Genomic DNA, 144179 nt, shown 5'->3' with positions numbered 1-144179 from the left:
TGTTCTTTAGTGAACTTTTCGTTAAAAGGTATTTGACAGCTCATTTTTTATCCGCAATTTTATGTAATTTTATGAATAGTTTTACATTTTGTCATTTATATCCATTTTGAATAAATTTAATGTTAAGAGCACCAAGATCCTGTATCCCTGTTCATGTCAGTTTTGTTTTATTCAATTTGTTTGTCATTTATATCATTTTTTTACAAAGAAATTATAAAAGACACTGTGCATTCGCACTTTATATAAATATATTTGAATCATGATTACTTTTCTTTGACATTTATGATTCTATGAAGTGATTTTTTTCACTTTATCATAATAAGGTTTTGAACATTTAATGATTTTATGCCATCTTGTCATTTCTTTTCGATGTAATTCTGTTCACATCAAAATCATGTGAGAAATAAGACTTGCTATGATGTATCAGTTGGTTTTTTTTCATTGTTGAAGGCCGAACGATGACCTATATTTGTTATTTTCTACGCCATTTTGTCTCTGATGAAGAGTTGTCTCGTTGGCAATCTAACTGCATCTTCTTATTTTATATTTAGGGAACGACCATTTAACTGCAAAAGGGGTAGGGGAGGGGGGGGAATGGTTTTTTCCTAAAAAATAATATACTGATCCCCAATTTGATGAAAAAAAATATTGTGGTAAAGCAGATGACAAAAAAAAATATTCTGAATCCAGATTTTCCCCATACCTTATAGTGTTAAATTTTGAAAAAAAATAATTTGATAGCGTCGAAAAACTTTTAAAAAATGTAGCGCGAAAAAAAAATTCTGACTCAGACAAAAAACCATAAATCCTCCCCCCTTTGAAGTTAAATGGTTGATCCCTTATGGTACGGATCTGGCTACAGATTCAAAATATTTGGCACTTCTTCTTATTTCGTAGTTCCCTCCTGTCTAATAGCACTCTGATGAGACCGATAAATTACATAAAAAGTATCCGTACACTTCAAAACACATTAATTTTAAAAAAAATATGAATGAACATTATCCGCCAAGTCGTGAATTTAAATATTTCATCAGCGATATTAAAACTTTAAAAGTTATATCTAATAATTCACAATGTTACTTTTTTAAAATCTAAAAATATGTATATGATTGGCTTGAGTAGCATTATTTTAAAATAGCTTAATGTTCGTTTAAAATGCTAAGAAATATAAATAAAATATATATTCGGTCGGCATGCGTACTATTATTTTAAAAAAATAAGTGTTAGTACAGAATGCTATTTTTAAAATCTTAAAGCATGAATTGGTTAGATTAGCACTGAGGAGATATGTTGCAAGTTAAAATTCATATTTAGATCGCTGTACTTCGTGACACATAATGCATCATTCTGATTTGTTACTGAAACCCCATGTTGACCTCGCATGGTATTTTTACGTTGTTGGGATGGTCTCGCAATTGGGACGTTTACCCCTAACTCCTCTAATTATTTATTTTATAATATTATACATAAATGTTTTGATAACTCCACTGGTAGCCTCTGTAGAAAAAAGGAAGTGACATAATGAAGTCGTATTTAAAACTGTAAATAAATTCAGATTCGAGGCCTGTAATAGCCGACTATACGGTATGGGTTTTTCTCATTGTTGAAGGCCGTACGATTGCCTATAATTGCCTTCATTTTAACATCAGTGGATAGTTGTCTCATTGACAATCAAACCACATCTCCTTATTTTTATATAGATAATTCGACATGTAAATGGAATTAGGACTTGTACGATCTATGTATATTAAATTTTAAACCAATAACAAAATAGTTGATTGGAAATGACACCTTTTATTCAACTTTCTTCAAAAATAGTTATACGTCCAGAGCATCCCATCCCCTAAAAGGTACCATAACATTTACAAATCGTTAGACCAAATTATAATATGCGAATGCCTGTTGATAAAGTGTCTAAAGTAATAAAAACGTGACGTTTGTTGAAATCATTTGTTTCATAACCAATGTGTATACAGCCAATGATTTATCAGTATCTAGAAAAAGAAGGTCGGTAATAAGGAAGATATCGATTTTCTGGTTTGTTATTTTGATTCAAGATGGATGCAAAAAGATATTAGATTAACAAGTCCTCAATGGAACAGAGATCACTTTGTTGGTTGACTTTGAATTCACTAGAGGTAAGGTTAAATGGATGAATTTCATCGACACAGTATAAAAAAAAACACTCCTTTATGGAAAGAGAACATGGATTTTTCATGCATTATTAACAATTAATATATCTTCTTTTATTTTCAGATGAAAGAAATCCAATTGTTTGTCTCCCTTTATTTTATTGTCTTCAAAATAGTATTAGGTAAGTGTATGTGAAAGAGTGTGACTATTTTTAATTCGCCGTTTCAGAATCTAATGCATTCTGGGTGATATTTCCAAAAGCATACACCAAAACGTTGTGATTGGTTTAAAACGTCCAAAACAATGGAAATTCAACCAATGACGTAAACTTTATTTAAATTTTGGTTACGAACAATGAGAAAACCTATTATCCCTTAGTTTAGATTCTTAAAAGATGAATTAAAAAAAAAATAGTTTGCGGAAACTTCTTTAAAATGAATGAAGTATGAATATCATATAACATTATAAAAAGTTAACACTAGACGATTAAAGGGGGTAGACGTACGGTAAAAGACTCAAATTTTACAACAACAACAACAACAACAACAACAAAAACTACTTGGAAATTGGTTCCCTTAAATGTCATAAATATATATTCTAAGCTCTTAAATTAAACAGATAGTGTTACTACTGTTTCAAACGAGTGTTTAAAAAGGATCGATAAATCTTACCATTACAAACATTAATTTTGATTGATTTCAGGACGTATTACCACAACCCTGTAAAAACGTGTCATCAGGTGTCAACCTATAGTTTTAAAATGTAAAATTTAATGACAATGTCAAATTTATAAATTAATTGTTTCGATGCTGAAAACCAAAAAGGACCTCACAATGGGTTTTACTGGAATTAAAATATTTGCTATCACAACAAAATAAATGATATTAAAAATTTATCAAAAATACCTGAAAACTGTTAAATTATGCTTGTAGAACTGCTTCCTCTCAGAAAGTATTCTGACCTAAATGACATGAGGTCATTGGAGGACTTGTCCCTCCATTAGTATGAACCGACAACAAGCAAACAAAACTATTTGAGGAACTCTGATCCTTAAACATTACTGTATTTGTGACATATTTGTCTAGAGTGGTACAACGATTTTAAAATACATGATAGCAAATAAAAAAAGCAAACAAATGCGGAATGAAGGGCACACAAAATTAGAGAATAGGCAAAAATCCATTGGAAGTTGGATGTGTACTGATTGATATATTAGTCTTAGATACATGATTTCTTTTATTAGTTGTCATTGGCTTTAACTAGCTATCAGTAACTGCGGGTACTTTCAGGTCTGTACTTTGTGTCTTTTGTTGTTAGGGATGTATAAATACCCTGCCACGTCCGGTGTGTTTTTTTGTTATTAGTTTTTTTTTTCTGCTTTGTATCGATCTGATTAGTTAAGCCATTTTCAACTGATTTTTATAGTTTGTTTTGTGCTGTACCACCACTGTCCCAGGTTAGTGGGAGGGTTGAGAGCTCACAAACATATTTAACGCCGCCACATTATTTATTTTCCTGTCCCAAGTCAGGAGCCTGTAGTTCAGTGGTTGTCGTTGGTTCATGTCTGTCATTTTTGTTTTTCGTAAATTGTTTTGTTATAAATTAGACCATTAGTTTTCTCAATTGAACTGTTTCATATTTTTCATGTCGGGGCCTTTTATAGCCGACAATACGGTATGGGTTTTTTCTCATTGTTGAAGGCCGTACGGTTGCCTATAATTGCTTACATCCACTTCTTTTTAACTTGGGTGGATAGTTGTTTCATTGGCAATCATACCACATCTCCTTATTTTTATAAAAAATAAAAAAATATAAAAATAAAGGACCTTCATCTAACTGCATGACCACCTTATGTACTGGTGTAAGAAATTCGGATTATTTGTAAGTTAGCTTGAAAAGAGCATTCCATCTTTCTATTATCCTAGATTCAAAATTGAAGTTTTTGGGAGAATTTGAAAATAAGAGTAGAAAGAATAAAAACATGAAAGTACATGAATTGTCATAAAACATCCTTTAAAAAATCTCTGACAACTTTTTAATGTGTGCTATTTGTTTGTTTATTGGATATTTGTTTTAGATTAACAAAAAATCTGTGTTCTTAAAATTTTGTAACATCGGATATCGTTTCAAGAAATAGGCGTAGTCTTGTGACATGACATAATCCCGACATAAATGTGTGCTATTAGACCACATCTAGATAAAATACGTTCCACCATTCATAAAAAATATGTAATATATTTTGTTCAATTATATAAAATTCAAAGATATAAAGTTATATAGAAGATATTTGCCATAGTTACATGTATATAGAACAATGCACAGTTTCCTTTTTACTGCTAGTATACTAGTATATTTTAAAGAATAGTTTGGTTTTTTTAATTTGGAAGGAAGTAAAACGTAAACAATACAATACTCCCCAAACCCATTTTAGTTCACTGAACTTTTCCGTAGGAAATTTATTTATATTTTATTCTATAAACCAAAAGTGTTCAATCTAATCAACATGACTGTTCTTGTTAAAATACTGTTTTACAACAAATTCAAATAGGAAGAAATTAGGAAAAACACAAATGTCATAATTTAGTCTTTCCGGATGTCTAGTGATTTTTTTCTGTTTCATTGTTTTCATTTTTATTGCTTTCTCATATTTAATTATGTCATTTTAATATCTTTCTTGTCATATGATTTTCTCACAGATACACATGGTAAATTTCAATCATTCATTGTTAATTTATTTGCCTTATCATAAATGCCAGCTCAGAATTTCAATATGAAATACAACTGTTACCACAATACCACCTCTATGGAAATTTATGGAGGTCTTAGTTGCAACTATGAAAACTTAATATCTATGTCCTTGACACAAGTTGACGAGCCAGTGAGTGTAATCATAAAATTAGAGACCGGGCTTTAGTTGAACTTATGCAAATACATTGGTGTGTATGACATCTTCTATGATGTACAGCAACCGATATTTGAGTAGAGGACAACATGGTTTTACACCAGTAGATACTGTAATATAGCCTGCTTTATGTAATTGCGAGCATTTTTGGATACAGTATAATTTTTTAAATTATTTTCTTGTTACACCTATTTTCATTATTTTCCCATTTCCTATACTTAATGTAAGTTCTTGTATGTACTTTACAAGTCCCTTATTGGAGATTAAAAAGGGGAGAAAAACTGGTGTCTCCCGTCGCAAATGAACTATTGTTGATGAGAGATGTTTGATATTTATTCATGACATGAGTTTGAATATCACTTTGGTATCTTCCGCCACTCTTTTATAGAACTTCTAGCCAATTTACATCCTGTCGGTGATTACAAACCACACTCCCTCTTTTATATCTTTTCGTTGTTTTTGTCTTTTAATTGCTGTTTCAATGATGAATGCTACACATCTCTTTTTATTCAATGCATCATTTCTAATGACACAAAGGAAAGATTATATATGGTCAAATAGTCGTATAGGGGAATTGTACTGTAAGCCAACCTGGTGCGAAAACTAAAGAAATAAGGGAAAACAATAATAAATCATGCATGAGGGTAAAGATGGGGGGTCCTCATTTTTGCTTTATTTGATTATTATTCTCTATTCTTTATAATTTAGCACTCAATATTCTCTATTCTTTTTTTGTTGTTGTTTATTTTCTCCATTTTTATTCTCTGTTTTTGCACATTATTATCTATTCTGTAAACCCAATACAGTCCCTAATAAATAATAAGTATTTTTGTCTTATATCATATTTATCTTTTCAGGTTTAGATTTGTATAATAGATGTACAGACCATTCTCAATGTCCAACAAACTCAGCCTGCCGTCCATACGATTGTCAAGGATATACTTGTCTCTGTGATGAAGGATTTGTTGCTACTGATGACAAAACAAAATGTCTGAAAGGTATATTAAATTACATCGCTATTAGGAATATGTTTGAATGTTTTTTTTTAAATATATAAAACCCACAGATTATACTAACATGAAAAAGAAGTTGTAATTATTATATTTCATACTCGCGGCGAATTGTAATTATGATGTTTCATACTCGGCGAATTGTAGTAATGGTGTTTCATACTCGCCGAATTGTAGTAATGTTGATTTATACTCGACGGATTGTAGTTATGGTGTTTCATACTCGGCGGATTGTAGTTATGGTGGATCATACTCGGCGAATTGTAGTAATGGTGTTTCATACTCGGCGGATTGTAGTTATGGTGTTTCATACTCGGCGGATTGTAGTTATGGTGGTTCATACTCGGCGGATTGTAGTTATGATGTTTCATACTCGGCGGTTTGTAGTAATGGTGTTTCATACTCGGCGGATTGTAGTTATGATGTTTCATACTCGGCGGATTGTAGTTATGGTGTTTCATGCTCGGCGAATTGTAGTTATGGTGTTTCATACTAGACGAATTCTAGTTATGGTGTTTCATACTCGGTAAATTGTAGTTATGATGTTTCATACTCGGCGGATTCCAATACTGGTGTTTCATACTCGGCGGATTGTAATAATGGTGTTTCATACTCGGCGGATTGTGATAATGGTGTTTCATACTCGGCGAATTGTAGTAATGGTGTTTCATACTCGGCGAATTGTAGTAATGGTGGTTCATACTCGGCGGATTGTAGTAATGGTGTTTCATACTCGGCGAATTGTAGTAATGGTGTTTCATACTAGACGAGTTCTAGTTATAGTGTTTCATACTCGGCGAATTGTAGTTATGATGTTTCACACTTGGCGGATTGTAATAATGGTGTTTTATACTCGGCGGATTGTAATGATGGTGTTTCATACTAGACGAATTGTAGTAATGGTGGTTCATACTCGGTGGATTGTAGTTATGGTGTTTCATACTAGACGAATTGTAGTTATGGTGTTTCATACTAGACGAATTGTAGTTATGGTGGTTCATACTAGACGAATTGTAGTAATGGTGTTTCCTACTCGGCGGATTGTAGTAATGGTGTTTCATACTCGGCGGATTGTAGTTTTTGTGTTTCATACTCGGTGAAATGTAGTTATGGTGTTTCATGATTGTAGATACAATGTTTGGTGTTTCATATACGGCGGGGTGCATTAATATTGTTTAGTACTCAGCGAATCATTGTGTTGGTGGTTCATGTACGGCTGATTGCACATTTAAGATTAAGTAATGACCATGATTCAAACACAGCAGATTGTAGTTAGAGTGTTTCATACACGTCAAATTGAAGTAAAAGTGATTCATACACGGCAGATTTTAGTTATATTGTGTTTTAAAAAAGAAAAACGATACAAATCAATGATTCACAATGAATACCGATTTCAAATACAAATTGTGATGTGTTTTTTTGTCTCCTTGATATCATCATGAAGACCATTGAATATACATGTTTATTTTTAAAGTTCATATATATGTATTTCTCCTTTTTTCAAGGATAAATATATTATGAATAATGGAAACAATTATGAAGAACTTTTCCCTTTTTCAATTAAGAAAATATAATTTATTTAATTACTTTTGTCTGTTGGTCTTTTTCTTTTTTTGCCATGGCGTTGTCAGTTTATTTTCGACTTATGAGTTTTAATGTCCCTTCGGTATCTTTCGCCTCTCTTTTGATATTACTTAATTTATTTATTAATTTTAAAATAGCCTGTTACTCAGGGTTAAAGCAGTATGGAAAGAGACCCAATTATATTTAACTTAACATTTATTACAATGTATACATATACCACCAATATCATAAATGTGACCCGGCATCGCCCTCTTAATGATAGAAAAAGATATGCAAATATTTATGAAAAAAATAATACATTATTCATTGTCTATAATCAAGGTAATACAAACGTCAAGGACAAAATACACTTTTGATTCCTGATGACATACTGACTTCCAACGTGACTAATACATTATAGTACAAAGATATGTTTTGCTTGTGTATTCTAAATAGTTGCTTGAATTTGGTAGGGAAAATAAATGAGGGTCTGGATGGCTGGTCTTTCAATTCTGTATTCTTTAATTATTTAGGCCATTTTCTCTATTCTTTATACGTTTTGCCTATTATTCTCTTTTCTCGTTATGTGTTAGCACCCCATTATTCTCTATTCTTTATATTTTTTTGCCCATTATTTTCTATTCTGTAAACACCCATTCACACCCTCATTAATGACGTTGTGATGATTGAATTTTCGTACGCTTGACTTACATCGCGTTTAGAACTATCAGTGAAATAAATGAAATTTAAGTTCATATTAATCTATAAGATTAGTTGTACTTTAAGTCGCTCGTTTTTGTTGTCCATGATCGTCTCACAGATCATGACTTCTTTGAAACGATCTGGACTATACATTTCTCAAACGATAACGGACAATAAGTTACACCTCATACAATCATCCCTTTATATTAGTGTCGAAAAGTATAACCTAACATACTGATCTTTACTTAGAATTATGATGAAGATCCTTCTGGTGGATAGTTGTTTCATTGACAATCATACCACATCTTCTTTTTTTAAATGGTACATTGTATTTTGTAACGTGGTGTAAGTGGGAAAATTGGAAAAAAAAAACGCAACTTGTTTAAAAGTTGAAGGGACGTTTTGTCGGTTTGTAAGGCGCTTCATCTACGTATTTGATTTTTCCAGAGGCGGATTTAGGAGGGGGGCAGGGTGCCCGGGCCCCCTTTTTGTGGGAAAAATTTGATTGATTATATAGGGACCACTGAAGCATGACTGGAGCAGGCCCCCTCTTATGGCAGTCAGTGGGCCACCCTTATGAACATTTCTGGATGCCCCACTGTTTTCCTTCCAATTGTTTTAATTCGAGCACCAATGATGAGTTTTATGTAGACAAAACGCGCGTCTGGCGACCAAATTATAAATCAAAAGCCTGGTATGAATTTATAAACAAAGTTACTATCAAATCATTGATGATTGTTAGAAACTTAACTCAATTTTGTCTTATCGGCGATTTTCTTTTAAACATATTTTTTGTCTGCATTCCTGGTTTTTGGATGACCCCTTGTTGTCTTTTGTACCCTTTTAAAATTAAAAACTCTGCATACTGTAAATTTAGAAATTATTATTTCGATTTTTGAAGAATGGACAAAAAATGCGAGACTAATTATTGCGATTTCAGGAAAATCTGCATACAAATGTATAAGTATCAGATATCCGAATGCGACTTCTAATTATCTAATTACTCACCTAGTCGCAATTTTCGCAATGACAAAAACTTCGCAATAATTTCTGAATTAAATTTTACAGTATTTTACAATTAAATGATTTATCCTTTACTTATCATTACTATGAACAATGACCTCGTCGTAAGATCCACGTTTTTTTGGTTTGAACAATAATGACATTGTTTTATTTTTAGTAATGACCAAGGGACCTAAACAGATTCTAAATAATAGAAAAACAAAGGATATGGGGTATCCATCCATGGCACAAAATCAGTACATTCACAGCAAAAAACACACAAATAGAAAGGAACAGCACGTTTATTGTTGTTCTTCATCTCAAAGTCACAACGAAGTCTTCAACACGGAGCAAGCAATAACTCTCACATCACTGCAAGTTTAAGACGGCTCCTAGCACCGGCTTGAGCGGAATGTTTTGCAAAAATAATTTGGATAGACTTTGTAAGATGTAACACCACCCAATCGGGCCCGGTCAAAAATGAACATAATGGAATGTAGTACATATTTAATATATTTTAGCAATTAAGGTATGATATGAAAGGTGAACGACTGGTGATCCTTGTAGAACACACAATTTACTGATAATTTTGAATAATACAAAATGTATGAATGAATTATAAAATTGAGGGCATATATTGGCTATTTCTCAGATATGAAGTGCCAGGTTTGTTTATCATAAAAAAAAACCATTTAGACACTAGTCTGTACGAGGGTCCGGATGGGATTTACAGAATAGAGAATAATGGACAAAAAAGAATAGAGAATAATGGGCAAAAGAGAATAGAGAATAATGTGCGACCAATATTTGTTTTCTGTTTCAGGACGACTTGTTGGAGAAACCTGTAGTTTTACCGACAATATATGCATGTCTCCTTTTGCATTCTGTCTCGGTCATTGTGAATGCATGGGTGTATTCCAGCCTACGGAAGATGGTAGATGTAAGCTTCCAGGAATGGGGTTTACAGGTGACAAATGTGACGAGTTGTCTCCCTGTCATCCACCTGCTGCTTGCAAAAACAACAAATGTGTCTGTGAATATCCATACCGTCCATTGACTAGCTTTGAGTATTGGGTTGATCCTATGCATCCACATCAATGTGTAAGAGAATCATATTCTCCAGGTATGTACTCTTGATTGTATTATGTCCACATAAATCTTTGATGAATTAAATCCATCTATATAACAAAATTATCTTGAAGTTAATTTCGACAGTTTGGTGTTTTCATACTTTTCTGTTGCATTTTTTTATAATTTTCTAAACAGTTAAATGTCTCCTTACTAATATAAATGACATTACAAGGCGTAAGCTTCTGATAGTAGAAACTGGAAACAGTATATCTAACAATATATATGTCAATATATATGTTCCTTGTAGAAAGAAAACCTGAAGACTGATATTTATGATTGCAATAATGATCTTGTTATGAAAATGTTTTGAAAAAAAACTTACTTAATTCATTATTCTTTCTTATTCAGACACATGTAATGGAACAGCCATAGCCATACCACCTGCATTGCAGTCGTCAACAGCAACCACATCAACAACTACTACTACTACAGAATCACCAATAACTACCGAAGTGATCACAACAAAGCCGACGACGAAACTTACCACCACAACCGAACAACCATCAACATCAACGACTTCCGCCTCAACAACTACAAAGGCAACTACAACGATGATTAGGACCACACCAATTGCACCTACAACAAAACCTCTAACAACAACGAAAAGGCCAATAACAACGACACACAGACCAACAACAACCACGGAAAGACCAACAACAACCACAAAAAGGCCAACAACAACCACGAAAAGGCCAACAACAACCACAAAAAGGCCAACAACAACTACGAAAAGGCCAACAACAACCACAAAAAGGCCAACAATAACCACGAAAAGGCCAACAACAACTACGAAAAGACCAACAACAACCACAAAAAGACCAACAACAACCACAAAAAGGCCAACAACAACCACGAAAAGGCCAACAACAACCACGAAAAGACCAACAACTACGACAAAAAGGCCAACAACTACGACGGAGAGACCAACAACTACAAAGAGGCCAACAACAACCACGAAAATGCCAATAACAACAAACAGACCAACAACAACAACGGAAAGGCCAACAAAAACCACGAAAAGGTCAAAAACATCCACGGAAAAGCCAACGACAATAACATCTATACCTACTACACAAAACCAGGCAGTGAATCTTTCAATGGCGTTTGATAGTAATTCATTTGAAAATGAAGAAATAAGAACTCGAAATTATAGCAGTATTGACAAGACTTTGTATGAAACAAGACAGAATAAATCTCATCTAAATATTTCTAACAACAGAGATTTGTCAGATCTTACAATTTCTGACAAAATAAAGATAGAAGGAAAAGAAAGCAAAAATTCATCGATTCAATTAAATACAACCAATAAACTAATAGGTGGCTCGATACTTTCATCTATTTTGCCAATGCAAGAAAAAAAATTGACAACAATATACAACGTCAAGCCAGAATCAGGTGAATATATAATGCCTACCCTGTCGTACCGGTCGATATCAACATCATTTGTGTCCAATGAGATTGCACCAACAGTGACAGCAGGTACTGATTCTCTGTCGGATACAAGAACACAGTCTGAAATGTATCATGAACCAGTTTTGCATTCGAGCACACCGCGGATGAGTGAAGGACAAACAAATGGTAACATTTCAACTACAACTGCTTCATCAGAAATACACTCTATGCATAAATCCTCTTTAGCATATGAGATAAACGTCAGTCCAATGTCTTTTTCAGGTGTTGAAATTATAACAACAACTCCTAAAGAACATATTTTTAGAGAACGTGTTTCAAATCTCCATACGGAGCCCAAGAACAAATCATTAGAAAAGAAGGAAAATCCGAACAGTGATTCTAATTTTCCTACCGTCCCTATATTCCACATATTCTCACGAACTAGTGAAAGCAGGAAGATCATAAAAAGTAAAAATTTACTTAATATCCTAAAGGATACACCAGCTATGGAAAAAACAAAATCCCTAATGAGTGGTAACACTAAATCAGATATTGGTTCTGAGGAACAGAAAACGACACCCGTAAACAGATTTAGTGTAAATGTTGCCACGTCAGTACACACGTCTGAATTTCAGCCAATCACAACACAACACACAACGACATTATTTCAACCAATCACCACACAGAAAACAATGCCACTTCCTCCCCACTTATTCGTTCCTAGGAGACCAATTGTACCTATTGCCGTTACGCTGTTTGATATTGGACGTGAGCTGTACTCAAGTTGTACACAACATTCGCAATGTCCAGAGCATGCGAAATGCAGACCAAATGCTTGCCAAGGCTATTTGTGTTTGTGTGATGAAGGGTACATTGCTAGTGAAGATCGTAAATTCTGTCTAAGAGGTAAGTAGTTAATACATAACGCATATCTAGAGATTAATGTTTCAGATGTTTACCACAGGAAAATCATTCAACCGAGGCGAAACCGAGATTTACAGTGTTTTGTTGTAGTAATAATCTTCTCTTTTACTCTTTCAGCTATTTGTTATATATTGTTTGTGTTTATCATTGTCGATTACATTATGGGTTTACAAGAGAATAACATTTAAAAAAAAACGGATAATGCGTCCATGGGACAAAGATGATTCCCCGGCTTGCATATAACGTTATAAAGGGACATAACTTAAGAACGGTACAAGTGACGCCATCCAAATTTGATCTGGATCTGTGTTTTGTGGTAATAAGCATTGTGTATAAGTTTCATAAAATTTGGTTGGAGAAAACTAAAGTTAGAGAACGGAAACCAATTTTTGGACGTACGTAAAGACGTACGGACGTACAAGGGTAACACTTAATGCCCCCTCTGGTGACGACGGGGGCATACAAATTACCCGATAAGAAATGTGTGAGAGAAAAATTTAATCATGGTATTAACCAATACATGCTGCCTGCCAATTTAACATTAAGCATAAGGAAAGCGATTAATATTCTATTTACTAGGATATTTTTTATTGCAAGAATATATTTCAAATGGATGTGAGATGTGAATACGTTTTCTCTAATCAGAACTTTACCGCTATGGTCATATTTGGGGTTCTGGATGGGGGTCCTTCATTTCTGTTTTCTATAATTTTTTAGGCCATTCTTTTCTATTCTTGATACTTTTTGCCCATTAATCTTTATTCTTTTTATTTAAGCACCTCATTATTCTCGTCTTTACTTTTTATTTTTTGGTCAATTTTTCTCCATTTAAAAAAAAAAATTTTGCCAATTATTCTCTATTCTGTAAACCCCCAACCACACCCTCATATTTGGTCAACATAATGCCGATTTTATTGCGTACCACTGGAATACGAGTACCTTTATCGTGTACGCAAGTCACCTGGAATACATTGGAATCTTGTTACAGGACATTTTTATGGGGTTTAAATCTAATATATACTTAATTACTCTTCATTAGGGAGCTACCATTTGATTTTTATGGGGGGGCTAGGATGAAAAATTTTGTCCTGCCTATTTATTTTTCCCTCTATTCGGTCCTGCCTTTTTATTTTTCACTCTATTCGGTCCTGCCTTTTTTTTTAGTTTATCCTGACTTTTTTTTTACATAAATTGTCATCCTGCCTTTTTTTTTTTTGCAAATAATCTCATCCTGCCTTTTTTTTTACTCAAAACTTCTGTCCTGCCTATTTTTTTCAAATTTCATCCTAGCGCACCCCCCCCCCCCCCCCCCCCCCCCCCCCCCCATAAAAATCAAATTGGTAGCTCCCTTATATTGATTATCCAGCCTATTTAATCAAATATTTGACAGAAGATTTGTGCTTTTTATAAGTCTCATGATTTTGGTGTTGTTTTTTTTTTCTCTTTTTTATTTTTCACCTGAATGTCATTTCAAAATACAATTATTTGAATGAAACGAAACAATATATGTTTAAAATAAAGTGTGAATAAAGATAAATGACGGATTAACATTGTTGAAACAAGAACCAGAAATACATTAAATCACAAACGTTTATTTGTTTTTAAGCTATCCGGAATGGCGAAAGATGTGATCCAAGGACGGACAAATGTTTGTCTAAATTTTCCATGTGTGCTGGTGTATGTAAATGTTTAGAATTTTTTGAGCATACAAGAGATGGTCGATGTAAACTTCCGAATGCTGGTTATCTTGGTGATGACTGCACAAAACGAGGCTGCCAGTATCCATCTAAATGTGTAAAAGGAAAATGTCGATGTGTTCATCCTTTCCGGAAGTTAACAGCAGAGGAATTCTGGGTATCTCCACAGTCAACGTTACAGTGTCGAATGCAGGAATACTCTCTTGGTAAGCTATAATTATTATTGTTTTTAAATATCTATCAAGCTGTTTTAATTCTGCCCTGTCTAAATGATCCTGCATTATGGGAATATTACTTTTTGGACGTTCTGATTGGTCCAAACCTAATGTATGAGGGTGTGTATGGGGGTTTACAGAATAGAGAATAAAGGGCAAAAATATAAAGAATAGAAAAAATGGACAAAAAAAACAACAAAGAATAGAGAATAATGAGGTGCTACAATATAAAGAATCGAGAATAATGGACAAGAAGTATAAAGAATAGAAAAAAGTGGCCTAAAAGATAAAGAATACAGAAATGAAGCTTTCTGTGTCCGGGTGTTACCTTTCCTCGTCAGTTTTAATCTAGCGTCGTAATACAGTACATGATATATAAGGCATGAAGATGGAATTGTTACAGATCAGCTGAAATATCTATTGTAAAGTATCCTACAAATTAATGCAAGATACAGTCACAGAAGTAATTATATTAATAAGTACGTCTGAACCAGTGACAACTCTACAACAGATTTATCCATCGGATCTTTATATATATATATTGCGAATGATAATTTGTGTTGTGCTTATAGAAGTTAATTGTTGCCATTATAAAGTCGTACGTACTGTTTATGGGATCATAAACACTTATTAAACATTATAATGATTAATTCATTTATCAGTTATGCATTAATTATCAGTTATTGTATTTACATATATATATTATATGTCATTGTGCTGATGAGCATTATTAAAACTTTGCTTAAAGTATAATAGAATTGAATTACATATGTCAAATTCTAAGAAAGAATGTTGTTGTGGTTTATAATCTTTTGAATGAGGTTCATTGAGTTAACTTTTGTGATTAATATATTTATATAGAATTGCAAAAAATACTACAAATAATACTTCATATAACATGTATAATAAACTGATAGAACAAACACTAAAATGTTTGCAACAGTTGAATTGGTGCATTATTTGATAAAAAGTGTCTATTAACCATAAAAGTGTACAAACGCTCGTTTCCAAGAATACCTTAATAAAACAATTTGTAGTTAATGCAAACGATTTATGTTATGATAAATCTATTGATTACAAGCGAAATTATAAGAAAGTTTGCTTTGGAATGGAGCTGGCATGTCAGTAAAAGAAGGACGCAAGACACCAGAGGGACAGCCAAACCCATAGATCGAAAACAAACCGACAACGCCACGGCCAAAAATAAAAAGACAATCAGACAAACAACAGCACAGACGACACAACGCAGAAAACCAAAGACTAAGCAACACGAACCCCACCAAAAACTGGGGGTGATCTCAGGTGCTCCGGAAGGGTAACTGCTAGTAGTCCTTTGTTAATTTATGTTGATCATTGTCATTTTGCTTAGTTTCTTCTGTTATCTATTCTAACATCGGACTCGGATTTCTTTTGAACTGAGTTTTACTGTGCGTATTACTTTGTGTTTTTTTTCTACATTGGCTAGATGTATAGGGGGAGGGTTGAGATCTCACAAAACATGTTTAACCCTGCCGCATTTTTGCGCCTGTCCCAAGTCAGGAACCTCTAGCCTTTGTTAGTCTTGTATGTTTTTTTTATTTAAATTTTGGTTCATTTATATGTTTCGGAGATAAGTGTGACGTCCATTTTTTGCTGAACTAGTATACATTTTTGTTTAGGGGCCAGGTGAAGCCTGCCTCCGGGTGCGAGATTTTCTCGCTGTGTTAAAGACCGATTGGTGGCCTTGGCTGTTGTCTGCTCTTTGGTCGGGTTGTTGTCTCTTTGACACATTCCCCGTTTCCATTCTCAATTATATTTGTTCATTGCTGAATCTGTACGGTGACCTACAGTTGCTAACTTCTACGCATTTGTAATCTGTTGAAGAGTTGTCTCATTGGCAATCATACTACATCTTCTATTCTTCTATTTACATTTTACAAAATAATAAGTTTGATAAATGTCTACAATAAACTTCAAGGTACTAGTAATTTGTGTCTTTTATTTTACTTAAAATTCGCAATGTAAATGTCATGTCGTTATTACTCTAACAAAACCACAGATACTGAATTCATCATACTAAATTAGTTATAAAGAGTTTAAATATACCATTTAAAGTTCATTATCCGATAAAAGATCAACAAAAGTGCAATGTACGTATTGTCACACGTTCTCAAGGTAAGTTTGTATTGTCTGAAATTGCTTATCAGATGTTGTACACAGAATGAGGCGTTATAAAGATATAATTCCGCTTCTATCTGGCGGTATTAGGGACCGTCTTGAGTTTGCAGTGTGATGTGAGCTTTTTGATCTTTGTGAAGGTCTCTATGTGACTGTGTGATGACGAACGGCAATAAAGCAAATTAAATGTTTGTTCTTTCGCTGTTGGGACCGTCTAGTGTGTTCACGATTTCCATTTATGAAATCATTAATACACGTGGTCATATCCCTTTTCAATTTCGATAAAACAAAATATGTTAAAAGTGTTTCGGAAGTGTTATAATCTTTCAAAGTGTTTGGTTTTCAATGCACTTTCAACTTAATATTTGATTTGACCTTATCCACTGATGAGTCTAATGCTGCGTTCACACGTAATTCGAATTCGATTCGCATTAACTAATTCGAATTAGTTTTATTCGCATTCGAAACGTTTAACGTCCAAACGTAAATTCTAATTCGAATTGCAATGTGCGTCAAATTCTCTTTACTGTCCTAACGACGTTAACTTTTAATTCGTATTAACAAAAACGCATTTCTAATGCGAATTGGATAATGCGATTTAGCCATTCGAATTAAAAAAGAAGAGTGTGTGAACGCGATTAGCGAATTCGATTCGCATTCGATTCGAATTCAATTCGAATTCAATGTACGTGTGAACGAGGCATTACGTAGACGAAAAAGCGTCTCTTAAACCAAATTTTAATAATTTATCAAGTAAATTCTGTTTTGATTCGAGTGTCACTTATTGGTCATATGTAGAAAACACGCACGTCTGTCTTACAAAATTATAAGCCTCGTATCTTTGATTGGTTCATGAATTATAAAAAAATCTTCAATTTTACATTCCAAATAATTGTTTACAAATGCATTGATCTGTCGTTCAATAACACACTGTTAATGGTACTATTAAACGCAGTGTAACACATTAAAGCATTTGATCAAATGGCTTTACAAGTTACAGGTGTGAAATGTATGTTTTGAAATTGATTAATCTGCATAATTATATATAAAAAGGGTAAAGGATGATTATAAACATATATATAGAACTCATCAAAGACATAGGTGACAGTAATACATGTAGATATATATGTATTTGTTCAATCATTGTTACTTTGATTACTCATGTAAATGGTATTGTGTTGGTTAAGTGGTTGTCTAAAGATTTTTAAAGCATTTTGTTATTTGCCAAATTTAGTGTTACATGTAATGAAAGATCTTTGAAACTTTCTTTTGGATTTATTCAGCAATTGTGAAGATTAGAGACGATTTAGAATATCACAAAGTGCTCTCGACCAGTGAAAGTGTAGAATTTGGTGTTCCGTAATTGTGAAGAATGAATGTAAATCATGTTCTTAGTAAGGGATTATCCTTTTGTTTAGGTCTATTTACAGTTCAAAACAAAGAATGTCTATAAATGAGTTACAACTGCCCGAAGCACATTTATTGGGATTATTGATTGAAAGTTACTTTTGAAACAAACAAAAATAATCAAAATAAGTTTAAAGTTTACTTGTGCAGTACACTTGATACCGTTTGTGTAATTGTGTGAATATTTGGAACTTTCAAATTACAAAAAAAATTAAGCAATATCAAAGCAATGCTAAAGAGAAGAAAAAGAAATAAAAAACTTTTAAAATTAAATATAACCGAAATCTTTAGCTTACTGTATTCGCAGTTAGTAAGAATATTCATTTCAAATATACCGGTACATACAGGAAATGTTCTTTGAACATTTAAATTTTAGTTAACTAAGTAGTATTTGATGTAAAGAGCTGGAATAAAATTGCCTGTGGAATACAAATTAGTTGTAACTCTGATTTTGAATTTATTAAATTGAACTGTAAATAAACAAAAAGATAATTCCTCACTAAAATATTACATAATTTACACTCATACTCACAATTAGGAAACTTATACAATTTCTACCATTTCCCTGTAACGTTGTGTCATCTAATGTCTAAAACACAATTTATTAAAATTTCCCAAATTAAAAGTTAGTCCTTACATCACTAAGACCAATACACAAATGAAATACATAAAAGTCATCCATTAGTTATAAACATTGCACTGACAATGACACAAATTCTTGAATAAAACAAATCAAGAGATCATTTGAGCCTTGAGCATTTTACAATATTCTAAGTTTGTAGGAGAATGATAATCCCTTTCATCATGATAAGTACTCGCTAACGCTCGTACTTAATCATGAAGAAAGGGATTATCATTCTCTTACATATAAAAAAATGTACGTAGAGCATGCTATATTGCATAGACACCATTTTATTCTCGAAGACAATATGTTGCCCCTAGGTACCTTTATTATTATTTTGTCGTTTTGTTTATTAGTTAATAATAATTTAATTTTAGATATAACACGTCTTCTAATTGGCTGAAATTTTTTTATCTATCAGCTCATAGACATAATTTTGTCATGTGATCGTTTTTTCTGATTTACTCATTAAAAATGGAATTTAGAAGTAAATTATAGGGAATTACTGTAATATTTTTTCTGTCTATTCGAAATAACCACATAAATGTGGTGCACACTTTTAAATAACCCGCTACTCTATTCCATATCTTCTTTTATTCTTTGAACTAATATTTCAAAATGACATATATAAAACTACAATTTGGTGTCTTATATACATATATATGTATTTAGACTCCTTTGTTTTGCATGCACACGTATAAAAATTTTTATCCAACGCAATCATAGGTTTAAACGTTGTTTTCAATTTAGACTTGAATATGCTCATTGTCGAATGCCGTACGGTGACCTATAGTTGTTAAATTCTGTGTCATTTGGTCTCTTGTGGAGAGTTGTTTGATTGGCAATCATACCACATCTTATGTTTATACACACTATCTCATAGAATACCGCTTCTATTGTAAGGGATCATCGGAAACATTTTAATTATTTTATTTTGCTTCCTTCTTTTGGTACGCTTGCTAGCAATGGCGATTTCCGTGAATAATAGAAAACGATGTGGAGTTATACCACTTAACGTGTACGCGTGGAATTACAGGAGAAAAAACAACTTTTAACGTACTTGAACATTAAACAGACAGCATCAATCACCAACACCATACAACATACAAAGACAAAAAAACAATGAAGAAAACGCATGGTCAATAAACCTTTAAAATTTTGCAGGCAGAACACGTGGTCGAGTTAAATCAGTTCAACGTGCACACAAGCCTTTCCATTTGCGTATCAATACTATATGTCGTAAAAGTTGCAATCTACTAGTATACAAATGTTAGCCATACTCGGCTCAACTTTTGAATTCGGTAATAGATGGCATTCGAAAGAAATGTATATGTATGGCAAGCCGTATACATTTGTAAATGTTTATTCCAAATTTAAGATATCTCATATAATATATAAGATATCTCATAAAGAACATTGTATGAGATATTTTATAAACTATAAAAGATATCTTATAAACTATATATTACGATACCTTATAAATTATATAAGATATCTTAAAAACTATATGAGATATCTTATAAAGTTTATTAGATACCTCGAGGTTAGAACAAATAGTAAAACGGCTGGCCATAGAAATGTTAAGAAAGACGTTATGTATAAATTAATGATCCAACAAAATGTATTCCACGTTCAAATGATTTTGTTACATGTATTATGTATAATGGAAGAATCTTTACTTTATTTTGTAGATAAATGTAATGGTTCTTACATTCAAGTACCACGTGATCTTCGGCCAAACACTACTACACAACCACAGTACACAACAGGTAGGGGAACAATAACTTCCTCATATACATTATAATGAAGAAAGGCTCCAAATGTACTACATCAAAGTGTTCTTCATGAATTAATTGATCATTATCAGTGTTTTGAGTTTCAACTTACACATAACATATTTAATCTTTAGTACACTAACACGGCAATTATTGTGTGCATCGGTTGTGAAATGTTCTTAGACGACTTGATGATACATCCATACACAAAATACTTACTTTTCAGGACATCAGGTTTCATTTAAATTGCAAGTGGTTTTAAATTGTTCTTCTCTATTGCTTTAAAGTAGGGCTATATAATTTGACCATAAGCAGAAATCTCTGATTTATTCATGTAGATCAGGGTAATTCTGTTCTAAGCATATGCAGGTTTGATTTTCATTTATTTAAAGTAAAGTTCATTTTTCATATGATTCAGTGTATTATTAGTATGTAAATTCATAAATAAGTGCGGGTATTTATGATAGCGATTTTGACATGACCAACCAGAATTTAAGTCAACTATTGCGTTTTCATAAAAAATGTTGCATACAGATATATGAATCAGGTATCAGAATGCGAGTTCTTATTATTAATTGCGATACTCACCCAGTTTCATTATTTGCATTAATAAAACCACGCATTAATTTTTAGATTAAAGCATAAGTGCCACAAATAAAAAAGAGGTGGTACATCCATGTTCACCAGATTTCTTTTTTTCCTTTCACAGATGCTACCTTGGAAATTTTGTCGTATTCTCCTTATATTGTCGATATTTCTACACAAAGCATTGAATTTTTAAAAGATTCCAAGATGGCTTTAAGCAGTGCGACTTCTCTGGTTTCTACTGCGCTTGCAGCAAACTATTCTACAAGCAAACAACTTCGTCCTCTTTTCTCTTCATACTCTATTGCATCTGCGCTATCTTCTTTTTCCTTGCCTTATTTCAATCTACACACTGCGGAATCTAAAATGAGCACGATACAAGGATTAAACAATTTGAAATTAGAAAGGGTTAATATACCTGCTAAAAAGAATGTTTTAGACAATTTTTCTATGAAGCAATCATATACTTCAACTGCATTAGTCCCTCTATTTGATTTAATGCGTTCTGTTTTACTAAATCCAAATAACCCCGTAATGGACGACATCGATGTAAAAACAGAAATTCTCGCAAACCAAGGAAATACTCGACTGTCCACTTCGATTTCAAATACAGATGTCGCTAGTTCTATTCAGTTTAATAATGTTATCGATACAAGGTCGGAATATTATTCAGTTGAAGACAGTTTGATATTATCGTCAAGCGCACCAGTTGTCTCTGTTAAAGGATTGTCAGAGCAAAATGACCAAAAAAGTAATATATACAGTGAGAAATCAGACACAATTGATTCACAGCCAATCAAATTAGAAGGATACGATGAGAAAAATATTTCGATAAAATCTATTATGAATTCAGTTTTTCTGAGCATCAATGATCAAATCTCTGCGACATATAATGCAAGACCAACTACAGGTATATATGGACTTCAGTCTTCTTTTTCGTCAGATTTTGAAGTTAGCGTAGCGAAAACAAAGCACCGAAAAATATTTGGCGAATCGTCTTCTGCTAATGCAAAATATAACCATGATGACTGGGAATCCGTTGTGGTTTATTCGTCTAGTTTGTCTAGACCAATTTCAACTACTGGTATTGTGTCAAATGCATATAGTTCTCGTCCAATTTCTTTCGACATATCAGATCATTTAGCAACTTTACCAACAATGAATATGAATTTGACTAAAAAGTTGAACGATTTAAAAGAGACTTCTGATCTGCGAAATATATTCACTGCGTTCTCGATGAAAACTAGTTCATATGACAAATACTTAAATATGACTAGCAATAGTCCAACTATGAACCGCAGTAATGAGGTCAGTTTTAAATATTACAATTACATGACCGGAACCTCAGTGTATAACATGCATGCCAGTGACGTTTTGGATTCTAAAAAAAAATCAGGGGCTTCATTTTTAAACGAGGACCGTACTAGTATTTCAATGCTTGGAACGCACATTGAGTTAAGTCATGTTTCTTCAGCAAATGTCAAATACATGGATGTAAGCGAGTTAACAAGTGATGAAAATAAGACAATATATCCAAGCAGTGTATATTTAAACAGGGTGAAACAGTTTATTAGCCTTAAGAGAAAGGAAATTTTGTCTACAAAATCTGTTTTATACAAATATAAATCAATAAATCATAGCATCGGTGCATTTTCAAACCAAGATACCAAGATTGATACAGAACTGCATATTGAAAGTATTACCACCCAGACTGCATACGAATTGAATAATACACTATCGACTTATCAGCTTTCAAGAGAACATATCAATTTAAAACCGTTAAGCACAATTTTAAAAACTGTGGAAACCCAAAAGGGACTCAATAGGGATAACGTGGATCTCAGTTTCAATTCACTTCAAGTAGTTGATAGTGATGAACTTAATATTTCTCCTTCAAAGACTTCAGTAAGCTTGTATCAAACTTTTTCTAAAGTTTCTGAAGAATCGTCTCCAGTTGTTACCATGGTTACGAAAACAAACAGTTTTCAAATTGATCATATTACACCGCTAGTAGTATACGACACAGATAATAAATACTTCTCCATCAACTCAACTTCAACCCATCCGTTTTTGTCTTTTGATGGTGTGAACTTGACACATAATGTGCTGAACTCTATGTCGTTTCAACAAAAGATTTATCCCAGTTTTTTGTATTCGACCAGTTCAAAGTTATCCCTTCGTGATGACAATGTCAATGCAATTGTCTCTTCAATATTTACAAATGAGCAAGGTAAAAGTCTGGGAACTCAAACTCACATAGAAACTTTCTCACATCATCCAAAGTCTACATTAACAACAGATTTAACACATCAACTTAATGATCCTACATTAGCACACACATTATCATATAATGAAGTATTTCAAACTGAGTTGCGTCCCCTATTTCTACACACATCTTCCGATAAATTAAAACAGATTGACGAAACCGATATAATCATACAACTTCACAGAACACCAAATAAAGCCTTTGACGTAAAATTAATAAATCATACCTTTAAACCTATTATACAACTATCAAAACCAAACACTGTCAACCTGATAAACGATAGCAAACTCAACGTTCCTTCAAGTCACGTGATGTATACAGAGTTCATTGAAGAAAACGATAGCAATAATTTTAGTCCTAAATCTAATGTTGCAATAGAAAGTTATGCCGACGGAATACATGAACCATCACTGTCAACGAAAATGACAAGTATATCCCAGAACACGTTGCCAGAAGTCGACCCTACTGCGTCAGACAAAAATATGCTGACAGAGGCAAATATTAAATCTGCATTTAACAACACGGGTATGGGAACAGAGGCAAACAACATTGAGACAAAAATGCTAGAAACTTCATTGGAAACCATAGTAAAGAATTTTACATCAGCTACCGCCTTTGGTTCAACAGTAAATGATTCTACAAAAGGTTTTGCATTTCAGAACACAATTACAACAGCTTTACTACCAACATTCAGAAGCATAATCAGGGAAACTACATTTAACTTTGCAGTTACAGATAGTAATAGTAAAGTGACATCACAATTTGAATTTCAAAATACAGTAGCAGAGACATTTGTTTCTGTTTTGAAAAACACGCCGAAACAATTACAGGTGTCTGCTTTTGATGTCATGGTGACGAAAGCTGTACCAACATTTAATTTTGATAATACAATAACTGCAGAAAGTACAGTATCAATACATGAAAACAAAATGCTTCAATCTACACTGCCCTCTACATTCGGTAATACTTTACTGAAAACAAGTCCAATAATCAATAAAGAGAACAAACATACGGGTATCATATTCACACATGAATTTAGGGTAATCACGACGGAGGTACAACCGATCTCTAGATTAGAAAACAAGATGATAGATGCTTCAACGAGTTCCTCATTTGAACCCAAAGATGAAAAAGCTGTACCAATATCTACAGTTGATAATACTGTGCTAGAAGCTTCAGAGAATCTTAATGCACATAAGATGTGGATGAATAATATTTTGGCATCTTCCTTTTTAGATACGTATTTGAAAGCTAAGGGAACATCCGTGTCAAAAACTTGGCTAACGGAATTAGAAACACCATTTCATACACAGCCTCCTGACAGTTTTCTCACAAGGGAACAAGATAAAGCCACATTTCAACTTAATTCAGTGTTCAATCTACTGACCGATATAAAATATCGCCTTACAACATCGATTATTAACGAATTTGCAGGTTTAAAATCGTCATCTAACGAATATTTTAGTAAGGATTTAGATAGTGATCGTTATTCGTATACATCGCCTTATTCATTATATCCAAGTCTAATAAACAATGGAATCAGTAGTATTCATAAGTCGAAAGAAGTACTTGCAAACCCTTCTGAGATTGTTAATCTTAAAACGACTATTGATAGTATACTCATAGAACCAATAATGAAATACTCGGACGCAGAATTATTTGTAAACTTAGTACCAACGACGTCACAAGTTATGGAGCGCCAAGAAGACAACATGACACGTTTTAGTAAGTATTGAATTATATTTTTTTATAAAAATTAGATGAATATAGTTGTTTTTTTAATCAGCAGTTTTATGGATTGTGTTTAGGTACATAGATTTTAAGAGTAGTGCTAGTTCTTGGCAATAGTTGAGTTTACAGATCAATGATAAATGTTTAGCTTAACGCCGTCTTGTAATATTTAAGGAATGACTGTAATATTTTTTCTGTCTATGAAGAAATAACATCAAAATGAAGAAATAACATCAAAATGTGGTGCACACTGAATGACCCGCGTAGCGGTTTATTTAAAAAGAGTGCACCACATTTTAGGTTATCTCGAATAGACTGAACAAATATTATAGTCATTCCTTATAATTTGATTTTAAAAAGTAGTAAATCATGATAAAAAAGTTGATGAGGTCACCGCCACATGACAACATTATGTATATGAGCTGATAGACAAAACACTTTCAGCCAATCAGAAGACGTGTTACATCCAAAATTAAATTATACTTCTATATACAGAAGAAAATGTCTAAAGTAAGTCAGATAACAATTATCATGAATATTATACAGAGCCTTATAATTAACTACAATTAATGAGGATACGTAATATCAGACTGAAAAACGTAGGTTGGTCAAATTACAGAAAGGCATTCACTAAACCAGCACAAAGAAAACATCGATTGAAAACATCTTCTGCATGTCATAACACATAAACGACAAAAAGAATAAGGTGACAAAACAAATTATTGTCCTTGACAATTTGCCTTTGTTTAAGTTTTTTTGTAATTTTTAATTATAATTGTGTCGTTACAGGAGTCCTGAAGCTTTGCTGTAGCTAGCTGATACAAGAGTCTTTGCTTTGCTTGGGAATTGGCCATTATTTGCTTTGCTGTTTGCTTTAAAAGCTTATCAATTTATGTGTGATTCTTTTAAATAAAGTCTAATTTGTGACAATGCTAAGAGTTTAAGTTATTGTAATATATCTTTTTATACTTGTCTTGCAATCGGGAACGAGTATACTGTATTTTTTTTTGCAGAATATAACTTGTCAATATAGGGATATATACCTCTATGTTTTAAAAGTTTTCTGACATAACATTTGCTATCTTGTATAAAGGTAATACAATTTTCAGATGATAAAGTGTATTCTATGGTATGTTGTTGAAGAGTGCGTGTTATGTACATATACTGTTTAATGAAATTACATAGACTTTGCAGGATAGTTTATTTGTAAATGTCAAGTTTGAGATTACTTTTGCAAACTTGTTTCTAATAGATGAACTGACACAGAAGGCTCTGCTTACAGTAATGTAAATGCGACTACAATAATATTTCTATTTCATTCAGAATCAAAGATGACAACAAATATCCCAAATGAAACACCAACATTACCAGAAGCTGACTTTCCTGGAGAGAAACCCAAACCACCTGAGGTTATAAGAAGTGGCATCGGTAAGCGTGTTGTATTAAAGATTTGTATTTTTGTATTACTCCAGCATATGTTCCCTCGATGCTCTCAATCAAAAGCAAAACATCGAATTATTCAAGTAATGGTCAAAATTAAAAGTTGCATACGATCTTCAGTGTTGACAGTGATGTTTGAAAAGTTCAGTTACGGATATATTTTATACAAAAATGATTGTACATGGTATTTTCTGAAATTGATTGTGTAACGATATTTTTGAAAAATGATTGTACATGTTTTTTTTCTGAAATTGATTGTACAACGGAATCAATGAAATTGATTGTACATGGTATTTTCTGAAAATGATTGCACATGGTATTTTCTTTCTTTCATTTTAGATCAGCTCATCTTGCCAATATCTATTGTTGGTGTTTTTCTTGTGAATGTTATTGCTGCAATTATTGTATTAATCTGTAGACGTAAACGGCGGTAAGTTTATATTATACATGCGAGTTTATTTGTGTTATTTTTTTGTAGAATTCGTAAAATTTACGTTTATTGTAGAGTTACTTCCTTTGGATAAAGAAAGCGTTTTAATTGTGTGTTCCTCTATACCATCTGAAATTCGCCATTGTAGATTCTAACGGACTATTGGCAATCTCATTGTTCTACACCGAAATGAAAATAACGTTACGTCATTGGTTTAATTTCCATTGTTTAGTACGTTTACAACCAATCACAGCGTTATGGTGTATGGTTTTTAAGATATTACCCAGAATGCATTAGATTCTGAACGGCAAATTGTGTAAAATATATGTAATATGGAAACACAGATTTGCCAATAATATGTTTATATCTAAAAAATTAAAACAGTAAAAAGAAAAAATTACACATTTCTATACATTACCCAAACGTCATTTGGTCATTGGTGGATAGTTGTCTTACCGGAAGTTTTGTCTCATGATATTTCTAAGCACTATGTTATTGACACATGAAATTTAATTTACTGATGAACAGGACATAATTTGACAATCATCCTGTTTTAGAATCAAGATCGATGGTTTGTTGAAAACAATAATACATTTTTAAAACTTTTTAAAAAATTCATAACAAGTTATTGTTTCGTTTTTATAAAAGTCCCGGTCATATAACCTGAACAAAAATCCATGCTGATATTTATTTCACATTAAGTGATACATTTTGATTTCAGTTTGAAATTCACGCTTTGTACTTAATGTGAAGGTTGAAACCTGCTTAGGCGAACCTTTGACCTTTCTTTTATAGGCCCCTATACGTCTGGTGTTCCGAGTAGTTTTATGAATTGTTTACCAAGAACCATTGGTCTTTTTTTAATATAATTCCATTACCTTAAATGTATCAAGATTCTTAATTAAGCTTCTAATGTTTAAAAATTCTTGGTGCAACATTATACGTTCGTTTAATCTTAACTTAAATTCAGTGCATGAGAACTGTAAATGTCATACATATTGAATTCTATAATGCTGAACAGTGTCTTGAAATCACCAAAGCGCAGCTGGTACAATCTTTAAAAGCGGAGAGTTGTTCTGATTACTAGCAACATGCATTTCATAAAACTTAATAGCTCTTTTTTCTACAGTTCAGATCGAGCACGAAACCTCGATGAAGCAAAGAAAAGGAAACTAGCAGAAGAGCAGAAACAGAAACACCGGTTTAAAATTCCACGCCCTAATGTCCACCCTCCAGAATACTCAAACATCATTGACAATTCTAGCAGTGATAGCTCGACATATTACAACTTCTTAAATACGGGCTTCTCTACTTTTCACGAGGAAAATGACACGTACGAGGAAATAGACAAAAAAGTATTAAAAGGAAGCTTGTAACAAATAAAAGTGCATGTCCTGAATTTGTTTACTGCGATACTACCAATTCAGTATTAAATAAAAGTACACAAGAATGTTGTTCAAAGGGTCGTGTGTAACAAGGTGACGATAATAATTCAAACTTCAAAGACAACATAAAGTGAGGAATATAATTTAAACTTAGAGCAAAAGACACATAGAAGTGTGAAATTGGATGTAAATATGGTCTTTGATTGATGGGCGCGTGAATATATGGGATAATTATGTAAATATATATTATATTAAGTGAATGTATACATTTAGCTGTTTGAGGCGGAAAGTTTAAAGGAAAAATGAAAATTCCGAAACTATGGTCATCCACAAAAAATAAAAGGTATATAACCTATGAATGTTGTAAATGTTTTTAAATGCAGAAAACAAAATATAGCTTATAATATGCAAATGATAATGAACTGTCTTTAACTGTCTACATTTGTTGTGTTCTACGTAAAGTGATCAACTACCCAAAAAATTATTGTGTTCTACGTAAAGTGACCAACTACACAAAAAGGAGGAAAGGATAGTTCCATCTGTTTTTTCATGGATTGTCATTTGAAAGCCAGTGTATTTCCTATGTCTGAGCTGATTAACTAACGAGAATATGTATAGTTGAATGTAATAGTATGTTTATCGTATGCTGTGTTTTTTTTGCGGAGCATGTCATTAAATATGTGAATTTTGTGTTTTAAATCTTGATTATCAGCTTGTGTTAAAATGTCTCTAATAATAAAAATGTTGACGCTTTTATTGTAACTTTTATAAAGTTAAGGTACATTGTATGACTATCCAAAGTCAGTAACCTCATAAGTGGTTGACGTTAGTAGCACGTGGGTATCTTAATGATTTTATACTTGAGGGAATTGTATATTGATGGCAGATCTCTAATACTCTCTGTTAAGTTTATTTATATTTTTTCTATTGCAATACAATTTTGTCTAACCTTCCTAAGCACGTAATTTCCTTCCTGGTTTTCATGGAGTGGAAATCAACTGTTATTTTCTCTAAACGTTCTTGTCTTTTCTTTAGATAGTTGAATACGATGTCCTTTAATTTGATGGGTTAGCTTGTGAAACGATAAGGGTAAACATGTAGATAGATAAAGAGGCGGCAAATACCAAGGGAACATTGAAAACTCAGACGTTGAAGAGAAACTGACAAAACCATGGCAAACAAGAAAGACGACGACACGAAAAACCAGTCCACAAAACACTACACTAAACTAAAGAGGCCCCTCATGGGGATGTCCAAGTAATCACATAATCACAAAATTTTTGCCAATATAATCACATAATCATTAATTATTTTTTTAACAAGATAATCAAATAATCAAAAAATACAATCCTAGATTATCAAATAATCAAATTAGCATGAAATATTTAGTCTGGTAATCAAATAATTACTATAAGAACAAGTAAATCACATAATCAAAAACCCCACGAGGAGGCTCTCTAAAGACTGAGCAACACGAACCCTACTTAAAACTAGGAGTTATCTCAGATAGTCCGAAAATGTAATCGGATCCTTCTCTGATAGTGACACTTGTCAAAGAATCGGCAGATATTAAAGTTTCTTTTGTAAATTAAAGAGCCAACTGTATGACGTTTTGCAAATATATTTGTTTTAACAGATAATAAATAAAATTTAAATCATTATATTTGTTCCTTCTTTCCATAGTATATTTGCTGTTATAACAGATTTGTAAAGATTGTTGTAAAATTGATAAGAAGGTGGAAATGGTATTTATTTCTACCTTTTAAAATTTTTGGTTCAAATTGAATAGGGAAAGAAACTGTGTCGATTTCAAAAAAAAATATTGGGCGAAGGAAAAGTGTAATTACGATATAATACGGATGTTCGCTCCTCTTGTTTTTGAATTTTTGTAAGATATTCGGAATTCTCTGGTTTTATCCATGTATTGCCATTAAACATTTTGTCCACTAGCCCCTACCTTTCTTTTCATAATTTTATAACATTGCTGTCAAAGCCATTTTTGAAAATCCTATAACATCCTTGTTCTTTTTTTTATAGTTTTAAAGGAAAAAAAGGTGTCAATGTTAAATGTATGAAAAACCTAGAGAGAAACGTTTCCCGCCAAATTTTCAATTGATTATATCTTAAAAACATGGATACGAACCTGTAATTTTTTTCCTACATTTTAGTTCCGCTATTTATAAACTACCAAAGTATAACAGTCTTTCAAAAGGCTTGTTATTTTGAAACAGAAGAGCGAACATCCTTAACACAAACCAAGAAATACACAACCAGACGTTTAAATAAAAGTAGTGCATGCAAGTTCGTTAAAATTTACATTTAGATCCAAGATATTTTAAAAAAAAAGAATACCATCAAAATTAAAAACACATTTATTTCATCCTCGCTTCTTCGAACACGTTTACCTGTAAAAGAAAAATACTATGTATCTATTCTGAACATTTATTAGCAATTAAGGTGTTACATCTTTAAGTAATATTTTAGTCATAAACATATGAATGTACTCGACAGAAACCGCAAAGAAAAATGTTGGTGTCAAATACAAGTACCATTGCACGCAATCTCTGGTGCATATTTCATATCTCTTCCGTTCCATACTTCGTAAAATTACCGCATAAATGTAAAGTGAAGTATTGCGAAGCATATAAGGAACGGATATGAACTCTGCGCCGGAGATTGCATTGTCCATTCACCATATACTCGCGGACCAGAGCTTTGTTTAAAATACCACTGAACGTACATTATCTTATTACAAACCATTTCAAAAATAATTAAGGCTGTTCCCTTTTGATTTTTTTTCAACGTTTAATATTTAGGAGCTTACAAGTTTTGATTTCAAAGCCTTTTTTAAATTAAAAATCTGAGGCTTAAAAATGATCGTAACTAATACTGAAATGAATATAACCTATTAGCATTTTTTTCTCGTAAGCGCTTTATTTTAACAATACAGCAGCACTGCCTATGGGGGCGGCCGGGGAGGGGGTGGCTGAAAGTCAACCACTGCGTATTAACCCCAGCCCAAGTAGGCAGATCTACTGTACTGTTATTGCCATATTTCAAATGAAGCTGTTTGTCTGTAAATTTCGAGAACAAATGGTTGTGCTCAATAAGCTTACTAGGTTGAATCTCCATCGGGAAAAGTTTGCCTTAGATGGTAAAGTTCAGAAAAATAAATAGGATATTTTATAAAAAAAAATATTCCAATACTGTTCAGCTTCCGGTTACAATAAAAAAAAAAATATCTATGACAGCTTGAAAAAGGTTTTTGTTTAACAATTTTAGAGTTACAATAAAAAATAAGAGTTTTTATCATTTTTAGTCGGACTCGGTCTTGTTACTTTATAAGGTGGATCACCAATTTCAGCTTAACAAATATGTAGGTATGTTTTTCTTTTGATATATCGAGAATGCATATCAAAATTGCTTTATATTCACGTTTCAAGAAAAAATCTATGTTAGATATTTTCTGTATCGTATGCTCGTTGGTGGTGGTCCTAAAAAAATTGTTATAAAAACGACTTCTTATTTCAGAGCAAACTGTTTTATATATCACTTAAAAAATAAATTCAATGTTAAATATCTTCCGTATCGTATACTCTTTGGTGGTCCTTATGAAAATGTTATATAAACTACTTAATTTTAGCGTACACTCGTCTAGTTCGTTTATGACAATCGTGACAAAACAAACAACAGATCAGCTATGTAATCAATTATTACACAGTTTTACGATAGGAATTAAAGTGACATACTTGTAGTGTTGTATTATGTGTCATATACTAGAGAGAGAGAAAAAAAAACACGCCTGGGTTATCTTTTATTTTGCTCTTCTTAGTTTGAAAACATTGCACTGTTCAAAGTAAATGAAAACATTCGTATTAATTTTTTTTTTATTAAAGCTGACAAAAATAAACATCTTTTATTTATTAAGATTAACAGAAGTAAAAATGTGGTAAGTAACACACAATAGACTTACTGCATCAAAGATGTAAAATGGTGAATTTTCATTGTATTTGCTTTACTCACATCAAACCGGAAATAGACGAGCCGTCTTGAATCGACAGTTGAGTCAGAGTTTTGTGCCATGTTTAAGGCCAACTTGTGACTATGGTGAAAATAGCAGTGCAAGCACTGTTCCTTTGGTTTTTTTGTGTGTGCGTAGTAATGTTGTGTAATGGATTTTTTTTTGTTAATTTTTTTGTCCTCCTATAACAGGTTTTAACTAGATATCATTGATTGAGATGGGAGCCATCTCTGTGGGCCCCGCTGTGGATAATGTGTGGTAAAAAATTTGTATCTTTATCATTGGACATGGGGTTGGCAACTAAAACCAAAGTTTTTGACCTTGACCTTTGACCTAGGAAGTTGTACATAAATTATGACACACCCTCTGGTGTTGGTTTATATACATGTCAAGTAAAAATTTTGAAATCATAACAGTTCTCAAGATATAGAGCGGACACGATGTTTACCATAGGACATGGGGTTGTCAACTAAAACCAAAGTTTTTGACCTTGACCTTTGACCTATGAAGTTGTACATACATTATGAAACACCCTCTGGTGTTGGTTAATATACATGTCAAGTATATACTTTGAAATCATAACGGTTCTTTAGATATAGAGCGGACACAATTTGTTACGGACGGACGGACGGACGGACAGACGGACGGACGGACCCACATTCGCTACTTATGTGGCTTCGCATTAAGTGGCTTTGATGACTTATGTGGCTGAAAATATTCTGTGGCTACATAACATGTTCTAACATTCAGCACTTTAGTGGCTATCTGTCCATGAGTTAAGAGTTTAGTTTCTTAATCTTAATGTGGCTTGCTATGTATGTCCAGAAACAATTAAGGGTGTTTACCATGGCATGTCCGTCCAAACCTGGATTGTTTCATTACAATTGTATTACATGCCTTCCTGTGTAACATTCAATATCTGAAACGCTTGGCTATCTAAAGTCCTCTAATGAGTCTTTAAAGAAATGTAGATGAGGGTCATAACATTTTCCAATGTTATATTTTTATTATTAGGGACAATATGTGATCAATATCGTTCCTGAATTTTTTAAATGTTGTTAACAAAATGAAAATTCCAAAATGTATATAACTTTGGATTTGGTTTAGAGTTAAAGACATTTAATGTATTTTATAGATATTTATACTATGTTGTCAATCATGTTTTTTTTCAGTGAGAAATTACCTACTACCCCTCATGAATCTATACATCCATTCACATGGCATTGCATAGATGATTTGAAAAGAATGAAGTTATCTAGTAATTTCACCAGGAAGCTGACCGGCTATCCCTTATGCATCTGTGTTCCATTTGTAGTTGCTGAGATACACAAGTGCTGTGATATTAACTCAGACATAAGGTTGGATGTAGATACAGACCCCAGGCGTACTCACAGTAGCACCCTCTACTTCCTTGAGGTGCACAAGCATATACAGGAATATATAGCAAACAGATTATTTTATAAGACTCGACTCAATTCAATAGCTTTTGCAAAGTAAAACTATGTTTGGAAAAATAAACACATGATTTTAAAATGTTACGAAAATTTCCCCCAACAGTAATGCTGAAAAATATTTAAAGTCATAATTTTTCCGACAGGTTTGAAATCGGATCCCATGGGGAAATTGTCGCAGATCTATTGAAATTTTTTTTTGACAATTTAACACTTTCTAAGCCTCATTTCTAAAGGGAAATAATGACTCTTTTTGATTGGACAAATAAACACTTGTATGGTGTTGACGGAGCCACAAATATAATGGAAAATAAAGACTCTTTCTGATTTGACAGATAAGCACATTATGTATGGACTTGACTGAGCCACATATATAATGGAAAATAAAAACTCCTTCTGATTGGACAAATAAACACTGTATGCATGGACTTGACGGAGCCACAAATAAAAAGGAAAATAAAGACTCTTTTTGATAGGACAAACAAGCACATTATGTATGGACTTTACTGAGCCACATAAATTATGGAAAATAAAGACTCTTTCTGATTGGAAAAATAAGCACATTATGTATGGACTTTACTGAGCCACATATATAATGGAAAATAAAGACTCTTTCTGATTGGACAAATAAACACATTATGTATGGACTTGCCTAAGCCACATATATAATGAAAAATTCTGATAGGACAAACAAGCACATTATGGATGGACTTTACTGAGTCACATATATAATGGAAAATAAAGACTCTTTCTGATTGGACAAATAAACACTTTATGCATGGACTTTACTGAGCCACATATATAATGGAAAATAAAGACTCTTTCTGATTGGACAAATAAACACATTATGTATGGACTTTAAATGAGCCACATATATAATGGAAAATAAAGACTCTTTCTGATTGGACAAATAAACACTTTATGCATGGACTTTACTGAGCCACATACATAATGGAAAATAAAGGCTCTTTCTGATTGAACAAGTAAACACATTATGTATGGACTTTACTGAGCCACATATATAATGGAAAATAAAGACTCTTTCTGATTGGACAAATAAACACATTATGTATGGACTTTACTGAACCACATATATAATGGAAAATAAAGACTCGGACAAATAAACACATTATGTATGGACTTTACTAAGCCACATATATAATGGAAAATAAAGACTCTTTCTGATTGGACAAATAAACACTTAATGCAAGGACTTTACTGAGCCACATATATAATGGAAAATAAAGACTCTTTCTGATAGGACAAACAAGCACATTATGTATGGACTTTACTGAGCCACATATATAATGGAAAATAGAAAATAAAGACTCTTTCTGATTGGACAAATAAACACTTAAAGCATGGACTTGACGGAGCCACAAATATAATGGAAAATAAACTCTTTCTGATTGGACAAATAAGCACATTATGTATAGACTTTACTGAGCCACCTATATAATGGAAAATAAACTCTTTCTGATTGAACAAATAAACATTTAGGGGCCAGCTGAAGGACGCCTCCGGGTGCGCGAATTTCTCGCTACATTGAAGACCTGTTGGTTACCTTCTGCCGTTTTTTTTTTATTTGGTCGGGTTGTTGTCTCTTTGACACATTCCCCATTTCCATTCTTAATTTTACTTTATGCATGGACTTGACGGAGCCACAAATAAATGGAAAATAATTACTCTTTCTGATAGGAAAAATAAGCACATTATGTATGGACTTTACTGAGCCACATATATAATGGAAAATAAATAAAATTGAAAATGGAAATGGCGAATGTGTCAAAGAGACAACAACCCGACCAAATAAAACAAGAGTGCACACACTGAAATGTCTCGCCTTCTTTACTTATCATTGACATTATGTTGATAGTCCTAATAATAAAGCTTTATTACAACTGTCACGTAAACTTAACATAAACCAAGAAAACTAAACATTGACCTTTGAACCATAGAGACCTAATGAGTAACGTTTTTGATAATTGGTTCAAAATTATGATTTTCATAGTCAGAGTTCGTATATATCATACATTAACACACATGAAGAAAAAAAATATTTATTAGTAAAAATGAATTTTTAAGAATTAATTTCTGAAGATTTATAGAAATCAAATGGACTATATATCAGCAGAAAACATGTAGCTGTAAGACCTGGAATTATTTTCATGTGTAAGGATACTAAATAGTTGTCGACTTTTCCAATTAAAAATTATACACAAAGAAGGACCTTTATCAGTACTTCATAGTAAAAGTGGTAGTTTTAGCCGTAAAAAGAGTTCCTATGGGAAATTGCATTGTCAATATTTACAGAAATGCAACCTGTAACAGGTTTTAAGGAACAGAATATTTTTATCCAATATATGCCTCCCCACCCCCAATGAATCTAATGGTCGCTCCCTTAAGTTCTATACCTTTTGTGAATACAATGAGAAGCAGATAACTACCTGTTATGTCAATGTCTTCCAGTTTCTTCCCAGCATATTTCTTTGTCAGATTCATGTCCTGCACCAACATTAACTTAGAAACATGAACTCTTTCAATAAAACCAGACATCTGGCGATAGTGGGTCTTGTGTACATTTGCACTGTGTCCCAAGTGTCGACAAACCCATTCCAACTGGTTTCCATCAAGATTCAGCATCTAGAAAATATTCATAAAAATTAGCAATCAGTTGGAATTAATATCATGTGTTTTCCATCAGAACGATTGTTACTTCTTTCAAACTTTAAAGCAATACTATACAGTCATTGGACCAACTGACTCAAGTCTAAATCAGTTTGGACTTCTTTAGGTTATTTATCATACATGTTTCTTTGGAAAATCAAACACTTATATGTTAATATCTCTTTACAACAAAATCCCATAGGGAGAAAATATCTTGAACTTGCAGCATGTGGTTGCAAATAAAAGTGTGACTTAATACTTAGTGACACAGGACTAAATTTCAACCTGGGCCACCAGTATTTTGCAATCCTATTTTTTTTCTTTCTTTTTTTCAAAGGTATATATGTTGTGTACAAGTTGTAATGTTGTTTTTTTGTACAAGTTATCAGTGTTTTATGAACATCCTAACACACATTGATGATGCAAGCACACAGTCTTTTGTTTCGCACATTTCTGTCAGATCTCCACAATAAAATGATACAGTTTAATACTGAACATTGATGCACACACATTATAAGAACACAAACAAGACTTTTTATGGATATGATTTTGGTATACGGTGAAAAATAAACTTTAGATTAAAACCATTCAGGTATCCTCATTTCCAGTTTGAGGAAAAAGAGAATAGCACTAAATGTAAGGTTGATGTATATACATTTGAATTTAAGACATTAAACTGATACATTTTAGAAGATAAACTTTTATCAACTGGTGTAAGAAGGTATGTATCAAAAAAACTTATAACTTGTACAAAAACCTTGTACAAATGTTGTGTACAAGTTATCATTTTATACAAATTTTAATTTGTACAAAATATTGTACAAATTATAATTTGTATTTTGACTGTACAAATTATAATTTGTACAAAATGTGCTTGTACAAATTACAATTTGTATAAAATTTGACCAAAATTCACTTATAACTTGTACAACAGTTTTAAATACGAATTTTGGTGAAAAATGCAATGATTCACACGATAGAATTGTAATTAACTGACCACACACTCAAACTTATTACATAATACACTGTTTATACACAACTACAAAAGGCAGGTTGATCTTCGAAATTTTTGAGAGAAAATAAAAGTAAACAAATAGGATTTTTTTCAAATTCTTAATACATAAACGTCTTTTTCTTAAAAAAAAAAATATCATTCAATAGTACTGCTGGATTAGTTCTCATCGTTATTTTGAGGTATTTTTTTTTATTCAGAAACTTTGCAAACAATTTTATTTGTAAAATTTCATATTTTGTATCGTGAAAGATCGTGTACAGTGTTTTCATGATCGTGAAAAGGATCTCAAAAGATTTGTTGCCACGTATTTGTTATATCTAAAATTCCATGAAAACAATCAAATCTTTCTTTAAGCAAGTGATAATTTACATTTGTAATTGGTACATCAAAAGATTGCATTTACATGACTTATTCCGCATCACTTTTGATGGTTCAATGCCATTGGTGTCTGATGATTTTATAATACTACACCAACTAGTTTTCTTATAAAATAAAAGTCCGTCTGTCTGGTTTGCATACATTTTTTTTTTAAAAAGTTTAGATTGTCTCAACTGATTTCTGTTAAGTGTTATGTACAGTCATAAAACAAAGATCTGTGTTGGAAAAAAAACATTGATAAAAACAAGAGGCTCTCAAGAGCCTGAATCGCTCACCTTAATTTTTTTGGTTAAATCTCTCATCAATGATTATTTTGGCTTTTCAATTTATTTAAATGTTCTTTGAATCGTCCTATTTTCTTCAAAAACAAAAAAAATCATTTTCTCGGCCATGTTTTTTCACAAAATGGAAAATAAAACACAATCTTTTTTCTAGATACCCTAAGGATCATTCAGCTAAAGTTTGGTTGTAATTGGTTCAGTAGTTTCAGAGGAGAAGATCTTTGAAATAGTTTACGACGACGACGACGAAGGACGACGACGGACGACAAGTGATGGCAAAAGCTCACTTTTCCTTTTAGGAAAGATGAGCTAAAAAGGCAAAAAACAACTGACATATTCCTGACTTTAGCATAGTCATATTCCTAACCAAAATGGGTGTTTAATCTTCTGGGATATTTATTTTGTCTAAAAGTCTGACTGAAGCAGTTAAATACACATATTTATTCACAGCAACGGTTCCTGAGCTTCAACGCTCGCTATATGAAACAGTTAAAATGCCTGTAAAACAGGTTGTTATTGATTTGAGAGTCTAAAGATGCATACCTGTCAACCTGCGACGATGAAAATGCAGGTCATGACCTGCATTGAAGAATCAAATCTCAGGTCATAACGCGTACAAACTTTTTTGAGCTGAATTTCAGTATTTATGGTACATTTTCTTATAATGTATATCGAAGACACCAAAACATCAATGCATGTTCACTTGTTTAAGTCATTTTAAATCCTATTAATTATTATTTCATTGCACTTTTAAAGATTTTTATAAATTTGTGTAACACAGTCTCATGTCTTTTACTTTTTGTGGTGATCTAATACTAGAGGTTATTTTTCAACTGTAATTTTAACAAGTTTGAGACTACTGGCTTAGTAGCCTTAATATATACAATCTTTCAATTTACAAGGAAATTAGACTATGATAAAATATAGTAATACAGTTAAAGGAAGTATAAATATAAAAAATAATTTTCAACTTTTTTTTAAAAATTGTATAAAGGTATAAAAATAATGAAAAGTTATTTTTCAATATGTATTTAGATTTTATATTTTTATGATTTAATCTTTTCAACCATAAAACGGAAATATAAGGAATAATTTTGAATGGTGACAAATAAGGGGAAGTAACTACACTACTTTTAATATGTTTGTAAACCAATAGTGCAATTTTTTTACGACCTAAAGCTTGGTAATTGGTGTTAATTAACAGTGTGTTTGACACCAAAGCTGTCAAGTGAAGCCATGCACTTAATGGGTCACCTAATTTGACAGTTTACATAGCTAGATGAACTTCCTGTTCATGGAAGAATTACGAATTTGCCGCTATTTCAAAGGAATATTACTTATGAAATCAATCTCAAGGCTAAGAAATACAGGTGAAATCGGGTCATTTTTGGAATTCCCGTGTCATTTCAATGATCCGGCGGGTGTCCCGGGTGATCCCTCAGAATTGTGAAAATCTCAGGTCACACCCGCTGAATACGGGTCAGTTGACAGGTATGAAAGATAAGTGTGCAATACCTGATTCCATAAATCACCAGATCACCTGATCAAACGAATGATAAAGAACTACTTTTAAATTTTGTAACTTACACATTGTAGGTGTACTGTCTGGTCATTTAGTAGCAATTCAATAATGTGTATCAATGCTTTTTTCGCCAAAATCCATATGAAAAATTATTGTACAAGTTATAAGTGAATTTTTGTCCTATTTTGTACAAATTTTAATTTGTACAAGCACATTTTGTAAAATTTACAATTCGTACAAAGTCAAAATACAAATTATTATTTTGTACAATATTTTTGTACAAATTATAATTTGTACAAAATGATAACTTGTACACAACATATACCTACCTGAGTGAGAGTAGCAGTGTACTTCCTCATGGAAACGCTTGTTATTCGGTTAGGGGCAGCAAGAGAGCATTCTGTACAAGTCTTCTTTAATGATTCATAAGATCTAGCTGGGTTTAATCCTGCAAATAGATAGAAAGGTTAAAAGGACATGTCATGTGAGCATAGAATGATGAAACTATATCAACCCAGCATACGATGGTCCTATTTAAAGTTAATCCCAATTTCATTGAAATCAAACCAAGTTGAAACTCTGCTGTAAAATGGCAACAATTTTGAAATGCGCCGCCAAATTATTTCATTAGCACAATTCAACTCAAAATATCATTTAAGAAATAATTCCTTCATGTCATGCTCTATGCTCATTTTAACATGGGTAGGCATTATATTTGTCGATATTTTACACTGAGCGTAAGCGAGGTGTAAAATGTGGTCAAATATAATGCCTACCCATGTTAAAATGAGCATAGAGCATGACATGAAGGAATTATTTCGATTCTAATATGACAAATACAATATATTTAAAGGTCGAAGCGTATGAAAATACCGTAAGAATGTTTGGCTGTTCCCGTGTCCTCCCCGAGGAGTCTGTATATTACATTTCATATTTGATATGTTAAAAACTACGAGCAGAGCAAATATATGTTGTTTGATAAAAATATATAATAAAAGTTCTTAAATTTAAACATTTAAAAGGATAACGATGGAAATAACGTTAATATAAACAGTAAGTCCGTGCGCATGTGTCAAACATATTTTTTGTGCTCATTAGAACACGGCTTTGTTTACAAAGTGTAATAAGGACGTCATATTAGAATTTCACATTTAAATACCTTTCATGTTTAATTCTATACAATAGAGTATGAAATAATGAGCAAAACTTTATTTTTGGCTCCCAAGTTATATTTTTTAGTAATGGTGGTCATGTTTTTCATCAGATCAAAAATCCCCACAGTACTTTTGTTGAGGATACCTTGAGGAACAATTGTGCTAATTTTGGTTTGATACTTTTGTAGGCATTCAAGTTTTTATTTTATAACATGGAAAATGTCAAAAATTTGTGAAATAGGGAAGTAACTCCAATAAACGCCAACAGATTTTCACGAAAATTTGTATACCAGTATACTGAACATTTTTACATTGTCAGATTTTGGCTAAATCTAATGATTACACTGTAAAAAATGCGACTGTCATGTTTATATAGGAGAAACCAAAAGGACTTTAAATAATAGGATCAAGGAATATTTAGCTGACATTAAGCATAACAGGGATAAGTAGTGGCAGAACATTTTAATGAAAAAGACCACTGCCAACAGGACATGACTGTCCTGGAACAAATTTATGAAAGATCTACAAATTATAGGAGACATATTGAAGCATGATGGATGGAAAGATTGAATACAACCAGACCATTTGGAATAGACATAAAAACTGAATTACTTTAAAGTAAATTAAATAAAAACTAATTTTATTATGACATGCTTCTTTAGCTTTGTAAACAACACTGTGATAAAATTCTTGATAAAATATACTTAGCCCAGACTCAGAGATATACATAATAATGGCTGTTATAATATACTTCCCATGTAAATCTACATGTATTGGACCCTATTTGCAGACCCTTTGCCAATTTTATTGTTTTAAAAAGTGCAATTAAAAAAAGACAAAATAACTTTTATTCTTATTCGTATGCATAGTAAAAAGAAGTCATGCACAAGGGGTCGGAGAAATCAAGAAAATAAAAATTAAGTAACATTCCGCGAAAGTCCCTTAATCTTTTTGGCACATTTAAGTCATTTCAAAACATGACATCATACAAATGAAAACGCTTAAGTGGAAAGTTTTCTTTTACGTGAACCATCGGAATTTGTATGATATTGTATTAAAACTGATTTTTGAGGTAGGGTTTTATTTTATTTTCTATTCAATTTCAGTTGCATTATTCGTATATTTACTCATTTTTGTAAGTCAACAGGGCAGCTACCTTTTAAGTGATCGCACTGTAATAATTCTGACCTTCACATTTTTCAAAATGTTTTCCATTGTAATTCCGTCATCTTGGTTTCTATGAGGATCATTTGTTTACATATGACAATCGTCACTTACGCATTTTCCTTAAATGTTCTTTTCATTGATGTGATTAGGTTTCCCGCGCTTTATGCAAATTTGATGAAATTGAACTCCACGGAAACACTTCCGGTAAAAACAATGGTGGATTCCACCATTCAAAATCATCTTGTAAAATGTGAAGGTCAGGATTATCACAGTGCAATCAATTAAAAGGTAGGTCAGAAGTGGGGTTTTTTTTGGTGATTTATGAATGGAATGTGAAAAACTATATCTCAAGTGAACGCGATTGATAGTTCAGATTATTTTTACAGATAACCGCTACGAATTTCAGCTGACGGTGACTATCGATGATAAAAAAATAAAGCGAAATGAAGAAGGCCAATGACTGAAACGTTTAAGAAATATTTTTTTTAAACTACAATAATAAATCTAATGATTTAAAAGAAATTTGCAAAAAAAAGCAGTACTTAAGTTTAACCCCTCAGCACTCAATAGAATTTTGCCATAACAGTATGAACAGTCTTCTTGACTATGAATGTCATGAGGCTAGTTAATTTTTTTTTTCTCTTCTAGATAAGCCTAAATAAAGTTTACTGCTAAAGGTGAATTATGAACTAGGGTTTTGCAGGTGACTGGAACAACAAGCCCCTTTAATATTTAGTCTTTAATAATAATTACCAGATTTTTTAGATACAACAGGAAAAAGGTAGCAATTAGCTTCTGGAATTCCTGCTTGTTTTCTAACAGAACTCGAAGCTAGGAAATCAAGTGGTCCCTTTAGGTCAGCAGGTATCAATACAGGTACTGGGCGGTTACCCTATAGAAATATAAATGTTTCTTATATCATATATATAAATGTGAGTACAGTTTCAATAACTCCAACTTTTATATTGTTTTGATTAAATAAAACTCTCAAGAGATGAATAAACTTTGGTCATTCAAATCATTATCACAATGTCATGTTAACTTGATAAACCAAATTTCAAATAACACTGAATCACTCACCTGGGCACCTGAAATCTGACAGGTGTGAATATAAATACAGCAAATTTAAATATTAAGCATTTAAATAAGCTTACATGGCCATTACTGGCCTTAGCCAGGTGAGCTAAAAACTAGAACGATAGCTGTAATCAACAATTTAAGTGACCTTGTGTTGCCACAAATGTTACTGTTGCATACCTAAAGGAAATAAACTTTTTGGAACAATCAACATGAAAAACATTTTTTGCTGAACTTTTTGGGAAAAAAATTCCTAAGTGTTCTGTGGAACCCAGTGTCTTGCCTACTTTTGCTGTAAATCGCAGGCTAAACAAAAATGAGGAAAAAAATCAATAAAAATATTCCTCTTGAACTATCTTTTGATTGTAAAAAGCTTGTCCAAGTTTGGATAAAAACCAGGATAGTTTATGAATCTAATGAATGTTTAAAAAACTTTAACTGCAGACTGTATGTAATGTTAACTGGAAGAAAAACTAATAAAATTATTTATGTATGTGCCTGTCCCAAGTCAGGAGCCTGTAATTCAGTGGTTGTCGTTTGTTTATGTGTTACATATTTGTTTTTCGTTCATTTTTTTTACATAAATAAGGCCGTTAGTTTTCTCGTTTGAATTGTTTTACATTGTCTTATCGGGGCCTTTTATAGCTGACTATATGCGGTATGGGCTTTGCTCATTGTTGAAGGCCATACGGTGACCTATAATTGTTAATGTTTGTGTCATTTTGGTCTTTTTTGGATAGTTGTCTCATTGGCAATCAGACCACATCTTCTTTTTTATATAAGTCTTTTTATAAGTAAAATACAGTTACACAGGTACAAAATATTAACAAAATTTCCTTCTAGATACTAGCTTTTGATCATTACAAGCTTCTGTTAAAGTTTGGTACAAATTTAAAATAGCATAATTTAACCATTGTTAACCACAGAGTAAATGTGTTGTTTCCTGGCAGAAAATCTAAGTCCATCTAAAAGTAAAATACAGAAAAAGTAGATTAATTTTTTTACAAAATTTTCTTCTGGATACTATCTTATGATCATAAACAAGCTTCTGTCCAAGTTTGGTAGAAATCTAGCATAGTTTAAGAAAGTTATCAAAATTTCAAAAACTTTAACCACAGAGTGAATATTTGTGGACGCTGCCGCTGACTGAATGAAGGATCACTAAGTCTCTCTTTTTCGACTAAATGCGAAGACTCGAAAAAAATAATTAAGCTGAGGCCTCACCTTTCCCCGGACTTTCATTAAGTCCTGACTTTTTAAAAGATGAAGTTCCACTTTGCTTAGTTCTCCAACAAGAGATTCGTCCAAATCATCAATATCTTTTGTCTTGCTGGCATAACTGTTGAGACTATAAAAGAATGATTAATTAGTTTTAATTAAAAAAAAGCACATTTTCCAAACACGTTTGTTTTATATAAGCCAGCAAACATTTGATTTTCAGGGTGTGGGGGGCTATGGATTATTTTTTTTAATGATCTGATGTCATTTTTTTTTACTATACATTAGGTCATGTAGGTAAGGCCAACTAAAATTAATTAGTAGATTTTCATCCAAATTTTTGAAAAAAATGGGGCAGGTGGGAGGGTTTAATTTTTTAAATTTTATTTCATATGAAACCATTTTGTGGCGAGTTCTTCATATATATATATATGCAAGTGTAATAATAAGCTTATACAATGTATCATGTATACACAGGTATGAGAAAGTGTACATTATTTTTGAAATCCTGAAATAAATGTCTCTTAATTGCGGATTTAGAAACTAAACAAACAAAAACATGTAGAAATACTCTCTTCAGTTGGACTTTCTACACCAAATGTATTTGTGTTTTTTAACGATGGTTTTAGTCCCCATAAAATGCAGTAAATGCATTGGTATGCAACACAATTATTATGAGTACTGTTGTGAAAATCCATGGATGGTACCAGCGAGATTCGAACCCTCAATCTCGGGATCTAAAGGCTGAGCTATAACCAATTGAGCAAAAGAAGATCTTCCCTAACTCAACTAGTTAGACCACCTTTATATCTTCAGGTTTACAAAAGTACGATAAAATGAAAACTCAAACAGTGTTGAAAATAATAGGGTTCATTAAATAAAAGTTTCAGCCTGCATCATTTAAGCATCTTTAAATAATTAATTGAATTGGGACTTATCTTTAAGAGCTAATGGACTTGACAGCCTATCAACAGTGAAATATACATGTAGGTCACACCCCGAACCCCAAGCATGCATTATGGTTGGCATCCCTGAACTATACTAGCTGCATCATAAATACAAATTTACCTGAAGTAGGACTTATCAGAAAGTGGGTACGGACTTCAACCATTTTTCATACTAAACACAAATCCCCCCCCCAAGTTATTTTTTTCTTTTTTTCAAAAACTAACCTGATGGCATCAACTTCACCACTTCTTCTTTTGTTATACATGAGTATTCTGGTCTGGGAAAGCTGAACAATTCTGCTGTAGTTTTCCTCCTTAAGGTCCACAGCCTTAAGACATCCTATTAAATAGCTGGTAAGTTTTCTTATATCTTCTGGGGACGGAAGATCATGCTTTACTTGAAAACTTCTTCTAACCAGTACTGATCTAGCCAACTTTGTTATTCTCTCACCCCACTCCATTTTTATCAATTCTAGGCAAGTCTTTAATTCTTTCGCACATAATGAGTGAACATCTTTCTTAACTGTAATTGCCCATCTAGCGGTTATCATTCTTCGTAAATCATATTTTATCTTTATACCATTACTTGGAGCTTTTAGCTCCTCCATGTCATCCATGTATGGGAGACAGCATTGTAAAGCAGCTCCTACAAGCATGTCAAATCTACTGGGATGAAGGTAATATTCAAAGTCTTTCTCATCTTCACCTTCTAGTGAGCGAAGTTCAAGCAACATCTTTCCCATCAGCCTCATATGTTGTGAGGTATAATAGCGTCTTTTTTCCCGATTATCAATAGATCGTCTTAACCAGCTTTCCCCTAATGCAACAATAGTTTCATCTTTTTTGGCAACTTCTGAAACTTTGTCAATTATCATGCTTGGGAAAACCTCATTGAGCATGAGATTTGAGGGTTTAGTGCTTAAAACCCCTGCTTCCACTTGAGACATAATTACAATCTGTCTTCTACTCATTGTCACAGTTTGCATTGTACAGGCCTCTAAATGTCTTTTCATGTTTTTAAACAGTAACCATTCATAACAATTAATGCACGGCCCATATTGACTACTATCAAATACCACAGCATTTGATTCTGGTCTCCTTGAAAGAATAAGCTCCCCTTTTCCTTCTTCAACCACCTTTTTATTGTGCTTATTGTCACCTTGTTTTCGGAGTTTTGAAAAATCTTTTTTTTCTTTTGCCAGTATTTCTTTCACTTTAGGTATGTTTTTGTGCACATACATGTGTGAGCTTATGTGTTGTCTCATACCTCCACAAAATAGACAGCTGTGAAAATTATCATATACTCTTTCATTCTCAGCTTTTTTAGACTTCATCTGAGCCTTACTTGCCTTTTTACTTTTTTGTACCTTTCGTACATAACTGCCAGGGTTGCTTACATCTCTGATAACCTTGTTTTCTTGTATACTGTTAGGTGACTTTTTTTCCAAGGCAGGCCAATGTAGGATGTTAGATGCTTCCCCATGTTCATCTTCCATACTAGTATCTGAGTCTCTGGCAACACAATCCTCATCATTATGTATCTTGTTTAGACTATGAATAAATTCATCTTCTAAGGATTTGTCTGATAATTGTTCTTCTGAAGACGGGACATAATCAGGATCATTTTTATCATGCTGCTCATCAAGGTCTTCATCATCAAAATCGAATCCTTGTGTTATTTCAATGGGGCTGTCCAACTTTTGTTGAATTGTACTGTTCATTTCTTGTTGAGTTGAACACCCCAAGCGCTCAGCTACATATATAACTTCATCTTTATTTACAGTCTGTTGATCATTGCCAGTTTTTATGGTTACTGGGGTAATTGATATAATAACTTCATCTCCCTTCTTAATTTCTTGCACTGCAAACAATCCAGAATCCAATGAAATATATACAGGATCTCTGTACTCATTCATGCCAGACAGATCTTTTGTACTATTTGAAGGTTCTGTAGTTTGACTGATTTCTCCTTTGAACTATCTGGCGCAAGACTATCCATTGCAGTGATGGTGTTAACGGTGACTGATTTTTTCAATGTACTATCTAAAGTTTCTGACACTTGTAATTGACTATCCATTGAAGTGATGGTGTTAACAGTGACTGTTTTTTCAATGTACTATCTAAAGTTTCTGACGCTTACAATTGACTATCCATTGCAGTGATGGTGTTAACGGTGACTGAGTTTTTCAATGTACTATCTAAAGATTATGACGCTTGCAATTGACTATCCATTGCAGTGATGGTGTTAACGGTGACTGATTTTTTCAATGTACTATCTAAAGATTCTAGCTTTGAACTATCTGCAGTTTCTGGCGCAGGACTATCCATTGCAGTGATGGTGTTAACGGTGACTGATTTTTTCAATGTACTATCTAAAGTTTCTGACACTTGCAATTTACTATCCATTGAAGTGATGGTGTTAACAGTGACTGTTTTTTTCAATGTACTATCTAAAGTTTCTGACGCTTGCAATTGACTATCCATTGAAGTGATGCTGTTAACAGTGACTGATTTTTTCAATGTACTATCTAAAGATTCTGACGCTTGCAATTGACTATCCATTGCAGTGATGGTGTTAACGGTGACTGATTTTTTCAATGTACAATCTAAAGATTCTGACGCTTGCAATTGACTATCCATTGAAGTGATGCTGTTAACAGTGACTGATTTTTTCAATGTACTATCTAAAGATTCTGACGCTTGCAATTGACTATCCATTGCAGTGATGGTGTTAACGGTGACTGATATTTTCAATGTACAATCTAAAGATTCTGACGCTTGCAATTGACTATCCATTGCAGTGATGGTGTTAACGGTGACTGGTTTTTTCAATGTACTATCTAAAGTTTCTGACGCTTACAAATGACTATCCATTGCAGTGATGGTGTTAACGGTGACTGATTTTTTCAATGTACTATCTCAAGATTCTGACGCTTGCAATTGACTATCCATTGCAGTGATGGTGTTAACGATGACTGTTTTTTTCAATGTATTATCTAAAGTTTCTGATGCTTGCAATTGACTATCCATTGCAGTGATGGTGTTAACGGTGACTGATTTTTTCAATGTACTATCTAAAGATTCTGACGCTTGCAATTGACTATCCATTGCAGTGATGGTGTTAACAGTGAATGATTTTTTCAATGTACTATCTAAAGTTTCTGACGCTTGCAATTGACTATCCATTGCAGTGATGGTGTTAACGGTGACTGATTTTTTCAATGTACTATCGGAAGATTCTGACGCTTGCAATTGACTATCCATTGCAGTGATGGTGTTAACGGTGACTGGTTTTTTCAATGTACTATCTAAAGATTCTGACGCTTGCAATTGACTATCCATTGTAGTGATGGTGTTAACGGTGACTGATTTTTTCAATGTACTATCTAAAGTTTCTGACGCTTGCAATTGACTATCCATTGCAGTGATGGTGTTAACGGTGACTGATTTTTTCAATGTACTATCTAAAGTTTCTGACGCTTGCAATTGACTATCCATTGCAGTGATGGTGTTAACGGTGACTGAGTTTTTCAATGTACTATCTAAAGTTTCTGACGCTTGCAATTGACTATCCATTGCAGTGATGGTGTTAACGGTGACTGGTTTTTTCAATGTACTATCTAAAGTTTCTGACGCTTGCAATTGACTATCCATTGCAGTGATGGTGTTAACAGTGACTGGTTTTTTCAATGTACTATCTAAAGTTTCTGACGCTTGCAATTGACTATCCATTGCAGTGATGGTGTTAACGGTGACTGATTTTTTCAATGTACTATCTAAAGATTCTGACGCTTGCAATTGACTATCCATTGCAGTTATTGGGTCAATGACGGATGATTTCATCTTCATCGCCCAATCAAGATCTTGAAGAAATAATTTTGATGTTTCCACCATTTTTTTCTTCTTTAGTAATTCTGAAATTAAATATATTTATATCAATCATGTGTCAATCTATTATAGCATATTGGAGATAATGAGAAATTGACTTTAAACACATCCAAGGCTCTTAGAGCAGAAATCAATTCACCTGGACCTGAAAACTAAAGCTAAATACACATCAAAGGTACCAGGCTCATAATTTATATCAAGCCAGAATATGGCATTAATGGACAATAGATAAAACCCTGCCAAACCTGTATTCCAAATTTTGAAAGCCATTCCAATTTTGAAAGCCAGTAGAACTAAAAATTTGTAAGGGTTCCGCGGAACCCAGTGTCTCGCCTACTTTTGCTGTAACTCCGAGGCTCAACAAAAATGAGGAAAACTATCTTTTGATTGTAAGTAGCTTCTGTCCAAGTTTGGTAAAAATTTCAGGATAGTTTATGAATCGAATAAATGTTTTAAAAACTTGCAGACTGTATGTTTTGTTTTTGAAGAAAAACTAAGTCCATTTATAAGTAAAATACAGATACACAGGTACCAAATATTAACAAAATTTGCTTTCTAGATACTAGCTTTTGATCATAAACAAGCATCTATCCAAGTTTGGTACAAATTTAAAATAGTATAAGAAAGTTATTAAATTTTTTAAACATTTAACCACAGAGTGAATGTGTTGTTTCCTGGCAGAAAACCTAAGTCCATTTAAAAGTATAATACGTAAAACTAGAGGCTCTAAAGAGCCTGTGTCGCTCACCTTGGTCTATGTGCATATTAAACAAAGGACACAGATGGATTCATGACAAAATTGTGTTTGGGTGATGGTGATGTGTTTGTAGATCTTACTTTACTGAACATTCTTGCTCCTTACTACTATCTCTATCTATAATGAACTTGGCCCGGTAATTACAGTGGAAAATACTTTGTAAAAATTTACAAAAATTTACAAAATTTATGAAAATTGTAAAAAATTGACTATAAAGGGCAATAACTCCTTAAGGGGTCAATTGACAATTTTGGTCATGTTGCCTTATTTGTAGATCTAACTTTGCTGTACATTATTGCTGTTAACAGTTTATCTCTATCTATAATAATATTCAAGATAACCAAAAGCTGCAAAATTTTCTTAAAATTACCAATTCAGGGGCAGCAACCCAACAACGTGTTGCCTGATTGGTCTGAAAATTTCAGGGCAGATAGATCTTGACCTAATGAACAATTTTATCCTCATCAGATTTGCTCTAAATGCTTTGGTTTCAGAGATATGAGCCAAAAACTGCATTTTACCCTATGTACTATTTTTTAGCCATGTCGGCCATCTTGGTTCGCGAGCGGGGTCATCGGACACATTTTGTAAACTAGATACCCTAATGATGATTGTGGACAAGTTTGGTTAAATTTGTCTTAGTAGTTTCAGAGGAGAAGATTTTTGTAAAAAATTACAAAAATTTACGAAAAATGGTTAAAAATTGACTATAAAGGGCAATAACTCCTTAAGGGGTCAACTGACCATTTTGGTCATGTTGACTTATTTGTAGATCTTACTTTGCTGAACATTATTGCTGTTTACAGTTTATCTCTATCTATAATAATATTCAAGATAATAACCAAAAACGGCAAAATTTCCTTAAAATTACCAATTCAGGGGCAGCAACCCAACAACGGGTTGTCCGATTCATCTGAAAATTTCAGGGCAGATAGATCTTGACCTGATAAACAATTTTACCCCATGTCAGATTTGCTCTAAATGCTTTGGTTTCAGAGATATATGCCAAAATCTACATTTTACCCCTATGTTCTATTTTTAGCCATGGCGGCCATCTTGGTTGGTTGGCCGGGTCACCGGACACATTTTTTAAACTAGATACCCCAATGATGATTGTGGCCAAGTTTGGTCAAATTTGGCCCAGTAGTTTCAGAGGAGAAGATTTTTGTAAAAGTTTACGGACGACGGACGCAGGACGACGGACGACGGACGCAAAGTGATGAGAAAAGCTCACTTGACCTTTCAGGTCAGGTGAGCTAAAAAATGGATTTATTTTTTTACAACAAAATTTACATCTGGATACTATCTTATGATCATAAACAAGCTTCTGTCCAAGTTTGGCACAAACCCAGAATAGTTAAAGAAAGTTATTAAAATTTTTAAAACTTGAACCATAGAGTGAATGTTATGTTTCCCCGCAGAAAAACTAAGTCCATTTATAAGTAAAAAACAGAAAAAATGGAATTTTATTTTTGCAAACTTTACTTCTGGATACTATCTTATGATCATAAACAAGCTTCTGTCCAAGTTTGGTAGAAATTCAGTGTAATTTAAGAAAGACATTCAAATTTTAAAAACTTTAACCACAGAGTGAATGTTATGTTTCCCCGCAGAAAAACTAAGTCCATTTATAAATAAAATACAGAAAAAATAGAATTTTATTTTTACAAAATTTACTTCTGGATACTATCTTATGATCATAAACAAGCTTCTGTCCAAGTTTGGTAGAAATCCAGTATAGTTTAAGAAAGTTATTAAATTTTCAAAAACTTTAACCACAGAGTGAATATTTGTTGACGCCGCCGCCGCCGCCGACGGAATGTAGGATCGCTTAGTCTCGCTTTTTCGACTAAAGTTGAAGGCTCGACAATAATGTTGATTGCTTTGGCTTCTTTCAGTGATGTCGTAACATTTTTGTCTCTATGGATCAAAGGCCAAAATTAAAATATTGTTTGTTTCCCCTTTTGGACTGACCCTTAGAAATTACTGCTTTCAAAATAATTTTACTGACCAGTTTTAATTTAGTCTTAAAATCTAGAGATTAAGAGGATATAAATTAGGTAAAACATGGGTGGTAATTTATCCAAGGTAGGAATATTATTAATTCATCACAATTTTGGACTCCAATACTGTATCTGCAATTAATTAGATTATACGATTTAACAGTGCATATTAATTTATTTATTCCTGGAAAATCCAACTCAAGTCTACACTCTTGTTTTTTGTTCGTTTGATGATTCATATACTTTTTGTCAGAATCACAAAATGAACTATATCTGACTATATAGCTGACTTTGCGGTATGGGCTTTGCTCATTGTTGAAGGCCGTACGGTGACCTATAGTTGTTAATGTTGTGTCATTTTGGTCTTTTTGTGGGTAGTTGTCTCATTGGCAATTATACCACATTTTCTTTTTTATATATCACCTTTTATCTGTATTTTTTCTAAAGAAATGCCCAATCTACTTATTTTCCAGTTTCCCTTGAATCTCTCTGTTTCTGTATAAACTATCTTCTTTTTGAAAGATTTTCAAATCAAAATAAGTATATTTTGAACAACAAAACTTACATAATTTTTTTTTACATTGTGTTGACTCATTTCATAAATTTACAAATTTTTAAAATGTTCAATATAACTAAAAGTTAAAGTTTTAAACTTTAAACAAGATATATAAACTTTCTTCTGAAAAGACATATCACTTTTCTTCAGGAAAGATAATTTAATAATTTGAAAAATCTTCAGTAATGATAGTCGCCCTTTTTAACACAAATACTACATTACTATATATGAATTATGATAATACATTTTAAAAAAAATCGGGAGTGCACTGGGCACTACTTAAAATGCTTTATAGATTTGTACAAGCCCTGAAAAGAGTCCAAAAAGAAAATAACAAAGTTGTATCCAGTAAAGGTAATTTCACATTGTCTGTATCCCATTTATAACTCTCCTAAAAAGTTTCCATTACTTGTAAAATTTGTTTTTTAGATCTTATTTTTGTTCTGTTTCCTTTAATGATAATAATTTTTCATTGATTAAACCTATTTGAAGTTATGTTTTCAACAATAAGGTGTCAGAAATCTGTTCTCAGTAGTTAATCCTATATTCTAATATGACATGCTTCTTTCCCTTTGTAAACAACACTGTGATAAAATTTTCGATATATCTATACTTAGCGCAGACTCAGAAATGTACATTATAATGGCTGTTACGATATACTTCCCGCGTAAATCCACATGTATTGAAACCTATTTACAAACCCTTTGCCGAATTTACTGTTTGAAAAATTGCAATTAAAAAAAGGCAAAATCAATTTTATTCTTATTCAGATGCATAATAAATAGAAGTTATGCACAAGAGCTCATAGAAATCAACAAAATAAAAATAAAATAAAATTGTGCGAAAGTCTATTAATGTTTTTGGCACATTTAATTCATTTCAAAACATGACGTCATACAAATGTCGTATACTGTTGTATTAAAATTGATTTTCAAGGTAGGTTTCGTTTAATTTTCTTTTGTATTGCATTATTTGCATATTTACTGATTTCAACAAGTCAACATGACGGCTCCTTAGTTACGAAATGTCAACTTTGCATTCAGTAACGGCAGCTTCCGAGAAAAACATGTAAATTAAAATGGCAATTGCTGGTTTTGAGAATTAAAGAATAAAACAAATTTTTTTCTAGCGGTTGCTCAAGAAATAATCCATGCAAGCTACACATTTATAAGAATGTTTGAGCTTTATCTAACGGGGAGTAAAAATGAACAGCCAAACACACAGAAAACCCACCCTCGCTTCAGTTTTTTTAATGATTGTATTTGTCCTATTAGAATCGAAATAATTCATGGAAGCCATAGATTGTTGGAAATTTTCACATGGCCTAGCTAACACTCAGGATAAAATTTGAATATCACGGCCCAGGCCATGTGTAAATTCAGAAATAATTCATGGAAGCCATAGATTATTGGAAATTTACACATGGCCTGGGCTGTGATATTCGAATTTTATCCTGAGTCTTAGCTAGGCCATGTGTAAATTTCCAACAATCTATGGCTTCCATGAATTATTTCGATTCTAATAGGACAAATACTATCATTAAAAAAACTGAAGCGAAGTTGGGTAAAGCTGTGTTTGTGGCTGTTCTTTTTTACTCCTGGTTAGATAAAGCTCAAACATTCTAATAAATCCTTTGCTTGCATGGATTATTTCGTGAACAACCGCTAAAATAAAAATCTGTTTCATTCTTAAAATCCACAATTGTCATTTTGATTTACATATTTTTCTCGTGAGTTACCGTCAAATCCAAAGTTGACATTTCGTAACTAAGGAGCCGCCATATTGACTTGCTGAAATAAGTAAATATGAGAATAATGCAATAGAATAGAAAATCAAACAAAACCTACCTTGATAATCAATCTTAATACAAAAGTAAACAACATTTCAATGGTTTAGGTAACAGAAAACTTTCGACTCTAGCGTTTTTATTTGTATGACGTCATGTTTTGAAATGACTTAAATGAGCCAAAAACATTAATAGACTTTCGCGGAATTTTATTTTAATTTTGATTTGTTGGTTTTTCCGAGGTCTTGTGCATTACTTCTTTTTATTATGCATCCGAAAAAGAATAAAAGTGATTTTGTCTTTTTTTAATTGCAATTTTTAAAACAATGAAATCGGCAAAGGGTTTGCAAATAGGTTTCAATACATGTGGATTTACGTGGGAAATATATTGTAACTGAACAGCCATTATTATGTACACCACAGAGTCTGCGCTAAGTATAGATATATCAAGAATTTTACCACAGTGTTGTTTACAAAGCGAAAGAAGCACGTCATATTAGAATAATTCTATGGCTTCCATGAATTATTTCTCAATTATATTAGTTTAAATATGTTCTAAGAACCAATGCATTTTGTCTGAATGGAAGCAAAATTGTTATTTTTTCATCTATTTTCCTACATAATCAAACTAAATAGGCAGTAGCATAGAGCTTTTCTTCCATTAGATATGTGTCCAAGTCAATTCCATAATTAAGGTTTTTAAGTGTTCAACAGAGTCTTTATTTTTCATAAGATTAATTTGGGAGTCAAGTCCATACTTAATGTGTTTTATGTCCAAAACGAATGAGTCTGTGTTTTCCATTAGATATGTGTCCAAGTCAATTCCATAATTAAAGTTTTTAATTGTCCAAAAAGAGTCTTTATTTTTCATAAGATTAATTTGGGAGTCAAGTCCATACTTAATGTGTTTAATGTCCAAAACGAATGAGTCTGTTTTTTCCATTAAATATGTGGCCAAGTCAAGTCCATAATAAATGTTTGTAATTGTCCAACAGAGAGTCGTTTATTTTTCATAAGATAAATTTGGGAGTCTTCCATACTTAATGTGTTTAATGCCCTAAACGAAAGAGTCTATTTTTTCCATTAGATATGTGGCCAAGTCAAGTCCATAGTTGAAATTTAAAGAGTTTAATGTAACAGTAAGAGATTTTTTCATGTTTATTTTCCATTAGATAAGTGGCTGAGTCAAGTCCATACTTACATTGTAATGTGTTAAATGGTCTAAACAGAAAGTCTTTATTTTCCATTAGACAAAAGATTGATTCAAGTCCATTCTTACTTCGTTTAATTGTCATACAGAAAGAGTCTTTACTATTAACTAGATATAATGCTAGTCAAGTTCATGCATCATTTGTTTAATTTTGCAAACAGGAAGATCAACTTTTTTTTAGAAATCCATTATGATTTTGGGGGAAAAATTGGTAGCCATTTTGGAAAAAAGGCACACCTACTTTTTTTACATTATGGCTATTTAACTTGGGATATCATATTCATCTTTAAAACAGTTTTTTTCCTTTTTCTATTGAAATCTAGCAAAAAAACTGCATTTACACAAGGTTTACATGCATGTTCTATTTTTTTATAATGACTACCATCTTTTTCATCAAATCACCACAAAATTAGGACACTTCAGCATTTATTTTTAAGCACTTTTAGGCATGTTATATAGGCACTTTCAGGCATTTTAATGACATAAATTTGGCCCCGATTTCCTTAACTGTTGGGACCAAAACTCCCAAAATCAATCCCCACTTTCCTTTTGTGGTCATAAACCTTGTGTAAAAATTTTACAGAATTCTATTTACTTAAACTAAAGTTATTGTGCAAAAACCAAGAAAATGCTTATTTGGGCCCTTTTTGGCCCCTGATTCTTAATTATAACTGTTGGGAACAAAACTCACCAAAATCAATCCCAACCTTCCTTTTGTGGTCAAAAACCTTGTGTTAAAATATCATAGATGTCTATTTACTAATACTAAAGTTATAGTGTGAAAACCAAGTCTTGGGACGACGACGTCACCTGAACGTGATACCAATATACAACCTAAAGCTTTTCAATTTTTGCAGTTGTATAAAAAAAAAACCTTTTGCAGAATAAATTTCAGTTTTGAAATCGTATGTTGGACAGCATTAATTTATTGAAATATTTATTTCAAATGCAGTTGATAAGTTGTAACAGAGAAAACACACCATTGGTTTGAAATATGATGTCATTTTGACCTCCGTAGCAGATTTCAAAAAATATATGGGTCACTGCATATTCACAATATATTTCAGATCGTCTGTTTTGATGTCAAAGATTATTTTATTTTCTATACTTTTCTTTCAAATTCGTTTTAATCCAAAATAAAAAATAAAAACATTGCTTGATTGTACCTTCAGTTTAATATCTATATCCAAATTAAATTAATTAAAAGCTGTAATCCATGATCACAAATTGAATGCTTTGTTTACAATTGTTGAAAGTCATGTGCTTTTAGGCTGGTTTTTTTCCATTATATTACAAGCAGATTATTTGAGTGAAAAAAAAGGTCTGGCAGAAATGTGATGGGTCTGGCAAAACTTGTTACCCTGTAGGCCCCAATGTCTGACAGGAAAAAAAACTGTTTGCATCTCTGGATAAATGTATGTTTTGGGCCCCTTTGGGTCCCTAATTCCTAAACCAATGGGACCATAACCCCCAAAATCAATCCCAACCTTCCTTTTGTAATTATAAACATTGTGTTAAAATTTTATTGATTTTTATTAACTTTTACTAAAGTTATTATCCAGAAACATCCGTCTTCGGACAACAACATGATACCAATATACGACCACAAAATTTTTTTTTTTTTTTGCGGTCATATAAAAATTACTGAAAGATTTGATGAGGCTTTGAATATATATTTTGTAATATTTCTATTAATGATTTAAAAAACTGTTATCACAGAGATATGTCTCGCCTTTCTGTTATTTTGATTATGCAAATGTTGAAATACAAATAGCAATAATCTAAGATCTTACACAAGTTATGCAAATATTCAAAGTCAATAAACCATAATATGGCTAAACAATGTCCAATGTAATTGAACTGTGCCAATGCTATTATAACTGCATACCAAATACCATTGTCCTATTATAAGTCGTTCCCAAATATAAATACAAACATTAACTTGTAAACTTTGTAAAAGTTTCAAAGTCAATGAACCATAAAGAGGGGGTGGGACTATATAATCTCCATGGAAACAATACTTGCAAATGCAAATAAATTTGTATACCAAATATCATTGACTTAACATAAGCAGTTCATCTTAAACTGATCCCCCCAAGGGTGACTGGGGAATAGAAGTATGGTCACCATTGGTCTTCCTCCGACCGGCAGTAAAACCCTTGCTAAAGTGGGGCGTCCGTTTGGCTGTGCGGGATGTACAAATTTGCAGCCACGTCCGGTCAGAATGGGGACGTTAAATCCGATGCCTCGTGTAAAGAGAGTGCCACGCTCTTTGCACGTTAAGAACCCTTGCAACAACTCTTTGAGGGGTCCGTAGGTGACCTGTTGTAAGGCTAAATTTCTGTCCCTATCCAATATACCCTAATTTCCCGTGGCAGTCTAAATTTCTCCGACCTTAATCCCGGACGCCCCTATTACAGAACCTACCTATTGTATTTATTGTTAATTTGTTCTCGTCCTGAATATGCATGAAATATTTGCCACTGGACGTTAAGCAACCAACAATCAATCAATCAATCTTAAACTGATCTAATCACAAACTAATACATGTAAACTAAGATAAGTTTCAAAGTCATTAGACTAAGGGGCAAGGCCAAATATTCTCCATGGAAATGAGATGTGCCAATGCTTATACAACTGAATACCAATTAACATCGGCCTACCACTAATGGACTAATGGTTCCCCTTGAACTAACCTAATCACAAACTAATACAAGATAACTTAGAAAAAATTTCAACGTCAATAGACCATGACTTAGGGGCGGAGCCAAATTATCTCTATGGAAACGAGATATGCCAATGCTTATACAACTGCATACCAAATATCATTCACCTACCACTAATGGTTCCCCATAAACTGACTTCATCACAAACAAACACATGCAAAATAAGCAAGTTTCCAAGTCAACAGAGTTCGCGAAAATGGTCAGTCCTGTCAGTCCTATTGGTCAAAATGAGTCTCGGACCAGTATTTTGAAGGCTAGTGCCAGTCCCAATGACAGATGTAAAATGGCCGTTGCAGTGCCTTTTTATTGGTAATTAGATGTACCGCAATTAATTCCAGTACATGTTTACATCGGTCATCAGATTTACCTGCAGCTTAATATCTGGTACGGGTTTCCTATTATAAACAAACTGAAACCAAAGTGCTGATCTACATGTGACCTACTTAATTTGTTCATATAGCCATCCCAAGCAATCAATCAGGGATTGAATCTTTTGATGGAGATAACAAATACTGAGAAAGTGATTCAGATGATGAAATAGATAGTGAAGATGACTTTAAATAAGAACAATCAGAAGAACAGAACTGGTCCTTGGCTTTATTGTTACTTTGTCTGTGGCTGTGAAAAATAAAACTAATAATAATAAAATTATTTATTGATAAAATATGTTATTATTTTTATTTGAGGATAAAATTGACAGATTTTTTAGGACTGGCTAAGATTTTGTAGGACTGACAAATAATCTTGCATTGTCCGTCCCATGAACCGACATTTCAAAAAACATGTTCGCGTACTCTGAGTCAATAGACCATGACTGAGGGGGCAGGGCCAAATAATCTCCATGGATATGAGATGTGCCAATGTTTTTACAACTGCATACCAAGTATGATTGACCTACCACTTGCTGTTCACCATAAACTACACCTAATTATATAATCACAAACTATATCTATGTCTTGCTATGTCAAGGCGAGACAAAAATCAAGTCTGAATCGCTCACCTATAGCATATTACACTTTAAAAAATTAAAACTACTGTAATTTTGAACAACGATTTAATACACTACACATTAAATTATAATAACAAGGGCCATAACTCCAATATAGGTTCAAGAATTTTCATGAAAATCTGAATACAGGTAGAACTCATCACACTGAACTGGAGGAATTAGCACCACCAACATCAAGGCTTTACAAATTTTAACAGAAATGCATACATGTAGCCAAAAACTTTTTAGGAAGGTGGCAGTCATTTTGAAAATTACTTCCATGAACATTATCATTCAGTAGTTTCCATGACGTCAAGGTTTTTGAAAAAGTGTATGGACGATGGACACACATAGTGAATGCATAAACTCACATGGTTCAAGCTAGGTGAGCTAAAAATAAATTGTCTAATTTTTTTTTATACAAAGTCGTAAGTTGAATAAAATTGAGAAAGGAAATGGTGAATATGTCAAAGTGACAACAACCTGAATATAGAGCATACAACAGCCGAAGGCCACCAATGGGTCTTGAATGTAGCGAGAATTCCCGCACCCGTAGCTTGCCCCTAAAAAATATGCGTACTAGTACAGTGATAATGGACGTCATACTAAACTCCAAATTATACACAAGAAACTAAAAATAAAATCATACAAGACTAACAAAGGCCAGAGGCTCCTGACTTGGGACAGGCGCAAAATTGCAGCAGGGTTAAACATGTTTATAAGATCTCAACCCTCTCCCTTATACCTCAATCCAATGTAGAAAAGTAAACGAATAACAATACGCACATTTAAATTCAGTTCAAGAGAAGTCTGAGTCTGATGTCAAAAGATGTAACAAAAGAAAATAAATAAAATGACAATAATACATAAATAACAACAGACTACTAGCATATATATAATTGAGCAAGAGTAACAATAAACTCAATAAGTCAATAACAAACTTTATAAAACTAAGTTTAACTCAGTAAGGGACTGACCATTTCATTTCAAGGGGGGCTTGGGTTTTTCCCCAGCTCAGATTATTTTTCACACACAGCGCAAGAAAATTCATTTACTTAATTATTAAGCACATATTTAATCAAATATTTTTTTCAATATTTACATCAGAATATTTTTTTTATTTACATTTTTTTTCTTGCCCTCCCTCACCAAATTTTTTTTCTTCAACATAACATAAATTAATTATGGATGAAATATATATTTCTATTTTAAAACTAAACACTCCACCTTTTGAAGTTAAATGGTCCTTCCCTTATAAACAAACAACAAACAGAATTATCAGATACCTAGTGCTTCAGTTTTTATTTTGTGAAAGTCATTTCCAGGAAACACATGCATGTCTTTTGTTTTTACTGCAATGCTGAAAAGCACGAAATGTTAAGTGAATATCTAGATCTGAAATTGGCTCAGGGACTTAATAAGCCAATACAGACATGACAGAAACTAAAAACTTAATATCTTGGTTATCAGGCATTTTATAACCTTTATATCTCTGATAGACGTGATATGTATATGTATTTACTCTGTTGGATGCCCTTTCTTGACCTACGTATACCAACCATGTGATAAAAACAGGAGAAACATGTTTGTGCACAATTTTGTAATATGTTTGCGCACAGACTGTGTAAGAAAAGGAATATGAAGGAATAATGATGTAGGCATATGTCCACAATATACTTTCAAATATTTCTTTCATTGTAAAAACCCAAAATGTTGGGAATGGACTTTAACCATTCAGCCTTACCAAGACTGAGGTGGAGTCATTCAACCTTATATAAATATAGGTCACAGCTAACAAAGCGTTCATCCAATCAACTTCCTTCCCTGGATAAAATGTAACTTTCCTAGATACCTGGTATGTTTTAATTGAACAGTCCAAAGCAGGAATGGACTAATCATTCTTTCTAACTGGACAACAATGAGGACACTCATGGTATCACAAAAGCCTCCTTCACTTTATGAGGTGAGCTATAAAGGCTATGACAGGGGTTGAAAAGGCCATGTGCCATGCTCAATTTTCTAATACTGCAACCTGCATGTACATCTAATGATCTTGCACTATTTTTTTTTTTTTTAATTAATTTCAAAATATAAATGAATTACTAAATCCTATACTATTGGCATACAAGGCCTCAAATGCTGTAGTAAACACAAAATGTAGTGAACCACATTTTTATGGACCAAAGAGGGAGATTGCAACAACAATACAGTAAAATACTTGTAATTGACAAAGGAAGACCTGTGAATTTAATAAGTAAATAATCTTACTATGCGTTATCTGAGTAGCAATATATTTCAGTTTCTAAATGCTCCTGATTCACCACTCTTACAGGCCAAAGGATAGGTGTTTGTGGCAGTTTGGACCATACAATCCTACAATTAACAAAATGTTTTCTATAAACAAAAATCACATATGACATGTATAGTTCAAACAGTAGAAAGTAGATTACAAAAATACCAAACTCAGAGTAACTTTCTCACTTTTGAGATACATTTGTTCTGGTTTTTAACTGGTTTGAGATTTATCTATTTCATCCTAGGGTTGAGACAAAACAGTGGAGCATTATGACGTCACTGACATTTATGTTTGTCCCAAGTCAGAAGCCTGTAATTCAGTGATAGTTGTTTGTTGCTGTGTTCGACTTACATATTTGTTTTTTTTTGTTAATTTTTTGTACATTAATTAGGCCGTTAGTTTTCTCATTTGAATTGTTTACATTTGTTATTTCAGGGCGGCCTTTTATAGCTGACTATGCAGTAACGGCTTGGCTCATTGTTGAAGGTCATATGCCCCATGACCTATAGTTGTTAATTTCTGTGTCATTTGGTCTCTTGTGAAGAGTTGTCTAATTGGCAATTACACCACATTTTCTTCTCTATATTTCAATCAATGTTTACAAATGGCGGATGAAAGTGAGCGAAAAAATGGTTGGCATGAAGTGTGAAAGTTAGAAAATGAATCAAACACAGATGGAAGTACGTACAAGATAGAAAAATCTCAGACACCCTCAGGTAAAATTTCAATCACTCTCGGACTCGGGAAGGATTTTTGCATGAACCCCCTGCTTATATATTGGCGAGTTTTAGATGGGTCTATGGGCCACTCGATATCTCTCGGCCGGAAGTCAGAATAAATTTCTTGAAACGTCTCGAAAGTTTTGGGTCATTAATACAGGTCTTAACAGGTCGTTAACAAGTCTTTGATGTGGTCCCTTGATGGCCCTTGACGATGCAATTATATGTTTTAAAATGACCACTGTACAGTGTGTGTATCTAGGTCAATTATAAAGTGGTAGTGTCTGTTGTCTCGATAACATGTAAACTAATTATGTTTGAAGATTTTACCACGGGATACTGTGTATTCCATCAAAGATTTGGGAGAGAAAACATTCTGATTAAAAAAATAATATCAGATCGGAAAACAGAAAGATAATATCATTCTTATCAAATTTATTTTATTCAATCCGAATCATAGAAATATGTATAAAATATATACTGTATTTATGTGTCTGAAGAAACTAACAATAATTGAAATCAGAAAGTTTTCAGAGTTGCAAATAAGAAATAAGCATTTTATATGACAAGATACTCTGCTTTGATATTTTTAAATATTCATTTGTACAAGAAACATAAAAATTAAATCTTAATAAATTCTTGCATCATACAAAAAAATGTTTATAAACAACAATCCTTATATTTCTACGTTATTTATTTCATACCATTTTGTTATTTTGGTTTGATGAGTAATTATTTGTTTTTTGTATTATTATATATTCAGAAAACAGAAAGTAAGATAAATTTAGTAAATATTCAAACTTTGAACGGTCGTGAATATAAATAGTTGTGTGTTTTCAATTCATAAAGCATGATTTTAATCCTTGCAGCTCACATCAACCCTAAAAATAATTTACAATTATCACAACAAAATTTAATTACGACCATAATGTTGATTATTTTATACTGTTTTAGCATGGATTTAGAAGCATTTGCTTATATTTTGCATAGTAATATATATATTCACAATGTGGAATGTTTGAATTTGAAAATAGATTCATTCTACCCAAAGAATAGATTCCTTAAATTTGAAATGTACATGTATTTAGCCTTTTAACTTTTTTCATTCGAGCGTCACTGATGCTTTTCTTGTAGACTTAACTCGTGTCTGGCGAACATCATTTTAATTTTGGTATCTTTTTATAGCTACATACCTATTTATATAAATTGGTTATTTCGAACGTGTGTGAAGGTATTCATAAACTTCTGAATTAAGAAATTCTTCGGCAAAACAAAGTTTCCCTGTATAATGTTTGAATTGATTTAAGCAAAATATAAAGATATGATAGATAAAATAAAGGCATCCATAATTCATTATAAAGCAAACTGAGTGCATAAATTTATATTGCGATAGGTTTGTGCAATTTGCATAAATCATCTGGTTAGTAGAAATAAGAATTTGCCAAAGAGTTATAATTGGAAACATTATGTACAGTCCCAAGTAATACATAAAATAGTCGAGCTTACAATATATACTTTCAACTGGCTTCTTCTATTCACAGTCAATTATTTCAATTCAAAAGCAAACACAAATTCAGTAACAATCTTTTGGTGACCCTGCAGTCTGAAACACTATTTGCCCGTACCATTCAGTGGCAAGGCCATAAAAATCTGTTTTTAGTAGTATTCATCAATGTCACCATGTCACTGCATGTGATCCAAGAACGTACCTAGTATATGCTGTTGTTCGAGTAACAATATATGTACTGAAACTTCTACCAATTTTTATATGACATTGATAAATCTGATTGTTATTTTAATTTTTTGTTTAAATGTAAGAGAAATCCCACTCACAAGAAAAGTGGGGACCTATGAACATGTTCAGACAAGAGACTGACGGTAATTCCAAATATACCACCTGAAACTGTTACGGGGTTATGAATACAAAACAATGTATTGTTAAGATCAACATATAAATACCTAATTTCCTTGCTCAAAATCTATAGAATATTTCATGTATTCAATTGAATTGTTGTTTGAATAAATAACTACAGCATTAAATTCCATTAAATCATAAAAAGCAAGTGCATTGGTTCCATCAATATAAAGTTCAAGCACATCCAAATTGTTATCTTGACAAAAGCTGCAAATGACTGAGAAATCGTAGTCAGATAGAATGAGCAAAAATCCAACAGGTAATTCCATGTGGTCCTCAGAACTAGAATCCATTTTTTTTAAATTGCATTATGGGAGAAATAGCCTCATAATATTGGGCATATTTGGACAAAACTTATGTGTCTGGTGAATGCAACATCTAAAAGAAATAAAAATATTGGGTTGGAGAAATAGCCTCATAATATTGGGCATATTTGGACAAAACTTATGTGTCTGGTGAATGCAACATCTAAAAGAAAAAAAAATATTGAGGCATGGACAAATAAAATGTTTTTCATTGCGGTGCTAAAATGGGAAACACTGCTACATGTACATTATGATAGGATAGGGAGTGAAAATAAAATATAAGCTATAACATTCACTTTTATTTTTATAAGAATTTCTCCGCAAATAGTGAAAGCTCTCTCTCAAAACAGATATCAAAAAAAATGTTGGCCTAGACAAACATGTATCAGATTCTATCATACATTCATCCAGTACTTTTTGACTGCAAATAAAAAAAATCACACACAGGAACAGGAACACAAGGCCTAATAAACAGCTGGTCCATGAGCGCATGATACGCCCGACGTCTTGTGTGGAAGTTTTATGCAATAATCATAAATAGTTTCTGATAAAGTTTTAAGCAATAACCATTTATTGTTTTTGAGACATGGCGGGACATGTGAAACCCCCCCACCCTGTTTTTGTTTACAAATATCACTACAATAAAATTTTGAATCAAACCAAAAAGTATACAGATCTTTAGATTAATATAAAAAAGAAGTGTGTACAGTTTCAAGCAATAATCATAAATTGTTTTTGAGATACGGCGTGACATGTAAAAAAAAACCTCCCCTTTATTTACAAAGTACTCAATAACTCAATAATAAAATTTTGAGTCATCACCAAAAAGTATACAGATCTTTAGATTAATATAACAAAGAAGTGTGTAAAGTTTTAAGCATGTTCATAAATCGTTTTTGAGATACGGCACGACATGTAAAAAAACCCTCCCCCTTTTTTACAAAATACTCAATAACTCAAAAATGAAATTTTGAATCATCAGCAAAAAGTATACAGATATTAAGATTAATATAACTAAGAAGTGTGTAAAGTTTTAAGCAATAATCAAGAATCGTTTTTGAGATACGGTGCGACATGTGAAAAAAAACACACCCCTGTTTTAGTTACAAAGTGCCGTAACTCAAAAAGTTTAAATCTTATTTTCACCAAAAAGTATACAGATCATTTGACCATCATAAAAAACAACTATATTAAGTTTCATGAAATTTAGATAAGTCGTTCTCAAGTTACTGTGCGACATGTTTACGCCGGACAGACGGATGGACACCGGACATTTGTATACCATAATACGTCCCGTCAAAATTTTGACGGGCGTATAAAAAAATACATGTATCTGAGTTTGGGTAACCTGAAGTCGGTTTCACAAAATCAAAGTGATGGAAATCACTCATGGAAGATTAGAAGAGTAGTTTGAATTATTTCATATTTATAAGGTATGGTGGGGAAAATGAACATTTATAAAGCACTATTGCTGAAAATTGCATTTACAGCAGGTCTTTAGAAGAAAATAATGCTTTTCCAGTATGAGGATAAAATGAGCTCAAATTTAATAATATAGGTCTCTTTATTTGCACAATTTTATTTAAACTGCAGTTTATATCTTATCAAAATTATGTTGCTGGTTCTGAACATGTTTCAAAAAAACAAAAAATTGCAAAAATTCTTCTAGTAAATGTTACCAACTATCCTTGTAAGGCCACTTTTTTTTATTAGTTGGTTTACGGGATTCTTCTTCAAAAAGGAAGGGTAGGAGGTCGAAAAAAAAATAAAAATAAAAATAATGAAAAAATATAGGGTAGGAGGTCGAAATAAAAATTAAAAATAAAAATTGGAATTAATACTGTTTTTTTTTTACCAAAAATGGAGAGAAACAAACAATGACATTACTCTATATAATAAACGTATTTACACTTTTGGTATTTTGCTGTATCTTGCCTCCGAATGACCTTAGATCGACTCCAAATCACCTTTTGACGTCAAGCAACAATCACTTTTCAATTGTGACGTCAAATATTTTAAATTATGATGTCAAAGTTTACGGGAACATGTGTGATTTTACGTAATGGCAGACAAATTTGCATACAAGTGTTAATACGTCTATAGTATTATACTAACCATGTATGCAGATCGTTTCATAATTTGGTATTAATTCTTGTTGTTTTAATTTAAAATAAATGTGTTACAAGGAGTCCAATGTCAATGTAGATTGATGAAAGCAGATATATATATATATGTCCCTGATGAAAGGGAAATGTCTTTTCCAATTGCATTTCTCCTTGTTCTGTGTATTTATTTATCAAATTTAGATCAGGGAGTGACAAAATTCCTCATAACACAATACAATCTTATTGAGGAAATACCATATGCACTCTGCATGTTATATGCCTTCATAATGACATATGTGGTACATGAAAACATGTCCTTTTTAGGCTTTTTATGCTATTTTACACTGCTAAGTATTAGCTTATATCTCGAAGTGTCCTGTGATTGTCCCTTTTTATAAAATTAATGTCGAAGTGATTTTAATTGTCAGGCATTCTATGACAGTAATACATGTTCTGATTTTGTGTTGGGATCTTGTTCACCATATCCCATCTCTGTTCCATTAAATCTCAATGGGTACCGTTGGATGGTATTTAGGTATTTATATAATAAGACCAATTAATCAGACACCCATCCCTGGCAGCAAGTAAAAAGATCCTTCCCTTTAGGGACGTCTGGCAAGGCTATTTAAAAACAAATATGGGATGCCAGGAAGCCTTGCCAGACGTCATAATTATTTGGACTAGTACCTCATATGTGTAATGGAACTAAAACAGCCCCTTTCAACGGGTTTCAAACTTTCTGATCAACACTTGAACCAAAGTTGACCCGCCGTCAACCTCACTGACTGTCTGAAACAGGGGTTCAAATCACAGGCACTTGTTTCTATCCATAGGAAGGTCGACTATCCATATAAATAGAATATGGATAGAAACAAGTGCCTGTGGTTCAAATTAGCGGTGGTCTGACCTTTTAAACCAAAATTCCCAAACGATCTCAAAAATAATTTTTATTTTTATTATTCATGACTACGATGTTCATTTTGTTCAACCGCTAGATTTACGCCGAAAATCTCCAACAATTAATGTGTAAATCTAAGTACATGTAAGTATAATTTGTAAAATCGTATCTGGTCCTCCATTTTCAACTGGTTCCTTTTCACCGCATTAGATCATGATGAAATGTTTACTGAACAGGGAACCGCCTTTCAACTGGTTCCTTTTCACCACATTAGATCATGATGAAACGTTGACTGAACAGGGAACCGCACGGGATTTTCGAATCCACTCCGAGGGTATTCTGACTGGAAGAAGAAAGACCGATCTTTTTTTTATCATGTTTTTATTTTTATTTGTACTTCTTCAAACAGAAAAGGGTCGGCGGAATTAAAAAAAATCTTCAAAATCGATTTTATTTTTATTTTAAAATCGTGAAATACAGGGTCGGCGGATCCGTAAACCAACAAATAAAAAAAAAGTGGCCTAAGACATAAATCTAGACCAACAGCTAACAAGAGGCTGTCACAACGACAGCAAACCGGATTTATTAACATTTATTTGTGTCCTAGCAATATCACAAGAACCATTACTGATGAATGGTGACTGAAATTCGTCAATATCAAATTTGACCTCCATTTTGTCATCAGTAACAACATATTAAAATTTGGGAAGCTTTGGTAGAACAGTTCATGAGTTAATGCACGGACACGACTGGAAACTCCATTTTACAATCTTTCAACAACCATAACTCCTGAACGGTAAAAGTCAAAATCGTCATTATTGAACTTGACCTCCATTTTGTCATCAGTAACAACATATTAAAATTTGGGAAGCTTTGGTAGAACAGTTCATGCGTAAATGCACGGACACGACTGGAAACTCCATTTTTCGGAGTTCGCCATTATAGAACTTGACCTTCATTTAGTTGTCAGTAACAACATATTAAAATTTTAAAAGCTTTGGTTGAACGGTTCATGAGTTAATGCACAGACAACATTTGATTGCCGCCCGCCCGCCCGCCCTACATCCCCAAATCAATAACAGACATTTTTGTCACAAAAATCCGGTTAAAAACTTAGAATCAACAACAAACAAGAGGCTGTCACAACAACAGCAAATCGGATTTATTAACATTAATTTGTGTCCTGCCAATATCACAAGAACCATAACTGATGAACGGTGAAAGTGAAAATCGTCAATATCAAATTTGACCTCCAGTTTGTCATCAGTATCAACATATTAAAATTTGAAAAGCTTAAGTTGAATGGTTCATGAGTAAATGCACGGACAAAGCTGGAAAAGCCACTTTTCAATCTTTCAAGAACCATAACTTCTGAACGGTAAAAGATTTTTTTTAAAGTTTACAGACAATGATGGACACAAAGTGATGGCATAAGCTGACATGGTCTTCAGCCAGGTGAAGTACAAAAAGAATAATAAGAACTGCAAATGAGTTTCAGACACTTACCTATCTGATTGAATGCCACCAGTTGATTCTTTAATAGTCTGTTCCACAGTTTTCTTTTTTTTTTCTAAAGTTACATGGTGTATCCAACCTACAAATATATAATAACATTCAAAGCTTATTAGCAGGTCCTCCCCCACTTCATGATGTCTCCATCTGAAACTACTTTATTGCCCTCTTTTTAAATATATATAAATAAGGCCTAAAAAAGAATCTGTGTTTCCGGTATTATCATTTTTATAGGGTGGGTAGCCACCGTGTATCATCGAACAGCAGATATAGGTACTAACCAAGCGAGCATGATAGATTTTCAACTGACACGGTAAATAAAAATCTTTTTTTTTTATAGTTTTTATCAACATTCAGTGTACATTTCTCAACATCTGAAATTCCTGCTCCAAAATAATTTTCGCATTGATTTTTTCCTACATGTATTTATAAGACAACTTTGATATTCTAATACAGGGGTTCAAATTAGCTGTGGTCTGAGGTCTATGACCTTCCACTTTAGCCTTCGGACTTTCTTTTTTGTTACTAGTTAGGCCCGACAGATCTTCAAATTATTAGAAAGAAAATAAAAATTAACTTTGCCGACCTTTTGACCAAAATTTCCAAACGATATCAAAATTATTTTCATCTTCATTATTCATGAAAGCGATGTTCATTTTATTCAACCGCTAGCTTTATACCCAAAATCGTCAACACAAGAAATGTGTAAATCCAAGTAAACTCGTATCTGACTGACAAAAACAACATTGAAAACAACAGATGCCATAAACCAGAAATAAAGACAATTATTAAACCTGATCAGATTCTGGAGCAGATAAGGATAATTCCGGGTTTGCCAACCAAATACAATGAAAAAATAATAATTCCAGGCAGTTGACAAAATACATCTATAATAAATTATGAAAAATAAGAACTAGAATTTAAACTAAAGGCTCTCAAGAGCCTGTATCGCTCACCTGATTCTACCTGGGTTTTTGAAATCATATAAAAAAAAGATAAAATTTGGCTACAAAGTAACAACACTTGGCCAGCGCCTCATTTCGAAAGGAACATTTATGCTATGTTTGGTTTCATTCCATTCAGTAGTTCTCTAAAATTAGTCTTTTGTATGCATTTCCCATGGGGTCCTATGTTAAACTAAGTCCCCCGCTGGCGGCCATCTTGAATGATGGATCGGCTACAAAGTAACAACACTTGGTCAGCACCTCATAAGGAACATTCATGCCATGTTTGGTTTCTTTCCATTCAGTGGTTCTCTAAAAGAAGTCATTTGTATGCATTTCCCATAGGGTCCTATGTTAAACTAAGTCCCCCGCTGGCGCCCATCTTGAATGATGGATCGGCTACAAAGTAACAACACTTGGTCAGTACCTCATAAGGAACCAAGGATTTTTCTAGCATTCCACAGGGTCCAGTTTTCGGACCCATTCCCAACGGCAAAAACCCTACATTTTTCCCAATTTTGGGAGCAAAATTCCCAAACGATCACAAAATTCATTTCCATCTTTATTATTAATGACATAGATGTTTATTTTATTCATTGAACCGCTAGCTTTATATCAAAAATTGCCAACAAGTAATGTGTAAATCCAAGTTAAAACATATTGAACATTTTTAAACAAACAACATTGACAAAAAATGGCTGCCATAAATAAACAGGAAGTATGGGGGAAATACTAAAACCAGATCAAATCGGGAAACGGACAAGTATATAATTCCGGGTTTGTCAATAGAAAACAGTAAATAAAAAAATTAAAAGAACCAAACATGTGACAGCTGACTTAGCAACACTAAAATTGAAAACTAAAAGATATATAAAAAAAGAAAATAGAAACAGGATATATTTTATACAGAACTCACAATATTTCAGTTCACAAATTTTCATGTCAAAATAAAAAATGTAACAATCCTCAAGAAGTAAGAACTCATTATTTTGATACTCAAATGTCATATTGTTATATTTAAAAACAAAGAAGGTATAGTCCTTACTTTATTTTCACCAACAAAAAAATGTTTTTAATGAATTAAACACACTAAAACTAACATCAGGAATATTGGTTGTTTTTCCCAATCTCATTGAAAACCGCGTTAAAAAATTCCCAAAACTGGACAGGGTCCTTTTTCCCAAAATACCCAGATAAACCCCTGGGAACATTCATGCCATGTTTGGTTTCATTCCATTCAGTGGTTCTCTAAAAGAAGTCATTTGTATGCATTTGAACTGTTAAATATAATGGTATAATTAGTAACTAATTACAAATAGTTGAGACACTACACACCCATCCACAACGACACCCTCCCAAATACCCCCCCCCAAAAAGATTATTTGAATTGATAATATATACAAGACAATTACATTTTTTTATTAAACATGTTAAACAACAGTGATTTTGACATTGAAACCAGCTAAAATTAACCTAACACTAAAAACACATTAATATTGTATCTTACTGAGCTAGGAAATATTTCAAGTAAAAGTAGGACCTGGAATTTAGCCTTTTTTTATTTAGGTTGTGGACCTTTCAGTTTCGAGTGTCAAAGGTCCTGGACCTTCCAGTACCAAATGTTAGTTTGAACCCCTGTAATAAGAACAATTGAATAGCAAATGCGCAGATACATGTAGTTGTGAATGTCAACACCAACTTTCAATTTCGATACAATTGAGACATTTACATGTTTTACCTGAAAGAAAGCCAATACAGGGCAAAAAAGAATAGTTACCAATCATAAACCTACCTATGATTATTCATTCCTTGAAACCTTTTGGGTAGTAAACGAGTATGAAAATTGTGTATGGCATACAGCTACTTATTTTAAACTATGCACCGTACAAACAGATTTATGTGGTCAGCTAACCACCATACACAACGCTTCTTTTCAGAATAAAATATCAAAAAAATATATGCATGAAAGATTCCAATGCAAATGAAATTATTGATACAGCCATACTTAATGCACACGCACAGTGGCCTTCTATCAGAAAAAGAGTTGCAATAAATACAGAATTATATCGGATGAGACGAGTGCCAAATTCTTTGACAAGTTTTTGCACATGTTTTTAATATTCGTTCTTCTTTTGGGAAGATAATTAGACATCATTTATTATAAACCTACCAACAAATCATTTCTAAAAACAACAATTAGGTTTAGATTGACAGATTGAGGTACACATTGATATTATGTGAACAAAACAAAGATTTTCTATACCGTGTGAGGCAAAAATCGATCACACCTGCTTGGCTAGTACCTATAACCGGTGTTCTGATGATACACAGTCACTGAGTGGTAGCTTTAAAGTTAAATATCGTATACAACTACAAGTACATGATACTAGAAGAAAATTTCTTTGATTTTTTATTTGCTTAACAGTCAACAGAAATATATGGGCCAGTTTATTTTTTCTCTTCATTTTTTTTTTCTAAAGATCCCCCCTCTCCCCATTTCCCTCGAAAAAAATTGGTCCGTGCCTGTAAACCTCACCTGCAGCTTCCAGTATTAAATTCTTGAAAAAATACACGCGCCTCTTCTTAAAGCAGTTTTTCAATCGTAAACTCTCCCCAGCTATCGAAGCAAAGTAGCCAACCATTATCATACTGATGAATGTGGCCATCAAATGACGAAATTGCACTTGTTTCTTCTAATTTCAAAACAAAAATCGATGGCATATTAAAAATGTATCGATCACCGGAAATAACTTAAGCCACATAAAAAGAGGATAGCTTTATTACTTCTTAATGGGTAGTAACAACTCATAGAAAATACTCACTTATTTCGACGTTTTCTTCCCACCATTATGGCCATCAAAATTACTCGTAACTTCTCGGGACTTATCATTTACAAGTACCGATCACGTGATCAAAAGTCGCGAAAAATAGTTATATTGGCGCTCTTTTTTTCAACTGGTGTAAGGGGGGTAATTCAATTTCACCTCTCTTGGACTTCCATTTAATTGGAACTTTAAAATCCATATACAGGGAGTCTCTTTTTTAAAATGATTTTAAATAGTCCAAGTATGCTAAAAATAACTGTCCAACTTGGTCTCTTGTGTGGCTAGACCCATAAGAGAAAAAAGCCACATAAGTATTTAAAATACTAAATTGTAGCCACATATGTATGTGTATGTAAACGCGGACGGACAGACTGATCACTATAGGGCGTCCGCCATTCGGCGGGGCCTTAATAAGCATCATCTTTTTTAACCTCAACCATTCTATTATTTGACATATAGAAGGGCTGATTGGGGTTTACATAATAGAGAATAAATATTTATAACAACTTGAAAGAGGTTTTTTGAAAAAAGTGCAGAATAAAAGATAAAAAAAAAGAAAAATAAATAAAATACAGGGTGTCTAGATATAAAGAGATATACCATACATCTTTTGTTGGTGGGAGGTTTTTTTTTTAAACAATTTGATTGATTCTAAAGTGCTTGAAAAAAATATTTGTTTCAGAAGGGAAGTAAAACATTTTTTGTTTCCATTAATTAAAAGATAAAGAGAAAATTCAACATTTAGTTTTAAAGCAAATCTTGTTCCAGTATGTTATTGGAAAACAATGTTATACTATAAGTCGAACTGTTTTCCCCCCTAAACACATTAATGGTCAGTGCCCCAGTATTCAAAGCTCCAGAATCATCACTATGAACAGCCGTTATTAATCAATTATAGAATAAGACCGAAAATATATTTTTGCACTAATTTAGAAATATTAAAGTCATCATCACTTTAACGTTTATAGTAATATGTTTGACACTGCTATGGTAAGTATCCTATTCACATATTTCACCATGCAGTATAATTGTGTCTACAGCTTATATATGTATGGAACCATGCTGTGTTTTAATTATTAATACATATAGGAGAATTTACTTACATAAATGGGTATGAATAAAAGATGATTTTGGTTATACGTCTTGGTACAACAATCCAACAACACAGGAAAGTTCTAATTTCCAATGGTTCTAGAGGCGGATCCAGGAATTTTGAAAGGGGCGTAATTCCAGAAAACCGAATATATATATATACCGCCGAGCTAAAAATGATATATATTCCAATCTAATTGGGGCTTACGCCCTCTACCCCTTTTGAATCCAACACTGGGTCCCGCCAATTACGTCGGACCATTACCAAAATAATACCCTTTGGGAAATTTAACTTACCTGCAGTGTCTAGGGATTGACGTTATGCTTTTTCGCATCTTGAAATTTTCATAATCTAAAATTAGAATAAAACTGAAGAAACGACATACAATACACGAAGCCAATTATTCTCTTTTCCGTAAACCCTATCCAAGCTTGATATTTAAACGCACCTGTACAGACTGGTCATCTTTCCATAAGATGCTCTTGAAATGTATGGTCCTTTCACACACCTCGTGATCCCGGTTTACTAATTTTGGTGTTTCTCAGTCTTTAGATTTCTATGTTGTGTTTTGTGTATTGTTTTGTCTATTCGTCGATCTTCTTTTTTTTTGCCATGGCATTGTCAGTTTGTTACCGACTTATGAGTATGAAAATCACTTTGTTATCTTTCGCCCTTCTTGGAAACGCACAAGAATTAAATTTTCGCCAGGTTTTTTATTTACTTTATATATTACAATATTTAAGCTGCGTTACTTTTTAGTTCGTAAGTATATAGCAATTTTGCCTTCAACTAAATTAAACTATCTAGTGCCCGGTTTATTTGTATATTTGTCCTGGTAGTCTTTCAATGTTTGACTGTAAGAGTCGTTGTTAAGTATTTTAATAATTTCTCTTATGTTTTAGTAAATTGATACTGAACCATTCTTTAGCGTGGAATTTCGCGGTAAGACCATCATTTTTGCAACTTTTTTATAAAACAAAAACGTATTGTCATCACTTTTACAGGCTTGTATTATTTAGTGTATCACAAGGTGTTTTTTTTTCAGAAGAATCCTTTGCTGAAAAGTAAAGGGAGCACACCAATTTTAACCAACTCAACCCGTTTGACGACTTCAATTTTGATATATATAAATTGTTGTAAAAAATACGACCAAAAATATCGACAGAAATTCATTGAGTAATAACTAATTCAGATTCATTTATCTATTATCTCTTGATGTGTTTTGATTGTTTGTTTCGTTGTGTTGCTGTCTTGTTGGCGTATAACCACATCTCCTCTTTTTCATTTTAGTTTGAATTTGTATTGTATCTTAAACGTAAAAATACATTTCTCATATTACATGGTTCATTTCAAAGCAAAATAACTGTCGAGTATACAATTCAAAAAGTTGTGCTACATCTATTTTTTTCGCAAAAATCACACTTACATTTTTATCTAAATGAAGCTCGACCCACCATTCCTTTGGTATTCTAGTAGGTCAGCAAATAGTCCGTTTTTTTTACATCATCGTGTCAATAGAAAAACCAAAATAAGTTACGAATACGTTGATCTTCTTTAATAAAGCATTCCACTGTAATAATCGGAAAGTTTTTGGACCGCTTTTCGTTTTTTCATCAGAAAATGTTTTCCTGGTAATATTCTACATGTATAATTTTGTACTTGTATGTAATGTTGATACACATTTGCTAAACCTGTTGTGTTTTGATTTGTTTTATTCCATTTTTTGTTTTTGTTTTTTTATTTTCTTAATTCTTTTAAGAAGTAGCTTCACTGTGACGGATACTGAAATTCATATCCGAATTAGTTTAAGCAATAACTTATTTTACATCGTTTAATACTTACATTTGGGTTTTTCAGTTAAACAGCGGAGTCTATGAAATCAACCAACCGATAACACAGGCATAAATAAAACATACTAATAAAAGTATCTTTACAACATAAAAAGATAAAACAAAACAAAACAAAAAAGAGCAATAACGCGTATGTGTGTGTATTCGCGTCTAAGTATTCCTATATGAATGTACATGTATGCTCATATTTAATGTATGTTTTATTATGCAAAATTTTCATACGAAAAACATAATATCAATTGAACAGTTATGTTCAAACAATACTTAAGTGTTCAATAAATAAATATTAATAATTGTTATTTATAAAACATTTGAAAAATTAATAAAAGTTGCACTTACCTTTTTAAAAATCGCGCGCGAATAATTTGTCAATGAAATGTTTAAAATGACAATATGAATGAAATCGATGATTGATGAATTATGATAATGAAAATGAATGCAATTGACATAACAAATAAACAGTATAAAAACAAATAAATTATCGTAAAAATTAGAAGAAAAAATACGTCTTAATCAAATTACTGAGTGAAATTATGCTTAATTAAAAATTTATTGATTGAAAGAGAATTATACAAATCACCGGAAAAAAGTTCAAATATATCAATAAAAAAAGTTTCATAAATTAATCGATCATTTATCCACAGGCAAAATATCAATGAGGGTCAGCATGGGGTTTACAGCATAGAGAATAATAGGACAGTACTAAAGAAAAATGAGGCAAAAAAAAAAAGAAAAAGATTAGAGAAAAAAATAAAAAAAATTAAAGAATAGAGAATAATGGGGTGCTAAAATAAAAAGACTGGAGATTAATATGCAACATTTATAAAGAAAAGAGATAAATGGCTTAAAAAATGAAAGAATACAGAATTGAAGGAACCCCTTCAAACCCTCATTAATGACACATTTCTATCAAGGTGTTTATGAAATTGACATCTGTCATTTGTCATTTACACAATTATTACATATACGTATCATAAATATCATACTTACTATTGTTAGGTGGTATAATACTTGAAGTAATTGTAACATTATTATGCCCTGTCATTGTGTACAAAACACATCTACAATACATGGGTAAAAAATATACAGTAGACATTATTATTTGTTGTTGAGTAAACTTTGATTATTTTTTAATTTTTTTTTCGTTTTTTAGGACACCAAGAAGACCATCAAAAATTATAAGTTAGACAACAGGTCTACCACAACATGGCCAAATAAGAGCTGCGCAGTGAGCGCATGACACATCCGTTCCCCCTTTTTATGAATGAAGTCCTAATACTCCAAAACGTAAAATCATATTTTTTTTATAAATCAAGGGGGAACTTATATCAATATATTTAAACATTTCACGACAATTTCATTGAAATTGCTTAAAGCATGCCATTTATGAGTTATAGTCAGAAAACTGGAAAATCCCCCATTTTTTTATGAATAAACCCCCCTTACGCAAAAACGTAAAATCTAAAATTTATAAAAATCGAAAGAGAGCTTACGTCAATAAAAATTAACAGTTCATCAAAGTTTCATGAAAATTGGTAAACGCGTTTTTAACTTATTGTCCGAAGTGTTGACGACGGACGGACAGACGGACAACGGTATACCATGATACGTCCCGTAGACGGGCGTATCAAAAGACAACAACATTTTACAAAACACTACGCAAAGAGAAACGACTGAGCAACACGAACCACACCCTTTCAGTGAACTTGATGCCACGGTAAGCAGACCATTCTTTATTAGTGAAACCCTTCGTATTGCTCTTTGCGAACGTACACATTCGACAATAAATTTGCATTCGGTGATGCAATGATTTAGGAAAACATCATAAAAATTCGTATATAAAAAAAAAATGCAAAAACTTTCCTGGAACCATGCGTTCTCAGTGTGTTTGCTGCTGCTTCAAATACTATATCTTGATAATGAAGAAGCTGCTTCACAAATCTCATCAAATTCCATAAAGGTTTAACAAAGTTTATGAAATCTGAAAAATTTAACCCGCTGACTGAATTTAAATGTTAATTGAAAAAAAAAAAAATCATCTACCAGCATAGTATGGTAAATGGAAACACAAATTCTTTTCAAAATTTTGCTTCATCAATTATCTTGTAATCATTATCAGCATCTGTTCAAATTTCTAAGGATTCTAAGAAGGTTTGACATCTTAAAAACTAAGCCTTCAACTGCATCTTAATTTTAACTTTCCCAATGGCACTCAGTCTATTTATCAGAAAAATACAGAAAACTAATAATTAAATCTAACATTTTCTCTCGATACCGTTTTTTTTTTATTCAGAAAAAGCTCTTGTCTATGTTTTTTACCAATTCAACAAAGGCTTGCCAGCGTTATTGATGCTAAAATAAACTTTAACCACATACTCAACCCAACATATTGACGACTTCGACAACGGCGGTATATCGGATATATGTGTCTCGCTTCCGCGACTGTCATTGCAGGCGAGACATACACGTACAAGGAAAGGTGGTTTTCTTGCCAATGGACAACTAACCACGAAAAAACACGACCAAGATAAAAAAAAACAACTGCAAATCTACAATTACTTTCAACAATTTAAAAAAAAATCATGTCGTATGAAAAGCTATACAAGGCCCGATATGAAACAATGTGAAACATTTCAAAATAGAAAACAACAGCCTATTCAACAGCTGACTAATCTTAAAGTTTACGGTGATGTTGTTTACAGAGCCCGGGAATTTAGATACGACCGGGTAAACCTATCAATCCTTGGAATAATCTTACTCCAAAAGGTTACCAAATATTACAGTATTTTTTCCTAACGGAATAAATGGTATAGAATATTTGTTCCAACAGGAGCAGATATCATGATATTGTTTATAACAAAGTTTCAAGGCGTATCCAAGTAAACTTTATTAATTTTTAGATTGAATTTTATTACTAGTATCAGTGTTGTCTTTTAGATTGTCTTTTTTTTTGTATCATTATGGTAAATGTACTGACGATGTTTGACTGCATGGTTTTAAATAAAAGTAGAATCTGTATTCATAAATTCTACGACCTACACCATTTGTTGACCAATGAATCACGTGAAACATAAACAAAAAGGACAGACACAGAAAGGTCGAAAACGTCTTAAATAAATTCGATTTGGAGTTGAAACCTAAGATTTATCGCAATGTTTAATTTGATTTAAATAAAATATTTAAATAAAAACCAGACACGTTCCTTGTCACTTTGATTGTATTATTTCTTCAAACATCATAATAACATGTATCTTTACACCTAGAGTGTAAAAAAACAAAACACTACTGCAATCTAACACAATTTTATATTTACCTATATCCGTATGTGTTGTTGAATTCTCTACAGATACCAGTTTTACACGGGTTACTTATGCAAGGGGACATTATTCTGTCACAAGCTTGACCGACCATTCCAGTTGGGCAAATACACATATGTCCCGATCTTGTATCCACACATGTTGCATTAGCGAGACACGGAAGAAAGCTACAATCTTTTGATTTCCGTTCACAGAATGTTCCGACAAAGGGAGCCTTACAGCTACACGTGGCCTGTCCATTTAAATCTTTACATTTGCCACCATTAAAGCATTGCACGTGTTCACAAAGTCCAGTTTTAGTATGGACTGAAAAAGATTATCCAATTGTTACTGAATAGTTTAGGTTTGTCATGATTTCCAAAAAGCAACATTCTCACATTTGTAACACTTTTCTCAACAGCACATGCTACATGTAAACAACAAATTGATGCAGATCCAGGACCCCCCCCTCTCCGGCCCATACCACGACAAGTCAACATAAGGAGTGGGGCTTGTTAAAAGTTTATACACTAACCATATATAAAGCTACATAAATGCGGGCCAAGGCCCCCTGACCACTCAATCCGATTCTGCAATGTAAACATTATGAAGTTACAAAACATTTTGCTCCCGGTTTTGGATGAAGATACAAAAACGTATTATGGCTCGTAATGTAACGATTACTTGTACAAGCAACCATACAATTTCCTTTTTGATTTATTCTTTTTAAGTTTTAAGCTTTTCTACGGGTCCGTAATATTAGAATAAAATCTGAATATTTTCAACAAATTCAATTCGACATGCTCTATATGTACCGGCGAAAATTTCACAGCTTTGTAGTAATTTCATTTGATTTTTACATTTATCAAGGAAGTGATTGCGATATAGTTGGAAAACCTCCAAATAAACGTCATAATGGTTATTATTTAACTTCTTTTAGTCGAGCATGCAAAGTCACGTTTATCAAGATTTTCTGATTTTGCGTTAACATGATCTATTCAAGTGGTCACACGCTAACAGTTTTATCAAAGACTATAAAATTTTTTTTTAATTCATAATTGAGAATATATTTGAATTCAAATTTTAACGAGAAAAAAAAAAAACAAAATAAAATGAACACAAAGTAATAAAATATACCACTGTATGGGAACATCAGCATTTCGTTAATTATAAAAATGTGGTTTATCTGAAGACACTTACACTTGTCTACATTAGTAACAACACGTGACTGACAGTTTGTTCCACGATAACCATTTGGACACAGACAACGATACGCCATTCTGCTACCATGAAGAGCTTCACAGAGGCCAATTCCACACTGCGCTTTATCACAGGGATTAACAGCAATGTCAGTTTCACAGGTTGAACCTAAGATGAATAGAAGCCTACATTAAATCAAAAAGGGATATTACTTTTTCTGCTTTTAATGAGAGGTTTCTGGGTGTTTATTTTTAAGGGATTGTGCTTTTTTTTTTACTTTGGGGTTTCTATTTTTTTTCGGTTTTGTTTTTACGTTGATTGGGGGGATTTCTGTTTTCATACATTATCCACATATGAGTGGATTTTTGTTTTCTGTCCATTATCAACATTATCCACATATGAGTGGATTTTGTTTTGTGTCCATTATCAACATTTTCGCTTGCTAACAATAACTGGAAACATTCGCTGGTAGGGAATTATATACTTGTGTTTTGTTTTGATCTGTATCTTCTTATATTCCAGTGATGAAGTGTGTGGGTAGCGTACGCATTTAAACAAGATTAACCCTGAAATTTTACAAAACATAATGCCAGTGTTGTGTGAGAAAAAAATATTTAAAAAATTACATGCATTCAAATATTGAATGCAAATAAAAAAAGGATCTCCCGAGGCTGGTTAAGTATCATAATTTACCGGAAACCAAAGTTCTTAGTGTTCTTGCTCAGATAATTTAATTAAATGCACTGCGTTGAAAAATACCATTGTTAATTCATTATTTGCATTAAAGATCAATGCGTTTGTAATTTGGTTGTATTCTTGTTTACTCGTTCTAACGGAAACATAGAACGAATTTCTTTTGTGAGAAATTGATATACAGATGATATATTGAGTCAAGTGAAATAGAGTGGATCGAATTAATCAACTGGAGACAATAGACAATCGTTTAATTTTTCCATTGGGACGAAAGTCTATTGTCTCGACATTCATAATCATGTATGACATAAATATATTTTTAAATGATATTTTAAACTAAGTGCAATGCTACCTGTCCATCCTTCCTTGCATTCACATTTGTATGTATTGTTAGTGTTGATGCATTTTCCATGAAAACAGTTGACATTTTCACAGTGGTCTACCATGACATCACAACTACTTCCGGTGAATCCATTTTCGCATTCACATGTGTGCGTGTTATTCAGATTATTACATTTACCATGTAGACAATTCACCTCGGCACAGTTATCAATAATATCGCAATTCCTTCCGGTAAATCCCTTTGAGCATACGCAGTGATAGGTTGCGTTAAATGAAGAGCAAACGCCATTTGCACATGGACGATGTTTGCATGGGTCTTCGGGAATGTTACAATTTTGACCTGTGAAACCGTTTTCACATTGGCACAAATAATACCCGAAAGTTTCCAAACAAGATCCATGGACACATGGATTAGGATTACAAAATTGTTGTTTATGATCACAATTTTTTCCAATGTAATCTTTCTCGCATTTGCACGTGTAATTATAGCGAGATGTCACATGACAAATACCATGTACACATGGATTTTCTGCACACTTCCCAAGGAACTTTTCACATCTATTTCCCAAAAATTCTTTTGAACACTGACAATGGTAGCCATTTAATTCGTCGACGCATGTTCCTCCAAACAGACAAGGTTCATTTACACAGTCGTCAATGTTTGCCTCGCAGAATCTTCCAGACCAACCATTTGGACAATTACATACATATGACCTGTTTGTCACATTGCATACTGCACCATTCTGACATTTGTGATTTTCACATGGGTTCACTAAAAATGACAGAAAAATTATTGAAATGAAAAATGATGTTACGATTGTTCACTTCAAAAATGACAAAAACAAAAAACAAAAACAAAATAACAATAGTTTGCATAAACTAACGTACAATACGATTTGGTTAGTGTCTTATTGTCTGCTTGTCCAGTGGCAAGTATTCAATTCATTTTCAGGACGAAACCAAATAAAAAATATATAGAGAATAAAACAAGCAGACACTGCGAAGTTGGGATCTTGATTGATGAAATAAAGCAACTTTTCAACATATAAATTCGTTATTTATTCATAATATGATTTGCCATAATATTTTCAGCGATCTCTGAGTATGCATAGAAACATGATAATCTGGTCGATAATCTGGAAGTAGTATCCAGCGTATATGTAAAAAGGATCTTACCAAACTGGTACACGGCTTTGAAAGCCATTGGGACGGATCCAGTTTTGTATGTGATGAAGAGCGAGTTAGCTGTAGATTTCCTGACCTTTAAAGCACTTCCGGTTCGTTCACAGAAACGTCCAATCACGGGAGCTGCCACTGTTTTGCCATCATGCAATGTAATGCCATCCCCATTATAAGTACAAACGTCTCTTCCAAAATATACTGTGGAAAAAGTTATCTCAATTTTGTGTCCAGGTGGCGCTTCCAACTTTAAATAACACTGTATATTTCTGACAGCTTGATATGGAAATCGAACTGAAGCTATAGCTGTGGGAGTGTAGTTCATTGGTATGATTGCATTACATGGCCAGGCTATTAAGATAAAACAAATACGAATTAAAAAAAAGAAAAAGGGTATACGTCAACCCAACGACACAAAATAATGAAAACACTAGGTGGTTTAACTCGTTAAACAATTGAAACATTGCAATCGACATTGAGTAATCTATCTTTTATCATAATTCTAAACGCTGCATCTCCTCAAAGAACGTTGGTGTGATGAGATCTATATAGTTGGCTGATTAATTTAAAACTATTATCCAAACAATACAATTCATTTCCCAACTCATCATGTGTGCCTTATAGAGCGACCATTTAACTTTATTGGAGAATGTTACTTTTTTTTCTAAAAAAAATGTTCTTATTCCAAAGGTTGAAGAACAAATTGTTTGATAAAGGAGAAGGAAAAAACAAATTGTTTAGCCACTAAAGTATTTATTTCTTTTTTTGGCACTATGCTTATGTGCGGAGTTTCGAGTTCTAGTGTGTAATTTGCATCGGTCATGAAATATTGCAAAAATTAATTCTAATTTCATTTTTTTCCGGATGTATGGTGCAATTAATTTCTACTGAACTGTATTTTGTGTGTGTGTCTGTGCACGTATGGAATAAAAAAAAATATATACATTTTGCCACACCTTTTAAATTAACCTTTAGTTGAGATCTTTAATTCAAATATTTTAAAATTGATTAATGCAACATATTTTCTTATGTGTATACAACTATGATATACGTACAGGTAAAAAATTGATAGTGATCGTACAAAGGTGTTGCCATTATGGGAGCAGACGTTTTTGCATTGTTGCTATGGTACTTGTTGCTAAGGCCGCATGCTGTCAGTTGGTTGCTATAGGAAAACGATAGACATCCGGTCTGAGCACTAAGAAGACAAAGATGAGCACATTGTTCTATAGTAACATTTCTTTTAATGTCGAAATAGCTTCCTTGGTCCTTCAGTGCGGTATTAGGTTGTCCATGAAAAAGATTCTTGAAAGTACCTGTAAATATATTTGTAAAATTACATTTCAAGTGATTTCAAAAAAACATTTGTAGTTCCTATGTTCCTGCAATGCAGTATCACATTGTTCCTGAAACGAATTTCTGAAGATCTTTGGGGTTTCCAAGAAATTTTTTTGAGTACTGTGAACCAACTTATTTTCGCAATTATCCCTTTCTAGCCGATTTCGCGGCGATTTTTTTTCGCGATTCTCAAATTTACTTTATGCAGTTAAATATGGAAAAATCCAAGGTTTACATATTCGCGACAATTTATATTCGCGACAATTTATATTCGCGTTATTTTTCTACTCGAGAAAGTCGCGAAAATAAATCGCTCGCGAAAATTAGTTGGTTTACAGTAATTAATTGAATGTTCTTTCAACTACATGTATGTTTAAAGTTACATGAATGTATTACAGTTTATTTATTCATATTAATTTCCAGAACTTTTAAAACACACAAGAAGACGTTGTAAATTAACAACAAACAGATTTCATTTTAGTCGATGAAATTGAAAATTTCGAATTGCTCGTATATTCAAGAAAAAATAACAATTGAAAAATACTGAAATTTGTTATATCAATATTTACGGGAAGATAGTTTGAAACGGCAAGCTATGAAATATTTAATGTACAAATGTACATAGTAACTTTAATTTGTATAATTTGAAAACAAGGAAAAACGTCTTTGAAGTCAATTTTGAAATATCATTTTCTTAATAAATAAAATTCGAAATTCGAAATTTAAATAACATTTAATTTTTTCGATTTTGAAAAAAAATCGGATTACATTTATGCAGAAAATGTTTAAAAAACAACCTATATTTGCTTGTTTTTCGAAAAAAGTTTTTTTTTAAATCTCACTTGCATTGAAAACAAATATTTAAATTGATAACCTCATTCATTTTTCATTTTGACAATTAATGTTGAAAATGACAATGCTAAAATGTTGATAATTTTCATCCCTTTTCATTTTTAATGGAAATTTCCGTGGTCAAAATGAAAAGTGTTACACATTGAGTTTTTTTTTGTTCTTCAATTTCTAAAGGCAAAACGAATAATGCTGAAGGTAGGCAATTTCAATATTTATTAAGAGATTGATAAACGTTAAAAAAAAAGAATAAAAAAAGAAGACAATACTTGAACTAATGCAAAACTGAAAAAAAAATCTGCATAAATTTAATCTTATTTTTTAATATCTTTGCTAAATCTAAGAAATTCAATTTCAGTCAAATGTCTAATTTTGAAATTTATTAAGAGAATGACATTTTAGAATTGACAAAAAACAAAGATTTCAAAATTATTTTATTTAGTATTTTGATTGCAGAGCAATTTGCAAATTATATTTTGCCAAATAATGACAAATGTTTGGCCTTAGTAATGGTACTAGGACGAAACTAAACATTGTTTAGGGGCCAGCTGAAGCCTGCCCCCGGATGCGGTATTTTCTCGCTGTGTTGAAGACACATTGGCGGCCTTGGGCTGTCTTCTGCCCTTTGGTCGGGTTGTTGTCTCTTTGACACATTCTCCGTTTCAATTCTCAATCTTATTAATAGGTATTTTTTTGTTAAATTCTGGAACAAACATACGAGATACTGTGGAACAAAAGTTCAGACATTTCCTTAAAATCCTAATTTATTCATTTTCCTAAATATTTCTTTGTCTTTTTTGTTAATCTAAGACCATCGAAAACCTACGATCAATTGGACGCAAACAACACCACAAAGTTTTCAATATAGCACTTTAGGCATCAGTATCACACGATGGCTTTCGCCGTAAATTTGTCATAAGGTGAACACTCAAAAGCTTTGCGTTTTTGTCTTTTTGCGTTTATTTTTTCTACATTGCGTTTATTTTTTCTACATTGCGTTTTTTTTTCTGCATTCGCATTTATACTTTTTCGTGCATCTGGCCAACATTGTATCATACATGTAATCTCAGATGCGGATCCAGGATTTTGAACAAAAGGCGGGCTTACCGACAAGGTAACGTTAGGAGTGAGACTTGTAAAAAAACCATGCATTAACCATATATGGAGCTCTCCTGCCCCTACCCATGCACCCTGCCCACCCCCTTATTATGTATTCAGTATTTCTATTCCGTTACTGACTATAATTAGTCCCGCCAATCGTATTTGCATTATTATATCAAAAGTAGTTCATCAGAAATGTAAACACCGTGTTTGTTGTCCATCCATGTCTCAAACACCTTTTCCGCCTCTGCGGCTCTTTTTCACAAAAAATCTAAAGAGAAAAATACTCGTAAGTCCATACACATTTCAGTATAACTTAGTATATAATACGATTAATTTTAATCGTAATTTTTTTGTGGGAAAAGTGTCTTACCTTTAGGTCTCTCGTAGTAATGTACTGCTTTGTTCTGTTTCAAACTGAGATAACCAGCATTTAGCATTAACGTTGTTATATTGGTATAAATACACATATTACTACCGGGAGTGTATTCAAACGCATAGCATGGAAAATGTCCACTCCGGAACAATAAGGTACACTTTGCAGCACAGAGATTTACACTCATTCGATCCGGACTTGTGTTGTCTTTTAGAATGGAGTTCGCTGGAATAGGTGCTATGAATCTTGCCGGCACATGGACATATTCGCTCAGTGGATCTTCTGAAAACAAAATTTTATTAAGTCCTTTTAAAGAGAGTAAATTCGCTACCCGTGTTTTCACTTTTAAATATTTCAGCCCCTAGGCTTTTTCGAATGCTATACAGTAAAAAATGTTAACCAAAATTCCATCTGTACTTGAGGTACATGTATACAATAAAGTGTATATGATATGGTTTTTTTAATAGCACACACCGTTTCAACCCTCAACTAATATAGTCCCTCGAGCAGAGTTCTTGGGATTATATTGGTGTCTCGGGTTGATACAGGTGTGATATTTAAAAAGCCATATGATATTCTCTATTTATTGGTGTTTATGTTATGATCTTTTTATCATAGGCTTCAACAATGGAGAAACATAACAGTTTAATATAGTGATTCCTTTAAGTGGTTCTCAAATAGAAGTTCAAAAAATGAAAAGTTTACGGACGACGGACGCCAAATATAATACAACCGACATTAAATCTTTCTATCATATGCCTCAACAGAGGAGAAAAACAACAGTACAATATAATTTTATTTGACGATAAACACTGTTTAGAAGTCAACATTTGTATAGTAACTTGCTAAATTATGCTGAAAACTTTGAAAAATGCATTTATTGTATCATTTGTTTTGCATTTTACATACTATATTTTCCTGTTTCCTAATATTTGTTTTGTACCCTACTTTGTTATGGTTTTTTTTTTCGCCGAAAACGTACCATTATGGTGTATTTTTCGGAGTTTGCCGAGTAACGTCGGAATGCCATGCGATAATGTTACGGAAAGGTATGCGATAACAGCAGGAAGCAGTTGATAATTTTTTTATATGAGCCCACTAAGCACCATTTCGGAAAATATGGAATTCACGTAAATTTAATGCTATTATCATACTGTAAAAATTATAAGTTATTTACTCTAAGTATATGATAATCTCTATTTATCGGTGTTTCCGCAGTCTACATCACTCTGCTCAGCTCTTCATAAAATTGCATATCACGGCTTTGTGACGTCATATACGTTGAACTGGCCATAATAACTTTGACCCGGACAAATTACCTGAATGAACCGACGTTGATAAGTTTGACCCGTACTTATCACGTCATCTTGGAACCACTTTGTTGGTTAAACAAAGAAAAACACTTGTTTCTATTATGCAAATAAACAAATACAATCCGATAAATCGATTATCAGGTTGTCTGGATATTGATATTGTAAAATATCAGCTGCTCGACACAATATGAAGCCTTTTTGAACTCGTTCGCTGCACTTGCTCGAAAAAAACTTCATATTGTGACTCGCATCCCTTTCTTTTTTTTCCATTACTTAGATTTTTCTACATTACATATGAAAAGGTTGTCTTTTAATCAATTGTTTGAATTTAGATTTCTTTAAAAGGATGGTACATGTACGTGTCAAATGGAGTGCGAAAACAGTTTGTTTCTGTCGAAAAATAGTGGGGAAAAAAACACTATTTATTTTTTTTATTAATTTTTATTCCTGACATATGAACAAAATAATATATAACAGAACACATAAAAATGACAGAAATATGCAAATAAAAATTAATTTGTTCGTTAACATTTAATCTTAGTCAAACTGAAAAAAAGAAGTGATCTTTGGTATAACATTCAAATCATAAAACAAAGAGTCTTACCTTCTGCAACCAAGGGACCCAAAAAAGTAATGATTAAGATCAATAAATTTAACGCCATGTTGAAATAAATAGAAAGGGTCCTAGTCATATGAAATTGTCTACTTTATATACAAATACTATCTTTACGGCAGGTGGATGATTACTACCACAAGTTTAATCTATTTTAATGTGAATATCAGAAAGCATGTATTTCTTGTCAGCTGTTATCTTCTCTGATAAAAAGGGGGAGGGAAGATAATAAGAAGGAGGGCAATCATACTGAAAAGTTAAGTCTAAGAAAAACAGAAATCGATGAAAAGGTTACTAACATTTATGTCAGGATTCGCTTTCAAATACCACTGTACATTGTCTTTAAAGTGGCTCACCCCAAAAATAACCTCCGGTACATTTTTTGTAGTGTTCACATATTTTGTCGTCGAGCATTACCATAGTAGGTATAGTGTCCGGCTGGGATTGTGTTTTATCGAGTGATTTGATCAGGCATTTTCGAGGGTGACCACGTTTTTTCGAGTGAATATGATCAAAAATGTAAACAAACAGACTTTATTTCTGGTAGGACATAAAAAAAAAAAAGATGCTATAACTTTATATAAAAGATCATAGAAGGTAAATAAGTATTTGTGATAAAAATATATTATCAACCCTACATTTATTTGTTTTAACAACGTTTAATTTAAGCCTTACAATGCGTTATTCCAAAATATAGGCTATTTTTATACACATAGCAATGCAAATATCAACGGAAATGCATTTATGGAATCTGTATATACTTAAATAAACAAACACTTACAAAAAGTCTTGTGTTTGCATTGATAAGGACATTTGTGGTGAGTAAATTCATTTTTATATGTCCGTATTTTTCTGAGAGCAGTCCGTGTTGTTTCGAGTGCATCCTTGTTTTATGGAGTGAAAAAAAATCGTATGGCTTAAAACGTAATACAGTGCATTTGCGTATAAGAACTAACGAAAAGGTTCAAAGAAAGTACTTTTCAAAGCACGAAACAATGCACTAAACCAGTTTGATAATGCAGTATTAACATATAAAAATAAGAAGATGTGGTATGATTGCCAATGAGACAACTCTCCACAAGAGATAAAAAGACACAGAAATCAATAACTATAGGTCACCGGACGGTACTCAACAATGAGCAAAATCCATACCGCACAGTCAGCTTTAAAAGGCACTGAAATGACAAATGTGAAACAATTCAAACGAGAAAACAAACGGCATGATTTATGTACAAAATAATGAACGAAAAACAAATATGATATACAGCAACAGACGACAACCACTGAATTAAAAGCTCCTGACTTGGGACAGGCACATACAGAATGTGGCGGTGTTAAACTAGTTTGATAGCTCGAACCCTCTACCTAACCTGGGACAGTGGTGTGACAGTACAACACAAGAGCAAACTATAAAAACCAGTTGAAAATGGATTAACTCATCAGATCGATACAAAGCAGAACACATCTAACGAAGACACAGACTGAACGTGCCAGTGTATCTATACATCCCACAACAACAACAACAACAGTAAGTAGAGATCTGAGGCCATCCTATTCCCTTAGTTATAAACAATTTCAGACATTTTAAGCCTTTTCTTTTTAAAAATGGGTAATGTTTTTTTTCACGGAAATCTCTAAGATTTCTTGTAAAAAAAGCAGAATGTAATACAAGGAAACATGAAATGATCAATATATCGCGTATAAAAATACCATTTAGTAATTATCCGACTAAAGGATCAACATAACCGAATGGTTCCTTTCTCAATATCTGTTGATTTCACTCTCTCTCTCTCTCTCTCTCTCTCTCTCTCTCTCTCTCTCTCTCGTTGGATAAAAACCGCAATTTTTATACGTGTGCATGCAAAACAAATTTCTTGTTAGAGGGGTCTAAATACAGCACAAACAACATTTTTTTTCAAAAGACCAAAACAGTGGAAAAGTATATTTTAACAAAACGCATTTGACTAACAGGCCGAAAAACTGATGTTCTTTAACCCTGCTGACTGCCATTGACGATTGACAAATAACAAGATATGTGAGCAATGAAATAGTAGAAAGTGTGCGGTCAAATCAATCATGAAAACAATCACCATCAAAATAGAAGAAGTGAGTAACAATCAAGACGAAACTAGTCAATCGTCAAAGTCTGTGAATATAAAACACAAATAGTACAACTCATGATTAATTACAATCCGTGATTAATCTATTTGAAATCAAAACACAAATATGAATTAGATATAACTTCATCTTTATTCTAAAGTAAATTCAAATAAGAAATAAAATGCCAATTACAAAATTATATCAATATGTATTCAATAATGAATAAATACACGCTAGCACATGTTCTAATGTTGTGCTGTTACAACACTGTCCCAGGTTGGGGAGAGGGTTAAGCGCTTGCAATAAGTTTAACGACACCGCATTATTTTTTATGGTTTTTGTTTTGTTTGAAACAAATGCAGAGTTACTTCTCTTTTCGTAGATATTTACTACCATCAAATAGTGTTACTTGACTGTCGTTCTATAGTTGCTAACATACACTTCTTTTGGTCTGTGTTGAAAAGTTGTCCCATTGGCAATCATAAAACATCTTCTTATTCTTATATGTTTAAGAACAGATCTAAATCAAACGACGTTTGTTTTTTAAATGTATTCTTCTGGCGAATGTTCATTAAACAACCGCGAAAATTAGTGGGCTAACAGTATAGCTGCATTATTAAATGTTACTAAATAAAGCTGTCTTTTTGTCTGCCTTCATGCTAGATGAAAATGGTCCTCCACAGGATTAAACCGTATAGTTTTATTCTGCTTTACTCTCAGGTAGTTTTTCATTAGAAAAAAGACATAAATTAAGGATTCTAACTGACGATATCTGGATATGGATATTAAGTCAAATCGTAACAGGAAGTTGTGAAAATATTAAAAAACAGACACGGATAAAAAATAAACAATGTTAAAATGTTCAGGCTTTAATTAAATCTTTATTTGGGTAAGTTGATGCAAGCATACGATCTGTATTGTGTCTTATACTGTTAGACGCAAATAATGTTTAACGACTATATTATAAAAATGTGTAAACACGTTAATTATGAGCTATGAAAGTCCAGAAGTTAGTGTATTATTCTGAGTAGGATTAAAAACAATTTTTAATTGGAGCTTAATTAACGCTAAATCAATTTGCAACTAAAAATTAAAAAAAAGTTACTTTATTCAATTATAAGGACTTAGTTAGCCAAATCTACTAATTTTATTCAATATTATGAATTCTTATGACAATAGATAAACATTCTACATAAATGAATGCTATCTATTCATCATTACCTAGTACAGGCCTGATACTATATAGCATTACCTATAGATAAATATATACTGAATTAAATGACCGATGCAGCACCTTTGTGCCAACCATTTTTTTTATAAGAGTACACGAAAACATAGCACAAATTAATAGTAGTTGCTACATATTTACATAGAGGCAGCGAAGACTCACTGTCGCATAATAACGGGTCCAATCCCGCATAAGAAGAAACAAATAATTCTTACCGCATACCGCAAATTTTGCAGATCTAACAAATTTGGACTAAATTTAATCCACCATTTCCGTCGGAAAATGCTGGTTCCAAGTCGGGAATATGCCAGTTGTTTTCATTTCGCTTCTATTGTTGATACCGTTTGATAAGGTCAGCTTTTGTGAACTGATAATTACACTATAAGGTACAAATTCATAACTATTTTAAGGAAATGATCTTTTATCTGAGATAAATTTAAATTCATTCTACGGATGTTGTATCGCTCGCCAGTCGATTTGAAAACAACAGATTCAACCCAAAATATTAAACTGAGCGATTAGCTCTGTCAGATTAATAAATGGATATGAAACTTTTGTCAGTTATATTAAAAAGTAAAATAACAAAAATACCGAACTCCAAAGAAAATTCAAAACGGAAAGTCCCTGATCAAATGGCAAAATCAAAAGTTCAAACACATCAAACAAATGGAAAACAACTGTCATATTCCTGACTTGGTACAGGCATTTTCTTATGTACTTTATGTTCCTTAGGATACACTTCTAGAATAGAAACGTTCTCCGACAAAATATTTTGTTCAGAATTAGGTTTTGCAATTTAAGTAAAGTTAAGGGACAGGTTCTTTAATTGACAAAACTCTTTCTCTTCAAAACGTTGAAAGACATCAATTTTGAATATGTATGGTGTTTAAATTGTAATGATAGGTTAAAAGATAAGGGAAACCAAATAAGACAATTATATAATAATGAAATAGGTAAACGATTAAAAATGAACAAACACTAGACCGTAAAAATGTGAAAGGAGATCGCGAATTTTGTTTTCTTCTACAACAACCCTGTCAATTCCTCTGTATTATTATGTTGGTATTTTTAAAACCGTACTTGATAATGATGTCGTAAACATGGGAATTTATGACAAAGAGAGTCCCTTGATGGCGCAACTTATACACTGTATGAAATGAAAGATTTTCTTATTTGTCTTTATTTCACTACTAACCATTAATCGGATTATTCAGTACTACAATATTGGTTTAGGTTATACGTTTTCTTTTGCGAATGTAAGTTGACTCGCAGTCTTCGAGATGACCCTCTGACCAGTAGCTGTTGGTCAGGGTGCCATGATTTAAATATCAAAATTAAATCATTTTACTAAAACGTAATCTGGAACTACCTCGGAGGAGGTTTTCCTTAGACGATTTCAGCTGTTCCGTAAAGCCGATTGTATGTTATGACACCTTCGTACGTCTTCGGTATTGGCTTGTTAACATTCTAAAACGTTAAGTCGCCATTATTTTTTTTTCTTTCATAAACATGTGACATGTCTACAAAAATCACTATCATAATTCTTTTCTTTTTTTCTTTTCCTTTCTCATTTGTTAAATTTAATAAAAACGATACATAACCTTTAATGAGTAAGCCTTTCTAATTTTTGATTCAACCGATCCCACTAATGTGAACATTTACAATTGTAGTCATACAGATTGTTTATATCTTGTATATGACATTTATTTTTCATTTGGCTATTATTAACTGTAATACATCTGCATTTGAATCACATTAATACAGGTCGTAAACATTTTCATTTTATCTAATACACATCAGGTGATGGTAACACATTTAGAAAGTTTGCATACTAATTTCTTTTAAATGTTTGATTTATAAAGATAAAACAGTTTGTACGTTACAGGGTGAATATTTAAGAAAGGATTATGGACTGTAAGGAGTTAAACATATGTGAATTATCTTCAACATGTTTAAGTTGTTAAATGCTACAGAAATCTTTTCGTTCATTTTTACTGGTTTGACCACTGACATACATTATTTGCTGACTAGAAATAATATCCAAATTTGACACTTTTTAGAGACTGTTATGTCAAAACAATAATTGACTTTTTTTTATGTATTCATACTCATTATCATATCAGTAAAAATAACCTATCAGGACCGGGAGGAGTAACGCGATGTGTATTATGATGCCTGTTTTACCCGACAGTCAACAAATATACTGAGCATGGTCAAGTTGTTTGTTTTTCTCACGTCAAAAATCCTACATACCTTGCATTTTCTCTTATTGTCGCATATTTTAATTTGTGCTTGTTTTAGGAGTCAATTTTTTGATTTAACATTTTTGTTTTGCAAAGCATTTCACTTACTATGAGAGGAAATATCTTCTATATGTTTGAAAATGTTTAACAGGGTTTGAGAAGCCCGCTATGATTACACAAGGCGTAAGGTAAACGACGAAAGTTTTCTTTTTATATTTCTTTATCCGCAGTGTCAAAGAAGATGCACGCTTATCATTCATCAATTTGTCTTATAATAAGCTTTTAGGTAACTTGTTTTCTTACGTTAATGTCTGTTTTTGTCTTAATTCAGTCTGACAAATACCTTGCTTTATTTCGACTGAATTGTTTTCTCTGATAACTCAGTAACGTTTGCAACGCATCTATGTGGTCCAATTCAGTTATAATATATAGTAGTCTGAAGAACATAGATACTAAAATAATTCAACATCAAAACGTGGCTTGGAAACGACAAAAAATAATGATCAATTTAACTATTTTAATTAAAATATACATGCATACTCATATTGCTTTGTTGTCAGTATATATCGAAATATATTACGGGTGCCACATGTGGAGCAGGATCTGCTTACCCTTCCGGAGCACCTGCGATCATCCCAGTTTTTTGTTGGGTTCGTGTTGCCCAGAATTTAGTTTTTTATGTTGTGTTTTGTGTACTATTTGTTTGTCTGTTGTGCTTTTTTTCTTTTTTAGCGATGGCGTTGTCAGTTTATTTTCGACTTATGAGTTTGAATGTCCCTCTGGTATCTTTCGCCTCTCTTTTACTTCAATAGCTTGTTATATTGATATTTAAAAAAAAAAAAAAACTTTTGCTGCATATTGAGAAAAGAAGGGGAATTTAATGCATACAAAACTAAAAGCACTTCCGATACACCAATTTTCAGAGTTTCAACATAGTACTTAGTTATGTAAAAATTTTCGAAATTTACCTAGAATTTCCACAACTAGGTATTAGGGCACGCCATTGTCACGGGGACTTCAACTATAAAATATTGTCTGTGATTGATTGATAGATAGGTGTTTGTTTAACGTTCAGTGTATATTGTCTGTGTGAAGAAATACGATTACAAATAGCATTTACTGCACCAGATGTGCATATCGACAATTAATATCTCTTCATTGATGCTCAATGCCAAAATATTTCATAGTTCAAATCCTAATACCAACGTCGAAGAGCTGATCAAACCAAAAAGGACCAAAAGTAAGTCACAACTCCTACAAGGAATCAGAGGTTTGCGTAAGGGAGTTACATTCCTTAATTTGAAATAATTTAAAATGATTTGTTCTAGATTTTAGATTAGCAAATTTAAATCTAACAACATCCGAGTTTTCATGCGAGTACCGAAGTACTGGCTAATGGGCTGGTGAAACCCTCGGAGACTTACAGTCCATCAGCAGAGGTATCGACCAAATGATAGTAATTACATTAAGAGTACCAATTTTACAATACCAGGTGCGCATTTCTACAATTAATGCCTCTTCAGTGGTGCTCGAGGCCAATACAGTCCAACAAACTTAATACAAACGTTAAAAGGCTGATAAAACCAAAAATGATCAAAACTAAATTCAAACTCAAACGTTAAGTCTTTTCAGGTTAAAAATCAATGGTAACTATTTTTACAAAAAAGATTATCAGTTCCAAATATAGACTAAACCTGTCTCGTTTGTACATTCCTAATCACTCAGAGCATCTGTCTAAAAGGATAATGCACACGGATGTCTTTGACCTAAGTTTATGTTAATAGTATTTTCAACAATTTCTTCAGCGATGAGCAAAAACATTTCTATAATAATAAAGTATTTATCTGAAATTGAATCAAAGCTTATTTCATCATAATTGACTTAAACCCTACTTGCTTGTATAAATATTTCAAAGTACTCGGATGTTAATTGATCCGAACCACAATTTTAGACATGACACACCATTTATAATGATACAATTTATATGTTGCATTGCAAACATATATTTTTTTTGTTGGATTGATAAAAAAAAAACCAAACGCCTTGTTGACAATATTGTATACATAAATCTGTATTCAGTTCATCAGCATAACGGAAGAATTAAAAGAAAACACTTTGTGATATTTTCAGTTTTACTTTGTCAAGTCGTATGAAATTTACAAAATGTTAACTTAACTAAAAGGATTGATTTGTATTGTAATAAACATATTCCTATTCTTCTTCTTTAAAAACTATTTCGTTAGCAATTGCAGGGACACATATTTTAATTGTTCCTCTCAATATGAAAATAAGCAGATGAAGTATGATTCCCAATCAGACAAGTATCAAATTATGATCAACTTACGTGGATGTGATTATCTGTAAGTCGCCACACGGCCATCAACAATGAGCAAAACTCATACCGTATATTAAGCAATGCGTCCCCGAAATGACCAAATGTAAAACAATTCAAAAGAGAAAACCGATGCCTCATTTATAAACGACAAATTATATGACAACCAGCAACTAAAGCATCAACTGAATTACAGGGTCCTGACTTCAAACATTCACATCCATAATGTGGTGGGGTTACACATGTTTGCGAAAGTTCAAACCCTCTAACCAGAGACAGTGGTGTAACAATACGACATATAAAAAACTGTGAATTTCATTTGGAAAGGTCTTGACTCACGAGATCGATACCAATCTCACAAAAACTAACAAAAATAGACAAAAGGCGCATAGTACCTTTCTAGGAGTAGTCTCGCAGTTATTTACAGCTAGTTCATAGCAATCACAACTAATAAGTAATCATGATTACGTAGACTAAAATATCAGTACACATCCAATATATTTTTTGTAAAGACATCATAAACAGTTTGGGAAATCATGGCCTTGTACAATGCCAAGTTATTAGTATCGACCCGACGTATGACAATAAGTGATGATAACTATAGCAATACATATTAAGTCATACTTTAATTTCTACTTTTTTAAATTACTCCGTTTAAAAAAAAACCAGGCCACAGTGGATACAAATATCTTGTTTAAGAGAGGTATAAATCATGCTACGTAAAATAAACACTCTGATTCGAGCAAAAACAACAGTAAAACTGACATTATCAAAAAGTTTGATTTCCTAATTGACTACATATTTGGACGACAGGTTTTTCAATAAACAATCGATTTCCCATGAGAACCAATTGTACTTCTCTTCTTGCCGACGTGTTCCCTTATTCATAAGGGGAAGACTTCATACAAGAGCTTGTTATATAAATGAAAAGAAGCATTATCCTTTAACTTCACGTTGCCTTATAAAGATGATGTCCTCTCACTAAGTATTTCAAAGTTAAGTATTTATGTTGAACGCATCTATCTCATCGAACTTGCTACAATTATGCCTGCCTCATATCTTGACTTACATCTAGAAATTGACAATGAGGGTCGTTTGAGAACAAAACTTAACAACACATGTCATGATTTCAGCTTTCCATTTGGTTACTTTTCATATCTATGTAGCAACATTCAATCAGCACCTGCATATGAAGTATGTATCTCCCAGTTAACACGGTAAACCAGAGCGTGCATTTCCTATCATAATTTCCTTGACGAAGGATCGATGCTAACAAGAAAGCGGTTAAACCAAGGGTTCCAAGTGGTAAAGTTGGAGTCACCCCTTCGAAAAAACTTTTGAAAAAAAAAAAATGGCGAACGCAAATAATACAAGATGAAAAGAAAAAAAAACTATTTAAACAAAATAGACGTTTAGGAGCCACCATGCGATTGTCAACGACGATAAAATGCAATGAACGTATGACCAGCTTCACATTTATACGAAACGTCGTCCATTTATTATTATTTGACGTTATATATGTTCTTGATATGAATTCGTTTTAATATCTCTTTATGAAAACAGAAGCCAAGTAAGTCACTGGTCACTGACGAGTCTGTAGACGAAACGCGCATCTGGCGTACCAAATTATATGCTTTATATCTTTGATTAGTTTTTAAAACCACTGTGTCGATGCCACTAAGTGGACATTTGGTCCCGAGGCTGTATGAAGCCCAGTAGTCAGCTCGTTTGTGATGACATGAAATATCATTGATATGTTCATTTTTCTGTAAACGTACTGTTAATAAAATGTTGATTTATTTGAAACACCAAATGCATAGATTGCCTTAGCTGTATTTAGCATAACCTTTCGGAATTTTCGAGTTTTAATTCTCTTCAACTCTTTGGAATGGAATTACAACTGTTTTTATATGAGCGCCACTATTGAGTCTTATTCGTACCAAATTATGAGACTGGTATTTTTGAGTTTTTAGAAATACTTGGTCGATGCCACTGCTGTTGGACGTTTTGTCCCCGAAGGTTACACCAGCCCAGTAGTCAGAACTTTTGTGTTGACATGAACTATTATTAGAATATTAATTTTCGGTAAATTTACTGTTTTTGATTTGCTATTCAAAACACTAAAAAAAGTTATTTCTGCTCCACAGACATATATTGCCTTATCCGTATTTGACTCAATTATTCGAAAGTTTTGTATTTTAATGTTCAAAAACTACTTATTTGATTTGGTCCACCAACTGTTTTAATCTACCACAATTGATGTAGATGAACGCAACGCGCATCTGATTTACCAAATTATAAGTCTGGTAACTTTGATGAGTTTTCACTGATTAGAGGGTATATTTGATTGGTCAATTTATTTGTTTTCTTGAAAGCTTTAAAATTTCTGAGTGTTTGGGATAACGTATATCTAGGTATATTATTTTGTAGATTGTAGTTTCAAAAGATAACTCACAAGAAGAACACCCACAATGCACGTACTGTGACACTCCCGTACCCAAGTTGGTGTTCAGTCTGATGGAAGCTGAAACATACAGTTTAAGAGGACACAAGCCATTTGTACTATCTAAGCCAAATTATTGAATTATTTACTGTTACATGTTGTTAGTTGAAGTTTTTTTGTGACATTTTCCTTCCGTTTTGTATATAAATTTGTGCATTTCCTCTTATATATTTTTGGATGTATATTCGCTTCTCTTATACAAATTTAATTACAAAAACCCTGAGCAATGATATGTTCAGGTGATGACAAAACATTTGAGACATGTTAAGCAGTACAATATGAGTAATCAATTAACCATTTACTATCGCATGACTTTGGTTTCAAAATTCAAACCCTTTTTTATTCTAAATTCAACTTGTAAACTTTCCTGTTAGGTATTTACATATTAATATCATATATTGGTTTTGATTACGAACAATAGTTTTTTTTTTTTGAAAGTATTATATTGTTCATGTAAGTACGATATCATGTTTAAATGCTAACTTTTCATTTTAACTTGTTTATTTCTCGTTCATTTCAATAAGTGTTCATTCATGTGAAAAATAGATATTGACTTCATATGGTATATTTTGTAACAATGTACTAGGTGCTTAGTTTTGATCTGGACAAGAATATGCATGTAATATTTTTCACTGTCGTTCGGCGAAGAACAATCAATCAATCACTATAAATGGCAACGTCTAGGATGATGCTTATCGTAGTACATGGTTGTATTGACTCCTTTACCATTTTGATACTGTTGCAGGCACGGTTATAGTTGCCCGTATCATTTGTGTTGTACGTACTTGTAGCTGTTGATGTCATAATGTTTAAAGCTTTTTACAGGTTTACAATGATATAAGTGGGCAATGTTTAAAGATGAAGGTTTTGAAGGTTACTATACTCAGAATATTACCGACCCATAATGCTTAATTTGAGTTGTTAATGGTGTCACATTTAATTATTAAAGCACGTTCAGATCAATGAATTTAACATTCTGCCAATTAACAAAATTAGAAGAACGGATATACACAATATTTGGTTTAAATTCGTCGAAGTTCTAGTCAGTCCTAAGCGGTAATTTTTCGAAAATTCCTTCATGAAATCTAGGAACTCCTGATCCCGACAGGTTGTATTTTTGGTATTTCAAAGATTAATAGATAGGGAACTTATTGATGTAGGTAAATTATATCAGTAAAATATGACCAAATAATTTTGATATATAGTATAACAACTGTTTCTAGAATGGGTTTTTCATACAGATAAAGTTGTAATTATCTTGGAAAACATTAATATAAACTAAAATAAATATTGTCAGAGCAGTACAAGAAGCAATAGAACAGTTCTCAGTTACAATGCTGATGCACATAGATATCAGAAGATGTGGTACAGTCCTTGTAACGTAACACTTTCTTCATTCGGGAATCGTACGTACAGCGTTCGGGAATCGTTCGTATAGAGTTCGGGCATCGACCGTACATCATTCATATAGCGTTCGTACAACGTTCGGTCAGCGTTCATACATCATTTGTTCATAGTATGGTAAATGTCATCGTTTAGCGTTTTATATATCGTATGGTACATGGTATCGTTAAGCGTTTTATGTGTCGTATGGTACATGGTAGCGTTTAGCGTTTCGTTTATCGTATGGTATATGATATCGTTTAGTGTTTCATCTATCGTATGGTATATCGTGTTGTTAAGCGTATGGTATATGTCGGATTTTTATTTCAGAAACTTTATTTCATTTATAATAAAGATAATAATATTTTGAGTTAAGAAGATAAAAAAAAAAATAAAAGATAATTTAATATAAAAAAACAGACGGATAAAACAAAACTAATTATTAGATACGATTCATTGATTGTTGGTTGCTTAACATTTAGTGGCAAATATTTCATGCATGTTCAGGACGAGAACAAATTTACAATAAATACAATAGGTAGGTAATTAAAAAGAGACCGTCCGGGTTAAAGGTCGGGGAAAATTTAGACTGCTACTGAAAAATATTTGATAGAGACAGAAAATTTGCCTTGCAACAAGCCACCTACGGACAACTCAAAGAGTTTTTACAAGGGTTCTTAGCGTGCAGAGAGCGTGGCACTCTCTCCACACGAGGCATCGGATTTAACGTCTCCATTCTGACCGGACGAGGCTGCGTATTTCTACATCCCGTACAGCCAAACGGGTGCCCTATTATGGCAAGGATTTTACTGCCGGTCGGAAGAAGGCCTGTAGTGACCATATTTCTATTCCCAATTCACCCTTGGGATTTATTAGATTGGAAAGTACGTTATACATTACTTTTTTGCAAAAATATACATTTCGATTGTCAATTAAAGCAAATAAGTTATCTTAGTTATTATAATTTTTGTTTTATACTAATTGCGTAATTTTTAATTTCTTAAATGAGGATTGAAATGGGGGAAAATATGTTTATATTTTGAAGCATTGTGTAAATATCATTTCAAATTCGATATTATAAAATATTGGAAAACTATATAACCTACACAATACCCTTAGATCAATGGAACGTGAACTATCTAATTTACATAAAATTTATTAAGTCATAAAAAATACTTAACAATGATTGTAAAAGTCTTACCTTAAGAAACGTTTAGCGATACAATAAACTTAATATACATGTAATATAACTTTATATAGATTTTTAACTGTAAACCATTGCTTACCAATAGAAAGAAATCTGCAACTAATATCATTACACTACGAAATACCCTGCTATATAAAAAGAAGGGGAAAAATGTCCTTCCATCACATTTTCACATGAGACCAAATACCACTAAATATATTTCTCTCTCTCTCTCTCTCTCTCTCTCTCTCTCTCTCTCTCTCTCTCTCATAATACATGTTCTATCTAAAAGAAGAAGACCAAAAACCTATGAAGTTTGCTACTCTTACAAAACAAAGATTTAAATGCTATGACTAAAAAAGACATGACAACAATCCTTGGTACAAAAAATGTATTTGTTCCTTTAATGTCCGAGTCTGAAAATAAACATTTCTACAAATTGCTGTTAATGAAAGTTTTTTTACCAATATTACTTGCTTAAGGAACATATATATATACTGTTCCCAGCTTGCCTCTGTAAAATTTCATATTGACCCACAAAACTTTTTTTTTTTATCGTAAGACAAACGGCTGCAAAGCTCATTTTCCGATTCACTTAAGGTTTTTGGCGATCTTCTTACTTGTTCATTTACATTTTAAAATTAAAAACCTACAAAAATTGCCAAAACTTTTATTCTCCGCCTAGATAGCGTGAACGATAAATACACTTTTGTTAGTGTACAAACGGTGTTTTGACAAACCAGTAATTTCTTCGCCCGGGGTATGAATTTGACATTTCACTTCCTTCAGTAATTTTACAATACTCAGCCGTGTCATTTCCGTATATTGTAGATGGTACGTGTGACTTATATTCACGAGAAATACCCATAAAGTGAATTTGACTTTTTTGGAGGACTCCAAATCTGGTATCATTGAACACAAATAAAAATAGTATGAAAAAAAAAAAAAAAAAGTAGAAATTTTTCCCTTTTTTTTTTTTTTTTTGTCTATTTGACTTTTTTATAAATCGAAAAACTTACCAACCTAAATACAATCACATGGCACTGAAAGATTTCTCAAGTTCAACTAAAAAATAGTAAGATGACTCTTAAATGTTATGTTTGTCGTTGGGTTGCTTGTCCATTGATGTTTACCCCATATCTTTTTTTCGGTACGTCTGAAAGCCGCTCAGCGATTAATTTCACAAGAAATCTTACGAGAAAAATACTCGTAAGTCACGAACATTCAAGTAAAACTTGCGATCAATTTTTGTAGTAAGATTTTTTTGTGAAAAAAGCCCCCTCAGGACACTTCATGATCATCGTATAACCGTACAGAAAAAATAAATAAAACAGTCTCAAGCTGTTTGAATCAGTGAATTTTGAAAATGTGGTTTTGACAAACCGGTAATTACTTTTTTGTCCCTTTTCTTCACAATTACATGTAGGTCACGTGCCACTGATTATACCACGAGGGAAATTTTAACGACATTGACTACCCATGAGGGTCTTGCACGGTCGACTGATTATACAACAGGACAACTATCATAAATAGTCTAAATAACAAATTTTTGATTGGTTTGTTTACTCATTTCTCGTTTTTTTTTATAGATTAGACCGTTGGTTTTCCAGTCTGAAGTGTTTTACATAGTCATTTTGGGGCCCTTAATAACTTGCTGGTCGGTGTGAGACAAGGCTGCGTGTTGAAGGCCGTACTTTGACCTATAATTGTTTTTTTTTATGCAGTGTGACTTGTATGGAGAGTTGTCTCATACAACATCTTCTTATTTATATTGTCATAATTGCTAATCAATGTCATATTGTTTTCAGCAATATTGTATCATAAGGGTTTATCCTTCAGTATCAAAAAATTGACTTGGTATCATCAGAGACATATATTCACTCTGGCATCATTTGGCTAATTTTATTTTTGTTGTACATGTATAATATTTTTAGATTGATAACAATATAATTTCATAACAATTGTTTAGCAGTGCATTATTGAATTTAGCAAAATCATGATATAGAAGATCGCAAGGTTAATTCCTAGGGGAAAAACACCTTGTGTGTAAAAAATACGTTTCTTTCCTTCATAAACTGTCTTCACAAATATGTTATAGTTATGGAACTAGCAAATCGGTTTATTGTATTTTGTCTGCGAGGCCCGTGTGACCTTACTTGACCCGAACGACGTAGGAGTTTGGGTTGAAGTGTCATTCCGAACGTGCATATTACATGATATATACCGATTTGATCTGGCAATAACTGTTTTAACACATGACAGCATCATATTACATGAACGTTTTGGAAATATTCGGACGCTATTCAATCAACGGCTTACAGGAAAGTTTTCTTGTAGGGTAAATGAAGGGGGAAATAGGCCTTTAAGAACTAAAACTTTGATATTGGTAACTTTTAAGTTATTAACTTTTTTTATATTCAGGCTTTCTCTTAAATTGATAAATTGTTTGGAGAATCGCGTTTTAATGTCAGATCAATGATTGTTTCTCTTAAATTACATGTATTTTATGTTTCTGGTTAAATTTATTTACAGTTTTATATGATTTCGGGACGATTTAGAACTTGACATATTATGTAGACATCTGTCTATTGTTAAACACTATATATGTTGCCATCTAGATGTCCTTGTGTGGTTTTTATCGTTTGATTGCTGTCTTACTGACGTTAAACCCACAACTCCTACAGTTTAAGTTCCGTCTAATGTACTTTTAAATCTGGTTGAGACAAATTATAATTGAAATGATTATTGAATATAGATTTCCCCTCAAGAATTTGCTCAGAGGAAGATTAATAGAAGAGGTTTGTACATAAATTTTTAGTGCAAAGGAACCAAACAAAAACATTTAACCTTTTCAAATTTTAACTACAACCAATTTTTAAACAACGAAGTCTGATTGATCCCCAACGTACTAGTATACTTTTCCTTGTTTTGACACATACCTAAGTATAAACCTCATTACATTTGATCCCAAAATAGTCACTGCAAAGGAATTAATATTTAATATGTCCTATTACATTTTTATTGCGCACAAAACATTTCCAAACCATATTTCAATTATATGGATATTCTAAAATATCTTACGAAATTGAAAAAAAAACTAATTATCTTCTCTGACTTTAAAACACTATTCAATACTTACGATGTGCACAAAATATCATAAAATATTTCTAGGAATGAAAAGTACTTTCTATTTCATATTTTGAAACGACGAAGTTTGTACAAAGTTGTTAATTGCAAGGCGAGTGGCGGATTCAAGTGGAGTGTGTGAGGTGTGTGCTTTGATTAGAAACTATATAATGGTTAACCCTAAAATCGTTAAAATTTTTCTCAAATTCTAATTTATAGAATTACGCCCCTGTTCCTTTGAAAAGTCCTAGATCTGCCCCTAAAGATAAGAGTACATTTGAACTGTGCATTATCCAGATTATAGCCAATGCACTACTGCAACATTTTTTAAAGGATTTATAGTTTTATATTTAGACATGTTCCAGAAACGTAATAATGGACAAGAACGAGTTCTATGTAGAACAAAATCTTACTATATGAAATAAGATTAGAGAATAGTACCAAATGTGAAACAAATACTAGTATGAGTATTAAACAGACCATAACCTATTAAAATGGATTGGTTGATTTTTGTTTGCTTTTCGAGCAGTGGCGAATAGTTCAAAGGTATTGCGGACAAAACTAAGATCTACAATAATACAATAAATTTTACTGAAATAGGGGAAAAAATATACAAACTTTATGTCACAAATAAGTTAAGTTCGAACTTTCAATGTAATAAAATTTTGCTGATATTTTTCGGGACAACAATTTATTTTAGCAAACTTAAAAAACATTTTTTCTTGATATGCCAAATTTTATAACCACGAAAAATTTTGCGTACATTTTTCAATTTTTCTCGTTAATTACAATACCACTTTTAACTGTCAAAGATTCAAAAGTGACAACTTGCAAACAGCTATGTGGCACCGTTAAAGTCCACAATTCCTCTAAAGTCCACAACACCGCTAAAGTCCACAACAAATTTCCGCTAAAGTCCACAACGCCGTTAAAGTCCACAAACTTTCCGCTAAAGTCCACAACATGACCTCCACTAAAGTCCACAAAAAAAACCCGTTAAAGTCCACAACAACAAGTTCCGCTGAAGTCCATAAAAATACACCGTTAAAGTCCACACAACTTTTTCATAATCGCGATGGTATAGATCTAATAAAAAGCATGGACTTCTGTTCTTGGAAAGTATTTCTTATCCGCTTGAATTATATTTTTGATAAATGAAAAGATTCTGATTTTGATCCCCATAAAAGATCTTTGTATTGTGATTTTCTATGAATCAAACAGGCAACATTTCTGAAAAGTTATCTAGCTATGGTGCTCTTTTTGTATTTTCTTTAGTAACCATTTATACACACTGACATATCTTGGAGCCTATATTTGACATTGAAATTTTCGTTTGCAAATATCTATAAAACATAAGAACGAAATCCATTCAGTTTCTGTTAGACTCCACAGCAGCCAAAAACGGTCCCTTATTCCAAAAATAGGCTTTGAACCATAATGTTCTTGTTTGAAATCAAAATAATGATAAATAAAAGAATTCCACACATGCATTTTGTGGTGCTAAGCAGATTTCGATCACTCATTAGTTTGCATGTTTGTTTGGTATTCAAAAAGGAAAATGTATTTGTTTCAGAATGCGTTGAAGATGAATTGAATAGATTATACCCAGATGCGGTTCTGTATTATGTCTTACCCATGATATGTACAAGTATAAAAGATTTGTGCACATTTTTAGAATGAAGCGCTTCCGCGCTTTATACAAAATGTACTTCGGTCAACGCTTAAACACCCCAATGAATTTACAAAAAGAAGCATTCAATTCTTAAATACAGACAATTGTTAAAATCTTAAAATAATATTGTTACAATTACATGAATGAAGAGAATAAGCGAACATTCAATCAATTGAAATGAATTATTTATTTTCTTTTTTGGCACTAACGCCCACAAGGAACATTAGAGATTTTTTACATTTACATGTTTTGTTCATGGATATTCCTTTCCATTTACATTTTTTAGTAAAGTTCCTAAATATTCTAAAAACTTTTCTTCCCACATTATGTTTCCTTCCAATAACTTCAATTTCAGCGAGCATAATTTAATTTCGTGTATTACAGACATGCTAAATACAGAACATTACCATATCAAATGAACGTGACTTTTTTGAATAATTAAAATTTAAAGTTTTTATTTCAATTGCAATTGAACTTTTTGTATTAATTTAAGCTTTCATTTATGTTGAAAGTTCATTTGTATCTAATACACAAAATTAGGCAGACCGTACGCGTACAGTCCGACCGTATGCGTATTTTGAAAAATTTAACATTCGCTCCAGACCGTACGCGTACGGTCCAAATACTAATATGGTCTGGAACATATATGTTGTAGGTCACTGTAAAACAATTTGAAGATGCAAATTTGACCAAAACACTCCTAATTAAATTGGCTGAAGTTGCATAAACTAGGTTTCAGATTTAGATGAGAAAATCATCAGACTCTAACACCATGAATTTGCAGATTACTTTAAACAAGACCTTTGACCACCCACTTTACTTCCGGTTAATCAGTTAATAGGTCGAATGACCTGGTAGGCAAACATTTCCAATTGACAACATTAAAATTAAAATATTACTCTGATTTCAAGTTTGCCAGGAATTACTAAACAAATCAATGCGGCTGCTCGTGTCTTAGTTTCTTCCCTTGATTTGTTTGGTATAAAAAAATAGGAAAGGCGATGAACATTACTTTCATTTTTGTCGAGCCTGCAACTTTTGTCGTAGAAAGCTCGACATAGGGATAGTGATCCGGCGGCGGCGGCGTTATCTCACTTCTTAAAAGCTTTATATTTTAGAAGGTGGAAGATCTGGATGCTTCATACTTTGTATATGGATGCCTCATGTTACGAAGTTTCCGTCAGTCACATGTCCAATGTCCTTGACCTCATTTTCATGGTTCAGTGACTACTTGAAAAAAAAGTTAAGATTTTTTGTAATGTTAAGTTCTCTCTTATCATAAGTAATAGGATAACTATATTTGGTATGTGCGTACCTTGCAAGATCCTGATGCCCGTCAGACAGTTTTCACTTGACCTCGACATCATTTCATGGATCAGTGAACAAAGTTAAGTTTTGGTGGTCAAGTCCATATCTCAGATACTATAAGCAATAGGTTTAGTATATTCGGTGTATAGAAGGACTGTAAGGTGTACATGTCCAACTGGCAGGTGTCATCTGACCTTGACCTCATTTTCATGGTTCAGTGGTTATAGTTAAGTTTTTGTGTTTTGGTCTGTTTTTCTTATACTGTATGCAATAGGTCTACTATATTTGGTATATGGAATGATTGTAAGGTGTACATGTCTAGCTGGCAGGTGTCATCTGACCTTGACCTCATTTTCATGGTTCAGTGGTCAAAGTTAAGTTTTTGAGTTTTGGTCTTTTTTTCTAATACTATATGCAATAGTTCAACTATATTTAGTGTATGGAAATATTTTATGATCTATATGTCAGTCACGCAGGTTTTATTTGACCTTGACCTCATTTTCAAGGTTCATTGCTCAGTGTTAAGTTTTTGTGTTTTGGTCTGTTTTTCTTAAACTATAAGCAATAGGTCAACTATATTTGTTGAATGGAAGAATTGTTAGCTGTACATGCCTGCCTAGCATGGTTCATCTGACCTTGACCTCATTTTCATGGTTCATTGGTCAATGTTTAATTTACTTGGTTAATGTTAAGTTTATGTGACAGTTGTAATAAAGCTTTATATTTAGGACTATCAACATAATATCAATGATTAGTAAAGAAGGCGAGACAATTCAGCGTGTGCACTCTTGTTTGGTTTTATGAGAATTGATAATAATGAAGTATAGAATGAACATTCAAATTCAATAAACAACAGGAAATTCTGTACAACATATACATATCTAAACATTATTAAAACTAGAGTATCATGTGATCTTAAGCTTGTATCGTTCACTTGACCTAAATATGATCATTGTTGGTTTTAAGGAGCACATAGTTTAAGCTTTTTCTATTGAAGCGTATTCTAAACTTTGGACGTATAGTGCTCGGTGCTAAGTATGAAATTGAGTTAAAATGCTCACTGAAATTGAATTTATTTGAAATACAAATAATGTTGGAAGATAAGTTTTTAGAAAATTTAGAACTTTACTACAAAAACCGTCAAGCCAGCTGTTTACTTGTGAGAAGACTGATAGAATTAAACTGAACTGCTTAATATATAGTTTTGACAGTTTCTCAGATATTATAAGTGATATTAAAGTCATGTATACATCTTGTGTATTGAATGGTTGTAAGGTGTACATGACTGTCTGACTGGTCTGTGTCATATTTCCTTGACCTAATTTAATGGTTCATTTGCCAAAGTTCTTATTTCTTGATGATGTTTGCTTCCGAGATACTTTAAGCGATAGTTAACTTAATTTGGTATATCATGGGATGAATTCATACGGCCTCCATGTCTGTCTGAAAAGATTTATCTCACCTTGACATCATGTTCATTGATCATTGAATTGATAATTTAATGTATTGCTTGTTGTCAAAAAAATTGTTCACTTTCAAATAACTTCAATTATAAACACTAAAACAGGGAAGACATTTAAGTGTGTCCAGTCTTGTTATGATAATTATGTATACAATGTAGGTTCTTAAATACGTTAATCCGATAGCAATTATCAATACAAAAATATTGGATGGAGAGTGGTCTCATTGGCACTCATACCACATCTTATTTACACAGGTACATGGGGTCATGATGATGTACCCTGTCCTCCCCCTTTTTTACGAGGCAATATTTTGTCAAAGTTCTGATTTCAAGCCATTTAAATAAATAACGTTTACCTATCTATTCCTTGTCATCTATACTGATATTTTTACTTATTTGTGCTGTTTTAATATCCAACTATTTTTTTATATCGGCAACTATATAAAAGTTTAAAAAATAGCTGGAGGGGAGTGCAGGATACATTATTATGACCTCATGTCCATGTGCTTATGTTTAGTAACAATTTAATTAAAACTAGCAAAATCGAATTATATGTCGAATTTCTTGTCGGTGCTCATGTTTTTTTAAAAACATCAACATAAAAAAAAACATTATTAATAACATGTCCCGAGACTTTTGCTCTGTACATTTATAGTGACGTAAAAAAGTGATTACATACAAAGAATAAGAAAAAAAAACAGTACTTGAAGAATGCAGTAATTATGTAATAACTAACGAATTTACTATGACTAGATAACTTTTTAGAAATGATGTCCAAATTGGCCTGTTTGATTCATTGATCGGATCATCATAGTAGAGATTTACAATAACTGTCTGACTCCGACCCGAGTCCGACTACGAGTCGTAGTACGACAGTTTTAATGACGGGGGCTATCTCAAAACAATAAAAAATATTGTAAACATTGTACTTTAATCATTGTATACTAATTGAAAAGTTGTTTTCGGCGATCAACAAAACTCCCACAAACTTCAAAAATGGCTTTTAGCTTGTGAAAAGGATGCCTCAAAAGAGTTCCCATGACTTTATAGCATTTCAACTCGCCAATAACATGTTTAACCGTGACGGAAACTCGGTATTTTGTTATAAGTCCGTTTAATTTTCTTCACTTTCTTTTTAAATGCTCCGGCTTTCTGGTTATCTGCTGTCTGGTGTAAGGCGTCACAACAGGATAGCAGTTTGAATGTATTTCATCACCAAGTATATAGTATACTTATTCAATGGGAAAGGAAGGTTTTCGTCTGTCCCGATTTGACGCATTAATCGAAACTGTTGGGCATCGTTCTGATGTCCCAGAAAACCTGACTCCAATAAAACTATGAAACATTTATTGATGATAACAACCTGTGTGTGAATACAGTGGAAGTGTCTGTGGCTAGAAAAATAGTGTTCTTGTGGTTCTGTCTGAGGATGATATATTTCTGTTGATGTTCCGTCGATTGCACCTAGCGCAGATGGGAATTTATGCCAGGCACCCTCCAGACTTCCGCATTCTTCTAGTGTTGGCCAGCGAATTAAAGGGGTGTACTTTTCTTTAAAAATTGTGTTTCGCTGTTCTTGCCTTTAGGGAAAACAAAATGCGAAAAGTCAAAAATTATAAAACAAAAAATAATTTAAAAATAAGAAGATGAGGTATGATTTCCAATGAGACAACTTTCCTCCAGATACCAAACGACTTGGGAGTTAACAACTACAAAATGTATAGGACTGCGTACGGACTTCAACAATGAGCAAAAACCATACCACTATAAAGGACCCCGAAATGACATATGTTAAACAGCCCAAAAGAGAAAACTAAAACATATTCCCTTTTAATACACAGTTCCAGAAAAAAAAAATTACGGCTATATAAAATAAAGTATTTTCCCCCTGAAGCCACATCCACCTCCATTTCCCGTCAAAATTCATCCCACACACTGCTCCGTCCCGTCGTTTTGATTCTTTCTTCCTGTTCTACTTCATTTTGATCTACTTAAAGAGTGAAGTTGGTCATCATTTTGTGTCAGTCACCGTTTGTATCGTTTCTTCTCAAATCTTGGTTTTCTTTTTAAAATTGTTTGAAGAACAGCTAACATAGAACACTCTTTCAAATGCTTGTAAAAAAACCTGCCCAATTGAAAAGCTGAAAGGTAAAATATCTTGTAGATTTGTCTATTTGGAAAAAAATAAGCGTCGGTTGGTTCTTTGTGAGACTTATTTTTGCACACTTCTAAAACCAGACAAACAATTGCAAGCTACCTTGACAGGGGGGGATGATTGGAATGACTTAGAAGGTTAATGTTGATTGGATATTCATATTCATTCACGTGATTTTTTTCTCATCAAAATAATTGCGAACAAGAGTATGCATTACAAATCAATCGCAGCAACAACAAAAAAAGACAAGTTTCCTGATCAAAAACGATTTAAAACAATTTGCAATAATTCTATTAAAAATATTAATCATATCCTCCAAGCTTAAGACTTTATACAATGGGAAAAAAGTTGCTTCAAAATAAAAAAAAGAAATACCCCCTCCCCCCAAAAAAAATGAACAATAGTATTACTATGAAAGTACGTTTATTCGTGGGGTACCAATTTTCGTGGTTTTCGTGGATGGCTTTATCCACGAATTTAACTGTCCAACGAATATAATAACTGTTGTCCAATTCCAGACATGGAAAGATCCCCATGTAGGTTTGATTACATGGATACGGTCATATAAACCAACGTACTTTGAACGAAATATACATTTTGTTTGTACAACTTCAGACCGGATTTTACCCATTTAATCTTTAAAAAATCTAAAATGTACGGCTGGTTAACATTTTAATTCTCATGAGAAATAATTTTTTTTCGATGAAAGTCAGATATCCGTTGATGATATGCGATAATGAAATGTTTCTTTTTTCATAATTCTCATACGAAAAAAAAATACTGATTTCATTTTGGGCTTGCTTTTTTATGTCATAATAATTGATTCTACAATTCAAAATATTATGAATTTGTTATTAATGAAGAACGAACAAGTGAGTGAAAATGAACACCTTGTTTAACAATGCACCACAAATCATTATAAAACAACATATGATTAATATCACGAATATTCGATTCTGAAGTCTTCCAATTCGTCACTCGATTTTTTTTTCTTCAGAAAACTAAAATCCACGAATTTAAGAACCCACGAACATGTAACTTTTGCTGAAACCACGAAAATTGATACCCACGAATAAAAATACTTTCACAGTATTCAATTCTCTTTAAAAAATTCATCAGTTAGGAAAGGACCATTCAACTTAAAAAATTTTTTTTTCTCAACAGAATAGAGAACATATAGAAGTCATGCTCAGATAACACGAGCAAAATATTGTTGTGAAAGTATTAGATTCTGAAGAAAAAACTCGTTACAAAGAGCATGATCGATAAAGCATTTTCTTCAACCCTTCAGTAAAAAAAATACATTTGATGAATGGTTTAGTCTTATCACATGGCAACGCAAGTTAAAGATTTAACACGGTAAAATTGATTAGTGTACAAATTATTTTGCGATCACCAATACAGCTTACCTGTATGATTTGTAGTCGTACTCGTACTCGGACTCGGAGTCGGGTAGTTATTGTAAATCTCTTGTACAAAGATCAAATTAATGGAACAAAATCTTCTACAGATACTGTACTTTTTTTCATTTATCAAACTGATAAAAAATAACTACCAACAACAAAAGCCCATGCTTAGTATTGTACTACCGGGATAAAAAAAAAAGCGAATTGATATTCTCATAATAAAAAAAATGTGTGGACTTTAACGGTGTTTTTGTGTGGATTTTAGCAGAACTTGTTATTGTGGACTTTAACGGCGTTTTCTTGTGGACTTTAGCGGAGGTCATTTTGTGGACTTTAGCGGAGGTCATTTTGTGGACTTTAGCGGAAAGTTTGTGGACTTTAGCGGCGTTGTGGACTTTAGCGGAAATTTGTTGTGGACATTAGCGGTGTTGTTGACTTTAGAGGAATTGTGGACTTTAACGGTGCCACAAGGCTAATTGCTTTATTCTTCTGAATTCCATTTCACTCAAGATTTTCAATAAGCATAATATTTATGAATCCTATCATTAAAATTCGCTATTATTCAACAATATTTAAAACTGTGGATCTCACAGCCTACAATAAAAGTCTTCAGTGCACACATTTTCATCTTTAAAACTTGGTTATTAGTCAATTTCTAATCACCGTTGATATTTCACAATAAACATTGGTTATGCATGACATATCACAAAAGTATGACACGCGCCGATAAAACATGCAGCGATAATTTCATAATCGTCAAACAGGCAAATAAAATAGTTTTTCGAATTTGTCAATTAATTCAGATTTTTTTCTAATTTTCTAATATAATCTTTGTGCACGAAGGAGTCAGGGATGAGGTAAAACGTTTTTATTACGAACATTTTTTCTCACATTGCAATACGATACGTCTAAACACTGCTAAGGAAACCTTAGTGCACTAAGGACTAGACGGGATGCTGTTACATGATGTTTTCATAGTATGGTAGAGACTGATATTAAATGCATAAATTCCTAATTTTATAGAAAAAGAACCACAAATAAATGAGTAATTGAACAATTGAACATTGCCGAAAATCAGCGAACCGATTGACACGTGACAACTTACATAACAACTGATTAAACAATAATCTTTTTATTTTAAGTAATTAACAGTTGTATCGAAAAGATTAGTACTAAATATGTATAATTAAATGTTTTGTTCTTATTTACAATGATTAAAAGGACAAATCATTTTGCCTTTGTTTTATTTCTCTTCCGACAAAGTTATTTGCCATAGGTGCACGGCTTTGATGTGCGTCAACTAATAAGTTAGAGTTTGGTCAGAATGTTAAAATGTTTCTGTACGAGGTATCAAGACAAAAGGAATAGATATATTGATTATTGATTGTAATTTATTATTGATTGTAAAACAGGAATATATGATTAAGCAAAACAGACTTTTTCCAAGTAAAAAAGTAGTCATGATAATTACTATAAGGAAAATGTAAATACAACTTAATAACTTTACAATCATATATTGGAAATGGTTTAAGCAGAGGCGGATTTTTTTTTTTTGGGGGGGGGGGTGCACTGACTCCCCTTATGTAGCTATATATATGGTTGATGCATAGACTTTTAACGTGTACCACTCCAAACATTGCTTACTTTGGGGGCCCCGGGCCTTCTTTATCAAAAACCTGGATCCGCATCTGTTTAGGATTATATTTTTGACAGAAACTTAACTTAAGCATATTTCAAATTTACAAACTAAGTGCATGAATATTTTTTTTAAGTGTATGCATCGCTGGTTGCGCCCCATCTGGTTCTTGTAAGTTGTATTTAGTATGAAATTACTTACAAGAACCAGATAGGGCGCAACTATGCTGCCATACACTTAGAACAAAATATTTATCTTTCAAATGGATTGGATGAAAAATTGATTATAGTTGTGAAATATATAATTTGGCTTCTTTTACAACTGAAAAAAAATTAGATAACATTCAAAATCAGGCATTACGTAAACGTAACGGCTAGAGGAGATGTATTACCACGTACGAAACGAAGATCACAAATGTTTTATGCCACTTCCTCTAAGGTCATGCATGTAATTACTAAACATAGACCGAAATTAATGCAGGAAAGGAGTTACCCTACTCAAATTCCAAAAATGTTATTTTTTTGTCGTGTATATGTACTTGTACACAAACTGTAATGATATATAAATTGCTGGTTGTTTGCATAACGTCTGGTGGCAAATATTGTAAACACATTCGGTTAACGAATTAAAAAAATATCTTATTTATGGGTTATGCAAAGTTATTTAAAGATAAAAGGCGGGACGTTTGAACAGGTACTGGAAACAATTATAGCATTGATTCATCTTGAACGGATCTAGAAACTCATTTTTTTTTGTCGAACAAAAAGAGGGTGGAAAGGGACTTTGAAATAATCTCCTCGGCTCACAAGGTATAGACTGTAGGACAAAGGGGAACACTGAAAGTTACGGACAAAAAAAGAATCTAAATTTTGAGAACTTTTTTCTCTGATAATGATAAACAAAAGCTTATTTATTTTAATTATTTTGTTTACAACTGTGAAATAGAACTTAATGTTCAAAAACTTAATAATGAGAAATAACTAGTTAACTTCTCCATCTTAATTTTGAGGAAAAAAATTTCCAGACGAAAAATATGCGCATTTAATGCGCGTAAACTATGTTTCGAAATATTTTAAGCGTATTTTTAGAAAAAAAATAAACCAACCTGAATTCGTATTCAATGTACTATTCTTTTAATGTTTGTACCTTAAAAACACATTTCTTTTTTTAATAGTATTCTGTCCAAACCCCTTCTGTTCTCCAGCGGAGTTTATAGCGCACAAAGTTGAAAACATCTTTTAATTGTGAAAAAAACAAAGAACACTGTCATAAAACTTAAAACTCGGCAATGTCATTATTTACAAGTCTGATTGGGCTTGAAATTTATATCCCAGGCTTTTGACATAAAAATCCCTCGTTATTTCCTGCAAGCAGTACTGCGAACTCAAGTCCAGGAGATTCTCTTCCTTCTCCTTGTCTGTTCGGCTTTGAGGTGCTGTCGCAAACAAGGCTCTTTTTTCCTGTATTCTTCTCGGTTCAATTTATATTCATTTTAACATATACATGTATTAGTATTAAGATCTAAAGTGCCAAGGGACATTTCACTTTATAGATTTAATAGAAATTTAGAACAAAGAAAATTTGCATAGCCAATGAATTATAGCAGAATTGATTGGTAAGTAGAGATACTACGAGTAAGCATTAACTAGCCAGAACCGGGCGAATTACTCTGGTGTAAAATCAATAAGATATGTTAATTTTAAAAGCTTACTCTTTTCTTACTTATTAAAAATATTTTCTTAATTCATCCAAAAGTATCACCGAAAATTTCGCTAAAACGTCCTATTTGAAAATCTAGGTAAGATTAATATTCCGGCGCTGAAATGTCCTATGATGTCGGTGCTCAAATGACCCTATGTTTATTTGTTTTTGTTTTCGCTCAAATGTCCTATGCCCATTCAACTTACCTGTTGATCGTCTTAGAAGCATATCATCAGTTTTATCATTGTTTGGAACCTAAAAGAATATGTGCGCTCATTTCAGAACGCAAAATGCTAAAAAGTATTTATCAGTAATTGAATTGAATTTATAAGATAAGATATAATATCCGAAGAGAAAAATATGCAGCAAATGACGTAGATGTGATCAGCAACTATGGTCACCGAATTGCATTCAACAATGAGCAAAACCTATATCATATAGTCAGCTATAAATTGTTCCGACACGACAAAATATAAATAGATAAAAATGACAAAATTACCAGCCTGATTTATTACGAAACAGTGAACAAAAATCAACTTGACAGACATGAGCCAACGACAACCATTGAATAACAGGCTCCTGGCTTAGGACAAGCTCATACACAAGTTGGCAAATGTACATGTTTATGAGCCCTCATCCCCTAACCTGGGACAGTGGTGTAACAGCAAAACAATAGCAAAACAATATGTACAAATTAAAACAATTTAAACAATTAAAGAACAATTGAAAATCTTTTCACCCCAAATGCACATGTTTTGATAGGAAAATATTCATTTCCGGCTTTAAAAGTCAATTCTGGTGTAATTTTTACATTAAAATAATGCAAAAAAGACTACTTCCGGTAAACAAAGGGTTGACCTTCTTCAAAGTCATATGTCTGCAACCTAACGTAAAAGACCATGTGTCTTTAATGTACCAATAAGAAGTTAAAGCAAAGGTAAAAAACAGAACGTAAATTTAAACTTTGACCTAGACTTCAATTTGAAGGTCATAAAGAAGGGACCTCAAATCAAAGGACTCTAAGTCTTTATTATATGGTAAATGAGTTATATTACCATACATGTAATTTTGAATATAAGATGGACGAAAATTCCCAGTAAATGTCAACGTACCCTTTCAACCATAATGTATATGTTACGACATGTCGCAACTTACACTTAAATACACATATTGTGCCGATATCTTATACGATTTAAAAAGCAGTGATAATAAGCTAAAATCAAAATAATGACCTTGACCTAATTTTCTGTTTGGTGGACCAAGGGCCTCAAATCAAAAGACCCTAGGTCTCTATAACTCATGGTTTACCAGATACAAATGCAGATCACTTCAATCAAATGCATAAGGGGAAATAACTCTCATATGGAGTCTCCGGATCATTTCAGTCAAAATTATTCTCCATATCCTGAAGATATAACGAGCAATTTGGTAAAATAAATTTGTCAGTTTCTTTTACGGTTGCGAAGGAGTAGTGGACAAAGAAAGACCGTTTTTGGGGAGATAACTGTTACAAAGAAAAGTGTCCGGTTTAGCAGTGTCAGTTTCAAAAGCGTATAAACTGTTCGATGTCGTATACCAAATTTCTAAGCCACATCTTGCTAAACAGCAAAACGGCACAAGAACATAAATTAGGCGAAGAAAAGTATTAAACAATTGAAGTTCTTTCCATCGCCAAACACACATATTTTGATATGGAATACGTGATTTACTTCAATCCCAAAAATATATGGTTTCTGTACACTACTTTATCTTTTATAAGAGAGATAATTTGTTACTTCCGTTTTGAAAAATGTCACTTCCGGTATTATATGATAGGTCACTTGACGCTGATTTAAAAAAATGTATGGTTCTAGATATAATTATATTGAATTAATGCAAAACATTGCTACTTCCAGTTTAATGAAGGTCATTCCAGATAACCTTATCAAGGTCATGTGTGTTCCTAACAAATGCAAAAGACCCTATGGATTTATCATATATCAATATGAAGTAATAGCAAAGGTCTCAAATCTAGAACATTAAATTTACCTTTGACCTTGACCTCAAATTTAAGGTCATCAAACAAGGACCTTATATCAAAATACCTTGGGTCTCTACTTTGTATTGTTCATAAGATATAGTACCATACATCTTATTTTTAACATTCAAGGGATCAAACTCCAAGTAAATGTAATTGACCGCTTCGGAGAAAAAATTTCTGTTACGACATGTTGCAACTAAGAATTTGGTGAAATTCTTTTGTCAATATACATCACACTTTCTAAGCAGTAGCACACACAAAAATAAGCAAAATATTTAAAGATTACATTGACCTTTGACCTTGACCTCATTTTCTTTTTGTGGACCTAGATCCTCAAATCAAAAGACCCTAGATCTCTATCACTTGTGGTTAAAGAGTTACTATTACATTTCACTTATGTCGAATACATGAAAGGAAATAACTCTCGTATGGAATCTTTAGATCACTTCCATCAAATTTTTTCTTCACAATCTAAGGATAACGCGAGCAATTTGGTAAACTAGTTTTGTCGTAATCTTTTACGGTTGCAAAGAAAATAGAGCACACAAAAACAACTGTGTTCGGAGAGAAAACTCTTACGAGGTAAAGTGCTCGGTTAAGCGTAGTCAGTTTCAAAAGCGTATAAACTGTTCCATATCATATACAAAAAATCTAAGCGACATCTTTTGAAAAAAAAAACAACAACAGCGCAAGAGAAAAATAAGACGAAAAAAAAAATATAACCGTTTGTTCAGAGAACAATTAAAGGTCTTTACGACTCAAATGCATGTGCTGATGAGAAAAAAAATGTCAATTCTGGTGTCAGATAAATGCTTAATTTACGTTTTTTGGAGTTATAATATTAAATATAAGAGCGGAGAAAACTCCCATTAAATTTCAGCATACCCTTTCAACCAAAATGTATGTGTTATGACATGTTACATCTTACAATTTAGTAAAATAAATTATCAATATTTCATACGGTTTTTAGAAAGAAGTGATCATAAGCCAAAATCAAAATTTAGAACATGACTTTGACCTTTGACCTTGACCTAATTTTCTGTTTGATAGACCAAAGACCTGAAATCAAAAGACCCTGGGTTTCTATCACTTATTGTTTACCAGTTACAAATGCATTTCATTTAAATCAAATGCATAAGGGGAAATAACTTCCAAATGGAGTTTCCGGATCGCTTCTGTCAAATGATCATCCTTATTCTGAAGTTATAACTAGCAATTTGGTAAAACAAATTAGTCAGTTTCTTTTACGGTTGCGAAGGAGTAGTGGACACAAGAAAAACAGCGTATGTTGTAATAACTCTTTCAAAGAACAGTGTTTGGTTAATCGGTGTCAGTTTTTAAAAGCGTATACACTGTTCAACATAATATGCAAAATTTCTAAGCGACAGCTTGTGAAACAACAATACTGAAAAAATTAGGCGGAAGAAAAAAAAAAATAATGATCAGAACAAAATCAAAAGGTCTTTCCATGGAAAAGTGGAAAGACCTTATAATAATCAAAACAAAAGCAAAGGGTCTTTTCGCGGGAAAATGGAAAGACCTAACGTTAAACAACTGTTCAGAGAACAATTGCAGGTCTTTCCATCCGAAACGATATATTTTGATATGAAAATATTAAAATCCGGTTAAAATGTCATTTACGGTGTCAGATGATAGCTAACTGTACGCCGATTCCAAAAATATATGGTTTCTAAACACTTTTTTTTTTAAATAGGGGATATATTATGTTACTTCCGGGTTAAAAAATGTCACTTCCGGTATTATACAATAAGTTACGTGACACTGATTCCAAAAATATATGGTTCTATATACTTTTGATTCATTGTAAAAAAATTACTTCCGGTTTAAACAAGGTCACTTACGGTTGACTTTTTTTTTACGTCATATGGGTTGCATCCTAATGCAAAAGGTTCCATTGCCTTATCATATATCAATATGAAGTTAAAGCAAATGTCAAAATCTAAAACTTCAAGTTTGACCTTCACCTCAATATCGGTGTCATCAAGCAAGGACCTCATAGGTCTCTACTATGACCAAAAACAAAATCAAAAGGTCTTTCCACTAATAAGTGGTAAGACCTAATAATCAGAACAAAAGCAAAAGTACTTTCCACAGAAAAGTGGAAAGACCTACTAGTAGTTAGTAAAACATGTCTTAATCAATTGACTTGTACAAATAATTGGCATTAAAACAAAAAAAAAAAGCTACCGATCTAAGCGGGGTGAAGTTACGTAAAGCTGGTTCACAGGCAATTGCAACTAACAAATAACCCCCCTTCTCCCCCCTTATTGAAGTATCAATCGGTATGCATCCAAAGTATTTTGTAAAAAGACGTCACGTATTCAGCTTCAGATTTAATATGCATGTCTATAGCCTCAAGCCGATTTGCGGTCCTGCTTATGCCATTGGTTTCTTTCTTGATATTTTTATATTTGTTTGTTTGTTTGTTATTTATTTATTTCTCTCCTTTGTTTTCTTTTTTATCATTTCTTATTTACTGTCGGTTCTATGTTATCTATTTTCATGTGATTAAACAATGCTGATTCAAGTGCCACTGATTAGCCTTGTACAACACGCACGTCGGGTGTACACAATTAAAAGCCACATATCTTTGAAAGTTCTATCAACTACTGGGTCTAGGTCCTATCGGTGGGTTTTTTGTTCCCCATGGTATCACAAGCCAACTTATCGGCACTTGTGTACTGACATGCAATAAGTGTAGTCATTAAATATTTTGTTTATTCATTCGAAACACTTAGGTTTTTGTACACACAGGCACAGATGTCCGTAACCAGAATTTGCTCAATTTGAGGGATTTTTTTTCAATACTGTTCAACTTTGTAATTGATTTAGCTGTCCAACTGTTTTAATTTGAACCCCACTGATGAGTTGTCTCTGGACAAAACACGCATTTGGAGTGCCAAGGTTAGAGAATCAAATTGAAAGCCAGATTTCTTTAATTAGTTTTTACAACCAATGGGTAGAGATCACTGCTGGGGGACGTTTCGTCCCCGAAATAACCACCGGCCAATTATTCTTCTCTTCTGTGCTTCCATGAAATATCATAGATGTTGTCATTCTCTATAAATAAAATATTCGCCAATTTTATTGATATTAGGAACACGAAGATTTTTTTATCCAAGATGGGTTTAGAAAGATTTGGCACAATTTTTTGGAAATATTTGGGTTTCAATGCTCTTTAACATTGTAATTGCTTTGCTTTTTTAACTGTTTTCATTCTATCATCACTCACTGATGAGTCTGATGAAAGCGAAACGCGTGTCTGGAGTACCAAATTATCAACCTTATTTATTTGAAAGTTCAAAAGCAGACGTATCGATTAATAGATACCCCGGTACTAATAACAGTACCAATTTTACTGCGCTCTATGTTCATTTTGACAACACACGTCTCGTCAGTTATGCTCAATGACAAATTTGAAAAACAAAAACAAAAAAACATAATACAAACGTTGAATAGGAAGATATTCATTACGTATCTTAAGACTCTCAACGTATACAACAACATTTCGAGACTTTATAATTGAAAATGGTAAATTTCTATGGCTAATTTTGTTGTATAATTCAACATTTCAGTTACATCTGATAGTAATGACATATTTTGGTTTTAAGACACCGAGAAACATTGCAATAGTCACAAATTCATATATATATATACTTATACAAATATAATTGAGTCAACTTGGTGGTCCTACCATCCTACATACCGGAAGTCGTTGGTTCGATCCACGGTGGAGTGAGAGCAGACTGATAAAAATTGTCAATAACTGTTTCTGCGCTAAACACGCAATATAGTAGGGAAGAATCAAATTGAAATTGGTCATCCACGAGACAGTTGTACGATAATGTATGACGAATTGGTTTTCTCATACTGTAAGAGCAAGGATGAAGAAAATAAGGCTCAGTGTCGGAGTCCTGATATTTTTATGTTATCCGCATTGCTATACATATAATACTAACCACTGGATGTTGAACTATAAATTATGACGATGTAATAAATCATATTTAAAAAGAAAAATTCATTTGCAAGAATTTTTTTTATTCAGACAAGATAGAAGTTAGAATGAGCTATGTTTATGTTAAATGCAATAACACCAGTGTATCATGTACTATCAGTAAGGCTCTAACTTAATATTTAAATCGCCATTGATTAACATTTTGGTCGTTATATCAAAGAACGTAGAGCATTTGTCTACCTTTTATATATTTCATCTTGATTTAAAGTGTAAAATATGAACATATATTGTCATTAATTGATGTCCAACACTTTGGAAGATATTATCAAATGATTTATAGCTTAAAATTATATAAATACAAAGTTAAGCGTTTAAATGACATACATGCATGATTATATAACATTAAAGAATATTAATAATGATTGTTTAAAAAACAAACGTTAATATCATAGTCCATGGACGATTCCAATTGTTTGCGAGCATAGTCTTCCGTTTCCATTTTTATTTTCCACCTTTTCCCTTCCTAAGCAACCTGAGCTTTTCAAGTTTATGAGCTATTTTGTCTGCTTCGTTTTTCTTTTTGTACAGGTTTGTTCCAGCAGCTTTAACTTTACCTCCTTTGTCGACACCCCTGGATACTACTTTGTCAGCACTAGTACTTGTAATACTGCGTCTGCCGCTTTGGTCTGTATGTAAATAAAATAACAAATTATGTTAATGTCAGAAAAAAACAAACTTTTTTGGTATGATGGCATCGAATAGGGAGCGAGATAAGGGTGCAGAACCTTTCAACAGTTTACTGGCCAAAACAAAAGGTGAAACTAATTACAATATAGCAATTAAAATGGTAACACAAACATAAAATAGTTTATTTTCTATCAAAACAACAGGAAGTGTTTCAACAGCAGTATAATTATGAGTAAGGCCATTAGTAAAAAACATTTTAAAACAAAATGCAGTTTATTCAATTGAAGGGCATATGATTATGTTCCTTTTTCTTTAATTCGGTGTACTATTAGCGAATCATTATTTTTTATAAAGAAGTTCCTTTAGGAAACGGCCAATAAAGGTGTATACTTATGCAAAACATATAAATATATTCTCCTGGAGCGCTTGATTTTGATAGTCCAATTTTTCTACGACGTCATTTATTGACAGCTGTACGCATGTCTATGTAATCAAATGTAGATTGAATCGGTCTTTTTTCTCTTTGTTAAGTTTTTTTTCAGTGTATACAGTTGTTACATTTTTCTGTTTAAGTTTTCGGTTATTGTCTTCTATGTTTGAAGTCAACTACTGGTAATTTGAACGGTACATGTATTTCCTTTTCACGTAACCCAGTAAACTGCATTCCGTTATCAGTCAAAAACTTTGATACAGCAAGCATGGCAAGTACAGAAATATAAAAAAATCATTAAAATTACTTATATGTCCTTAATGAAATCATCTCTAAATTAACATTTTCTCAAATTGTTTAATAATTACCAGGATATTTTTTTTGTCGAAGGCTAAAACATATAAGTTAAACGACTCATTTGCCATATTAGGTATAAATCAATTGTGATATATATTTTTCTGAATTGCAGACAGCTTCAACAAGAACATCAGGAAAATACTTTTACTTACTATAGATATTCCAACAAAGATTGTGGCACCCACGTTCGTCCGAGCCATCACCACAGTCATCATCACCATCGCACACCCAATGCCAGGAAATACATTTATCGTCATTAGCGCAGGAAAACTGATTACTTCCACAACCTGTAGATGTTATGAAAGTGTTTGTAAAATTCAAAACGCTTTTGCAGCTTCATAAATGCCAAATGTCATCAGTATATCAATAAAGGCTATACAACTAACTAACTTTTGACCTGAGTTACAATTTAATAGAAAAGGTGTTGCAGATAGAAAATTTCTTCAGTGATTTGATACATAGCTTAAGCAGTAGAACATGGTATAGATGATTTAATATATTCTTTTAACAGTGATTGTTAATCTAGCCTATGGTATTTTATGTATTAAATCATATATGACATGTTCTATCTACAGTGTAACAAATTAGGTAAAAAAGGAAAAGCGCTAGGGACGCACGAAATTTATAAAGTGTGTTTTTCATTTTGAACTATCGCAACCTAATGGATTACGCAAGAATTGCTTACCCGTTAAGAATACCAGGTAAACTCTCTGGTTTGAGATTGGAGTCTTGTTTGGCAATTTTAGAGTTTATGGCATGCGCAAATGATTTTGATATTAATTGTACTTTGTTCATGGTAGGATGTGTTTCGGTGTCTTTTCAAACTTCCGAATTTGAATGTTCCTCTGACATTCATCTTATTGTTTAGAAACCATGTAGGAATATATGGATGTAAAAAACATATCGTCAAATTGTATTCCATCTATAAGAAAAAAACATATATTTTTGGAATAGAAAAGGTTACGCTGTTATTACCAGAACATCCCATGTCGTCTTCTCCGCTACTGCAATCAATCCAGTTATCACACTGATAATCCGAGTCGATACATTGTCCGTCTAAACATTCATACTGATCGTCAATACAGCCTGATAAAAAAATATTTGATTGATTAATGATTGTTTTACACAACATGGGTACAAAAATGCTTGAAAAAAAAAAAGATAAAAACATTATTGAGTAAATAAAAAAATTGTCATGACTGTATTTTACAAAATTGTGAATTTTTTTGGTAAATATTAAATAAACTGTAATCATTGGATCTAATGATATGCATTCTACAAATTAAAGTGACAGAGACTGATAAATACTGTAGATTCAATAATGAAAACAATACCATATTAGTGTAAAATTCAACTATCTTAATAGTCACTATGATTATTTTTCTAATTTTAATTTATGTTAGTAATATTCTATTGCAACATGCACAGAAAAGGCATTTAATTTAAGGTCAAGGAACAGTGAGTGGGCTACATCACAGATTTTGCTAAAATTTTGCATACAACCTTGGCTCGTTGACTTATAACTGAAAATCGAAAAAATAATGCATTTATCTCTTTTATTATCTGAAATATTACTGATTGAATTCTTTCAAGATAGGGGAACATTTGTATAGAAAGCACATAAAATAGGAGAAAACCTGTTTAAATTTGACTTACAATCATCAAATCTCTTATTTCTAATACATAGATTTTTCTTAAAAACTATGTTGTTGATTCATAAATTTCCGTTTTAATGATATAAAATAATCATATGGTCACAGTCTTCGTTTTTTGTCTAATAATCAATCTGGTACATAGTTGGTAGTGAAAAACGTCAAAAACTAACGTTTTACGGCCTGCAAGGCGATGACGGTACGATTATGTTGACATTTTGTGGTATTTTTCACTAATACAACCACTTTCAATGATGTATACCGTAAACACGAAGTCGGTGACCCTATTATTATTTTACATCATTAAAACGGAAATTTATGTTTCAACAACATACTGTAACTTGACCTTAATGACAATTGAGTTATTATCAAACATTCCGAATGCTAAAAAAGGAAGAAGAGACTAGGGGCCATTAAAAACACAAGTCGAAGAAAAACAGACACCATGGCTTAATAAAAGATTACTTAGAGACAACCGTCAAAAAGAAAATAGGCAGGTAACAAAAGATTAGCACGAACCCCATCAAAACTTATGGTAAGCTCCGACATGATTAACAGTTCCAAATTTAATAGTGATACACATGCAATTCTGAATTGCAAATTAAACAAACAAAAAAAAACCTATTCAATATCTAGTGATTCATCTCGACCTTTCAAGGAGTAAAATGGCTTTGATATAAGAGTTGTTTGCTCTAAATCTCCAATAGTATTCACTCTTCAAATACAGAATGTTATGCTGAACGTTATTTTGCTACTTTCATGTACGCTTAAAATTAAGATAGCATTTCGTAATAAAACAGTGCTTTTATCGAAGGTTGGGTATTATATTTTTTTATATTTTGGAGATACAGATATTTAATCATGTTAATATGGCGCCTCATTCTAATTGAAATATTTCTTCAAATACTCACAAAAGATGAATGGTCTGTACCTTAATGCTGATACATGTCCGTGTTAGACTACAACAAGATCACTAGCTTCCCAACAACAATAACCTGTATTTATCGACATTAAAATCTATGTCTTTTTTGGTTGAAAGGCTCTTATAGGTTAACATTTTGTTCACTTTATAATGCAAGCTAGTACTCAACATATGATTACTAATTACTCATAAATATACATAAACAAATGTTGAAGCAACAGTAATTCAACAATACACACGATACATAGGCAAAATAAATTATATAAACTACTTTAATACTAAGGGAAAAGAAATGAGAAGATTTTGAATAAAACAGAAATGTGATAACAGTCTATGTCAAGTAAGAACAAATATAAACATCTAGGGTGTATTTCGCGTTCTATGAATATAGATTTGTATGTTCGGTAAAAGACAACATTGTTACGACAAATTTGTAAACAGGCGTTATTATACTTACACAAAGTTGTTCCCAAAAACAGTCCAAATACTAGTACTACCTTCATAGTTGTTTATGTGATACGGGACACTAAAAAACAGACTGATGATATTAACATGTGGAATAACAAATGGACGAACCTTTATTTATATCCAACTGGTAAATTTTAGTATAAAATATCCACAGACATTCATTATTGGTATAATTTGAAACTGTGGAATTCCTGACTTATTCCTGTACAGATACTTTTCAAATGTACGCAACGGGTTAAACTAAGTGGGGAAAACTCGGGTTTTACTTGCGTTGTTTAGCAATAAGGAATATTGGCAGAAATTTTTAAGAAAATTTAGGTCTTACAAAGATATATAAGAACACAAACATTTGAATTCATAAGTTCATTTTTTTAAACTTATTATATAGTTTATCAAATTGATATTGGTCAAGCAACTCTTATACAAACATGGAAAAACAAGAATAGTTTTTGTGGATAGATCTATAGATTATTCTCCTAAATTTCCATGCTTTTAATTAAATTTGAAGATAAAGATGTTTTTCGAAAAAAATTGAAAATTCACGTGAATTTTACGTGAAAAAAGTTAATGTGATTTTCACGGAAAATCTGTTTACGTGCGGTCCACGTTTAAGCTCATTGGAGGTGAAATTCACGTTGATTTCATGTGAAAAAAAAATCATATGAATTTCACGTGAATTTCCTTACATGAAATCAGTTCACGTGAGTTTCACGTTTATGTTCGTTTGATGTTAATTCGCGTGAAGTTCACGTCAGATTTTGAATCTAATTTAACGATTAACTAAATTCCCTACACTTAAATACACTATTTACAAACACTGATTTGTTTAAATAAAACCTGTGAAAATTCTTACTGCCCTATACTCCCCTTTACTGCACAGTTTAACCAATTTCTAGAGATATTGCTCAGCCCTCAAAGGTTTTCCTGCACGGATATATACTTTGCCAACCTTGGATGAACCAGAATATACGGAGGACCAAACCTCCCACTATAACAATAGTCAATTACAGATCTAACTAAATATTTATCGTGGAGTCAACTTTCAAAGGTTAACAATTTCCTACGACTCTACCAAGAAGACGCCAATCTGCAAACGTTGAAAGAACTCTTGAACGATCCGTGAGCACCGAATACACTAAATGATATATAGATACATGATATTTAACTTTATTTAACTTAAAATAACACGAACGATGTCGGACGAGATTAATTCAATTAAATATCGATTACAGCATTGCGAATGAAATGAATATTTCAACATTCAAAATGATCTTAATCAAATACTTACATTTGTTGTCTTCAGTGTAAACCAGAATATTGCTCGGCTAACGCAACATCTTCTTTTAAATATATCAAAGTCAGGTTGTGCTTTCATTTGATTGGACACATTTTTAAGTCGCAGTTAACAAATTTGAAAAATAATAACCAAAAATCGCTAAATGTACTGTTTGTCTTTTTTTTAAAATTTGTTTAAGAAACATGGACTGGATGGCACACATGACAATGAAGGTGACTTTTAAATTTAATTGATGTTTGTGCAACCCTGTCCTATTTACATGTTGTATCTGTTCAGACTACATTTCATATATGGAACTAAATAGAAAACATTATTAGCTATACAGGATCAATTAAAATAGATTTGTCATGAAAAGTATTAGGAGAGTGACCATGTATGATGCAGGTGGGTGAAACATAAAATTGAGAATGGAAATGGGGAATGTGTCAAAGAGACAACAACCCAACCAAAGATAAGAAGGCTACCAATGAGTCTTCAACACAGCGAGAAAATCCCGCACCCGGAGGCGTACTTCAGCTAGCCCCTTAATAAAGAGTGTACTAGTTCAGTGAAAATGGACATCACACTCAACTCCGAAACATATAAATGAACTAAAATTAAAAAAAAAAAACATACATGACTTATAAAGGCCATAGTCTCTTGACTTTGTGAGATCTCAACCCTCCCCCTATACCTATAGCCAATGTAGAATAAACAAACACACAGCAATACACAGAGTAAAACTCAGTTTAAAAGAAGTCTGAGTCCGATGTCAGAATAGGTGACAAAGGAAACTTAGCAAAATGACAATAATACATAAATTAACAATGGACTACTAGCAGTTACTGACATGCCAGCTCCAACCCTCAATAAAACTGATTGAAAGATTATGTCTTCATCATATGAAAATCAAGTACAATCCCTTCCGTTAGGGTTTAGTATCAGTCTCTCTTTGATTCTCTAAACTATAAACATTTTAAAACGTGGATTGTCTCTGTCCTACTTGTTTTCATGGTAGAGAAGTATATTATTTGAAACGAAAACCCATGTTTAGATTATTGAGATTACAAAATTATTTAGTTCGACACCTACAGGAATTAGACCTATAAAATAATATTTGATGTCATCCTATTTTACATTCTCCATGAAGCGACCAGTTTAGGAAATTGTCATTTTAGATGTAAAATGGAATTTAACAGAATGTTTGTATAATTGATAGGGTGTTTTTGGTATAAAGTTTCAAATAGATTTATAAATAGATCATCTATATAGATATAAAAGTCATCAAGATTTACTGTCATTTTCTTTGGCGAATGAAAGTAGTATTACTAGGACTTTTCGACCAAGTTTGTTGTATTTGAAATCTAGTTGTCCAGTCAGAATAAGGCATGTATTAGTAGTGTTACGTTCTATGCACGTTATTAAACATTACGAAACCGCTTTGAGGTGTCCATAAGCGGCCTGATACAAGGACTAATTTTCTGTCTTATCAACATAGCTCATTTCTATTGGCAGTCAAAAGGGGCCGCCTTTATCCCGTATTTGAATAGGAAGTTGTATTTTACTATAAACTTGTAATTGCAGTAAGATAAATATTAATATAAGAAACCATTGTTTTGATTCAATATAATTGGTATAGGGAAATTAAAATCTCATCGATATATAATATTATATAAATAACATATAGCTTAGAGGGTGATAGAGCAGATTGTTACCCCGAGAAAACATTGTTAACCGCGGCGAAGCCAAGGTTGACAATGCTTTTTCGAGGGGTATTAATCTGCTCTATCACCCTTTCAGTTAAGTGTTATTTACTTTGTTATACTTAATGTTCTGTTATTACTGTCTGTTAAATTTCAAATTCAAAGTTATAAACTATGACGTCTTGTACATAACAGTCATCTCTATTTAGTAAAGCGCATAAATAATCAAGCGTCTCCGTGAAAGGTAATATAGAATTTGCCATGAAGATATGGTATGAGTGCCAATAAGACAACTATCCATCCAAGTCACAATGTTTAAAAAGTAAACAATTATAGGTCAAAGTACGGCCTTCGACACGGACATCCTTGCACTTTAAATTGTAAGGAAGTGAAATTCTCGGGTTTTTAATTCAAACAATATAGAAATTCACAATTTGTAACTCCAATTTAAAATAAATGGTAAATGATATCACAAAGATATTTAAACCCAAGTTTAATTTATCGGGAGATTTGCAAAATCCATTTCAAGTAAAATTTTAGTGATTCAACAAAAAAAAAGTTGTATTATTATATATAGTAAAACATGAGGATTTGACCTCGTTTCAACTCTCTTATTTAAATAGATAAATACAATCTAATTATATATTTGGTCAATCATCAGCTGTTGCGTGAGCTTGAAATTATGCACAACCTAACAACAAAGAAACGTGGCTACTGGAAACTATTTAATATCTCCATTAAGACGACATCGTAATAAGTCTTATTTTAATAGTGAACTATACGAATCAGAAAATAACAACCAGATTTAAGCTTCAGATATATGTAGAAAAAAGTAAAATCACAAAAATACTGAACTCCGAGGAAAATTCAATCGGAAAGTCCCTAATCACATGGCAAAATCAAATGACAAAACACATCAAACGAATGGACAACAACTGTCATATTCCTGACTTGGTACAGGCATTTTCAAATGTAGAAAATGGTGGATTGAACCTGGTTTTATAGCGCCAAACCTCTCACCTGTACGACAGTCTTATCAAACCTCGTTATATTTACAACGATGCGTGAACAAAACAGACATTATAAATAAAATAGTCAAAATATGGGTACAGCAGTCAAAGTAAACCTTGAGCGGCATTTTGATTTGGATACTAGACTAACGCCATACCCAAAATTGTAATAAATTGAAATACTTCAATCTATTTATAAATTTACCTTAAGACGAGTCAGATGACACATGCACTGTTTTATCGTAGTAGATATAGAAAGAGAGGTAACTCTGCATCTTTTCAAACAAAACCACTGGAAAATATTGATTACATGTAACTCTAAAAAGGGGATTTATTAAAGTCGTGCATACTTTGAACTGCCAAATACTTTTGTGGATAAGACTTAATATTTAGTCTGTAGTAAAAGGCAACAACAGAAATCATTGTGCATTTAAATTCAATTTGTAACATTTTACATTAATTTTAAAAAAGCTACATTACGGTATATTAAAGGTTCTTTCAATGTGAAAACTGTAAAACAACCTGTGTTCGTGGATAAGTTCGCGTTTTGCCCTTTGTAGCCAAGCATGCGGCAAAATATTTCCTCGATTCTCTAAATTTGTAATGGTATTCACAAAACACTCTGGAAAAACATGATTTACTCATTTGTTGTAATTTGCTGGTATCGGTATTTTGTGTCTTTTGTCTTTAATGATTTGTTTTTGTCTTGTTTGTCCTGTCGATCTGATGTGTCAAGCCAATTTAAACTGATTCTTACAGTCTGTCCTTATGTTGTGCAGTTACACCACATCCCAAGTTACGCTTGCAAACATGTTTAACTCCACCACATTATTTTTACGTTGGATGAAATCCGAAGTAATGCTATGGGATATATTTAGTTATACATGTCATTAGTCGTGGTTTTAGGATATCGATTCATTTTGCCATTGATGTACAAATTTACGTCCGTCAACATTATGTTTTAGCAGTACTCCCAGGAAACAGAATTATCATGATTATCGTATACTCTTTCCAAAATGTTTTAACATGTTTCTATATTGGAATCCTAAATTTTGCTATTCTGAAGTCATTGTGATACAAAATTATAAATTATAAATGTTTTTGTAAATGCTAAAGTAAAATTATATGTTACCAAATTTTGTATATTAAATACTTGTAATTTGCCAAATTATGTAATGGCGTAGTCAGTTTCTATTCGTCTTATGAGTTTTGATTGTTGCAAATGGTATCTTCAGCCTCTTTGTATATGATGTTTTCCCTAAATTTAACTAATTCAAATAGACCCCCCCCCCCAAAAAAAAAAAAAAAAAAAGACTCAGTTTATTGGATATTAATGACGCAACTTAAATAATAAGACTTTGTAAAATCATAAAAAAAAACCACATATATATTTCCGTGCAGTCGAGTGTTTTTGCCCCAGCTCCTACGCCCCTGAATTTTAGCAATCATGTATTCCAATTTATAAATTCGACCAAACTAAACAATGTTTCCGATCGACTTTGAATTTCAATATCTCAAAAAGCCAATAGATGTCTATGCCTGTTAATCCTTTTGTGTTATGTTGAACAAATGCTATTATAAACATTATATTAAATACATAAATTTAATATGGTATTCATTGATACAGTTTGTAGGATTTTGACACAAGTAAGAAAATAATTGTGGTCTTGCTTTCGAAATGAGAACTATTGTTTAAAAATTCAGGGAACAAAAAAGACGATGTTGAAATTAAGAAAGCTTTACGCTGCGAAGTGTTAAGAAAACCGATAATAACACATTTTATGTGTTTTAGTTTTCCCTTTCGATCCTCTGCACTCACAATACCTAGAAAATTGATTTAATGTTAAATACTACATGTAGTATGTTCATGATGTTATCGTGTTAAATGTGGCTGAAATATTTGGCACTCGACTTGAGAAAACTACTGCAAGTTCACTCTAGTCGACTTGAGAAAAAACTGCACGTTTCTTCTTGTAGTCTACAAGGAGATAGAAATTTGTATGAGTTATTAGTCAGCCATCGGATCGTAGGTTCATCTGAGGAAATAGTAAGTTAGTACTCTGATTGTGTTTTTGGTTTGTTTGTACATCTTCCGTTCCACCAATTCGTCAAGACAAATAAAACAATTGCTATTATAAACATTGTTTCAATTAAAAACAAATTGTTCAGTGCTCAATCGAAGGTCTTTCCACCATTGAATTTTAAAATCATTGATAAGAAATCACTTCCGGATTACTCAAAGTTACTACTGGCGTCAAATCATAGGTTTTTCATACTGATTCAAAAAATATATGGTTTCTATGTACTTTTGACTGAAATAAGAGAGGTAAATTGCTACTTCTGATTAAGAACATGTCACTGCCAGTCGCATAAGATAGCTTTTTGCTTATTGATTTAAAAAAATATTTGGTTTTGATAAGCTATTGTCAGAAATCAGAGATATACATTGATTTCCGGTTTACAGAAGGTAATGTCCGGTCTGAAATGATAGGTTTATGCATGCCAATTAAAAATAGATATATGGTTTCTAGGTACTTTTCATGAAAGAAGTGCAAACATTGCTACTTCCGGTTGACTCGAGGTCACTTCTGATTGACATTTTTCAAGGTAAGAAGTCTCCAAACCCAATGCAAGACATCATACGGCTTTATCATGGACCAGTATGAAATTATAGCAAACGTCAAATCTAGAACCTCAAATTTTCATTTGACCTTGACCTCAATATCAATGCCATAAAGGGAGAATCTCAAATCAATATACCATAGCTCTCTACTATGTCTGGTTCATGGGTTATATCTTCATACAACTTATTTTAAACTGTCCAGGGGAGAAAACACCTATTAAAAAGGACATGTGTTTCGACCAAAATTTTAAAGTGACGACATGTCACAACGAACAATTTCATAATTATTTTTTTTTCTTTATTTATTACAGTTGTGAGGAAAAGCGAAAATAAACAAAAGTTAAAATTTAGATCATGACCTTGTCTTTTGACCTTGACCGAAGATTTCTATTGTTGGACCAAGGAAATCAAATCAAAATACCCTAGGTCCCTGTAACTTTCAGTTCATGAGTAACATTTATATATCACTATGTCAAATACAGAAAGGGAAATAACTCTCATATGGAGTCTCCATATTGCTTCGGACAAAAGTTAACAACACATCGGACAATTTGGAAAAAATAAGTTTGTTAATTTCGTTTACGGTTGCGAAAGAATAGACATAACAAGAAAAACAGTGTACGGGCAGATTACTCTCACAGGAGAAAGTTTACGGTTGCACACGGTCAACTGCAAAAGCGTATTTATTGTTCGATATTATGTACCAAAAATCTTTTCGATATCTCACGAAACAATAACAAAATCTCAACATCAAAGAGTGGCGGAAGAAAAAAAAAATCAGAACAAAATCAAAAGATCTTTCCACAGGAAAGTGGAAAGCCTTAAATACATGCATTTGATATGTGTATCATCGGTAGAATTATGGCATAATTAAGACAGTAGATGAGGTTTTGCTTTTAAAATGAGAACTATTTATAAAACAAACCAAAGAACAAAAATAAAAAAAAAACAAAAAAACAATGTTGAAAATAAGAAAGCTCTACGCTGTGAAGTGTTAAGGAAAACGGACAAGAACGCTTTCTGTGTACAAAAACAAAGGCTACATGAGTATAGAGCTATAGTCACTTAAACATGTCCAGTCACGTATTAGAGAAGGGTAGTCTGTTGAATACATATCACGTCTGATTACAATGTAAACATTCATTAAATGCATTATCCAGTCTTCAGACAGTGCAAAACACATTTTTTTTGTTAGTTTTCCATATCGACCCTCTGTGCCCACAGTACCTAGTAAATTGATATAATGTTAAATTATACACGTAGTATGTTATCGTGTTAATTTTGTCTGAAAAAAGAGGGACGAAAGATACCAGAGGGACAGTCAAACTCAATGTTTGACACTCGACTTGAGAAAGCTACTGCAAATTTATTCTAGTAATCTACAGGGAGATGGAAATCTATATAAGTTATTAGCCAGCCATCAGATCTTAAGTTCATTCGAGTAAACAGTACGTCAGGACTTTGATTGTGCTTGTGATTTGTTTGAAAAATTGCAAAGTTACCTCTCTTGCAATAGTCTTTCCTTCGACGAAATAGTATAAATGTTAATTTTTAAAACTTATTTGAAAATTAAATGGAAATACAACGTATTTCAATTTATAATAGTAAAAACTTGGGTATGCTGTATGTCTAATCTCATAACAAAATGCCGCTCAATGTTTACTTTTTGCATTTATTTAAAAATGAAGTTGAACTTATAACCAAACTTTTTTAAATAGGCATATAGAAATAAAAAGTTTAAAATCAACGAAACTTAAACCTGACTGCTCTCTTCTGATTTGTGTATTTTGCTCTTATAACAAGACAACATTTGCTTGTTGTAGCGATTGTCGTCTCAAATGAAGATATTGAATAGTTTTTAGCCCCCTTATGTCGTACCGAAAGGTTATACAGCCACACGTATTTACGGTCCTACATTATGCCGATGCTTATATTTCTGGCCCCAGCTCCTACGCCCTTGAATTTTAGCAGTCAATTAGTATTATTTCATTTTATAAATTGGAAAAAAACTAAACAATGTTTCCGATAGATTTTGAATCTTTAATACCTTTCAACATTAATAGATATCTATGGATGTTAATCTTTTGTGTTTGGTTGCTGACACGCATATTTTTACTGATGATCTCCTTTTTTTATATCTTGAAAATTTGTATATTATAAGGTTTGGCTCCTTCATCCTCCTCTTGTTAACATGTCATCAATCCCGCCTCTTTTAATAGTTCCTTGATCCACTATTGATTAAGCTAAGCCAACTCAAAAAGGCTTATATAATCTACATTTCCGTTTGAACAATCCATCAAGACAAAAAAAAAAAAAAAAAAAAAACCAATTTCTATTATAAACATTGTATAACATACACAAATTTGATGTATTATCCATAGGTAAGATTATGGCATAATTAAGAAAACAGTTGTGGTCTTGCGTTTAAAATTAAAACTATCTTTAAAAGCAATCAAAGAGGAAAAAAAGATGATGTAGAAAAAAATTTACAACGGACAACCCATGTATTCTGTTTACACATGCAAATGTCACATGAGTATAGAACTATACTCAATTGAAAATCTACAGTATCGTATTGGATATAGATAGTCCGTTTTATAAACAATCACTTCTGATCGAAATGCAAACATTCATTAAATGCATTATCCAGTCTTCAGACAGTGCAAGACACATTTGTGTTTAGTTATCACTTTCGACAGTCTGTGCCCACAATACCTAGCAAATTGATTAAATGTTAGATACTTCATGTAGTATGTTATCGTGTTAAATGTGACTGCAATATTTGAGACTTAACACGAGAAAGCAACTGCAAGTTCATTCTAGTAGTCTGCCCGGAAATGAACATCTATATGAGTTATTCGCCAGCCATCAGATTTTAGGTAAATCCGAGGAAACAGTACGTCAGTACTTTGATTGGGCTTCTGGTTTTAAAAATAAAAAAAAAAAAGCAGAGGTACCTCTCTTTGAATATATATTTCCTACGATGACATAGTCTTAATGTTTTTTGTTTAAGCTAATTTGAAAATAAATGGAAACATTTCAACTTATAATAAATATTAACTTGGGTATGATGTCTATCTAATTTCAAAACAAAATGCCGCTCAGTGTTTACTTATTCATTTATCTGAAATAATGTTGAACTTAAAAGCAACTCTTTTTTCAATAATCTAAGGCATATAGACATAAAAAGGTGTTAAACAAACGAAAGTTTTATCTGACGGTCCCCTCCTGATTTGTGCAGTTTGCTCTTAAACAAGACTACATTTTTTATAATAGCTACAATTGTTTTAAATAAAGATATATACTATTTTCCAAATTAACCACCTTATGTTGTATCGAACGTTTATGCATCTATAAGCAATTACAGATCTATATTATGCCGATGCTTATATTTTGGCCGCAGATCCTACACCCCTGAATTTTAGCAATCATTTATTCCAATTAATAAATTCTAGTAAACTAAACAATGATTCCGATATACTTTGGATTTTAAGAACTAGGCCCAGCACAATGGATTGACCGTGATGAAAAAAGGAAGGAATTGTAGACTGCCGCTGGAAATCAAATTATGTTTGTCACAGACAGAAATTGTCCATGTATCCGTGGACCACCGGACCCTTTGAAACTATGGTTCATTATTATGCGGAGACCTTGTCACGTTCACTACATTAGGTATCTGGTTAATACTTCCCACCACAAACGTACACGACAGTGTATTATTACACATTGCACGAGAAATTAACTTACCATAAATCGATATTTGAGGGGGGCCTCGGTGGCCGAGTTTTTCAAGTAGTCGAACTACTGTATCACTAGCCAGTCAACACTGAGGTTGTGAGTTCGAATCCCGCACGTGGCATGTGCGCTCGACTCCTATCTTTATTGTCTAGGATCGTCAGTTTTCCTACCAAAGGTCTGTGTTTCTTTGCGGACACTCCGGCGTCATCCACAATTATTTTCCTTTTTGATAATTATTTAGATGTTTTGCTGCCAACATTAAATGAATTTTATTTTCTGATTAATTAGTGAACAGTTGTAGATAATTTTAACATATTTTTTTTAACTGGAGTTCAACATGTACAAGTAATGTACAAGTTATCGAAGCAGCAGGGGAAAACAATCGTTAAATGTAGGAATATTTTTTGGTAGGCATTCTTTCTTAGACGAAAGACAGACACCCTATTCAAATCAATTTTAAATTTATATATTCAAATATTTTTGTTAGCCTCGAAATATAACGGAAGTTGTCTCGAGTTACATTTTTGTTTTTAATCTTTTTGAACTACAATTTGCTTTTTGACGATATTTTAAAGGAAAACTATTATAGGAATAACCCTTATGATAGCTATCTTTGAATGGTGAAGATACGCAGGTCTTGTGTAACCTCATAAGCTGAGCAGATAAAGGACTGTATTCAGTTTTGTACGATCGTTTAAAAGAAGGAAACATATATGCTCGTTTTCAACGTTTTCAACCGAGCCCGTCTTGACACGAAACGTATCACCACAGCATAGTATGGCGATACCCACATTAATATGAATGTGGGATAAACAGACATTATACTTCTTATAAGGAAAACAAAACATATTACGAAGTTCAAATGAAGTGGATGTAAGCAATTATAGGCAAACGTACGGCCTTTAACAATGAGAAAAACCCATACCGTATAGTCCGCTATAAAAGGCCCCGACATGAAACATTTTATTATATTTATTTTTTCATATTAATATTAAATGATACATTTCTCACATGGGGCAATAGCAGATTCATAAAAGCATTTCATGTTCCTGATTAGTATGTCCACATTACGCTAGCTTAAAACAAAACCCAAAAGGATGACTTGGGTATAGAAATATGGTTATCCCTATCCCTTAGTGTTCCACAGGCAGTTAACCCCAAACAAAACTAGGGCGTCAGTTTGGTTGTGCGAGATGTTCATGTAGAGAGAGTGCCATGCTACCTGCACGTCACCCAACCACTGTAACAACTCTATGAGGGGTCGACAGGTAGCTAACATCTATTTTTTGATTACAGTAAAAAAATAATGCAGCATTTTGCGATTTCTTGAGCAAAAAAACTTATCCTCAAATGTACCGAAAAATAATTACTTTTACAAAAATCACTTTCAAATTAATAATATCGAATTTTTTCTGACTTAGATTCAAATTCCTTCATTTTCGAATCATGGTGCAATAGTGACTTGAAATTAAATATATCTAAAATAAAAAGGTACTAGTCTACCAAATAGCTGAATTAAAGTCCAATTTAAGGACGTTCACATATTTCAAATATTTGGGAGCATAGCTTGATCATGTATGCTTGATCGAATGTTATTTGCTTAAAGTCTAGTGACAACTTCAAGATTAAGATGTATAACAATAACAATAGTCATAATCTACTTTATACGATTACCGTTTCAAGCATATACAATGCCTATTCACTACCGAAAACGTACATAACTTAATTTCTCTAATTCTTCGTCAATTTATCCCTTTCTGCACCCATTGTATAAAAAAAATTTAATCAACGTGTGGTTCGTTTGATCTCAGTTCTTCATTGGTTAAAATCCGATTATGACGTCGAATTTTTCTTGCTTTCCTCTGAATTTCCTATTGTGACGGCATGAAAAAAGGCGACCATGCCTGATGACGTCACATAGAAAGAACACATCTTTTTGCAGATCATTCGAAAAGGAGGAATAAATTTGCCTGCGTATTGTTTGAAAATCATTAGAGAAACAGATTCCACCACCAAATCTCGTGTAATACGATATTTATCCACTCTCGACAGTTAAATTTTAAATATTTAACTGTCTCGAGTAGATAAATATCGTATCACACTCGATGCAGTGGTAGAATCTATATATATCGTTTGTTTATTGTTATGGTGGGAATATGAAATTAAATAGATGACCTCCATGCATCAAAGCGCACACTTAAACTAGGTTATTAAATGTCTGATTCCTTGTCCGGTTTTAGCTAAACTTTAGGTACTTTTTGGATTGATCAGCTCTTCAACCTTTGTATAAGTTTCGGTAATTCAAATAGTATGGCCTCGAGCATCACTGAAAAGACATTGATTGTCATATTGGTGCAGTGAAATGGGCACTGGTTATGCTAATTATAGAAAGTAATATCACTACCTTAGAAAGCACTACACACATTTTTATTGTACTGGACACTTTTCAATATCATCATTGAGTTGACTAACGACAGTCGTAAAAAGTCTTATGATGAGAGTGAAATATACGAATCAGAAAAGAACAATCACATTTATAAGCTTCGTTGCATTTTTACTATTTATGCCTATATGCTTCAGATTATCAAATCTGGTTGCTTTTAATTTAAATTATATTTCAGATAAATGCAAGCAGCAAACCTTGAGTTGCATTTTGTTTTCAGATGAAACAGACACCATTCCCTAGTTATCATTAAATATTAATTGAAATATTTCCATTGATTTTCTACTTAACTGTATAAACAGTCAAAGAAGACATGCACTATTGCTCTTACTCCTTAATGCCGCATGCTTAGCGGAGAAGCAAAAAATAACAATTTTAAATTGGTTTGATTCGGCGGGGTTCGAACCCACGACCTCCCGCACTCCAGGCAAGCACGCTACCAAGAGACCACCGAGGCGGTCTGAAACACTTAGGGTTTAGTCTGTATCAAAACGACAACGACAGTAATCATGTTACATTGACATTTGATGATGAATTGTTAATCCATCAATAATTTTATATAACACAGACATAATATATGTAATATTTAATACTTATGTTAAAAAGCTACATTATGGTATGTAGAAGGTTAATTTAATGTAAAACGGTAAAACAACTAATTAATGTTCGCGGATACTTTCGCGTTTTGTCCTTTGTAGCCAAATATGCGGATATATCATCTCTCAATTTTCTAAATTCGTAAAGGTATTCAAAAACACAGTCTGGGAAAACATGATTTACTGATATCGGTATTTTGTGTCTTTTGTCTTTTGTTAGTTTTTTTCTTTCCTGACAATCTGATAAGTCAAGCAAATTTAAACAGATTGTTACAGTATGTTTGTAGTCGCACTATCTAGGGCGTAAATGAATAGTTGACTATGTAGGGTTCTGGGTAGTTTTATTTATCAACGAAGCATAAAACGAAACCCTGTAACATAATATCACATTTGATAACAACATATATAAATTAATTCTCTTAAAACATGTATTATATCAATCTGATAAATTTACGTAATGCGTGTACTTTCAAAAAGTTAACCATTAACTGTAAAATACGTCACAGTTTAGGGAAATAACAAAATGTACAAGTATAACTTATCTTATAAAAATATAACTTCCTGTGACATTCGAAACAGAATTTAACTTGTAAAAAGAGTAAAATAGAAATATAGTTTCTCATCTAGCAATAACATTATAATATACGAATAAGCCGTTAAAACAATACACAACCAGTTTAAGCAAAATATGCATTAGTAGAGGAAATATCGAAAAAAAGTTAACTAATAAAGCTAAGCTAAAGAAAGCAAAATTACTAAGCTAATAAACTAATAATACCTGTATAACAAATACTAAATTATAATTACTATGCAAAGACTTATATAGTTCTTAAAATCTGTCAATCTGAGACAAAAATGTAATAACGACTCTGAAAAGTATATATCAAGTTAACATTTTACTCATTTACTCTCGGACTCATTCTGCTCAAATATTCGCCATTCATTACGTTTATGTTTACACTTATTTATTTTCAAGCTTAAATTATGTAACTCAAAAGTAAAATACTAGTGTGCCTGTGATAAAAGTTACGTTAACCTTTTAAATAATTTACAACATTCATTCGCCAATCACACGATACACATTCTTACTACGAAATCATGCTTAAATAGAAAGTTACTCGCGTGAAATACTGATTAATCCAGTAATAACATTACGATGAAAATAAGATATAGACAGAATATCTAAAGAGATAAGTAAACAAACTGACCTGTACTAATCATGGAATTCCTCCAATACAAATAATACGAAATATGAAACGGCAAATAAAGACTAAAGAAAATATATGAAACGTGTGTTCGGTTTGAACATCAATCCACAATTAACAGTAGACTTCAATAGAAATAAACCGGCAAAAGATATATGAACAATGAAATAGAAGAAAGTATGCGGTCAAATAAGGCGTAAAAACAATGACCATCAAAAAAGAAGAAGTGAGTAGCAATGAAGACGAAACTAGTCAATCGTCAAAGTTTGTGAATATAAATACAACTAGTACAACTCATGATTAATTACAATCCGTAATTAATTTATTTGAAAACGAAAACGCAAATATGAATTAGGAATAAAATCATCTTTATTTTAAAATAAATTCAAATAAGAAGTAAAATACCAATAACAAAATCATATCAATATTTATTCAATCATGAATAAATACACGCTAGCACATGTTCTAATGTGCTGTTACAGCAGTGTCCCAGGATGGAGAGAGGGTTAAGCGCTTGCAACAAGTTTAACCCCGCCGCATTTTTTTTTAATGCTTTTTGGTTTGTTTGAAACAAATGCAGAGTTACTTCTCTTTTCGTAGATATTTACTACCATCAAATAGTGTTACTTGACTGTCGACCTATAGTTGCTAACATACAGTTATCTTGGTCTGTGTTGAAAAGTTGTCCCATTGGCAATCATAAAACATCTTCTTATTCTTATATATTTAAGAACAGATCTAAATCAAACTCAATTCCGACGTTTTTTTAAAAATATATTCTTCTGGCGAAAGTTCATTAAACATCCGCGAAAATTAGTAGGCTAACAGTATAGCTACATTATTAAATGTTAACAAATAAAGCTGCCTTATTGCCTGCCACCATGCTAGATGAAAATGGTCCTCCACAGGACTAAACCGTATAGTTTTATTCTTCTTTACTCTCAGGTAGTTTTTCATTAAAGAAGGACGTAAAATAGGGATTCTAACTGACGATATCGGGATATGGGTATTTAGTCAAATCGTACAAGGAAGTTGTGGTAATATTAAAAAACCGACACGGATAAAAAAATAGGTAATGTTAAAATGTTCAGGCTTTAATTAAATCTTTATTTGGGTAAGTTGATACAAGCATACGATCTGTATTGTGTCTTATACTGGTAGAGACAAATAATGTTTAACGACTATATTATATAAATGTGTAAACATGTTAATTATGAGCTATGAAAATCAAGTAGTTCGTGCAAATTTCTGAGTATGTTTAAAAACAATTCAAACAAATATACTTTACTGTTGGTTAGCATTCGCTAGGAGTCACTATCCTATAGATTCACAACTACTAGTTATATTGATAAATTAGAGTCTTCGTAGAAGCTGGAGCACGAATGTTGTGTTAATTTTTTCTTTTGATGTGTAATTTGTATGCAAGAGTGATATCCCTTTGTACTATGTTTCAATTATGCGTTTATTGTCTCCTTTGACCAGGTTCATAATTTCATCTTTACGTAAAGTTTTTTTTATTTAATTTCAAAGCATTACAACATTTATGAATTTAAAAATTTTTAGAATTCATTATTAGTTTATTAAAAGACATTTATGTATTTCAATAATTTCATTTATTTGTTTTGAAACGTTTAAAATTATTATAAACCAATGTAAAGAACCTTTCATAGTTTTATAAATATTATTTAGTTACATTTGAAGTTACTTTGTTTGAAGGGGCAACCTACTGTAAGAATACAGATTGTGCATTTACCTCAAACTTATCCTGGAATTGTATACTTTTCAAGCAGTATTATGGTATTACACTACATAAATAGTATTCTTAATACTTTTATTTTGAGGTAAATTATTCTGGTGAAAACTCATGTTTCAGTTGAGATCTGTAGTAATTCTGCTGTCAAGGATCCGCTGTTTTAAGTTGTTGTCCGCATCATCTAACCCCCGACAGCATTGATCCTGCTACTTGCAAAAGCATACATTTATTTTTTTAATATGGTGTATATTTTTACGTCAGAATTCAAATGAAGCAGACATTTTGTCTTGATTTATTTGCACTACTTGATTCCCTAAAGGTAATTACATGTATGCTGTGTAACAACCCCCTTCCCACACACACACAAACACACACAAGATACACATACGCACAAACACATTACCAGAACACCATAACGACCACTGTATTCCACAAACTTCTAGTTTATGTCAAATGCTTTACTGAGAAATTATGATTAACACCTACATAAAGCATTTGAACATTTTGGAAAAAGACTATATATTAAAACCAAATTAGATTATTTCCCCATAATGATAAAATGTTGGGAAAATTAGTCATATTTATCTTACATTAACCACGAAGAAGGGCTAGCAAACGACTTTTAATTGGAACTTAATTATTGTTAAAAGAATTTTGCAACAAGAATGAAAAAAAAAAGTTACTTTATTCAATTATAAGGACTTAGTTAGCCAAATCTACTAATTATAATTCAATATTATGAATGTTTATGACAATAGATAAACATTCTACATAAATGAATGATATCTATTCATCATTACCTAGTACAGGCCTGAAACTATATACTATTACCTATAGATAAATATATAATGCATTGAATGACCGATGCAGCACCTTTGTGCTAACCTTTTTTTTATAAGAGTACATACATTTTATTTGTTTTATGAAAACACAGCATAAATTAATAGTAGTTGCTACATATTTATATAGATGTAATGAAGCCACACTGTCACATAATCATGGGTCCAATACCGCTTAAGAAGAAACAAATAGTTCATACCGCATACCGCGAATTTGCAGATCTAACAATTTTGGGATAAATTTAATCTACATTTTCCTTCGGAAAATGCTTGTGCCAAGTCAGAAATATGCCAGTTGTTTTCATTTCGCTTCTTTTGTTGATAAAGTTTGATTATGTCAGCTTTTATGAACTGACAAAAATAATCACACTATAAAGTACAACTTCATAACTATTTTAAGAAAAGGATCTTTTATTTGAGATGCATTTAAATTCTGAACATTCTAGGGATGTCGTATCGCTCACCAGTCGATTTGAAAACAACATATTCAACCAAAAATATTAAACTGAGCGATTAGCTCTGTCAGATTAATAAATGGATATGAAACTTTTGTCAGTTTGTTTCTTGTCAGTTATAGTAAAAAGTAAAATAAAAGAAATACCAAACTCCAAAGAAAATTCAAAATGAAAAGTCCCTTATCAAATGGCAAAATCAACAGCTCAAACACATCGAACGAATGGACAACAACTGTCATATTCCTGACTTGGTACAGGCATTTCCTTATGTTCTTTATGTTCCTTATACACATCTAGAATAGAAGCGTTCTCCGACAAAATATTTCGTTCAAAAGTAAGTTTTGTATTTTAAGTAAGGTTAAGTGACAGGTTCTTTAATTGACAAAAATCTTTCTCTTCAAAACTTTGAAAGACATCAGTTTTGAATATGGACGGTGTTTAAATTGTAAATGTTAGGTTAAAAGATTAGGGAAACCAAATAAGACAATTACATAATAATGAAATTGGTAAACGATTAAAAATGAACAAACACCGTAAACATG

The 144179-nt window shown here is 32.5% G+C and overlaps 5 protein-coding genes and 1 long non-coding RNA gene across 7 annotated transcripts; 2 read left to right on the top strand and 4 right to left on the bottom strand.

The window, feature by feature from the left end:
- Positions 1 to 10602: 10602 nt before the first annotated feature.
- Positions 10603 to 20661, top strand: LOC127722394 (zonadhesin-like). The gene is made up of 4 exons (XM_052229268.1): positions 10603 to 10615; positions 10792 to 12741; positions 14366 to 14662; positions 20549 to 20661. Exons 1-4 carry the CDS (start codon positions 10603 to 10605, stop codon positions 20659 to 20661), a joined length of 2373 nt encoding a protein of 790 aa, XP_052085228.1.
- Positions 20662 to 26251: 5590 nt separating this feature from the next.
- LOC127721713 (uncharacterized) lies at positions 26252 to 29159 on the top strand. Its single transcript, XM_052228512.1, has 3 exons — positions 26252 to 26642; positions 26994 to 27084; positions 28214 to 29159. Exons 1-3 carry the CDS (start codon positions 26546 to 26548, stop codon positions 28458 to 28460), a joined length of 435 nt encoding a protein of 144 aa, XP_052084472.1. The 5' UTR covers positions 26252 to 26545; the 3' UTR covers positions 28461 to 29159.
- Positions 29160 to 30825: 1666 nt separating this feature from the next.
- LOC127721707 (fibropellin-1-like) lies at positions 30826 to 88116 on the bottom strand. 2 transcript variants are annotated; one of them, XM_052228505.1, is made up of 11 exons: positions 88035 to 88116; positions 86115 to 86399; positions 83509 to 83769; positions 82451 to 82804; positions 81285 to 82046; positions 80240 to 80407; positions 79057 to 79366; positions 75320 to 76804; positions 74190 to 74244; positions 32219 to 32316; positions 30826 to 30874 (listed from the first exon to the last, which is right to left on the bottom strand). In XM_052228505.1, the coding sequence occupies exons 1-8, from the start codon at positions 88090 to 88092 to the stop codon at positions 76702 to 76704; spliced, it is 2301 nt and encodes a 766-aa protein (XP_052084465.1). In that variant the 5' UTR covers positions 88093 to 88116; the 3' UTR covers positions 30826 to 30874; positions 32219 to 32316; positions 74190 to 74244; positions 75320 to 76701. The 2 variants fall into 2 exon arrangements, with proteins under 2 accessions (XP_052084465.1, XP_052084464.1); XM_052228504.1 differs by lacking the exon at positions 32219 to 32316.
- Positions 36215 to 47320, bottom strand: LOC127721705 (uncharacterized). The gene is made up of 5 exons (XM_052228503.1): positions 45593 to 47320; positions 44427 to 44550; positions 42879 to 43017; positions 40134 to 40252; positions 36215 to 36584 (listed from the first exon to the last, which is right to left on the bottom strand). Exons 1-5 carry the CDS (start codon positions 47281 to 47283, stop codon positions 36294 to 36296), a joined length of 2364 nt encoding a protein of 787 aa, XP_052084463.1. The 5' UTR covers positions 47284 to 47320; the 3' UTR covers positions 36215 to 36293.
- On the bottom strand, positions 48287 to 70046 carry LOC127722393 (protein SON-like). Its single transcript, XM_052229267.1, has 2 exons — positions 69026 to 70046; positions 48287 to 49281 (listed from the first exon to the last, which is right to left on the bottom strand). The coding sequence occupies exon 2, from the start codon at positions 49259 to 49261 to the stop codon at positions 48287 to 48289; it is 975 nt and encodes a 324-aa protein (XP_052085227.1). The 5' UTR covers positions 49262 to 49281; positions 69026 to 70046.
- A 33447-nt stretch (positions 88117 to 121563) lies between the features above and the next one.
- LOC127721714 (uncharacterized) lies at positions 121564 to 127340 on the bottom strand. The gene is made up of 4 exons (XR_007991406.1): positions 127285 to 127340; positions 123930 to 124040; positions 123107 to 123241; positions 121564 to 122166 (listed from the first exon to the last, which is right to left on the bottom strand). It is a non-coding gene; the product is annotated as an uncharacterized LOC127721714 (long non-coding RNA).
- Between the last annotated feature and the right edge of the window lie 16839 nt (positions 127341 to 144179).

Source organism: Mytilus californianus, unplaced genomic scaffold (genome assembly GCF_021869535.1).
Source record: "Mytilus californianus isolate M0D057914Y unplaced genomic scaffold, xbMytCali1.0.p SCAF_12, whole genome shotgun sequence".
Taxonomy (NCBI): Eukaryota; Metazoa; Mollusca; class Bivalvia; order Mytilida; family Mytilidae; genus Mytilus; species Mytilus californianus.
The sequence above is the reverse complement of the archived record's forward strand: the minus strand, read 5'-3'. Positions and strand labels throughout refer to the sequence as shown.

Excerpts from the sequence above, each read along its gene's own strand:
- LOC127722393 (XM_052229267.1), bottom strand. The coding sequence starts at position 49,261 with ATGGTGGAAACATCAAAATTATTTCTTCAAGATCTTGATTGGGCGATG.
- LOC127721713 (XM_052228512.1), top strand. The coding sequence starts at position 26,546 with ATGACAACAAATATCCCAAATGAAACACCAACATTACCAGAAGCTGAC. Across the intron at positions 26,643-26,993 it reads GGTTATAAGAAGTGGCATCG|ATCAGCTCATCTTGCCAATA; the intron begins GTAAGCGTGTTG and ends CTTTCATTTTAG. Across the intron at positions 27,085-28,213 it reads ATCTGTAGACGTAAACGGCG|TTCAGATCGAGCACGAAACC; the intron begins GTAAGTTTATAT and ends TTTTTTCTACAG.
- LOC127721705 (XM_052228503.1), bottom strand. The coding sequence starts at position 47,283 with ATGAATGAGTACAGAGATCCTGTATATATTTCATTGGATTCTGGATTG. Across the intron at positions 43,018-44,426 it reads TAATGAAAGTCCGGGGAAAG|GGTAACCGCCCAGTACCTGT; the intron begins GTGAGGCCTCAG and ends ATATTTCTATAG. Across the intron at positions 40,253-42,878 it reads TGTTGTATCTAAAAAATCTG|GATTAAACCCAGCTAGATCT; the intron begins GTAATTATTATT and ends ATCTATTTGCAG.
- LOC127722394 (XM_052229268.1), top strand. Across the intron at positions 12,742-14,365 it reads TCGTAAATTCTGTCTAAGAG|CTATCCGGAATGGCGAAAGA; the intron begins GTAAGTAGTTAA and ends TTTGTTTTTAAG. Across the intron at positions 14,663-20,548 it reads AATGCAGGAATACTCTCTTG|ATAAATGTAATGGTTCTTAC; the intron begins GTAAGCTATAAT and ends TTTATTTTGTAG.
- LOC127721707 (XM_052228505.1), bottom strand. The coding sequence starts at position 88,092 with ATGGCGTTAAATTTATTGATCTTAATCATTACTTTTTTGGGTCCCTTG. Across the intron at positions 80,408-81,284 it reads ATGCAAGGAAGGATGGACAG|GTTCAACCTGTGAAACTGAC; the intron begins GTAGCATTGCAC and ends TATTCATCTTAG. Across the intron at positions 76,805-79,056 it reads AACAACACATACGGATATAG|ATGTGTTTTGTACACAATGA; the intron begins GTAAATATAAAA and ends CATGTATTGTAG.